This window comes from Salvelinus namaycush, chromosome 14 (genome assembly GCF_016432855.1).
Source record: "Salvelinus namaycush isolate Seneca chromosome 14, SaNama_1.0, whole genome shotgun sequence".
Classification (NCBI taxonomy): Eukaryota; Metazoa; Chordata; class Actinopteri; order Salmoniformes; family Salmonidae; genus Salvelinus; species Salvelinus namaycush.
The window spans coordinates 32,374,726-32,518,904 of NC_052320.1; the positions used below are offsets into that span (position 1 = coordinate 32,374,726).

The window sequence follows — 144,179 nt, forward strand, 5'->3', positions numbered from 1 at the left end:
CTTGGACAATGATAGTTTGTTGGTGATGTGGACACCAAGGAACTTGAAGCTCTCAATCTGCTCCACTGCAGCACCGTCGATGAGAATGGGGGCGTACTTGGCCATCTTTTTCCTGTAGTCCACAATCACTCTCTTTATCTTGATCACTTTGAGGGAGAGGTTGTTGTCCTGGCACCACACGGCCAGGTCTCTGACGACCTATAGGCTGTCTCGTCATTGTCGGTGATCAGGCCTACCACTGTTGTGTCATCGACAAACTTAATGATGGCGTTGGAGTCGTGCCTGGCCGTGCAGTCATGAGTGAATAGGGAGTACAGGAGGGGACTGAGCACGCACCCTGAGGGGCCCATGTGTTGAGGATCAGAGTGACAGATGTGTTGTTACCTATCCTTACCACCTGGGGGTGGCCCGTCAGGAAGTCCAGGATCCAGTTGCAGAGGGAGGTGTTTAGTCCCAGAGTCCTTAGCTTAGTGATGAGCTTTGAGGGCACTATGGTGTTGAATGCTAAGCTTTAGTCAATGAATAGCATTCTCACATAGGTGTTCCTTTTGTCCAGGTGGGAAAGGGCAGTGTGGAGTGCAATAGAGATTGCATCATCTGTGGATCTGTTGGGGAAGTATGCAAATTGGAGTGTGGCTAGGGTTTCTGGAATAATGGTGTTGATGTGAGCCATGACCAGCCTTTCAAAGCACTTCATGGCTACAGACGTTAGTGCTACGGGTCCGTAGTCATTTAGGCAGGTTACCTTAGTGTTCTTGGGCACAGGCACTATGGTAGTCTGCTTAAAACATGTTGGTATTACGGACAGGGAGAGGTTGAAAATGTCAGTGAAGACACTTGCAAGTTGGTCACCGCATGCTCGCAGTACACGTCCTGGTAATCTGTCTGGACCTGCGGCCTTGTGAATGTTGACCTGTTTAAAGGTCTTACTCACATCGGCTGCATAGAGCATGATCACACAGTCTTCCAGAACAGCTGGTGCTCTCATGCATGTTTCAATGTTATTTGCCTCAAAGCGAGCATAGAAGTAGTTTAGCTCGTCTGGTAGGCTCGTGTCACTGGACAGCTCTCGGCTGTGCTTCCCTTTGTAGTCTGTAATGGTTTGCAAGCCCTGCCACAGCCGACGAGTGCCAGAGCCGGTGTACTACGATTCGATCTTAGTCCTGTATTGAAACTTTGCCTGTTTGATGGTTCGTCAGAGGGCATAGCGGGATTTCTTTTAATCTTCCGTGTTAGAGTCCTGCACCTTTAAAGCAGCAGCTCTAGCCTTTAGCTCAGTGCGGATGTTTCCTGTAATCCATGGCTTCTGGTTGGGGTGTGTATGGTCACTGTGGGGACGACATCATCGATGCACTTATTGATGAAGCCAATGACTGATGTGGTGTATCCTCAATGGGAGGAATCTCGTAACATATTCCAGTCCGTGCTAGAAAAACAGTCCTGTAGCTTAGCATCTGCTTCATCTGACCACTTTTTTATTGATCGAGTCACTGGTGCTTCCTGCTTAAATTTTTGCTTGTAAGCAGGAATCAGGATGATAGAATTATGGTCAGATTTGCCAAATGGTGGGCGATGGAGAGCTTTGTATGCGTGTCTGTGTGTGGAGTAAAGGTGGTCCAGAGTTTTTTTCCACTCAGGTTGCACATTTAACATGCTAATAGAAATTTGGTAAAAACGGATTTAAGTTTCCCTGCATTAATTAAAGTCCCCGGCTACTAGGAGCGCCGCCTCTGGGTGAGCGTTTTCTTGTTTGCTTATGGCGAAATACAGCTCATTCAATGCTGTCACAGCCTCAGTCTGTGGTGGTATGTAAACAGCTACGAGAAATACAGATAAACTTTAGGTAGATAGTATTCTCTAACTAAGAATCAGTTGAAATAGAAGTAGGCTAATTCAAAGAGGACTATTCAAACAGGCTAAAATAATTTATTTGCCCATTATTGTTTCTGTTTATTGTTCATGTTTAAATCTCGGCCAGCTAAACTGTTAATTTTCCATTCCATGTTTGTTTGAAAAGCAAGCAAACATTTCATTTACTCAACTTTAAACTAATTTGTTTGCACATCATGCTCACTGCCCTGTCATACTTTTTAGGCTCATTATTTTGCATAGGTTTTAGGCCTGGCTGCTACCGTATGTTATTTTGCGTCAAACTGCTCAAAGTGTTTCCGAGACTCGTTTGTGTAGCGCGCTGTTGCAACCTGATCTGCAATGATATATTACTACTAGCTCTTTCGTACCATGTTGCACTTGCGGAGCAAAGTTGAGGCATTGCAACGACTGTTTCAATTGTATTGATACATATCAATACACATTATTAGCTAAATCAAAAGCCATAAGTGTCGCTTCAAAGTGTTAAATTCTTAAATTAAATGTGTAGCCGGCGCGCGAAACCATAACCTCCGGATGGCCTGCTTTGGTCAAGGGGCGTGTTTTAGCCTCGCTTTCCCTACTCTGTACGGCACATCCGAGGTTGCGGCTAGCTAGGAAATGCTATTCTCCTTGTCAAAACTGGGTCGACAACTTACTCGCTTCTATACTAGGATAATAAATTAGCTAGCTATGTTTAATGTCAGTATTTGGAAACGATTGGGCGTGTATTTAAGGGAGGACTGAGGCAACAGACGTTTTATCAACGAAATATACTGTACTGGCTTTTGGTGTAGGTGTTGCAGGGTGAGCTAACGTTAGCTAGCTAAACTAGCCAACGATAAACCTGTGTTTCATTCCCGGTTGTCGAACTGCCAGTGAAGGTAAGATAACATCGTTGTTACAGTTTTCAACGACGAGGATTAGCTGGTTCATATCATACACATCTATATGTTAGGGACTGCATTTGACTTCCCAGTAACGTTAGCTAGCCTGTAGTAGCGGCTACACATTAGTAGGTTGGTAAAAGAAGCGCGAGCTAAAGAGCTAAGGTAACTTAGCTAGCTATCCTGTAAGCCAAAGCCAGCTCATTTGGAGCAACTAGTTAGCTACCAGCGCTATCTAAAGTTGTTCCATTAGCTAGTTAACGTTAGTTCGTGCACTTAGCTAACTTAGTTAGCAAGTGTTGCACTTTTTGGGTCAGATCTCATATAGGTTCATTTTGTCTAACAGTCGTAACTAGCTAGCTAACGTTAGATAGCACGTTCAATTTGCGTTCGTCAGCTCTATACTGTTTAATGATTTGGGTTTGTGTGTTGTATTCAATTTGTTTAAAACAAATGGCGGACATTTTTATCTGGAAAAGGGCACTTGTCATAAGTTCGCTGAGGCACACTAGGCACTTGATTGGCTTTGAGGTTGCTTGATCCAAATAACGGGGTAAATGATTGGCTGTGTAGCTATTGTAGGGCTGACTAAACGCTGCTGTTGGTAGTTTCTGTCTGTGTAATGACATAACGCAAAGGATAACGTACAGAAACATCTACTCGTGATTTACTGGCTGTGGAGAGTACTGTAGTAGACCACAGCTAGTTTATTATGTGTTGACTGCGGTGTGCAATCCACTATTTGACACTAGGGCACCTTTCAACCCATTTGAGTATAGCTATAGCTCCTATACTATCAGTTATGCCGTAACTCCTCCCCAATGACCTGCCAAAATAAAAATGGTGCATGGTTACTTTGTTCAGATTCAGTCTGTGTGTCACTGTCAATGATGGTTGAAATGTTGTGTACATGTGGTTAGATGGCTATTGTTGGCCAACTAAACATAATTTGTGCACACATTGAGTGGCATAACATTTAGAAGGCAATGGTTGGCCTTTGCTGTCCATCTGTTAAAAATTCTTAGCTAGTCATTTCCAGTTTTGAGTTAATGACGGTATGTTCTTGCCTTCATCTGATTGCAGCAGTTGGTGTCGGGCGCTGCGTGGTAGGAGGCCCATGAGGAAGCCACGGCGGAGGGGCCACCTGGCCGGGGGAGGGGATGCAGGTGGGAGAAAGTCTTACCAAGCTGGTAGAGGACGAGGTGGGGCCCGGCAGCGCTCCCCTTCACCCTACAGCCTCAAGGTGTCCCCAACCAGAGAGACACTGACTTATTCCCAGGCCCAGAAAGTGGTGGAAGTAGACTTGGATGGCAGGCTCCACCGGATCTCCATCGTGGACCCTCTGACGGTCATCACAGAGAACGAGATGACGGCCCAGGACATCACTGAGTGCAACAGCAACAAAGAGAACAGCGAACAGCCCGTCGCACCCGCCAGTGCCAACCCCGGACGCAAGCCGCCCGCCATGCCCAGAGGCCGAAAGAAAGACTCCAAACATTCCTCCTCCACATCATCGTCCTCTTCCTCCACACCTCAGAACCACTGCCCCAACTCTCACTCACAACCTCACAACAACAAGACTAACTCCTCACACAACCATCATCAGACCCCCCTTCCCGAGCCCACCTTCCGGATGCTGGAGGCCTTCAGCCCCTGTGCGGCGCCCTCTCTGCCCACGGCCTACTACCGCTACATAGAGCGCTCTGCAGAGGAGCAGGAGGCGGAGGCAGAGTATGACATGGACGAGGAGGACACGGCCTGGCTGGAGATGGTGAACGCCAGGCGGGCGTCAGACGGCCACGCCACAGTCTCCCCTGACACTTTCGAGCTGCTGGTGGACCGCCTGGAGGAGGAGTCTTACCGGGAGGCTCGCAGCCGGGCGCCCTCTCAGAGCGCCATTGATGACGATGCCTTCTGCTGCGTGTGCCTGGACGACGAGTGCCTCAACAGCAACGTCATCCTCTTCTGTGACGCTTGCAACCTGGCTGTGCACCAGGAGTGCTACGGCGTGCCCTACATCCCAGAGGGCCAGTGGCTGTGCCGCTGCTGCCTGCAGTCGCCCCAGCGGCCTGTGGATTGTGTGCTATGCCCCAACCGGGGTGGCGCCTTCAAGCAGACCAGTGACGGGCGCTGGGCCCACGTGGTGTGTGCCATCTGGATCCCCGAGGTGTGCTTCGCCAACACTGTTTTCCTGGAACCCGTGGAAGGGGTAGACAACATCCCGCCTGCCCGCTGGAAGCTCACCTGCTACCTTTGCAAGCAGAAGGGTCGTGGCGCTGCCATCCAGTGCCACAAGGCCAACTGCTACACAGCCTTCCATGTTACGTGCGCCCAGCGTGCCGGGCTCTTCATGAAGATTGACCCTGTGCGGGAGACCAACGTCAACGGCACCACCTTCTCGGTGAAGAAGACAGCCTTCTGTGAGGCGCACTCGCCGCCGGGCCAGGAGGGAGGAGCGGGGGGGTCGGACGAGGAGGATCCCACAGGGAGGGCCGTGGGGGGCCGGGCCAGCCGGGGGCGCAGTGCATACACAGAGGCCCCACAGGTGCAGAAGCGGAGCAAGAAGGAGGGCAAGCACGGGAAAAGGAAGGGGAAGAAGGGTCTGGAGGTGGCTGCCAACCGCGCCGCCACTACGCCGATGGTCGCAGTTCCACAGATCCCCACTCAAAGGTCTGTGTTCACCAGCCTCCTCTTGTTGTTAGTGGCGCTTTAGCCGGCAGGATTCTACCTATACTGTCATGTTGCATTTGGCTCATAGGTATATATTAGTGTGTAAGATGCTTAAACGTCCATGGGGCCTCATCCTAACTCCAGATGCACGTTGACAATGTGCAAAGTTTCTTGTAGCCCATACGGAATCTTAAGTTAGGATCTGGCCCATTGTGTGAACGACAAGAATACCTTTCAAATGATGTAGTAATGAACAGTGTGTGTTAAACTCCTCCCGATGCCACACAGGTTGAACACCATCTGCAAAGGGATTCTGGTCCAGAGGAAGAACCAGTTCATGCAAAGGCTGCACAACTATTGGCTCCTGAAACGCCAGTCACGGAACGGTGTCGCGCTCATACGTCGTCTGCACTCCCATGTCCAATCACAGAGGCACATTGAACAGGTCAGAGGTCATTGGGCACTCTAAGGTCAAAGGGGCTGTTAACATCAGGGGGTTATTCTGTCGAATGCCACAATAGAAGAGTGCAGATGTCTGTAGAAATATACAATCTGAAGAAATATCATCGGAAGTGCTGGCTGACTCAATTTAAAATTGCATGTTTTTGGAATCGTGTATAATACATTTCTATGTGTTATATTGAATATTCTCCTCGGAGTATCCTATAACAATGATGTTCAGTAATTCAAATCCCCGGGTACATCTCTACAATATTATGTAGAGTCCTCTTCTCCCTCCATCTTCTGAATAAATAGTACAAAATGGACAGGTGAAAGCAAAATGGTGGATCTTTACAAGGAGTTTCCCATCATGGCAGATGAAGGGAATGAGAAGACAAGTGGAAGCCACACCTCATACAATTGAAGCACCCAATACATTGTGTGTTGGGGAGTTGTTTGAATTAATATCTCTGTGTTTGCAGCCGGAGCCCGATGAGAAGGTGTGTGCTGTGAGGGAGGAGCTGAAGTACTGGCAGAAGTTGCGACAGGACCTGGAAAGAGCCCGGCTGTTGGTGGAGCTCATCCGCAAGCGGGAGAAACTGAAGAGAGAGCAGGTATGGAGACTAGACTGTCTGTTTATGCACTTGCTCCATATCACGGTCTGTCCATGCTTTGACAATTCAGGTTGTTACTGAAAAAAGACAACTTATTCTGTGTTTTCCCCACTTAAATAAGAGGTTAAGATACTTAATTAAAAATATCATACAGTACCTTCATTTAGTCTGCTGAGAAATGTAGATTTATTTGTGAGTTGCTGGCCTCCCTTCCGAACTCCATCCCATCTCTCTCTCACCCTCCCCAAAGGTCAAGGTTCACCAGGCGGCCCTGGAGCTACAGCTGACCCCAATGCAGGTGCTGCTGCGCTCCACACTGGACCAGCTGCAGGAGAAAGATGCAGGCCAGATCTTTGTACAGCCCGTCAACCTCAAGGAGGTCAGTCACCATGCTAATACTGTAGAACCTCAGGGATACGGACCTCGGAGTAACTGACCAGTCAACCGAATGAGAAATATCAAACCTGTTATTAAATGCAAAAAACTTAACTTGTGTATGCTACAGACAAATGTAAATGTTGCTTACATGTGTTAAAAACATATTTACAGTACCTGGCTAAATGGTTTGAAAATCCATGGTGATTTACTTTTTATTAACGGTAGAAGCTGTTTTTACTTGAATTTTAAAGTCACTGACTTTTTTCGAATGACCTCCAGTACTGACGTGTCCGTGTCTCTGAGGATCAGGGAAAATGATGCATAGCCTGCACAGTACTGAGATCTGTTTTACCCAATACTGGGGATTTGATTCTTTCACATGGTTTATGTCGTGTTGTAGTGGTGTAGGGATGTGTCCTGCTGCATCTGTCATGAGACTACCACGTGTTCTGTTCATCTTTGTTGGTTACTGCCGACAAGTCAATGTTAGACCCGTTGCCCGTTCATAGTCTGTTTCCCTCTGTTGCTTAGCTTAGGGTGCTTATCTTTTTTACTCGCTCCCAAATCACCCCTCATCCCAACTCCTTTGATATACAACCGATTAATGTAATAAATATGATCATGGCGGCTTGGCTTTAGACCGGGGATCTCCAACAGGTTGATCACAGGCTAGCAGTAGCTCGCAGCCCGCATTTGAGTAGCTCGCCAAATGATTTTGAAAGTACATGCCATTTTCACGCTTTCCATCGCAAACTGTCATAAATAAATCTCACAAGTATCAGCCACCGCAAGCTCCCAGCTACTATCTAACCAACGGAACGTTGACAACCCTTCTCCTGGTAAACCTAACACAATATCTGCCAATTAATTTCCAGCAATCTTGCCTGTATGTGTAGTGCGCCCGTTTGTCTATCATTCTGTGATGTGATAACGGTCTTGTGGGTTGACAGAAATAGTTTCCAAAGAACCTTTTCAAATAAATGGTAACCGCAAAGTACACTTACCTGGCAGAAGTATATCATGAGTAAGTATAACATTTGTATCTATTATTTGAGAAAACTTTGCCATTAAATGAACAGCAGCAGTACAGAACTATCATTAGACGGCACATTCCTCACTCATTAGATGCGCAATTAAAGGGAACACTCAAAATAAAATTGTTGGTTTTGATGTGATTATTTAAGCATTGACATGAACTCAGAACATCCAATTTTGTTTCTCTATGAACAATTGTGATTTTGAGTGGAACAACTCTAAAACCAGGAAAGCATAATGATTTTACAGGGCCCCCTTAGTTGTTTATTAACCATTATTTTACCAGGTATATTGATAGAAAACTTCCCTTCTTTCTATTGTACACTAAGGATCTCTCATGGGGAAAAAGGTTGAAGACCCCTGCTTTAGACTATGTATGTGTCTGTCTCCCTGACTGTCTTTCTGCTCTTCCTCCTCTGTCCCCCCCAGGTCCCAGACTACCTGGAGTTTATCAGCCAGCCCATGGACTTCTCCACCATGCGCTCCAAGCTGGAAGCCCACAGTTACAACTCGCTGGCCCACCTTGAGGTAGACTTCAACCTGATGGTGGCTAACTGCCTGCTGTACAACGCCAAGGATACACTGTTCCACCGTGCTGCCCTGCGTCTCCGTGACCTGGGGGGTGCAATCCTCCGTCACGCCCAGCGACAGGCCCACAACACTGGCCTAGACCCGGCCACGGGCATGCATCTTGCAGAGTCGCCCCAGAAACACGACTACTACCGCTGCACCTGGGAGGACGGTGAGTGACGCGGTGGCACGGATGTTGGCTTGTTTCTGATTCTGAACCTGGGGCCAAGCTCTGTAGGCGAATGTTGTGGAGCGTCATTATTAGAGCTGCCGTGATTCCTTATTCTACACATCAGAGAGGTACGTTTGCTCTTGTTCCATGTTGAACGTCGCCCAGGTCCCAAGTAAACCTCTAGCAACACATGTCTCTATGCTAGGCAAGTCTCTACTGCTGCTTCCTTTCTCTTCCCCCCCCCCCCCCCCCCCCCTAAACAAAACAGATCAAGGTCAAATACAAACAAATCTAACCCAGTTCTTTGTCCTTAAAAAAGGCACCAGAGATGGTCTCTCTTTTGGGGGTGATTTTCACAACAAAGCCTGAAAATGGAATTGGATATACATACTTAGTTGCTGGAATTCGAGTGAGACAGGGGAAATAAAAGTGGAATGAAAGGAGACTCGAAGCAGCGTACTCAGTGTGTGTGTCATAGAAACCGTGGCAGTTTTAAATTTAGATGAACTTCAAAACTGTGTTTGTGTAGCCTACCTGTTCTGTCCTCTGTTTGTAGCCCAGATACTTTATTCTCATTTCTTTTGGAGTGAGCTCCAGCCTGTGGTGATATTTAGGGTAACACTTTCCCTGAGCTATTTTGAGTTGCTTTATTGTGTTGAGGAGTTTGCCGTCTTGTGGGCTATGATATAGAGTCGTAAACCCATCTATGTGGCGTTCTGTCCCTGTGTAGTGGACACCCTGCTGGACCCCGAGAACCGTCTGCACATGTCTCCTGAGGAGCAGCTGAAGGAGCTGCTGGACAAGCTGGACGTGGTGGCCACCATGCGCTCCAGCGGCGCCCGCACCCGCCGCATCCGCCTCCTGCGCCGCGAGATCAACAGCATCCGGTACCGACAGGGCCAGCACCACCGCAACTCGCTCCTCAACGGAGATGTCAAAGATGAAGAGGAGGAGGGGAAAGACGCGGAGGCTGACAACGGCCTGTCTTCAGATAAAGGTGAGTGATCGAAACGTTGGCAATGTGTCGTTGTATGATAGTGACGTTTAATTACCTATAGAAACCGCCTATTTAATGATCTGCTCTGCTGAAACGAGACCGGTTGCAATCATGAGCTAACAGCAAATTATCCTCAGGTAATTGAGCCAGGGTCCCCCCACGCACCAACCCAAAGCACTTCACTGTCTGCAGTCTAGTAAGTAGGGTCCCACGTAGTGGCCTCACAACCCTCTCCAGGCGCACTCTGCGTTTCTTCTCGTCCTCTGCACCGCCACCTCATGGACTCGCCTCCATTGGCCTCATACAGTCATGTCATCCCACCTCTGACACCAATGTAGTACATTTCAGGGGGGGGAACCGAGAATACTAGGCAATCGAACCTTGGTCAAGCATGCTAGTGTTTTTTTTGCCATTTAATTAAGAAGTTGTGCTAATTCACCTATCCATTTGTTTTGCTGAGTTGTGTGAACTTTTGACTTTGTATTGGACGCCCTAACTAATCACAACATGATGAAAGCCAAGACTCAATCATCGAAGTATTATCTAAATGAACTGTCAGTTTGATCAGTCCCTTTCTCCGCTTTCAGAGGACCTCAAATGTACCCCTCCCCCAACGCTGGAGCCAACGTGCCTGGCACCTCCCCCTCTGCAGGGAGATGCACCCCTGGAGCCTCCCACGCTGCGCCCCATGACGGGGGAACTAAGGACCCTGGGCCATCCCAAAAAGCGCCTGAAATTGGACAGCGAGAGCTCAGATAGTGGTACTCCCACCCTTGACGCTACAAGAAACAAGAATTGCACTAAAGCAGAAGAGGCGCCCAGTTTATACTGTGGCGGGCTGGTGGTCAACGGCCTTTCCGACACCTTGTCCCCACGCCCTGCCACCGCGGGAGTAGGGCGCCGGACTTCTGTGCTTTTCAAAAAAGCAAAGAACGGAGCAAAGTTGCTTAGAGAGAAAGACAGTCTTGGCGGTAGTGTCCCCCCGACCCCCAATTCCGCTTTAAGTACCCCTTTATCTACCCCGTCTAAGATCCCCCAGCAGAGCTCATTCACCACACCTGAACGGGAGAGCCCTAGTCAAGGTGCCATCTCAGAGGGGGAGCTGGACAAGACCCCTAACCATACACTGGAGACTAGTAAGTGGCTGAATATGCGCTTCTTTTGATTTAAGCCTAATTTATACATTTTGTATTTCAAGAACGCAATTAGCTATGCAAAATGGCTGTTGTACGTATTAGGGTAGCAGGAAAACATAAACGTGTGCGGCCCTGAAACTTGCAACTACTCAGGATTGCCATATTGCGTAGTTAATTGTGTTGCGTACTTGCATAAGTTGTAAATGCGGCTTTATACTCAGCAAGTGTCTGACAATTGGTTTCTGTCTTCTTTCAGGACTCACCAATGGGTTCAAAAGGGACAACGATGGTGGTTCTGACTCAGACTGTAGCCCTCCACCAATCCTTCACAAAGAAATGTAAGACATACGCTAACTCCTGAGTGTTATGAATTTGTGTAGTATCATGTTATTTGGGCTGATCTCAGGTTATCATCCGATTTTCACTGGCTGCATTAACGTATCTGCAGTACAACAGCACAGCCTACTGAAATACTGTGTACCCCAACAGCAGCGCCCCACCCAAACGAAGCCTCGGAAAACCTGCACTTTCCAAAGTACCTTTCTTGGAGACTGTTACCGGGGATGCAGATTACACCGCTACAGGTATGAGAATCACAGTATCATCGTTGGACAATATAAAATTATAGTCCACTTTTTAAATATATACATATAAAACTTTCTCCTCTGAACAGTTGATGTTGAGATGTGCATGTTACATGAACTTTGATGCATTTATTTGGGCTGCAATCTGAGGCTGGTAACTCTAATGAACTTCATCCTTTGCAGCAGAGGTAACTCTGGGTCTTCCTTTCCTGTGGCAGTCCTCATGAGAGCCAGTTTCATCATAGCGTTTGATGGTTTTTGCAACTACACTTAGAAACTTTCAAAGTTCTTAATTTTCCCGATTTGACTGACCTTCGTGTCTTAAAGTAATGATGGATTGTCGTTTCTCTCTGCTTATTTGAGCTGTTCTTGCCATAATATGGACTTGGTCTTTTACCAAATAGGGCTATCTTCTGTATACCACCCTACCTTGTCACAACACAACTGACTGGCTCAAACGCATTAAGAAAAGAAATTCCACAAATGTAACTTTGAACAAGGCACACCTGTTAATTGAAATGCATTCTAGGTGACGACCTCATGAAGCTGGTTGAGAAAATGCCAGGAGTGTGCAGAGCTGTCATCAATGGCTGCTTTGAAAAATCTCACAAACTATATTTTGATTTGTGTAACACTTTTTTGGTTACAATATAGAGAATAGTAAAAAATAAAGAAAAATCCTGGAATGAGTAAGTGTCAACATTTGACTGGTACTGTGTTCACACAGCTTTGAGAGACTGTTGAAAAATGGTCAGCGTCTTGATTTGAACAATATGAAATTGGTCTATCCTGTTGCAGACTACTTTTTCTTGGGTGTTGATAACCACTTTCCTTTTTGGATGACAGAACTCTACCGTGTCTACCGTCCAAGATACACACCCCATTTACTGCATATTTGTATTTAGAATCGACATTTGTCTTTTCCTGTCTGTCTCTGCAGGCAGTGGTATCCTGATGCCTTTTGAAAATGTAGTGGTGCTGGAGCCCCTGGACTTGGTCTGGGCCAAGTGTCGGGGATACCCCTCCTACCCTGCATTGGTGAGAGAATGCATTGGGCAAACATCTGCTTGCCTACACTGATACAGGTCCCAAATGAAGAGATTAGCGGTTACCTGGGCTTAGTATCATAGGGTTAACACTTGGAAATGTATTTATGGTCTGAAATGGCAGGAGATCTAAAGTTATGCCACTCTAAAATCCACTAACACAAAGCATATTGCATTTTAGGACATATTTACTGTTCAATAGACTAACAATCTCCAAAGGTTAGTTCAGAATCACAGAAACGTCCCATACTGCTCAGTGTCTGCCTTTTTACTGTAAATTGTTTTTGTAATGTTAAGCCACCCTAAAATCCAGTGTAACACTTAATTTGGCACATATTTGCTGTATCTAATGTTAAGGGGTTTTGAATTGTCAAAATAAAACCAGTCCAATTAATCTTTTCCATTGGCCAGATCATTGACCCTGAGATGCCCCAGGAGGGCTTGTTTCACAACGGGGTCCCCATCCCCGTGCCCCCACTGGACGTCCTGCAGCTGGGGGAGCAGAGGACAGAGGAGGCTGGGGAGAAGCTCTTTCTGGTGCTCTTCTTTGACAACAAGAGGACATGGTGAGAGGAGGGTGGGGGTGTTTGGCTAGCACTTAAGTGACCACAAGCTGCTCTCTAACCTCACATTCTAGGGCTGCTTCATATCTTTGTGTTCCTAGCTTCCTTGTAGGGCAAGGGGTGTCAAACTTTTGTCCGGGGGCCGCATTCAGTCTTCAATGGGGTACAGAGGGCCGCACTGAGTGTGTTATTTCCTTGCCGTCAACATCGGAACAAAATTGTCCTCTATCCATCGTTTTGGGAATTTTCTATGCTCACTGACTGGTTCGGTGATTATTAGTGAGCTGGACACAGTCAAGAAACTGTAGGAATGTATGTCCATTATCATTTATACACAGTTTTGATTTTGTTTTTAGTCATTTTAAAGTATACATTTTTTTTTGTATGTTTGACACCTCTGTTGTAGGGTGTACTGAAGAACATGCCCAAAAAGTTTTGCTTTTGCGTTGTCGAATGGCAATTAAATACATATATTGGAGCTCATAGGGGTCAATAACGGTTAGACAGAAATATTCCTCTGTTTATAGTGCACCTGACTTAAAAAATCTGTAAGTAGGAAGTCTGGTCTGTGAAAAAAAGAAAAGAAAATGTGATTCATGTAAGAGAAAGAAGTTCACTGTATAAAAATGTGGGACTTCATTAGGTAAGTTAACCTTTATCCTGAACATACACTTTAATGTCCAGTGTCTGCTCAAAGCCATTGGATGTGCATGCGTACGTCCCTCAGCTATAGATGTATTCGCTTCAACGGCCCTCCCCTCTCCTCCCACCTGCAGGCAGTGGCTCCCGCAGGACAAAGTGACTCCTCTGGGTGTGGATGACACGGGTGACAAGCTGCGTATGATGGAGGGCAGGAAGACCACCATCCGCAAGTCTGTGCAGGTGGCCTATGACCGCGCCATGGTCCACCAGAGCCGTGTGCGCCGGGACCAAGCTTTTGTCCCCTCAAACTACCTGTAGCGGTTGGGACCCAAATCAGCCCCTAGCCTTAAACAGTCGTCATTGGTCGGAAAGATCTGGATGGCTTTAAGCTTATCTGGACACTTCTCATAGGTCTGAACGGGTGTATTGGAAGCAGTATCCCTACTGGTTACACCTTTCTTAGTCCTTTCAGATCTATGCAGTGTCTGGGGGGGGTCAATGCACCTCATTTCCCCCCTATACCAATCTGTCAGTCTGATTTCAGGCTGTATAAGGCGGTATGGGGAGAGGTATCTATCCCACTTGGGGGGGAGGAGAGCATAAGGCAGCAATCCTCAATCCTGCTTCTGGGGTGCTGTAGTTCTGCAGTTTAATCCAGATTAGTGCCACCATGACACCCGAGTCATCTAATCAACTGATCTTCAAGCCCTTGGTGAGTTGAATCAGGTGTTTCACTGCTGAGCTTGGACCTGCAATACTGTATCACTCCAGGAGAGGGATTGGAGGTATTTATTTGTGAGCCATCTTGATGCCACCGAGAACAGATGGAGCTGCAGTAGCTGGATCAAAGTTCAATGAACACCTCCCTTTTTGTATAATGCTACTGCCAAGGAATCAAATGGTTGGAAAAGAGATTTATCATATTTATATGAACTTGAAACTGTATGAATGGATCACTGCCATTTCTTACAAACACTTTTTACATTTTAATGTTTTACAAACCACTTGTTATATATTGTAAAGACACATGTGTGTGTGTATATATATGTGTGCATATCATACTAAGCCTAATTTTATGTTGCTACTTTTAAATGCGAATTCAATCACCAATGGGGATGAAGAAAGGCCGTACATACTTATTGACTTGCTACAGAGTGTATTCAGCTTCTCTTTGTGGATCTGCATAAAGGCACACAATGCAATGGCCAGTTCTTTATCAATTATTTTTGATACAAAGAAATGTAATTTATTTATGGAAATTGGAAAGTATTGAAATGAAGTTTATATATTGGTTATAGATGGCAAATCGAATCTGTTTAAGATTATAAGATTTGCAACCAAGGTGAGTTACTGATGCAGAGGTGTTTAGATATTGCGTTCAGGGGCTGATCAATCCTTAGCCCATCGTAAAGAACAGAATGTTATATTTATTATAGAATATTCATAGTATTCCAGACCGGTTTATAAAATGCAGACAAACATTGTAAGCTTGTACAAAATTGCAGATTTGACCTACTCACCAAATAACCTGTCTGAATCAGTATTTTCTCATGTGGGTAAATAAATTGTTCTATCCAATAAACTTTTGCAATTCTTTTTTTGATTGGTTGGAATCTAGGCGTGACAATAAGGTCGACACTTGGGAAAGACATCATTTTGGATGTTATCTGGTAAAAAAAATATCCACTGAATGGTAAATAACATGCTTACTCAAACACAGTAAAACCTGTGGACAGCAGACCAGGTTTATTTCATCATGTACAATGAGGAAAATCTAAATGAGGAGCTCCAGAACCTCAAAGCGTCTGTATGGCCACAGTCAATGTACAGGGTATGTACGATACAGTTGATTTAAACTGAAAATATTGACAAATCTGAAAGGGACAATTTAATTTCAGTTAGTAATGGACATGGAGCAAAGAAGCCCTGCGCTTCTGGTAACCTCATTTTCTATATAGCTAATATCTTCTCCAGATTTGTTCACTCAATATAGCAACAACCCAACAATATACAGTATGCTAATCATTTAAGCCCATTATAATCCACTGAATACCCTGTAAACTTAATACATAATGTTGTGGCAGGTGAACTGTCAGTTCTACACAGCAAATTATAAAATGCTAATCGAATTGTGTACCCTCACCCTTCCTCCAAAATTCATCTTTGAGTTTGGCTTGTTTAATGTTTGTGTTTAGGCTCCTCCATTACCCCCACTGTATCTTGCTCTTCATCTTCGCCACAGAGACCTAATATTGATCTTAATAATTCTGCAGGTAGCCTAGTGGTTAGAGTGTTGGGCCAGAAAACGAAAGGTTACTGGATCGAATCCCAGAGCTGACAAGGTAAAAATCTGTCGTTCTGCTCCTGAGCAAGGCAGTTAACCCACTGTTCCCCGGGTGCCGAAGACGTGGATGTTGATTATGGCAGCCTCCCGCACCTCTGATTCAGAGGGGTTGGGTTAAATGTGGAAGACACATTTCAGCTGTACAACTGACTTGGTATCCCACTTTCCCTTTTTCTGCTTGTGCCAATGTCTTCCATTCATCAAATTCCTTTTGTTTTGCTTCTTGGTGTCTTTAATGAGGCTTCTGCCTCTTCCTGCTTGGCCATTGCCGCATCCAGGACTTTAAGATGTTTTTGTTTCCCTTTCTCTTCTTGATTAGATTTGTATTGGTCTCTTTTTTCTTTTTCAGCTTGTCAAGTGTAGTTTCTGATTTACACTGCTAGTCAGTGCTCAGTTTCTGGTGTGCCAAAAAGCCCCATTTGTCAAAGTTGTGAAGCATGTCCTGACTGATAAAGAGCTTTAAATCGGTCTTCAGCATCTCCTCTTGGTCTTCTTGTCAGTCTCTTCTTTTACTTGTGTGTCTACCTTTTGTATCATATCCACTTGCATTTAGTTTATTTTTTATTTTCTTTCATGACTTTTCTTTGCTTGTCCCTTTTACCATCTGCTCCCCTGTGGTTCATTCCCCCATCCATCCCACTTCCCAGTAGCTCTAGCATGAACAAATCCTCGTTGCACTCTTCTTTTGCTTGTCTACAGTCGTGGCCAAAAGTTGAGAAAGACACAAATATTAATTTTCCAAATCGATATTTTGGATCCATGGCCAGGAAACTCCCAGACCTTAATCCCATTGAAAATGTGTGGTCAATCCTCAAGAGGCGGGTGGACAAACAAAACCCCACAAATTCTGACAAACTCCAAGCATTGATTATGCAAGAATGGGCTGCCATCAGTCAGGATGTGGCCCAGAAGTTAATTGACAGCATGCCAGGGCGGAATGGAGAGTTCTTGAAAAAGAAGGGTCAACACTGCAAATAATGACTCTTTGCATCAACTTCATGTAATTGTCAGAAGCCTTTGACACTTATGAAATGCGTGTTATTATACTTCAGTATTCCATAGTAACATCTGACAAAAATATCTCAAGACACTGAAGCAGCAAACTTTGTGGAAATTAATATTTGTTTCATTCTCAACTTTTGGCCACGACTGTACTTTAACAACGTCTACTTTGACATTCTGTTCCTTTGGACTTTCTTGTGTGATTTTTGTCGTCCTTTTTAACTCTCTCTCACGAATTCCTTGTTCAGATCTTCAGTGTCACTTTTTCTTTTAGACATTTAAAATGTTTCATCCATCTCCCTGACCCTTTCCTGAAGGCTCTCTTCTCTCATTCTCTGCTTACTCTCCATTTTCCTCTTCTCTCTCCCTCCCCCAAAGGCTCTCCTCTTTCATCCTCTGCTCATTTTCAATAGTTTCTCTATTTTTCTCCTGTCTCCACCTCTCTTCCTCTCCCGAAGGCTCTTTCATTTTGTCATTTTCAATGGTGTTGCCTCTGTTCTCCGTTTTCCTCCTCTCCATCTTAGTTTTTATTTTCCTTCTGAACTTCCTATTTTCTCAAGATGATTTCCTCTTCATTTCTCTCACCCATCCCTTCCTTCTCTTTTTTCATAACTTCACTGTCACTTGACAAGTCTTTCTCCTCCATTTTATTGCTCTCACTTTTCTGTCCCATCTCTTCCTTGTGCCTTTCCAGATCTTCCATGACACTTTTCATGTCTTTTCCGGTCATGTGTTTTTTGGTCTTCCCTTTTCTTTTAGACATTTAGATCTCCCACTCCTGCAAGCTCTCCTTAGTCATCCTCTATCCATTCTTCATTTTCCTACTTTTTACCTTATTTTCCTTCTGAACATCTCTTTTTCCTTCTCTTTTTCCAAAATGATCTCCCGAATCTCAGAAAATGTCTCTTTCTCCCATTATCACTGATTATTACCCCTTCTGTTTGAGGTTTTTGCTTTTCTGCACCGTTTCTCTCAATCAGTTCTCTTCCTCCCTCCATTCCTTTTGTAATCTATTGACTCTTTTATCCAGTTCACTCATTACAAGAAGCTGGAGGTTATCAATTCGCTCGTCAACCCAAATCCTCTCCTGGAAAAACCTTGTCACTCATACTAGCATACTAGGCCTTTATTATCAGTGATAGAGGGAAGCTCTAGTGATGTGCGGGTTAACTCATGACCCCGCGGGTCAAGTGGGTTAAGGTCAGAAAATATCATATTTAAGATCGGGTAGGTGGCCAGTAAAACCTTAGGTTAAAGGAAAGCAAATATATAGCCTATTCTTCAATAAATCAAATGTTATTTGTCACATGCGCCGAATACAACAGGTGTGACCTTACCGTGAAATGCTTACTTACAAGCCCTTAACTAACAATGCAGAGTTTTTTTTAAAGTAATGAAAATATATGCTAAAATAAATTAGAAATAATAAATTAAAGTTTTTTTTAAAGTAACACGAAATAATGAGGCTATATACAGGGGGTATCGAGTCAATGTGGGCAAGTAAAGGTTAGTCGAGATAATTGAGGTACGAGAACATGAAGTGTGGTAGGTAGGGGTAACGTGACTATTCATAGATAATAAACAGCGAGTAGCAGCAGAATTAAAAAAGGGGGTCAATGCAAATAGTCCGGGTAGCCATTTGATTAACTGTTTAGCAGTCTTACGGCTTGGGGGTAGAAGCTGTTAATGAGCCTTTCGGACCTTAACTTCGTGTTCCGGTACCGCTTGCCGTGCGGTAGCAGAGAGAATAGTATGACTTGGGTGGCTGGAGTCTTTCATAATTTTTAGAGCCTTCCTCTGACCCCGCCTGGTATAGAGCTCATGGGTGGCAGGAAGCTTGGCCACAGTGATGTACTGGGCCGTACGCACTACCCTCTGTAGCGCCTTTTGGTCGGATGCCCAGCAGTTGCCCTACCAAGCGGTGATGCAACCAGTCAGGATGCTCTCGATGGTGCAGCTGTAGGACATTTTGAGGATCTAAGGACCCATGCCAAATCTTTTCAGTCTCTTGAGGGGGAATAGGCATTGTCGAGCCCTCTTCATGACTGTCTTGGTGTGTTTGGACCATGATAGTTTGTTAGTGATGTGGACACCAAGGCACTTGAAGCTCTCGACCCACTCCACTACAGCCGTGTCAATGTGAATGGGGGCATGCTCGGCCCCCCTTTTCCTGTAGTCCACGATCAGCTCCTTTGTCTTGCTCATATTGAGGGAGAGGTTATTTTCCTGGCCCCACACTGCCAGGTCTCTGACCTCATCACTATAGGCTGTCTCATCGTTGTCGGTGATCAGGCCTACCACCGTTGTGTCGTCGGCAAACTTAATGATGGTGTTGGAGACTAGTGTGGCCACGCAGTTGTGGGTGAACAGGGAGTACTGGAGGGGATCATGGAGCAAAGAACCCTGGTGTGGCAGATGTGTTGTCTACCCTTACCACCTGGGGGCGCCCTATCAGGTAGTCCAGGATCCAGTTGCAGAGGGAGGTGTGAGCTTAGTGATGCGCTTTGAGGGCACTATGGTGTTGAACACTGAGCTGTAGTCAACAAACAGCATTCTTACGTAGGTGTTCCTTTGTCCAGGTGGGAAAGGGCTGTCAATTACCCATTGGATATTTTGACAGTATGAAGATCGTAACATTAAGTTGATTGTCTTTAGAATTCTACCTTACTGACATATCAAAGAGGGAAAAAAAGTCATATGAACAGCTATGAGAACTGTGAGTGTCCTCTGCCAGGTCCAATGGTCTGAATCAGCATCTGGGATCCAAACCACCCGTGGAATGTTTGATGTCATAGATCAACAAAGCTCTACAATGCACCCGTATTTGTAATGTCATAGACAAACAAAGATCCCCAATTAAATGTCATCCTTTTATGACATAATGCCACCTCCATCTGTCCCTCTGTCATTATTTTCCACCCCGTCCTCTTTTTATTTTTTTTACTGTTCTTTAATTTCCTCTGTATATACAGTGCCTTCAGAAATTATTCACACCCCTTGACTTTTTCCACATTATTTTGCGTTACAGCCTGAATTTAAAATTGATTAAATTGAGATTTTGTGCCAATGATCTACACACAATTTCCCACCATGTCAAAGTAGAATTACATTTTTAGAAATGTTTACAAACTAATTACATTTTTAGATTTTTTTAAAAAATTGAGTCAATTCAACCCCTTTGTTATGGCAAGCCTAAACACGTTCAGGAGTAAAAATGTGCTTAACAAGTCACATAAGTTGCAATAATAGTGGTTAATGTGGTTTTTGAATGATTACCCTATCTCTGTACCCCACACATACAATGACCTTACACAGCCTGAAGGTGTGTTTTGGGTCATTGTCCTGTTGAAAAACAAAGGATAGTCCCACTAAGCGCAAACCAGATGGTATGGCATACCGCTGCAGAATGCTGTGGTAGCCATGCTGGTTAAGTGTGCTTTGAATTCTAAATAAATTACAGACAGTGTCACCACCAAAGCACCCCAACACCATCACACCTCCTCCTTCATGCTTCACAGTGGGAACCACATATGCGGAGATCATCCGTTCACCTACTCTGCGTCTCACAAAGACACGGTGGTTGGAACCAAAAATCTCTCATTTGGATTCATCAGACCAAAAGACAGATTTCCCCTGGTCTAATGTCCATTGCTCGTGTTGTTTGGCCGAAGCAAGTCTCTTCTTCTTATTGGTGTCCTTTAGTAGTGGTTTCTTTGCAGCAATTTGATCATCTGTACAGTTGATGTTGTCGGTTATTTGAACTCTGTGAAGCCTTTATTTGGGCTGCAAGCTGAGGTACAGTTAACTCTAATGAACTTATCCTCTGCAGCAGAGGTAACTCTGGGTCTTCCTTTCATATGGCGGTCCTCATGAGAGCCAGTTTCATCATAGCACTTGATGTTTTTTGCGCCTGCAAAAAAAATTCAAAGTTCTTAATTTTCCCGATTGACTGACCTTCATATCTTAAAGTAATGTTGAACTGTCGTTTTTCTTTGCTTTTTTGAGCTGTTCTTGCCATAATATGGACTTGTTTTTTTACCAAATAGGGCTATCTTCTGTATACCACCCCTACCTTGTCACAGCACAACTGATTGGCTCAAATGCATTAAGAAGGAAAAACATTCCACAAATTAACAAGATACACCTGTCACGCTCTGGCCATAGAGAGGCTTTTATTCTCTATTTTGGTTAGGCCAGGGTGTGACTAGGGTGGGCATTCTAGTTTCTTTATTTCTATGTTTTGTATTTGGTTCTCAATCAGGGACAGCTGTCTATTGTTGTCTCTGATTGGGAATCATACTTAGGCAGCCTTTTTTCCTTTGATGTTTGTGGGTAGTTATCTTTGTTAGTGTTTTGTTTTGTTTTGTTGGTGACATTTACAATAATAAAAGATAATGTACGCTTACAACGCTGCACCTTGGTCTCCTTCCGACGACGGCTGTGACAACACCTGTCAATTGAAATGCATTCCAGGTGACTACCTCATGAAGCTGGTTGAGGGAATGCCAAGAGTGTGCAAAGCTGTCATCAAGTCAAAGGGTGGCTACTTTGAAGTATCTCAAATATAAAATATATTTTGATTTGTTTAACACTTTTTTTGGTTACGACATGATTCCATATGTGTTATTTCATAGTTTTGATGTCTTCACTATTATTCTACAATGTAGAAAATTGTAAAAAGTTAAGAAAAATCCTGGAATGAGTAGGTGCGTCCAAACTTTTGACTGGTACTGTATATACTATGCGGTGTTAGAGGAAGGCCCAAAAAATTGTCAAGTTCTCCAGTCACCCAAGTCATTCTCTCTGCTCTCTCTGCTACCGCAAGGCAAGCGATACAGAGCGCCAAGTCTAGGTCCAAGAGGCTCCTTAACAGCTTCTACCCCCAAGCCATAAAACTGCTGAACAATTAATCAAATGGCCACCCAGACTATTTACATTGACACCCCCCCCCCCCCTTTGTTTTTACACTGCTGCTAGTCGCTGTTTATTATCTATGCATAGTCACTTTAACACTACCTACATGTACAAATTACCTCAACTAACCTATACCCCCGCACCCCCTGTATATAGCCTCGTCAGTTATTTTATTTTTTACTTTAGTTTATTTAGTAAATACTTTCTTAACTCTATTTCTTGAACTGAATTTTTGGTTAAGGGCTCCTAAGTAAGCGTTTCACGGTAAGGTGTTGTATTCGGCGCATGTGACAAATGCAATTTTATTTGATTTTAATAAAAATATTCAAAAACAAGGCACTAAAGTAATAATGAAAAAAATGTGACAAAGAAATTCGATTTTGTCCTGAGTAGAAAGCATTATGTTTGGGGCAAATCCAATACAATACATCACTAAGTAAGGTTACCACTTCATATTTTCAAGCATGGTGGTGGCTGCATCATGTTATGGACATGCTCCTCATGTCATCAGCAAGAGAGTATTTTGGGGGGAATAACATTTTACGGAATAAGGCTAAACACTGGCAAAATCCTAGAGCAAATCCTGGTTCAGTCTGCTTTCCAACAGACATTGGGAGACAAATGTACATTTCAGCAGGACAATAAGCTAAAACTCAAGGCAAAATATACACTGGAGTTGCATCCCAATATGACATTGTATGTTCCTGAGTGGCCTGGTTAGTTTCGACTTAAATCGGCTTTAAAATCTATGGCAAGACATGAAAATGGTTGTCTAGCAATGTTCTACTAACAACTTGACAGAGCTTGAAGAATACAAAAAAGTGCCAATATTGTACAATCCAGGTGTCCACAGCTCTTCGTGACATACCCCTAAAGACTCGCCGCTGTAATGGCTGCCAAAGATGATTCAAGATAGTGTTTTATTTTTACAGAGTAGTTTGAGTAGATCTTTTTGCTTAGCCTATTTCTTTTATTTTCATGTTTGCCTGTGCCTGGTCGGCGGAGGTCTCACTTTAAAGACTAATGGTGCAGTAAGAATCGTGAACTTGATGCAGCTGTTCTGGCATACCGTGTCAACTAAAAACCAAATCAAGCATCTCCAAAGTGGGCTTATTTTACTGGGTTGGGCGGGGTTTTGTGTCTGATTGGTCTACTAAGTGTCAATCAAATCTGGAAACACTTTAAGTACACAACTTTTTGACTAAAATCATATGATATCGCCAAGGAAGTGTTAGGCTGATGGTTGGTGAAGATTTAAACCGAAAATGAGAGCTTTTTCCTTATTAATATTGGCCTGGATGTCCTTGCTTGTGGTTTTACCAGTGATACGTTGTAAAGAACAGCGAGAACTATCCGAAGGTAGGACAGCTCAAATAGCAACTAAACTTGCATTCCAACTTTCCATTTTAAATGTTGCTGAGTAATTAGCAATCCCGCTAGATATAAAGTTGGAGTCATGGAAGTCGCTATTCAAACGTTATTACATTGTAATTTGCATGTAACTCTCTCGGACTGATAAAAAGCAATTGCATTGCAGATACAAAGTTCCACCGGGTGTTCTCGAGAGTTCCATGCCGCTGACGTGGACTGGATCGCGTCTGATTTAATTCAGACTTGTGCCTAATGTTCTATTGAAAAAAAATACATGTCAAGAAAGATGCAATATAGGCCTACAATGCTTGATAGTATATTATGGTTTTCATCAGGGGTTGAAGTATGTTATGCGCAAGTGGCAGAGATCAGTTAACATTAGGTTACTTAATTTTAGCCTAGTCTAATATTTTTTTTCTTGTAGGAATTTTCTAGCTACTGTACACATCCTAATGTTTTTTCTCCTTCAGTTTAGCATAATGTTTACTGAGCTATAAATCAACATTGCATGTGTGCTGGAAATCTTTTTTTATTGATAGAGATTGATGGAAAGTATCACTTCACAGTTTTAAGAAAAGACTCATTAAACATACACTAATGACATACTATACAGTATGCTATCAAAAGAGAGAAGGGGGAACATTTCAATGGTCAAGTAGACACATTTATACATTCTCAGAGACCACCTCCGGATATATTATCCAATTGAGCATGGTTGGTACAGACATTTACTTCAAGTTTTATGTGATTTTACATTGCACACACACTACACGTGCCAATTCTCGCATCAATTACATACTTCTATTGTTTTTAATTTCTTTCAGGCAACCTTTTAGTTGTGACTGTTGCGACCAAAGAGACAGATGGCTTCAGGCGTTTCATGAGGTCTGCCCGGCACTTTAACTACACCATCAAGGTATGGAAAGTTCTGACAAGATAAAACGAATCCAACATTTGTGTCCAGACAATGACTGGCAACCATTCACTCTCTCCCTCTGGAAAATATCAATACCTTAGTGAGGAAACAAGCCTTTTTCAAGAAGGTATCTATCTTCTTGTTGTGGAGAATGTGGTTTGCAGTTGTTCTCTTTGGGTTTGAAGGTGCTTGGCAGAGGGGAGCCATGGAAAGGTGGGGACTATATGACCGCGCCAGGAGGGGGTCAGAAAGTGCGCCTTCTTAAAGCTGGTTTGCAGGAGATGGAGGAAGACAAGGTTGTCCTCTTCATTGACAGGTAGCCTTCAATCTGCCTTCACTCTTATCAGCATTATTGAATATATTATTGAATATATTCACACACAAAATTCAGTGTACATCAAAATTCAGCTTGCCCAACGACTGGTTCAGCACTGGTCTTACCCCACCAGACATGCCACCAGAAGTCTTTTCACAGTCCCAAGGTCCAGAACAAATTCAAGAAAACGTCCAGTATTATAAGAGCTAAAGTTTTCATGGAACTCCCTTCCATCTCATTATAGGGAAAGTGAACAGCAAACTTGGTTTCAAAAAACATATAAAGCAACACCTCACGGCACACGGCCTCTTCCCCATGTGACCTACTTGTTGTGTGTACTGACATGTATGTGTAACTGATAGATGCACACACACACACACTAAATGTTAATGTTTTTAAAAACATGTCAATTGTAAAGTATTTAGTCTGTAAGGTCTTTTTCGTTATGTGTCGGACCCCAGGAAGACTAGCTGTCGCCATTGGCGTCGGCTAATGGGGATCCCAATAAATCCCCCCCTGAACAATGAGGCTCATAAAGGTTCTCTTTTCGCTCACTCTGACCAGCTATGATGTTGTCTTCGCCTCCGGTCCCAAAGAGCTGCTGAAGAAGTTCCAGCAGACAAGACACAAGGTGGTCTTCTCCGCAGAGACCCTCATCTGGCCCGACAGACACTTGGAGGACAAGCACCCCCACTTCCGAGAGGGAAAGAGGTTCTTGGGCTCAGGGGGTATGTAAACACACTCCTCTTGATAACCTAGCAATGGAAGGGAGCCATTTTGCTAACCGTCAACAGCAAGTTGTTGTCAGTTAAACACTAATACTAACAAACACAGCTTTGCTTTTTAAACGTTGACATGCAACAGTCCAGTTAGAAGGTGTCTCAAGTCTCAGTCATTTTTATAAAAAGGAGGACATTGGGCCTAAGACATAGGAACTGGGCATGAATTCACCTGGCAGTTTATCCACTAAGGTTTGAGACTGTGAATGGCAGTTTTATAATCTTAATGTTTAAGTCAGCTGCTGAAAACCAGAGGGACCGAAGTCCAAACACGAATATGAAATCACATGAATTGGACCTCTATTACATTGACCATTTGTTTTAGAAATTCCGGTTCTACTGTTCAAACTTCTTTGTCAAATCAAATCAACTTTTATTTGTCACATGTGCCGAATACAACAGGTGTAGAACACACAAGCTCTTAACTAACAATGCAGTTTTAAGAAAAATAAGTGTTGAGTAAAAAATAGTTAAGTAAAAAATGTAAATAATTAAAGAGCAGCAGTAAGATAACATTAGCGAGGCTATATACAGGGGGTACCGGTACAGAGTCAATGTGCGGGGGCACAGGTTAGTCGAGGTAATTGAGGTAATATGTACATGTAGGTAGAGTTAAAGTGACTATCCATAGATAATAAACAGAGGAGCAACAGTGTAAAAGAGAGGGGGGAGGACAATGCAAATAGTCTGGGTAGCCATTTGATTAGCTGTTCAGGAGTCTTATGGCTTGAGGTTAGAACCCGTATCGTTCACACACGTGCTATCTTTGTCCCTAGGATTCATTGGCTATGTTCCTAACCTCAAAGAGATGGTTGCTGACTGGACAGGGGAGGACAATGACAGTGATCAACTTTTCTTCACCAAGATTTATATCAACCCAGAGAAAAGAGTAGGAATCTACCTCTATACTGATCTTGCTATGGTTCTTTAAGTGGTCTCTCTCAGAACTACCTTAGCACTTTACTATCTATGCATTTCTTCTTGGTATGAGTACTGTATGTGTATTATACTGTAACATTATATCTATGTAGTATGTTTCCTTATGCTGCTTTTGTGTTCTTAAGAAGTTATATGTTTTTTTTCTCCAGAAATCCATCAATATAACACTGGACAACAGATGCAGAATGTTTCAGAATCTTCATGGATCCCTTGGTGAGTTTTTAACAAATTGCACATCTCTTTTGGTCTTCGAGCATGTCTCGCCATTGTCTCCCACTTCACCTCTAGCCAACAAGTATACACATGTACTTCAACATTTTCGAATGAAAAGAGCACTGCACCACTGAAACCTGCTGACATCAGCTTTTAAATTCTTGATCCTCCCCCCTCCTGGGACATCAAAACGGCTGTTTCAGTTTACACTTTTTCCCGTTCTGTAAAGAGATGCTTGGAGAAGAAAAGAGGAAAGTGTGACCTCCCTCTGGTTTCACTTCCTGTCTGTGTTAGTCGTGATTGGCTGACTGAGGCTTTGATGAAGGTGTATGGGTGTGATGCAGGTTGTCATATCCTTAGGCTTTCTGGTTCAGCCGACAGACTGCTTTGAGCCTTTCTTCTCTCTCTTTTACTCTCTTTCTCGCTCCTCCTCTCCCCCCCTCTCTTTTTCCTGTATGCCGCTGGCTGAGCTTGCGTTAGGAATTTATGAGTTTGTTGTGAGAGAGGGATGTGTCTGAGCTCACGTAGACCAGAGAGGGAAGGGGGAGGGGTCGGGCACAGCTCCTCCATGCTTTTTCCAGATGCTCCCAAAGCACAGGGCTGGATGTGTATAAACTTTTTAAGCAGCTGTAGTTAGGTGGGCGTGCTGAGTAAACGCTACATCCTACCAACTCTACAGCAACGGCTTCCTGTTAATAGCTATAGACTTCCCTATATTAGTCGGCTTCTTGAGAGGGACAGCAAGATCATGCTTGTTTGTGTTCATGTCTTAAAACCTACTTGAGGTGAAAAGGAGAGAGCCAAAATTGTCACAGCATCATTGTAGAACCCAGCCTCCCAGAGAGAGACATGCATTCATTCGCAAAATGTAGTGAGTGGTGACGTCACCGGTGGTTTGCCGGTTTCAACTGCAACACCCCGCAGTTGCTAAATGTTTCTTTGGTGCAGGTCAGATTTGATTTTTTTGTTGTTGTATTTTTAACCTTCATTTAAACAGGTAAATTACATTGAGACCTAGGTGTTGTTTATAAGTGAGCCCTGAACACATTAAATACAGAGTTTGTTAGTTTTGTAACAAAATCTGTTGAATTACTGTGTAGTGGAATCCATCTCCAATACATGATGTCCTGGGTGTATTGTATGTTTCAGTACTGTGGATTGATTAGCCACTGACTAGCATTCAGTGGCATGCTTCAAGTCTCTCTTGGAAGACCCGTGGCCGGCCAACAATTGGCAGGCTTTACTGACTTTATTGTCTCCATGTGGAAAATTTGTTGCAGTGTCATGTACACGGTTAATTTTTTAAATTTAACCTTTATTTACCCAGGTAGGCCAGTTGAGAACAAGTTCTCAATTACAACTGTGACCTGGCCAAGATAAAGCAAAGCAGTGTGACAAAAACAACAACACAGAGCTATACATGGGATAAACAAAAGTACAGTCAATAACACAATCGAAAAAATCTATGTACAGTGTGTGTGTAAATGTAGTAAGATTAGGGAGGTAAGGCAATAAATAGGCCATAGTGGCGAAGTAATTACAATTTAGCATTAACACTGGAGTGATAGATGTGCAGATGATGATGTGCAAGTAGAGATACTGGGGTGCAAAAGAGCATAAAAATAAAAATAACAATATGGGGATGAGGTAGTTGGGTGGGGTATTTACAGATGGGCTGTGTACAGGTACAGTGATCGGTAAGCTGCTCTGACAGCTGATGCTTAATGTTAGAGAGGGAGATATAAGTCTCCAGCTTCAGGGATTTTTGCAATTCGTTCCAGTTGTTTTGTCGCAGGACTGGTACTGATGTTACGGTTTGTGTGTTTGCGTACAGATGAGGTGGTGTTGAAGTTTGAGGACGGGCAAGTGCGGGCCAGAAACGTGTTGTATGATACATTACCCGTCGTTGTTCATGGCAACGGGCCCACCAAGGTAACCTTCCAAACTTTTGACCCTTTGACCCCTATTGACCATTGAAATGCTATTGACCATTGAAATTCAGACACAATAAATAGAATGTAAATGTAAGACCAAAAAATCATCCAAATATTTGGACTAAAGTAGGTAAGCAACAGTATCAGGAAGTGGTAAAAATAAAATAAATGTTTTTTGTTTTAGCTCCAGATCAACTACTTGAGCAACTACATCCCCACAGTGTGGACGTTTGAGATGGGTTGCAGTGTGTGTCTTGAGGACCTGCGGCCACTCTCAGGACTCAAGGTAGGTTGCCTGTCTGTTTATGTAAAGTATTCTGGTAATACACTCTTAGGGCGTATTCTCATTGAAGAGAGTTGTAGCAGAGGTATCGTGATGAAATTTCAATTTACCTAATATGTACATAAACTTTTCAATTGACATGAGCAACGGCATTTCATGTGCCTAGAGAACGTTCTGGGGATTGGCGATGGACATTCTTGCTTCGCAGCTTAAATTTACCGTAAATATCCCAGTATAGCCACCAGCCAGTAAGCATCCTTTTAACAAACTATCCAACTATGTAAGCAACTTCATCTTAACCAACTTTTCATCTTAAGCATATTACACTCTTATATAATGCAACAATTCACAACCACGTGCAGAGTATTAAAGGGTTTATTTTCTTGTCTGTACACTCATTACATTTCAGGTAAAAAAAAAGTCTTAAATATAAGGAACACATTTCAGCTGTTGCATTGCTCTGCCATTTAGATTTTTACTGTAGGAGCATTTAGCTTGAAGAGACCATTCTGTTGACATCTGACTGCTCAGATAGGGGTGACTTTCGAGCAAGGCTCGCCTGCGACCTCCGTAGCAGAAGTGACAAGTTTACATTACACTAAAAGGTCTAGCCGAGGTTATTTTCTCGAAACCTCTGTATCTCTCGTAGTGAGAATACACACTTAAGATGGATTGTAATACACCTGCGTCGGAAACGACACACACGGCCGACACGCAATTTATACCGGTGCGATTAATGGTCACCTGTGGTGTGTGCCAATGTCGCTTGATTGCAGGTTGGGTGACAAGATTCTCTGGGGGAATTGGTTGAAAAGGCATTTGATTTTTATATGCAAGGTTTTCAAGTCGACTGCAATGTACATGACAATGACATTACATGATTATTTTTAATATGAGGTCTGTTTGTCTGTACAGGAGAGCGAATACCCACGGGTGGTTATTGGAATCTTCATCCAGCAGCCCACCCCCTTTGTCAGTGTGTTCTTTGAGAGCTTGCTCAAACTGGAATACCCAAAACACCGACTCAAACTCTTCATCTACAACCAGGTGAGAGAAACACATTTTATTACATAATACCATCGATCTAACATTTAAAGGGATACTTTGGGGTTTTGTCAATGGAGCCTTTTATCTACTCCCCCCCCCAGAGTCAGGTGAACCCATGGATACCATTTTGATGTCTCTGCATCCAGTATGAAGGAAGTTACAGGTAGTTTAGCGATTGTTAGCGCAGCTAGCTGTTACCTTAGACTTCTAGTCATGGCGCTATCGCTAGTTAGCAACTTCCTTCAAACTGCACGCAGAGATATAACAATTGTATCCACGAGGTCATCAGGCTCTGGGGAAGTAGATCATTGTAAGTAGATACAAGTATCCCTTTAATAAATGTGTATAATTAAATATTTTCCCTTTTGATTTGATTAACCGTTTGGTGCTTGTATGAATGGAACACAGTGTTAGTTACACCCAGTTATCTCTTGTGCATTTCTCCCTCCGAATTGTTGCCAATCCACACGTGCTCACATGCCTCTGTGTATAGTATAACGATGACGAGGAATGTGTCGGATCTGTGCAAGTACCAGTCAAGGGTCAACCGACTTAACTTCAGGGTCCGTGCATGAGATATGTTGACATGAATCAAAGTTGTATTACAACACTTGAAATTTGTTGTTGTTAAAAGTTGATGCTTTCATAAGTTATATTCTTCCAGAATTAATGGTAATATATCAAGAATTGAAGTAGAGAGGAGATTCAGCAACTCTTAGTGGACAATGGCAGTTTGGGAAAACCCTGAAAAAGGCCAAAAGCTGGAACGCGTTGGTTTTACTTTCATTAAAAAAATAAGTGTTTTTATTCACTTCCAATTTCCATCAAGAGTTGCTGAATCTCTACTTCAGTTTTGCTCCTCAATTCATAAAACCTTGGTTGGAGAGCGAGGTAGCGTCAGTATTCCCAGTGCTCCCTTCCATATTTATCAAGAATTGAAATTACAGATTTCATTGAACAGATTCCCATATCCCACATTGTAGCTCAATGATAAGCACAAAAGGATTTGTTTAATTTCAACCTCAAACATCTGGTGGGCTCTAATGCTCTCATTGTAACTCTTTATTTTTCCTATGTGTGAATGTGACTAAGACTGTTACAGAAGCACAACAACTCTTGTCTTTGCTACTGTCCCACAATGTCCTCTTACAGGAGCAGCACCACAAGGTAGAGGTCAGCTCTTTTCTGAAGGACCATGAGAAAGAGTACCAGGATGTAAAGGTCATTGGGCCTGAGGAGAACATGGACAGGGTGGCTTCCCGCAACCTCGGCCTGTGAGTTCACCTTGGCTTTCTCTCTCACACTAGCTTTGGATGCGCACATACAACCTAGCTTGACATCATTCCCAAGTTTTTCAAAGATGTTCAGCATGTGACCTGGGGTAATTTACTGATTAGGGCCGCTGCCTTCAGCGCATACATGCACTGTATCAATCTGGGTTGAAAAATACTGCCCCATAAATGTGTGTTTACTATGTTTCCTATTTTCTGGTTCCCAGTGATATGTGCAGACAGGACAAGGACTGCGAGTATTTCTTCAGCATGGATATCGAAGTGGTTCTGAAGAACAAGGACACCCTAAAGATTCTCATCGAGCAAAATGAGTAAGCAGCAATAAAATGAGCCTGTCGATTATGCCTGACCAGATTCCCGATCTTTGATGACGCATGCTATAAATGCTCTCCTAAAAATACTGGACACACGTGTATTTGGGTGGATACACTTTCGAAGCTCAGCTGGTTTTCAGTGGGACGTGATTAATCATCCCCTGTCACCCTTCAGGCCTATAATTGCACCCATGATAACCCGAGAAGGCCGCCTATGGACCAACTTCTGGGGAGCACTCAGTGCTGATGGTTACTACGCTAGGTCGGAGGACTATGTGGACATTGTGCAAGGACGCAGAGTGTAAGTTACACATTATTTCCCATAACTGAGGCAGAAATGCTTGTTTCCTGCTTTCCATGCCAGCACCATAGTCTTGTTTTAGAGAGCGCTTTCAGCACAATGTATGGGAAGCCTGTTCTAAATATCGTTTCTTGTCACTACAGTGGTGTGTGGAATGTCCCCTACCTGACCAAGGTGTACCTGGTGAAGGCCAGCCTCCTTCATGAGGAGCTCTCTGACTACGACCTCTTCAGCTCGGGCACCCTGGACCTCGACATGGCCTTCTGTCACAACGCCAGAAACAAAGTCAGTGTTGGAAAGCTTTGATTGATTGATTGGTCAAATGCTCCATTTCATTTTGGGTATAAAAAATACATGACAGGCCTCCAAGTGGTGCAGTGGTCTAAGGCACTGCATCGCAGTGCTAGCTGTGCCACTAGAGATTCTGGGTTCCAATCCAGGCTCTGTCGCAGCCGGCCGCGACCGGGAGACCAATGAGGCGGTGCACAATTGGCCCAGCGTCGTCCGGGTTAGGGGAGTGTTTGGCCGGCAGGGATGTCCTTGTCCCATCGCGCACTAGCGACTCCTGTTGCAGACCGGGCGCAGTGCACACTGACACAGTGTTTCCTCCGACACATTGGTGCGGCTGGCTTCCGGGTTAAGTGGGCATTGTCAAGAAGCAGTGCGGCTTGGTTGGGTTTCAGAGGACGCACGGCTCTCGACCTTTGCCTCACCCGAGTCCATACGGGAGTTGCAGCGATGAGACAAGACTGTAACTACCAATTGGATACCACGAAATTGGGCAGAAAAAGGGGTAAAATAAAAATATAAAACAAAAAATGTAAGAATACTTTACTGTCCATTATCTTGCAGAGAACTTAAATGTGTCTTTATGCTCACAACATAAAGCAATGGGTCAGCCGCAGTGCAGCACCCCTTGGAGAAATTGTAGGAATTAAGTGCCTTGCTCAAGGGCGCACCGGCAGGCAATGGCATGTAGGATTCCATCGGAATTTATTCTGAAGTCTCGTCTTGCTCTCAGTCCTTCAGTGTCCAGTATCAGTCACGGGTGCTTAGGTTTCAAAAGATAGCAGAACTTTGATTAGAAGTGAGACACCCAAACAGTGTCGAACCCTTAGAAGTCCCCAAACTTAGGCCAGGTATCAAATATTTTAAAGTTATAGCTTCAAACTATATTATTTAAAAAAAAGTTAACGCCCTTTGCTTCAATTTCTCAGGGAGTCTTCATGTATGTTACGAATATGCACACCTTTGGTCGGATGCTGTCGACAGAAAACTACCAGATGAGCCATCTCCACAACGATCTATGGCAGATCTTCGAAAACCCTAAGGTGAGAATTGGGTTGTCAAGTAGTCATTGGGGGAAAAAACAAAGGCTCCTCTAGACTCAATTCAGGCCTAGACAGCATCATGTACCTCACAACTTTTAATGAGTTTGTTTGAAGACTAATTGCAGCACTCAGCTGGAGAAGAGCTTATTGCATGTCATTACATGCAAGTGTATGTTCTGCAGTGCTTTGCAACAGTAAGAATGCCATTGTCTTTTATATAAATCTGCTTATGTGGACACTTTGTTTAACACATCTGTTCATGTGTTAACTTGTCTAATCACAATAAATATAGTAATGCATCTCTACACTGAGTATACCAAACATTAGGAGCACCTTCCTAATATTTTGTTGCACCCCCTTTTGCCCTCAGAACAGCCCCAATTTGTTGAGGCATGGACTCTACAAGGTGTCGAAAGTGTTCTACAGGGATGCTGGCCCATGCTGACTCCAGTCTGATCGCCTTGAGATGGAAGCTGTTTTTCAGTCTCTCTGTCCCAGCTTTGATGCACCTGTACTGACCTCGCCTTCTGGATGATAGTGGGGTGAACAGGCAGTGGCTCGGGTGGTTGATGTCCTTGATTATCTTTTTGGCCTTCCTGTGACATTGGGTGCTGTAGGTGTCCTGGAGGGTAGGTAGTTTGCCCCCGGTGATGCATTGGGCAGACCGCACTACCCTCTGCAGTTGCCGTACATGGAGGTGATACAGCCCGACAAGATGCTCTTAATTGTGCATCTGTAAAAGTTTGAGGGTTTTAGTGGCCAAGCCAACCTTCTTCACCACACTGTTTGTGTGGGTGGACCATTTCAAATCATCAGGGATGTGTACGCCGAGGAACTCGACACTTTCCACCTTCTCCACTGCGGTCCCGTCAATGTGGATAGGGGGGGTACTTCCTCTGCTGTTTCCTGAAGTCCACGATCAGCTCCTTTGTTTTGTTGACATTGAGTAAGAGGTTATTTTCGTGGCACCACTCTCCCAGGGCCCTCACCTCCTCCCTGTAGGCTGTCTCGTCATTGTTGGTAATCAGGCCTACTACTGTTGCGTCTTCTGCAAACTTGATGATTGAGTTGGAGGCGTGTGTGGCCCGTGGTTGTGGGTGAACAGGGAGTACAGGAGGGGGCTGAGCACGCACCCTTCTGGGGCCCCTGTGTTGAGGATCAGCGTAGTGGAGATGTTGTTTCCTACCTTCACCACTTGGGGGCGGCCCGTCAGGAAGTCCAGGACCCAGTTGCACAGGGCGGGGTTCAGACCCATGGACCTGAGCTTAATGATGAGCTTGGAGGGTACTATGGTGTTGAATGCTGGGATAGGGTGAGATTGAATATGTCTGTAAACATTCCAGCCAGCTGGTCTGCACATGCTCTGATGACGTGGCTAGGGATGCCGTCTGGGCCGGCAGCCTTGCGAGGATTAACACGCTTAAATGTCTTACTCACGTCGACCACGGAGGATAGCCCACAGTCCTTGGTAGCGGGCCACGTCGGTGGCAATGTTTTATCCTCAAAGCCGTCGGTGTCCGCTACGTGGCTGGTTTTCCCTTTGTAGTCTGTGATTGGAGACCCTGCCACATGTGTCTCGTGTCTGAGCCGTTGAATTGCGACTCCATTTCGTCTCTGTACTGACGTTTTGCCTGTGATTGCCTTACGGAGGGAATAACTACACTGTTTGTATTCGGCCATATTCCCAGTCACCTTGCCATGGTTAAATGCGGTGGTTTGCGCTTTCAGTTTAGCTTTCACCTGGATTCAGCTGGTCAGTCCGTGTCATGGAAAGAGCAGGTGTTCTTAATGTTTTGTACACTCACTGTATATTCTTCATTTTCCTCAGGATTGGGAGGAGCGTTACATCCATGAGAACTACACAAAGATAATGAGAGACAAACTGATTGAAACAGTGAGTACTTGTTTTTCTATCAAAGTATAATATTTCAATGCTCACTCAAGATCACTGACATTGCCTATTGCTACATATAAAATGATTATGATAATGGCTAATAAAGGTGATAACCGAAGTTTATTAATATATACCATGTAGCAGACCCTTTTATCCTAAGCGACTTACAAATCATGTGTGCATACATTTTACGTACGGGTGGCCTCAGAAATCGAACCCACTATTTCAAGTGTCATGCTCTACCAACTTAGCTACAGAAGACTATTTCCGGGTGGTCAAAGTCCAGTTGGCTACAAATGAAGACCACAATCTGCATGCTCAAAAATATTTCTAGAATTTACTGTTTATGGAGAGAGTAGAAATTCCATGCCTATCTGCTACTCTTTGAAAATGCAAGGTCACTCAATTGTACTTTTTTTTTTTTCCTTCCAGCCTTGCCCTGATGTATACTGGTTCCCGCTATTCTCTGATATCGGATGTGACCACATTGTTCAAGAAATGGAAAACTTTGGACAGTGGTCAGGTGGCCGAAATACGGTATGTATTTATACTCCTAAACCAATGTAGCCTACAATATTATCTTACCTAACAAACCTGTAAATGTAGTAACTTGAGCATTGTATCATGTTTTTATATTTTCTTATTTACTGAAGGACACAAGGATCCAGGGCGGCTATGAGAATGTCCCCACCATTGATATCCACATGACTCAAATCAATTATGAGAAAGAGTGGCAGAAGCTTCTGTTGGATTACATAGCCCCAATCACAGAGACAATGTATCCTGGATACTACACCAAGGTATGGTTTTAAAAAACACATTTGTACTCATTTTAGATGGATTTATGCACAGCTCAACAGAAATTCATATTTTCATTACTCTACACATTTTTCATGGATTTTAACTCCTGAATTATATCATTAGAATGTGAAGAACAATAGAGAAAATGCATAAATGATCAGTAAAGTTTTATTTTACAATCCACGTTCAGCTGGTGGGTTGTTTGTGTGGTTATAATGGTACATCGTGGTTCTTGCTTTAGTAAGTCCCACAAAATGTAAATATTTCTGCAAATTTGTGCACCATTCTGTTACCTATCGCCACCTTGTGGCCTGATATCTGTTGATTTAGCCAAGTAGAGTTATGTTTGTTTATCTAAATATGTTTAAATGCACATCTCTCCTGTTATTTGATTAACTTTTGAATATTACTTTGTTCACAGGTTAACAATATTAATATTCTTATTTATGTTTTCAAAATGTAGAATTATACGGTATGCTGCTGATTTACAGTAGAATAGTCTACATTTATACAATTCATCATTCATTTAATTCAAATGCAACAGACGTGTTTAGTTATATTGCAAATATTTTTTTGGAATAGAATCTTATTTATAGAACGGGGTCCCTCTGTGCTACCATGTTGACCCTGACATGCGTCTCTTCTCTTATCAGTGTATCTCTTACCTCAACTTCGTAGTGAGGTACAAACCTGACGAGCAGCCCCTGCTCACCCCTCACCACGATGCATCTACTTTCACTATTAATGTAGCTCTCAACAGCAAAGAAATTGACTATCAGGTAAATGGGTATTAGGTGTCCAGTCTAGTAAGACACACTAAACTGGCAGGTAACCTAGACAAATACCCCTTAAGCCCTTGTTTTAGGACAGGATGCAGGTGTTCTGTCCTCTTTCCTGTCTCTTCTCTGGGAATGTATGCTGGAATTGGAACTCGCTCTTTCTTTTTCTTAGCTGAGGTTTCAACCAGGAGGTCAAGGGGCACGCGGCCTGTCCCGGCAGCCCTCCCGGCTCGTTTGTGAATGCTGCATGACTCTTTGCATCACTCTGGTATTTTCTGTCTGTCTCTCTCTTTGCAGGCTCAGTTTGACTTGGCGTTTGTAGTTAGATATAAGCCAGACGAGCAGCCCTTTTTAAGGCCACACCATGACGCGTCCACATTTACTATAAATATTGCACTCAATCAAAAAGTGCTTGATTACCAGGTGAGTGTGTTTGTGATGATTTACACATTGACTTGGGGAGGTGGCCTCTAAAGACTGGGTTGGACCAACTTTGACATGTGAACACTTGTAGGGCTACCCCCATGGTAATTGTAACACTTCTGGATGTGCCCTGATTTGTTATACCCTCAGTCACCTCTGTAATTCAAACCCTGCATTCCACTATTATTAACATCTATTCAAATTGGTTAGGATAACCCGACTACTGTATACAGTCATTTAGTGTGAAATTGGAACAGAAAGATCAGTGAAGTTGTGTATTTTCCTGAAATGTTGCAATCAAGTTTGCCAGTCAACTATTTTCAAGTAGGAATGCAAGTGTATGTATGTACAGTATGTCTTCTGAAATGTTCTAAGCATGCAGACCATTAGTTGCTTTGTATGTTTTCATCACTGTTTGTTTCTATGAATACAATTATTCCAGGCTGAGTTTCCCAAAAACATCATCATCTTTAGCATTAAGATACTCGTTCCTCCATTGCCCACCAATGGATTTAAGATCTTATTGCTAAAGATGGTCTTTATGTTTTTTGGGAAACTCAGCCCAGATTGTTTTCATCAGAATCATTTTGGTGACGCTCATTCTTTCTCCTTTGCACGTAAAAAAACGACCAACATTTGAAAGGCTTTTGAAGATGTGTTGTATTGCATCCGTGTCATTACCCTGCATCTTTCGAACTTGGACTAGAATAGGTGCATAATCTGGTTTGTTTTGAGAAGAAAGTGCTTTCCGCACAGTTACTGTTTCTCCACTGTTCACAATGTGTTATTCGCACATAGTTACAGTGGGGCAAAAAAGTATTTAGTCAGCCACCAATTGTGCAAGTTCTCCCACAAGATGAGAGAGGCCTGTAATTTTCATCATAGGTACACTTCAACTATGACAGACAAAATGAGGAAAAAAAATCCAGAAAATCACATTGTAGGATTTTTTATGAATTTATTTGCAAATTATGGTTGAAAATAAGTATTTGGTCAATAACAAAAGTTTATCTCAATACTTTGTTATATACCCGTTGTTGGCAATGACAGAGGTCAAACGTTTTCTGTAAGTCTTCACAAGGTTTTCACACACTGTTGCTGGTATTTTGGCCCATTCCTCCATGCAGATCTCCTCTAGAGCAGTGATGTTTTGGGGCTGTTGCTGGGCAACATGGACTTTCAACTCCCTCCAAAGATTTTCTATGGGGTTGAGATCTGGAGACTGGCTAGGCCACTCCAGGACCTTGAAATGCTTCTTACGAAGCCACTCCTTCGTTGCCCGGGCAGTGTGTTTGGGATCATTGTCATGCTGAAAGACCCAGCCACGTTTCATCTTCAATGCCCTTGCTGATGGTAGGCTTTGTTACTTTGGTCCCAGCTCTCTGCAGGTCATTCACTAGGTCCCCCCGTGTGGTTCTGGGATTTTTGCTCACTGTTCTTGTGATCATTTTGACCCCACGGGGTGAGATCTTGCGTGGAGCCCCAGATCGAGGGAGATTATCAGTGGTCTTGTATGTCTTCCATTTCCTAATAATTGCTCCCACAGTTGATTTCTTCAAACCAAGCTGCTTACCTATTGCAGATTCAGTCTTCCCAGCCTGGTGCAGGTCTACAATTTTGTTTCTGGTGTCCTTTGACAGCTCTTTGGTCTTGGCCATAGTGGAGTTTGGAGTGTGACTATTTGAGGTTGCGGACAGGTGTCTTTTATACTGATAACAAGTTCAAACAGGTGCCATTAATACAGGTAACGAGTGGAGGACAGAGGAGCCTCTTAAAGAAGAAGTTACAGGTCTGTGAGAGCCAGAAATCTTGCTTGTTTGTAGGTGACCAAATACTTATTTTCCACCATAATTTGCAAATAAATTCATTAAAAATCCTACAATGTGATTTTCTGTATTTTTTTTCTCATTTTGTCTGTCATAGTTGAAGTGTACCTATGATGAAAATTACAGGCCTCTCTCATCTTTTTAAGTGGGAGAACTTGCACAATTGGTGGCTGACTAAATACTTTTTTGCCTCACTGTATGTACCTATGATGAAAGCCTTCAGTGTTCTCCTGTGCAGTATGACCTTGAGTCCTAGACAAGTTGACATTTCTCTATGTATTGAATGTGAAGTATGTGTGAATCTCCTGACTGGATATACCTTTCCTGACTTCATCTCTCTGTTTGCTTTCCCATTGAAGGGTGGGGGATGCAGGTTCATACGGTATAACTGCTCCGTCGAGGCACCCCGCAAAGGCTGGGCCCTCATGCACCCTGGACGGCTCACCCACTATCACGAGGGCCTGCGAACCACTGCAGGCACTCGATACATCGCAGTGTCATTTGTGGACCCCTGAGTGCCAATGGCAATGTGCTGCCACTTCCAGGTGTCAGCTTTTGTTTCTATGGTGCCTTTACTGAACTTTTGTTAATTCAGGAAAACTCCATTAGCCAAATCCAAGTGGGCGTTGCGGGAGACCTTTTCTCTTGAAACCCCTTTCCACTGAAAGTCATTTGAAACTTTTGTGAGACAAATGTACTGTTTTAGTATTATTTTAACTGTCAAAATAACTTGTTTTGTTGAATCAAGACACTCCTACATACAGTATGAGGCAATAAGAATAACTTTATTTGTAAAGTGCCCTTCATTTCCAAATACACTCCTAATACAGTATGCAATGCACCATGGTCTAGGAGATTATTAAAACATCTGTCCTATTTATTATTTTGATATTTGTATTAAAGGAATTTATTCCAAAGATTCCATGTGGCTTTTCGAATGTGTAATATCTAAAGAACACAGCTCATAACACATTCTCAGTCCCCTTGTCATTTTCATGTTGAAAACAAGTCCATGTTCAGCACCCAAACATTGTAGATGCAATGAATAGAGCCGACGTGAGTCCTTATTCTACATGTCAGACAGGCATGTTTGTTCTACATTGCCTATTTCTATCAGAATGTTCCAAAACGTTGCATCATACTGAAAGCGCACCAGAACATATACTGTATGTTTCTCTTAAATAACTATACATTTTTTACATTCCATGACAAGTAATCGTTGAGGACAAAGTTTGACTGAATTGATCTGATGCTGCCTGGGCATACTCTGAAAAATGTTGTAAACGCTAGTAGAGATAGTTGTGAAAATTTATATTTTGGTCATTTGTCAATAAAACACTGAACCAAACTGTGATTCCATTGTGCAACCAATATTTTGAGTAGTTGGTACTGTATCAAAAGCCAAAATACCGTTTTTATTATGGCCCTAACAAAGAGGAATGACACAATAACAGAATGGACTGTTCAGTCAGAGGTTATTCCAATGACATGTCCTAAATAAACGTATATTCATTGATTGGTCCCAACATAGTGTATACAATACCTGCTTCTCCACAAATCTCATGGTCAAATGCCTTTACTTTGATGAATATTTAGACAGCAGCTGCTGTTTAGGCTGGGGAAGGGTGAAGTTGCCCCTAGGCTTAGATTCTGATCTTGGGACAGTTTAGCATTTTCGCCACTAATGGTTAAGGTTTGGATTGGGGGAGGGGAAAATAATCCTAGATCTGTATCTTGGGGAAACCGCTTTTAGGCTGTGACTTTTCAACTGATGTGTTGTCGTTATAGTGATTACAGTTTGTTTATTGATTAATCTATTTCCATACATATTTTTGATAATATTTATTGATAGATCTTACTACCGGTAGTTAATTATTTTAATTTTTACTCTAAAGCCACAAAGTACTGTCTCTCGAGATACAAGGCGTATATGGTTTCTTTATCTGGAATTATTTCAAAATGGGTTGATTTATTGATATTTTGTATTTATTTGCGTACTTTCTGTATACTCACGTTTACGTTTAATGGTTGATTTATCTATTTACAGTGATTTTAGGTACTCCATAGTTACACTCCATTCCAATAGGTGGCGATAATGTGCCTTTGCGGTAGTTAACCACCACAACTAATCAAGGAGGACGTGAAAATTACAAAATTTACTCCTTTTACATTCATTGGCTAGGTCATTTAATTGTCTAGGTCGGAGAAAACAGCTAACTAGATTTTGTAACATTTTAGTACATATTCATTGCTATAATCGAAGGACCAAGATGCAAGAAGACTGGTTATAAATCAGTCCACCCTTTCGTGGTAAGACTTCTCCAGTGATGATAACGTTCGTTGGCTAATGTTAGCTAGCTGCTAATGTTGTTATATTCACGTGAGACAACATGAAGCATCGGAGCCTTCTAGCTTTGTAGCTAACTCTTTAGCTAGCTATGTAATGTCCAAAGTCAGAGAGAAACTTGTAAAACCAGCGCAAATGTCACTTGTAGTTAGTTAACGGCAGCTAGCTACCCGCCATTAGCCAGTCTTTGGCAAATGACAGGAGTGGGATGTTAGCTTAAAGACTGGTAACCCAGACTATACAAACGTAGCTAGCTACCCCACAATAATACCAAAGTCAATATCAGCATGTGAAATATTTAGCTAGCTATAACATTTCACAATTGTCAACGTGGTTCCAGTTTTCGCAAGGCCAACGGCCCTTTCACAGAGAAACAAACAGGGCGAGTAGGACAAGACGAGAAGCGAAAATCACGTTGCGTGATGGTACTTGAAGGAAAAACTAAGCTGATTAATTTGGTCCACTGTTTCGTTTTAGCACATATCGGTGAAATATATACTTAGTCATGACGATATACAAGGTCTGTGTTCTATCTCTAGGCAAATTATCCCCTATCTCCAGTCATGAGAACGTTATCATGACGTAGCACGTTTCATTTTTAGGTTGGATTATCCCTTAGGTCACTGCGGTAACGTTAGTGTAGCTAGCTTGTCCACTGCAGCCTCAGCTGAGTCTCTTGCGAAATGTAGGTGAATGGTAACGATCAAGTTCTTGTCTAGCTAACTAGATAAAGTAACATTAGCCTAATATTTTCCCTGAAGGTTGATCTAACAAGTAGGTAAGGTAAGTGGCACCTACCCTCAGTTTTACTCAATGCTGAATCGCTTTTGATGGTAATTTTTCTACTCTTTACACAAAAGGTCAAATAGGGTCCGCTTATAGTTGTCCTTTTTCACATATGTACAAGTGTGAAATGTAAATGTATTTTTTTGCATATCCAGCTCTCCCCGAGACACCGTCGGACAGTTGGGTCACGGCCAGGGATCACAGGCAGTCATCCAGGGGGAGTGGTGCCTATGCACATAGTCAGGCAGTTAGCTACAGATTGTACATACACCAGATAATCTGATTGGTGCTTTTAAGACAACTAGGAATCCATTAGTTAAAATTTGCATACGCTTTTTGCATATAGCTTCCTATTAGTTGATTCTGATATTTTCCAAGTGGGAAACTGAGCACATTTTTTTTGTCTTGAAAGTGACATTAAAGGGAAAATCTACCCATAAGTCAACTGTTGATACAGTCCCAAATTGTTTTGCAAGTCAGCAGTCACATTTTCAGGATATTGCACGTTTGACTGCTTAAATGCAAAACACATTTGAGATTGCAATTGAGAATTGACTGCAAAGAATAGGCTGTGGCTGAAAAAGACATCTGAATTTTACATGGGCTACAATATGCTTGTGGCTTGAGCTTTGCCATTACTGACAGGGCAGTAGTCCATGTGAACCACGGCTGTCTGACAAGGGGAATGGGGACAGCTGCCAAAAGCAAATCATGCTTGTCCTTACAGTGTAGGCCTACTGAAGGTGACTCACAGAGCTGCTCTCTCTCTCTCTCTCTCTCTCTGTTGAACACTCATTGGCTGAGTCACTAGGGTTGGGTAGGTTTAGGATCATATTGAACAATAATAAATTAAGATTCTGTACTTTGAGCTCTTTACTATCATTATTAAGAGTGCATTCTAAGATCCTGTTCGCTATCATGAGTTGATGCATTGCTTGCTGATGTCAACTCTACAAAATGACAAATATAAGGTTTCAGGAGTTGTAGTTAACTCACTCAGGCACTCTAATCACAGATTACCATGGAGTTTCGGTAGATTATCAGATGGAAATGTCTAAGGCTTCTGTTAGGTTGACACCTGACACTAGTAACCTGGTGCCAAGAGCTCCTGGTGACAATCAATTGGCTGTGAAGTCTGGCACTCCTGCAGAGCACGTACCAGTGCATGTGCTTTTTGGCTTAGACCTGTAGGCCTATTCTGGCTCTAGGACTACAAAAATGCTTTGATAGAAGACACATTATCTTTTTATATCTGTCAAGAAGTCAAATGAACCCAGTTGAGATGTGTTTATGATGGTTGTGTGATTGACTAGGTTACTGCATGAGTAATATAGGCTATATGACGATGTCATTAGTTTAGATTAAAACTGGAGCTGGGAATTTAACCTTTATTTAACTAGGCAAGTCAGTTAAACAGATTCTTATTTAAAATGACGGCCTAGGAACAGTGGGTTAACTGCCTTGTTCAGGGGCAGAACGACAGATTTTTACCTTGTCAGCTCGGGGATTCGATCTAGCAACCTTTCGGTTACTGGCCCAATGTGCTAACCACTAGGCTACCTGCCGACACGACATTATCAGCATACTCAGGTGCTGATACTATATGTAGGCCTATTGCGATTCTCAAGATTTATAGTGATTTGATGTTCCAAAAATATTGCTCACCATATGTTTGCTGCATTGGGCCAATTCCACGGTAACAAAGTGATGCTGAGACTCGCGTTATTCACTTTAAAATGTATGCCAAACAAAAACCAATGATTTCAAAGTGAAAACAACAACTCTATGCACAAGGACTAATTTAAAAAAGAAAATCCTCGAACTTTGACAAACACATTTTCCTCGAAGAACAGTGCAGATGCGAAGTTTGTTAAAATAATGACAGTTTGTGCTTTTGGTGCCGTCATTCTGTTACCAAACTTTTCATCTGCACTGATAAACATTTTAAAGTGAAAAATCTGAGTCGCGGCATCACTCTATTAATGTGGAATTGCCCACAGGGACAAGAGAGCCATGAGAAAACAACTTTTGATCCGTCATGGAAATAAGTGCTGAAAACAAATTCGCTCACTATTGAAAAAGATAGAGAACAAGATATGTGGGAAAAATTGTGGTGTTTTTGATGCAGTTACAGCCAACTAACACAAAAGTAATATTGCGTTATAGCGTTAAATATATATGTAACTATTGATTTCCCCCCCAATCACAAGTTCAAAGTCAGCTGATTGACCATTAGCCTTTTGTTTGTCAGTGTTATTTATGGAAACTAAACGGATTCTATTCAAGCTATTCTAGCTGCTTTTCATTCTGAAGTTGATTTTTCTCCTGTGTAATTGTCATCTGATAATGAGGTGTGTCGTTCAGCTCCAAAAATATTCACAATCTGTCTTGCTTGCATATGGTACCCAAATCTAAAGCAATCTCCTGAAAAAGTAAACTGTAAAAAAAAAAGTTTAGAATGGATATTAGCCTGTAGCCTAGGCTTACTAGCTGAAAAGGGATCTGGAAACATCCCGGTTTCCATTCTGTGGGATCCTAATAGGAGAGTGAATGTATTGTTTACATCCTCACCATTTTGAACAGAGCAGCATTTTTCCTATTAGCAGCTGGCATTCAAAGGACCGTTCTACTCTACATTTGACTCCCCAATGAACAATGTAGCCTATGTTTTAAGTAGGGGTCAGTTAATGAAGTTTAGTTTTTCATTGCAACGTAAGCCATTGTTATGGTACTATTTGACTAGTAAGGTGTCTTGTCATTCCTTCCGTTTTCACTGTTGAAACACTTCGAATGCCTTCTACAATTTGTATTTTAAGCAGGTAGGCTAAGAAATGTAGCCTAATCACATAACATGGTATTATCTTTTTTAAAGACCTTATAAACTGGAATATGATAAGGATTTGGCTTTGTTTTATTTTCTCCCTGGGTTTTGAACTTTGTTGGGATTAGTCGCTCGCTAAGCCTATCCTTCCAATGCCATCACCGTTTCAGAGGAAGCTAGGGCCTACGTATTAGTGACAGCCTACATTTGTAAATGATTTCATCCTTTTCCCCCCCCTCTTTTTATTATTATTTTTTTACCTAGGATGATCTGTTCTCATTTTGACTCTTTGCTCTCTTTTTCAGTGCAATGTCTCTGGTTTTCACGCGGCCTAACCCCAACGCTATTGGCAAGAAAGACAAAAGACTCATGGCGGAGGTGAACGCCAGCCCGCTCAAGCACTTTGTCACGGCCAAGAAGAAAATCAACGGCATCTTCGAGCAGCTGGCCGCGTACATCAAAGAAAGCTCCTATTTTCTGGAAGGTAGCTACTAGCTTTCCACCTTACCACAAGTTGTGGTCGATAAAGCTGGCTTTCGTTTACACCAATGAAAAGCACAATGTTGTGTGGTGTGGAATTGATTGACACTTGCCTGTTCTATTGGCAGCTAGGTTTCAATTTGGTTTAAATAATGCAAAAACAAAGTGTTGGAGAAGAAAGTAAAAGTGCAATATGTGCCATGTAAAAAAGCTAATGTTTAAGTTCCTTACTCAGAACATATGAAAGCTGGTGGTTCCTTTTAACATGAGTCTTCAATATTCCCAGGTAAGAAGTTTTAGGTTGTAGGAATTACATGACTATTTCTCTCTATACCACTTGTATTTCATATACCTTTGACTATTGGATGTTATAGGCACTTTAGTATTGCCAGTGTAACAGTATAGCTTCCATCCCTCTCCTCGCCCCTACCTGGGCGCGAACCAGGGACACATCGACAACAGCCACCCTCGAAGCATCGTTACCCATCGCTCCACAAAAGCCGCGGCCCTTGCAGAGCAAGGGGAACAACTACTTCAACGTCTCAGAGCGAGTGACGTCACCGATTGAAATGCTATTAGCGCGCACCCCGCTAACTAACTAGTCATTTCACATCGGTTACACCAGCCTAATCTCAGGAGTTGATAGGCTTGAAGTCGTAAATAGCTCAGTGCTTGAAGCACAGCGAAGAGCTGCTGGCAAATGCATGGAAGTGCTGTTTGAATGAATGCTTACGAGCCTGCTGCTGCCTACCACCGCTCAGACTGCTATATCAAATCATAGACTTAATTATAACATAATAACACACAGAAATACGAGCCTTAGGTCATTAATATGGTCAAATCCGGAAATTATCTTTTCGAAAACCAAACGTTTATTCTTTCAGTGAAATACGGAACCGTTCCGTATTTTATCGAACGGGTGCCATCCCTAAGTTTAAATATTGCAGTTACATTCCACAACCTTCAATGTTTTGTCATAATTATGTACAATTCTGGCAAATTAATTACGGTCTTTGTTAGGAAGAAATGGTCTTCACACAGTTTGCAACGAGCCACGAGGCCCAAACTGCTGCATATACCCGGACTGCTTGCACGGAACGCAAGAGAAGTGACACAATTTCCCTAGTTAAAAGAAATTCATGTTAGCAGGCAATATTAACTAAATATGCAGGTTTAAAAATATATACTTGTGTATTGATTTTAAAGAAAGGCATTGATGTTTATGGTTAGGTACGTATTGGTGCAACGACAGTGCTTTTTTAGCTAATGCGCTTGTTAAATCATCAACCGTTAGGCGAAGTAGGCTGTGATTCGATGAGAAATTAACAGGCACCGCATCGACTATATACAACGCAGGACAAGCTAGATAAACTAGTAATATCATCAACCATGTGTAGTTAACTAGTGGTTATGTTAAGATTGATTGTTTTTTATAAGATACATTTAATGCTAGCTAGCATCTTACCTTGGCTTCTTGCTGCACTCGCGTAACAGGTAGTCAGCCTGCCACGCAGTCTCCTCGTGGAGTGCAATGTAATCGGCCACAATCGGTGTCCAAAAATGCCGATTACCGATTGTTATGAATACTTGAAATCGGCCCCAATTAATCGGCCATTCCGATTAATCGGCCGACCTCTAGTCTAGTTCCTAGGGGTTTACAATGGTTGTGTGATTTATTTTTTTCTACCGCTCACAGACACATATAGGAATGAGGAGCTGGACCCGGTCACTACAGAGGAGCAGGTTCAGGAAGTGCACGGTTACCTGTCAAAGGTGGCAGGGATCGGAGAGGTGCTGGCACGCAGACACATGAAGTGTGTCTTCTTCGGAAGGTACGTTCCCTCCACCGCGTAATGACCACTGGCAATGCCGCCACCAGTCATTGGAGTTCGGAAGCTGCATGTTTTCCCCGCTATTCATTTTTCAATGAATCACACAATCAATTTTGTCTCTCCAAAAATGGGTCGGACTACTGCACATTTCTGGAAAATGCTCTAGACCTGTGTTAAATGTTCCTCACTCAGTGTGTTCTACTTTATAGGACAAGTAACGGGAAGAGCTCGGTGATCAACGCTATGCTGTGTGATAAGGTGCTCCCCTCTGGGATAGGACATACCACCAACTGTTTCCTGCAGGTGGAGGGGACTGACGGCAACGAGTCCTTCCTGCTCACAGAGGGATCAGAGGAGAAGAAGAGCATCAAAGTCAGTACCTCCACACGAGGTTAAAGATAAACTTTTAAAAAAGCAACAGGGACAAGTCTTTCCTTTTTGGAATAAAATTAATTGGAGGTAAAAATACAAGATGTTACTTAAAGCTCTTTAAAGTTGGATACTGCACCCTGGAAGACTTCTCTGAACTCTTAGCACGCTAGCTAAGTGCACACACACCCAATAAGTTTGCGAGGCGCTGACTAATGGGGGGGAAAAACATACTTTATAAAAAATAAATTCCCACGTTTCCTCCCAAAAATGTATTGAAGATACAAACGTTTCGACACTGCGCCTTCCTCTGGGTTTGCTCAGCACAACACACAAATCCTTTAGAGTAAGTTTAAGATTTAAATTGAATGTAGTTTGTTGAGACAAGAACATGCTCTCAACCTTTTGATGTGTTCAAATCTCCCAAGCCCATCTTAATTTAGGCATTGTAATTACTGTGATGCAATGCCCATCTAAGTATAACAGCAGTAAACAGGATTGATATACAGGTGGCTTGTAATTGTCTGTACTGTATGAATACATTTCTGCTTGTCCTACAGAAGATGAAGTCAGATCTGTCACAGTGGCTTTCTGTTGAGCCGTTGTCTTATTCAGTAAACGGTGGGTGGCCCGGTAAACCAATAGTCCTCCGTCAAAACCATGACTATCACTGGTTATCCAGCACCTATTTTTTTAAATTGTACACAAGCAAACCTCTCTTAGCCAGTTGCACCACAGTTTAACGAGTACCACACCTTTGTCACTTGGAAAGTAGACATCTCTTAATGGAATGTTTTTTTTCTTGAATTTAAGCTACTTCTTATCAATGTTGTTTTATTCTTTAAAATACCAGCATCCCGGTAACTTTTTATTGTCCGTATCGAAATGTTGGTGCAATGTATCACATAATCACCTAAAGGAGCCCAGAAATGTCCCCTTCTCTGTTGACTGTAGTTTATGACCCAGATATGGCCGCGTGCCTATGACATGCATCCCGATCAAACCTGTTACTGACCCGCGTGTCCAAACATAGCAACAGAATCAACAAAACACCAGCAACCCTGAATGCTCTCAGCCGATCTTATCATGTGTTCACATTCCAGCTGTGTAAGTCCTAACCAGATGGGATGGTGTACCGCTGTGGTAGCCATGTTGGTTAAGTGTGCTTTGAATTCTAAATAAATCAGTGTCTCCAGCAAAGCACCCCCAAACCATAACACCACCTCCTCCATGCTTCACGGTGGGAACCACACATGCAGAGATCATCAGACCAAAGGACAGATTTCCCCTGGTCTAATGTCCATTGCTCGTATTTCTTTGGTCAAGCAAGTCTCTTCTTATTATTGGTGTCCTTTAGTAGTGGTTTCTTTGCAGCAAGTCCTGATTTTCTCGCAGTCTCCTCTGAACAGTTCATGTTGAGATGTGTCTGTTACTTGAACTCTGAAGCATTTATTTAGGCTGCAATTTCTGAGGCTGGTAACTCTAATGAACTTATCCTCTGCAGCAGAGGTAACTCTGGGTCTTCCCAAGTTACTCTGGGACCTTCCCAAGTTCTCTCACGTCACCCCGCTCCTCCGCTCTCTCCACTGGCTTCCAGTTGAAGCTCGCATCCGCTACAAGACCATGGTGCTTGCCTACGGAGCTGTGAGGGGAACGGCACCTCCGTACCTTCAGGCTCTGATCAGGCCCTACACCCAAACAAGGGCACTGCGTTCATCCACCTCTGGCCTGCTCGCCTCCCTACCTCTGAGGAAGTACAGTTCCCGCTCAGCCCAGTCAAAACTGTTCGCTGCTCTGGCACCCCAATGGTGGAACAAACTCCCTCACGACGCCAGGTCAGCGGAGTCAATCACCACCTTCCGGAGACACCTGAAACCCCACCTCTTTAAGGAATACCTAGGATAGGATAAAGTAATCCTTCTAACCCCCCCCCCCCCCCCCCTTAAAAGATTTAGATGCACTATTGTAAAGTGGTTGTTCCACTGGATATCATAAGGTGAATGCACCAATTTGTAAGTCGCTCTGGATAAGAGCGTCTGCTAAATGACTTAAATGTAAATGTCTTCCTTTCCTGTGACGGTCCTCATGAGAGCCAGTTTCATCATAGCACTTGATGTTTTTTTGCGTTTGCATTTGAAGAAACTTTCAAAGTTCATAATTTTCCGTATTGACAGACCTTGTCTTAAAGTAGTGATGGACTGCCGTTTCTCTTTGCCTATTTGATCTGTTCTTGTCATAATATGGACTTGGTCTTTTAACAAATAGGGCTATCTTCTGTATATACCACCCCTACCTTGTCACAACACAACTGATTGGCTGAAATGCATTAAGAAGGAAAGAAATTTCACAAAATAACTTTTAAGAAGGCACACCTGTTAATTTAAATGCATTGCAGGTGACTACCTCATGAAGCTGGTTGAGAGAATGCCAAGCGGGTGCAAAGCTGTCATCAAGGCAAAGGGGAGCTACTTTGAAGAATCTCAAATATAAAATAAACAAATCAAAATATAACACTTTTTTTGGTTACTACATGATATGTGTTATTTCATAGTTTTGATGTCTTCACTGTTATTCTACAATGTAAAAATACAACCCCTTGAATGAGAAGGTGTATCCAAACTCTTGACTATAGTGTAGGTCTGGGTGAAGCATGCTGGCTGCTAACAGCTTTCCCAGGCCTCCTCTCTCCCCATGGGGACTAAACCCCGGAAAGCCGGTCATTTCCGCTGGCTAATGATCAACACAGATCTACGCTCTGCTCATAGGAAAAATCTCTGCCTGGCTACTTTATTTGTTGGCACAGATGAGTAACCTTTTTGATGCAACCTTTTTCCATAGAATCTTTATCTCTATGGAAATATGTTATGTCATCGTGTTATCGTTGCTATGGGTTTAAATAGGGACACATGCCAATAGATTATAAATCTATTTCCTTCCTAGTAATCTGTCCTTTTATTACAATAATTCATACAATCAAATGTAGTCAAAGTTCAAATGTGAACACATGTTATTGCATGTTTTGTCTCTCTCTTGCGCAATCACTTTCTATTTCTGTCTCGCTCACTGTTTCTCAGACGGTGAACCAGCTAGCCCATGCTCTACATCAGGATGAGGACCTGGATGCAGGAAGCCTGGTGTGTGTCATGTGGCCCAAAGTCAAGTGTGCCCTGCTTAGGGATGACCTGGTGCTGGTGGACAGGTGAGGGCAACACACACCACACATCTAAAAGGATCAGGTAGACCATTCCCTTCTGGCATTGTTATTTTAGCACAACCAGGGGTCCTCTGGAAGTGCTCGGAGGTTGATGTTGGAATGGGTACCACTCTTCGCCCTTAAACTTTGTATGCCTACTCCTCTTCTACAAACTACAATATCCTCATATACACTGAACAAAGATGTAAACGCAACATGTATAGTGTTGGTCCCATGTTTCATGAGCTGAAATAAAAGATTCCAGAATTGTTTCATACGCAGAAAGTGTATTTATCAAGTTTTGTGCACAAATTTGTTTACATCCCTGTTAGTGAGAATTTCTACTTTGCGAAGATGATCCATCCACCTGACAGGTGTGGCATATCAAGAAGCTGATTAAACAGCATGATCGTTACACAGGTGCACCTTGTGCTGGGGGACAATAAAAGGCCACTCTAAAATGTGCAGTTTTGTCACACAACACAATGCCACAGATGTCTCAAGTTTTGAGGGAGTGTGCAATTGGCATGCTGACTGCAGGAATGTCCACCAGAGCCGTTGCCAGAATTGAATGTTAATTTCTCTACCGTAAGCCGGCTCCAACGTTGTTTTAGAGAATTTGGCAGTACGTCCAACCGGCCTCACATCCGCAGACCACGTGTATGGCGTCGTGTGGGCGAGCGGTTTGCTGATGTAAACATTGTCAACAGAGTGCCCCCTGGTGACGGTGGGGTTATGGTATGGGCAGGAATAAGCTACGGACCACAAACACAATTGCATTTTATTGATGGCAATTTGAATGCACAGAGAGGATCTCGTCACAGTATGAGGCCCATTGTTGTACCATTCATCTACAGCCATCACCCCATGTTTCAGCATTATAATGCAAGTTGCAAGGATCTGTACACAATTCCTGGAAGCTGAAAATGTTCCAATTCTTCCATGGCCTGCATACTCACCAGACATGTCACCTATTTGAGCATGTTTGGGATGCTCTGGATTGACGTGTACGACAGTGTATTCCAGTTCCCGCCAATATCCAGCAACTTCGCACAGCCAGTGAAGAGGAGTACATTCCACAGGCCACAATCAACAGCCTGATCAACTCTATGCGAAGGAGATGTCGCGCTGCATGAGGCAAATGGTGGTCACACCAGATACTGACTGGTTTTCTGATCCACGCCTCTTATTTTTGTTTTTGTTTTAAGGTGTCCGACCAAGAGATGCATATCTGTATTCCCAATCATGTGAAATCCATAGATTAGGGCCTAAGTCATTTACTTCATTTGACTGATATGACCTGTAACTCAGTAAAATCTTTGAAATTGTTGCATTTATTTTTGTTCAGTATAGTTTCTACTGTGGCCTTGTGACCTGAAGTCATCCCATAATTCTGCTCCTACAGCCCCGGTATTGACGTCACGACAGAGCTGGACAGCTGGATCGACAAGTTCTGCCTGGACGCCGACGTCTTTGTCCTGGTGGCAAACTCTGAGTCCACTCTGATGCAGACGGTAAGAAACATGTTTCTACTCTAGAAAGAAATCCACTCGGCCCGAACTTGCATGTTGGCCAAATGCCAGTCAATGTGTCTGAGGGTTTATTGGATTTTGAATAGACAAATGCTACTCTTTGCAGGAGAAGTCATTCTTCCACAAGGTCAACGAGCGTCTCTCCAGTCCAAACATCTTCATCTTAAACAACCGCTGGGATGCCTCTGCCTCGGAGCCGGAGTACATGGAGGAGGTGAGTTAGCATTAGCAGTCATTGTCACGCTGAGGTTAGTTTTAGCGTTGGCAGTCATTTGTTACGCTGAGGTTAGTTTTAGCATTAGCAGTCATTGTCACGCTGAGGTTAGTTTAGCGTTGGCAGTCATTTGTCACGCTGAGGTTAGTTTTAGCGTTGGCAGTCATTTGTTACGCTGAGGTTAGTTTTAGCGTTGGCAGTCAGGGCTAAACGTATTTTATTTTAGGACTAATCTTCCAAGAGTCTTTAACATTTACAAAACAATTTTATAATACAATCACATTTTCACAACACAATGTTCCAAACAACAGAAAGAATACACTGACATATTGACATGTAAGAAAAACACTGGTTAATTACAGACCGCGGGCCCTGAGTACTAAAAAATATATAAATAAATGTAGGATCTCGGGCGGGCTTCGACCCCCCCCCCCCCCCCCCCCGTATCATATAAACACACAAGACATGGTTTTTCATGAGCTTTTAAAACGGCAACATTTTCTGTTGTCCCCATGGCAAAAGGTATAGAATTACAGGAAATTTGCTTTAAAACTGCAACATTTTAATCGTGAACAGTTTGGTTTGGCTTTGGCTGCACTGATGAATGACAATATCCATCTGGACCTTTGCCACCAAGGAAATGTATGTGACCGGATTAGGGGTGTGACGTTTAAACGAAATTGGGATTGTTAACGTTTCTACAACTTCATTTTTTTGTTGTTGTACAGAATTAGGATCCCAAAGCCGCCACTAACAGGTCCTGATCATCATCATAAAGTGGAAATGTTTGATAAAATACTTGCAGCATTGTTACATTAGTAGGAGGAGATATGCATCTTTCAAATGATTTGCCATGGATATAAAGCGCTCCGCACGTCATCATTGTTAACAGTTGGAAAAATTGTCAGTGAGACAGGGAAGCGACAGCAGCTAAGTCCTGTATGGCAATACTTTGAGAAGTTTTTAAAGGAGAAGGTGGTGAAATGCAAACTTTGCGAGGTGAAATTGAGCTACTGTGGCAGTACAGGTGCAATGCTGAACGGGAGGGACCGTGAGACACAACCCATTGCTGGCAGCATTGCGATAAGGGACAGACTGAGAAAAACACCGATTACAGAAATGATTGCATTTGATATGCAGCCATTGTCAAAGGTAGAGGATGTCAGCTTCAATGTTGCCCTAATGGAATGTCTAGAAACATACCACAAGATGCCATGTCGAAAAATTGTGACGGTCCGGATGGAGAAATTGTACAAAGCGCACCATACGTGGCGTTAACAGATTGCTGGACGTCTATGAACACGCTGTTACATATATCACTGCAACGATCCATCACAATGGTGAGAACATGGAGGAGCGGCACACAGCAGAGAATTGTTGCTGAATTGGTGGGGAACACTAACGTGTGCGCCGTCTGGTAGGGTTTTGGACTAGATGGCACAACCACAAAGTCAAAATTGGCTATATTGTAAAGATTCATGAATTTTTGTTGCTTTTCGGTTTTAATCAAATTTTATTTGTCACATACACGTGGTTAGCAGATGTTAATGCGAGTGTAGCGAAATGCTTGTGCTTCTAGTTACGACAATGCAGTAATGTCCAACAAGTAATCTAACCTAACAATTTCACAACAATTACCTTATACACACAAGTGTAAAGGAATGAATAAGAATATGTACATAAAAAAAATATATGAATGAGTGATGGCCGACCGGCATAGGCAAGATGCAGTAGATGGTATAGAGTACAGTATATACATATGAGATGAGTAATGTAGGGTATGTAAACATTATATGAAGTGGCTTTGTTTAAAGTGGCTAGTGATACATTTATTACATCCATTTTTCCATTATTAAAGTGGCTGGAGTTGAGTAGGTATGTTGGCAGCAGCCACCCAATGTTAGTGATGGCTGTTTAACAGTCTGATGGCCTTGAGATAGAAGCTGTTTTTCAGTCTCTCGTCCCAGCTTTGATGCTCCTGTACTGACCTCGCCTTCTGGATGGAAGCGGGGTGAACAGGCAGTGGCTCGGGTGGTTGTTGTCCTTGATGATCTTTTTGGACTTCCTGTGACATCGGGTGGTGTAGGTGTCCTGGAGGGCAGGTAGTTTGTCCCCGGTGATGCGTTGTGCAGACCTCACTACCCTCTGGAGAGCCTTACGGTAATGGGCGGAGCAGTTGCCGTACCAGGCGGTGATACATCCCGACAGGATGCTCTCGATTGTGCATCTGTAAAAGTTTGTGTTTTTGGTTACAAGCTGAATTTCTTCAGCCTCCTGAGGTTGAAGAGGTGCTGCTGCGCCTTATTCACCACGCTGTCTGTGGTTGGACCATTTCAGTTTGTCCGTGATGTGTATGCCGAGGAACTTGACTTTCTACCCTCTCCACTACTGTCCCGTCGATGTGGATAGGGGGTGCTCCCTCTGCTGTTTCCTGAAGTCCACGATCAGCTCGTTTTTTGTTGACGTTGAGTGTGAGGTTATTTTCCTGACACCAGTGAGGGCCCTCACCGCCTCCCTGTAGGCCATCTCGACGTTGTTGGTAATCAAGCCTACCACTAGTGTCGTCTGCAAACTTGATGATTGAGTCGGAGGCGTGCATGGCCACGCAGTCGTGGGTGAACAGGGAGTACAGGAGAGGACTAAGAACGCATCCTTGTGGGGCCCCAGTGTTGAGGATCAGCGGGGTGGAGATGTTGTTACCTACCATCACCACCTGGGGGCGGCCCGTCAGGAAGTCCAGGGCCCAGTTGCACAGGGCGGGGTCGAGACCCAGGGTCGAGACCCAGGGTCTCGAGCTTGATGACGAGTTTGGAGGGTACTATGGTGTTGAATGCTGAGCTGTAGTCGATGAACAGCATTCTCACATAGGTATTCCTCTTGTCCAAATGGGATAGGGCAGTGTGATTGCGATTGCGTCGTCTGTGGACCTATTAGGGCGGTAAGCAAATTGGAATGGGTTTAGGGTGGTAGGTAAGGTGGAGGTGATATGATCCTTGACTAGTCTCTCAAAGCACTTCATGATGAAAGATGTGAGTGCTACGTGGCGGTAGTCATTTAGCTCAGTTACCTTAACTTTCTTGGGAACTGGAACAATGGTGGCCCTCTTGAAGCATGTGGGGACAGCAGACTGGGATAAGGATTGATTGAATATGTCTGTAAACACACCAGCCAGGTTAGGCATCAAGTTATCAGTGTGGTTAGGTTTAAAATCACATTTTTAAGAAGATCAATTGTAGAAATAGACAGCTTTTATGACTTTGTGGCTGTGGTAACTAGTGACAACCCTATGGTAGGTAGCCAGAACTGAGGTAGATTGATTTGCGTTGCCCCCTAGCGGTCATACGCAGGACCATATCTGAATTGTGAATTCACGTCATTTTTTATTTTTTTAATCGTTTGAACGAGAGAGAAGTTTGTAATTTTTTTAAACATTTGTCACATCCCCAGACCGGACCTTCTCAAATAGTATTTAAAATAGATGGTGGACAATCTATTTCTATTATTGACTGAATTTCTCTTACCAACTGAATCTGGTTTGCGAATGGCGTTTGGATGGTTTTAAAATGGTGTCCATTGTGAAAGAAAATGAACTGTGAACTCTCATGAGAGTTAGAATTAGCCGTCAGGGTTATAATGAGAATTCTGAGGTGAGTTAGCGTTAGCTTTGACCCTTAGATCACGGTTACACCAAATACCAGTGTTTTGGTGAGCATTAGCATAGTTTTTTGGGCTAATAATTGCACTAATAAATGGAATAGGTGAAAGGTGTTCCGGGTAACATTATACAAGGAGAGGCTAGATGGGTTTGTGCCAGATTCTGGGTCGTGGTTGAGCCGAGTACATGGGGTAACTACTGCCTGCAAGAGTACAGTATTAGATTCAGCAATTAAGTTAATGGTGAGGTAGGGTTGGCACTAGGGTCTGCCCAAGTGTTGATTTCAAGTATAGGGTTGCACCTCACATGGCCGTATCATGCCGGTGGTTGAGCGAGACCTTGTGGGACTGCCTGTCTTTCTGACTTGTGATACTCAACACACCTCTCCCTGTGCTGTCCACTTCACCCAAAGAAGTGGGATGTTTCCTTATCTTGAACGTCTTCTATGGGCCAGGAGAGGTTGTAATCCACCACAGTCTTATTAATAACTTATACATTTACATTTGAGTCATTTTAGCAGGTGCTCTTATCCAGAGAGACTTGCAGAAGCAATTTGAGGTCAAAGTGCCTTGCTCAAGGGTTATGGACATTTTAGGTAACTTGGGTGAACTATCCATTTTTAACAGTTATCTGAGTCGTCCAACAAGGGAAACACTTCAGATGTTTGATATAATACAACCCAACACAGAATCTGAGGACACCTGGAGATTAGCCAGGAGACTGAACTGGGACTGACTGCCCTCAGTCTGGCTTTATGCCTTTGAAATAAATGTCAGGTTGAACATGAGGGCTGTAACGATGCCAGTATCACAATACTTTTTCCATGGGGAAGAATAAAAACATGAACTGGACTCTTTGGTCCTTTTTAAAACCTGCTGTACGTCTGGATGATGTTTGTTTTCAACATTAGGGCCGTTTTCCTAAAGAAGTTAATACTGCTTGGCGTTTTTGTTTCCTTGGCACGACACTAACAAGTATCGCGATACTGGTAACGTCCCTGCCCTTTAGTGAACATACCATATTTTGTGACCATTTCAGGTCTGCCAATACAATTTGTTAAAGGAGGAGCATGTGCCTGTAGGCTTGGGTTTACACTAGTGTGTGTGTGTGTGTATGTATGTGTAATTTTTCCTGCTGTGTGTGTGTGTGTGTGTGTGTGTTTGACCCTGTCATGAAAAGTTGCGTGCGCATCAGAGGTTTGTTTACATGGAAGTTGATATGACCACTTGCAACTTGAAATGGCGCTCGTGTGAGTTAACATGTAATCAGACTGTCTACATATGTCATTAGAGGTTTGATAACCTCGAAACCTACTACATGCCAGTGAGGCAAGGTACAATATCCTAGATTAATAATATTGTTGAACATAGCCATTGTCTTGCATGTCCTCATGGTCCTCACTCACTGCAAGTTTGTCAAGGTCCTGACATCAACGTCAGCTATCCAGCTACAGAGCTTTTTTACGTCGGGATGCGCGCACATCACTCGAACGTGACGTTTGATGGTAAACAGGAAATGGCTCTATTGAACCCGGGCTCCCTGTCACTCTGTCCCCCCCCCCCCCCAGGTGAGGAGGCAGCACATGGACCGCTGCAGCAGTTTCCTGGTGGACGAGCTGGGTGTGGTGGACCGGGCCCAGGCCAGTGACCGCATCTTCTTTGTGTCTGCAAAGGAGGTCCTACAGGCCCGTGTTCAGAAGGCCCAGGGGATGCCAGAAGCAGGTACATACACACAGTTGTCTATGACACTACAAGCTTGGCACACCTGTATTTGGGGAGTTTCTTCCATTCTTCTCTGCAGATCCTCTCAAGCTCTGTCAGGTTGGATGGGGAACCTCGCTGCACAGCTATTTTCAGGTCTCTCCAGAGATGTTCGATCGGGTTCAAGTCCGGGCTCAGGCTGGGCCACTCAAGGACATTCAGAGACTTGTCCCGAAGCCACTCCTGCCTTCTCTTGGCTGTGCTTAGGGTCGTTGTCCTGTTGGAAGGTGAACCTTTGCCCCGGTCTGAGAACCTGCTCCAGAGCACTCAGGACTTCATCAAGGATCTCTCTCTACTTTGCTTCGTTTATCTTTCCCTCGATCCTGACTTGTCTCCCAGTCCCTGCCGCTGAAAAACATGCCCACAGCATGATGCTGCCTCCACCATGCTTCACCGTAAGGATGGTGACAGGTTTCCTCCAGATGTGATGCTTGGCATTCAGGCCAAAGAGTTAATTCTTGGTTTCGTCAGACCAGAGAACCTTGTTTCTCATGGTCTGAGAGTCCTTCAGGTGCCCTTTGGCAAACTCCAAGCGGGCTGTCATGTGCCTTTTACTGAGGAGTAGCTTTTGTCTGGTCACTCTACCATAAAGGCGTGATTGGTGGAGTGCTATAGAGATGGGAGAACCTTCCAGAAGGACAACCATCTCCACAGAAGAACTCTGGAGCTCTGTCAGAGTGACCATCGGGTTCTTGGTTCCTCCCTGACCAAGGCTCTTCTCCCCTGATTGCTCAGTTTGGCCAGCTCTAGGAAGAGCCTTGATGGTTCCAAACTTCTTCCATTTAAGAATGATGGAGGTAACTGTTCTTGGACCTTCAATGCTGCAGAAATGTTTTGGTACCTTCCCCAGATCTGTACCTCGACACAATCTTGTCTCTGAACTCTACGGACAATTGCTTCGACCTCATGGCTTGTTTTTTGCTCTGACATGCGCTGTCAACTGTGGGATCTTATGTAGACAGGTGTGTGCCTTTCCAAATCATGTCCAATCAATTGAATTTACCACAGGTTTACTTCAATAAAGATGTAGGAACATCTCAAGGATGGTCAATGGAAACAGGATGCACCTGAGCTCATTTTTTGAGTCTCATAGTAAAGGGTCTGAATACTTATGTGAATAAGCTATTTGGTTTTTTTTATATACATTTTCAAAAATGTTTAAACCTGTTTTCGCTTTGTCATTGTGGGGTATTCTGTGTAGATTGAGATTTATTTAATCAATTTTAGAATAAGGCTGTAACCTAACAAAATGTGGAAGAAGTCAAGGGGTCTGAATGCTTCCCGAATGCACTGTAAGCCACTCAGGTAGACATTCACAGAAAAACGATGTAATATCCAGAAAAAATGACCTTTTTTCCTAAAATAATAAACACACTCCTTACTTGTTCAGGTGGTGCTCTGGCCGAGGGATTCCAGGCCAGGATGTTTGAGTTCCAGAACTTTGAGCGGCGCTTCGAGGTAAGGCTTTCTAATGAAAGAACCTCTCGGAGTGAATGGGGTATACAGTTTACAATACTTCGTCTAGGTTCCCATTAGAGATGTACCGAACTCTGCTCAAGTGCTGGTGCATGCTCTAGTTAGGAGAGCGTGAGCTCGACAGTTGAAAGCCATTGAACGTATCAGGATATTTATGCCCATTCACTAGGCCCTCTTATGAAACGCTCTGTTTTTCCCTGTTCTTGTAGGAGTGTATCTCTCAGTCTGCGGTGAAGACCAAGTTTGAGCAGCACACTGTGAGGGCCAAGCAGATCTCGGAGACCCTACGGCTCATCATGGACTCGGTGCACGTGGCGGCTCAGGAGCAGAGGTGAGATCTCGGGTCACGCCAAGTACCCAGGCTGCCTCAATTGTCAATGTCTTCCGTGTCTCCTTTCCTTCATTTGAACCGATATGATGGAAGCGATAGGTAATGGCTGCCGTGCGAGGCGACCAGTTGTGCTCCATGTTTTGTGAACCTTGTGTGTTCAGGATTCACTGCCTAGAAACCAGGGAGGAGCGCCAGGACCGCATGGAGTTCATCGACAAACAGCTGGACCTGCTGACGCTGGACTGCAAGAGCAAGATCAAGAAGATCACAGAGGAAGTAGAGCGACAGGTAGGTCACGTTTAAAACGGGCTGCCGCGCTACGATTGAATTCTAAGAATGGTCTAGTGAACGTTGTTCTTCCCTCATACCCTGTGTGTGTGTAGGTGTCCAACGCCATGGCAGAGGAGATCAGGCGACTCTTTGTGCTGGTGGATGACTTCCACATGGACTTCCATCCGTCTCAGGTGGTGCTCAAGGTGTACAAGAACGTGAGTGATTCCCTGGCCTCCAACACAAACAAGCGCTCGCTCGCACACACACCTCCTCCCGCTCCTTTTGCTACCGGGTGTTTATGCTTGATTCTACTAATCGGCTGTCATCTGGACTTTGATTAGCTGAATTGAGTGTGTTTGAGCAGGGCTGGAACAAAAGCCTGCATACCCAGTAGGTCTCTAGGAGGAGGATGGGCCACCGCTGCCGTAGGCCTCAATCCTTTTCAGAGTGTTAGTGGACTTCTCCCTAGGGCCTGTTTTGTCCTGGTGTCTATCTTCTCTAAGAGAACAACCCTTGCAGGGAATTACCTGAACACACCCTTTGACATTTAAGGGTGTGTTCAGATTGGCAAACTTCCATGAACATGAACTTGGATTGTTTTATATTTTAGTGTGTGTTCAGAATGTCATACTGTACAGTTTCTGTTTTTTCTCTGATCAAATGTGTTGTACTATGTACAGAATAGGGTGCCCATTTTGAAAGTGGCTGTAGTGTAAGGGACAGGCCAAAAGCAGTGCATTACATACGTAATAGGGTGTCCATTTTGGACTGAACCTTTGAGATTGTGGTGGTGATGTTGTACTGTGTGTGTGTGTGTTTGTTCCAGGAGCTCCACAGGCACATTGAGGAGGGCCTGGGCAGGAACATGTCTGAGAGGTGTTCCACAGCCATCACCGCTGCCCTGCAGTCCACCCAGACAGAGATGATCGGTCAGTCCCGCAGCAGCGGCACTCACACAATTCCAAACCCCATCCCATTCTTAAAGGAACACTGGCTGAAATATTCCCATTAAATTGTTGTTCAATTGTGAAACCACGTGGAGATGTTGTCAACTAGCATCCCCCCTCTCAGATGGTCTGAAGCCCCTGCTTCCGGGGCCGGTCCAGGAGCAGGTGGACAAGCTGGTGCCGCGGCAGCAGATCTTCACCCTCAGCTACGACCTGGCCTGCGACAAGTTGTGCAGTGACTTCCAGGAGGACATTGGCTTCCACTTCTCCCTGGGCTGGACCATGCTGGTCAACCGCTTTCTGGGACCCAAGAACACACGACGTGCCCTCATGGGCTACAACGACCAGGTGTGTGTGTGTGTGTTATTTCCCTAAGAAAAGGGTTAGGTAGAGCAAGCCCTTCACCACACATCTAGGATCAGGTTTACACCAGCCCCCAATCCTGACCCTAAAGGCGTCATTGTGATCGCTTCCTCAATTTTTCGACTTTTAAATGTATTTATTCTTAAAGAATATAATTTACAATGCCTCGAGTTTAGTTACATTTTCTTACCCCATCAGTACCCCCAAAATAAATATAAGCTTGTTTTAATCCTTTGTTTGTAAGTTATGTAATTGTAAGCAAACACTGTATAGGCTCAAAATATGGTTAAAACTATCATTTTGATCTCATGGATGGTCATCCATAGCTCTGTCTGAGTGGTTACATTTCTCCAGCATCATCCCTCAGCTATTTAAGTTATTGGCTGGGTGACCGCTTTGTTATAGTTTGAAAAGCATATTGTCCCTGTAAAGAGAGAAGATAAAATAATACCTTTCTCAGTGGAACAAGGGGCGAATCCTCTCTGATAGCAGGCAAGCATACTCCATTCTGGGTTCTTATTCCTGTGCTTGCTCAGTGCTTTGAGATCACTCTGATGTAAAGTTAATCCCCCATGAAGCCAGTAAAAAGAGCCATGAGTTACTATTCGTACAATAAACCTAGGAACTGGTTCCCTCATGGATGGGTTGGTTGTTTAGCAACAAAACCGACGTGTGCGCAACTATGGGGCAGAACGAACTGGGTTGGCTGAGATTGTTGACATGTAAGCTATATTCCATCTATGTTTATTGAAAACAAATACATTTGCACAATGAGCACTTGTCTCTCAAATACATTTGTTACAGTTGTTGGTTAGCTAGTGAATTTTTGCCAAAATGACGTTGACATGAAATCCAGTCAAAACGCCTCAAAACAAGACATGGTATCAAGAACAAAGTGAAATGAGCTGAAACGAGCCACTTACGGTTCCCCACATGGCAGCTTGTCATTCTTGCAGGCAATCTGGTCCTCCAGGATCACAACAGCACGCTGACTTCTGCCCCATTTGAAGGGCGCACGTCGTTTTGTGACGTTGTCAGCTAACCGTCTATAGACTGTAAACACGGAGTTCACTGGTGACCTCTTTCCATACAGCATGTCATATAGCAGCACCAGGCTGGCTGCTGACGTTAACTACATTCATTGTCAATGCACAATATTTGTTCAACAGCTGTGAAAGGACTATTAGAAAATCCATAAGAATGGCAGTTAAATTGCACACACCTATCGCCACGTCATCCGTGCTTAATATCGCTTTGTAAGCTAGCTAGCATACAGACATTTGCTTACGTGCGTTGCTATGGTTATATCGTACCACAAGCTGTCAGGAGCAATTTATCTCTTAAAATGGACCATAAAGTACTACACTAATAATTTCGATACTTGCATATGAAATATCTTCCCACATCGCTTGAATTGGTGCTGGCTGCATCCATATTCCGCACATTGTGGCATTGTTGACCAGTTGGTTATTTTAATGTGGGGATATCGTTTTTTTCCCCCCCTGATTCACTTCCGTTTATCAAATCTCCGAAAGGAGGAGTATGATAATGGCGTAACGGTGGCTTTTAAAGGCTCTTATTGGTCAAGACGTAGCATCAGCTATGCCGGGTTTATATACGTAATTGGTGTCTGTCTTGTAGGTTCCTCGGCCTATGGCCCTCACCCCGGTCAGCACCAGCATGCCCCCGTTCCCCCAGAACTCCATGACCCAGGAGGAGCTGATGGTCTCCATGGTGACCGGCCTGGCCTCCCTCACCTCCCGTACATCCATGGGCATCATAGTCGTCGGTGGTGTGGTAAGGATAGAGGAAACGCACTCCGTGAAGGCTTTACAGAATGTGCAAATGGTTGTTGACAAGGCCCTAAACCAAAAGTGTCGTCTCCGAAATCAAGTTGGAAAGGAGTTGACACTTTCAGTGTTTTTCCCTGTTTAACCCAGGCATGAAATGTATTTTCTTCCTTTGCACTCAACAACGGTTCATTTGAAAATCTAAGTTATGAAAATGTGTGTGTCAGATCTGGAAGGCGGTGGGCTGGCGTCTGATTGCCCTTTCGGTCGGGTTGTACGGCCTGCTGTACGTGTACGAGCGCCTCACTTGGACCACCAAGGCCAAGGAGAGGGCCTTCAAGCGCCAGTTTGTGGACTACGCCAGCGAGAAGCTGCAGCTCATCGTCAGCTACACCGGCTCCAACTGCAGCCACCAGGTTCAGCAGTGAGTAATGGACACCCCATCTACAGCGGTCTGTTTTTGTCTGACTCACTCACTCCTTTTCTCACTACATCTACTCTTTCCATCTCTTCCTATCTATCCCTCTTTCACCTCACTTTCTCCCTCTATCCATTTGCTCTCTCCATCTATTTCTCTATCTGCCCGCTGCCCTCCTACGCCACCACAACCGAGTCTTACAAGGCCAATATAATCCCCTCAACAAAGAGATGGCATGTTTGGCAGGGTTCCACACTGCCACTCTCCGTAGTTCAGTTCTGCATGTTTGACAGCTAGTATAGAATTTGCTAAAGCCTCTTCGTAGAACCACTGGCCAGTCAATCTGTCACAACTTTATGTAAGCCTGTTTTATATAAATAGATTGTCTCCTGCAGTGTGGGAGTTGTTCTCTGAACATGCCTCAGAGGCCCTCTGGTGGTGAGAGGAGGGACTGGCAGTGGGATCCGGTTTGCCTATAAGCTACCAAGTGAGCCTATTGCTCTTTGCAGTTGTAGGTCATTCTGAAAACAAAGCTGACTTAACAGTCGTAAGTAGGACCCAAGGACTCCTGATTTACGATCAGTTTTCGTTTTTTATATCACGAGGCCTAAAATGACACGGATGGGGGAAACCGATCCTAGATGAGCACCTCTACTCAGAGATGCTCGGTACACATATGGCCCCTGAATCTCAGAGCGCTATTCCTCAAAATGCCTAAACGCTTGAGGACATGCTGAAGTTGACATGGCTCTATAGGAATCTTGTTCAGCGAGTTCACTAAGTAGAGTTGAGACTGTGTGGCCCTGAGCTGCTGGGTGTGTGTCTGTCTGTGCAGGGAGCTGGCCGGCACCTTTGCTCAGCTGTGTCAGCAGGTGGACGTGACGCGGCAGAACTTGGAGGATGAGATCACCGACATGAACACGAAGATAGAGCTGCTGGATGCGCTGCAGAGCAAGGCCAAACTGCTCCGGTAAGACATGACGCTCGGTAACACACTGGTTGCGGCTGAAATGGCACCCTATTCCCTATAAAACCAAGTGCCCAAAAGACTCTGGTCAGAAGTAGAGCACTGCATAGGGGATAGGGTACCATTTCGGACACTGCTCAGTCAACATTGCTCAGTGATCAAGACTCCTTGGCATTCTCAATAACTTCAACTCTCAACGGGCTCATAGTAAAGGGGGAAAAAATGATTGGGCATAACTGCACTGAACCAAAATATAAACAACATGTAAAGTGTTGGTCCCATGTTTCATGACCTGAAATAAAAGTTCCCAGAAATGTTCCATACACACAAAAAGCTTATTTCTCTAAAATTTTGCACAAATTTGTTTACTTCCCTGTTAGTGAGCAATTTATCCTTTGTCAAGATAGTCCATCCACCTGACAGGCATATCAAGAAGCTGATTAAACAGCATGATCATTAAACAGGTGCACCTTGTGCTGGGGACAATAAAAGGCCACTAAAATGTGCAGTTTTGTCTAGCAACACAATTCCACAGATGTCTCAAGTTTTGAGGGAGCATGCAATTGGCATGCTGATTGCATGAATGTCCACCAGAGCTGTTACCAGAGAGAAATTATCTACCATAAGCCGCCTCCAATGTTTTAGAGAATTTGGCAATAGGTCGAACCGGCTTCACAACCGCAGACCACATGTAACTACACCAGCCCAGGACCTCTACATCTGGCTTCTTCACCTGTGGGATTGAGAGGGGAGGGGGGTGCTGAGGAGTATTTCTATCTGTAATAAAGCCCTTTTGTGGGGGAAAAACTCATTCTGATTGGCTGGGCCTGGCTCCCACCCATGGCTGTGCCTCTGCCCAGTCATGTGAAATCCATAGATTAGGGCTTAATGAATAAATTTCAATTGACTGATTTTACTTATATGAACTGTAACGCAATCTTTGAAATTGTTGGATGTTGCGATTTTTATTTTTGTTCAGTGTGATATTAAAGTACCATCTGTTTTCATTGAAGACAAGGCACTACTACTGTCTTGATGGTGTGTACCTATCTCTGTACCTGAGTATGGTGTTGCCTTGTCCCCTGGCAGGAATAAGGCTGGCTGGCTGGACAGTGAGTTGAACATGTTCACCCAGCAGTACTTGCAGCAGGGCCGGTAGAAGTGACCACTGACCGGCCGTGAGATGAACCGTGGAGAGAACGTTGACCGCGAAAAGACCAAGACTGTCCTGTGTTAACCAGAGGGAGAGTCCTCGCTACCTAGACAATGGGGTCGGGGTCAATTTGGTTTTCAATGTGGTCAAATCAGGAAGTGAACTGAAATTCAATGGATGAATTTGAAAATGGCATATTGTAAAAAAAAAAAATAATACACACAAAAAAGTGGAATGGCTTGAAAATGAATTGACACCCAACCCTGCTAGACATGGACAGCCCTTCAAATCATTCACTCTCTCCTTTAGGACATTTTAGAATATTTTTTTGCCGCTCACATTTAATTTAAAGATAACCTATTTTATCAGTGCATTTTATGGAAGAGGAATTTATTTGATACCAAATACAGCCATATGATATGTTGTCATGCGTTGCAGAAGAGGTTGCATATCGTTTGTGTACTTGATTTGACGCTACATGCCTTTGAACACGGAAGATGATTAAGTGCCACCCTGAAATAATGGCAATCTGAAGCTGGTCACGAAAAAAACAAAACCTTTTAGTTGTAAATACCAGGGAACATCCAAAAGTGCAGCAGAAATGCAAAAGTGATTTATTCCTATAAGCTTCCTGCACCACGGTGTGGTGGTAAGTCTATATTCAGACTATGAAATGACACTGGCGATATGAAACACTGGCTATATGAACCAGTAGACTAGCATTCTAGGTGATGGAGACGTTAGTCCGTTCTGAATGCACTCTCATGCCTTGGGGTCGTGCACTGTGTTATGTCATGCTTGCTTTGATTTGTCTTCTGCTCCATGTAAATCAGTGTTGGACAGAGTGGATCACGCTCTGTCCGAGCTGTTGCTTGGAGCAATTCAGCGATCATTGTTGAGAAGTCGTAGCTGTTTAGACTGCTTGTTTAGTGCTAAGACACTAAACAACCCTTTTGGGCTTTATAATCATTTACAAACAGACTTCTATTTAAAATGACAAATGCAAATAAACTACAAGTAAGGATCTTTCTAAAAAAGGACTTGCAGTGTGTGGTCCATGACCCTGTGCTTTTTCATCATAGCGACTCTAAAGGATCGTTATAGTGGAAACATCACCATTATTTATCGTGATCAAACCTCTGCACCCCAAAGCCTTGCTGCTTAGCAGGTGAGATTTTAGATTGCGAAAGGTACATGTACTTGCTATGTTGGCATATTCCTTTTTTTTTCTTTTTAAAAGATATGATATTCAGGCATTAGCACTATCATTGAAAGGCCTATTTATGACTTGTAAATGTCTCTCAACCTTAATGTCTCTGAATAGTGTCACTAATGGCAGTTGTCCTTCAGGTATATGTCTGGCTGTGTGTGTGCGTTGGGTCGTGGCCAAGCCAGTTGGAAAGTGGTCTGGAAAGTTCTGAATGAAAATGTGCACTTTATACTTTGCTGCTTCTGTTTAATTTTTTGTACTTGACAATTTGGCTTTTAGTTTATTTTCACCCTGGTTACAAAGCAAATACAATGTTGGATAGATGTTTGAGGTAGATTGTAATGTGTAAACTTGCATGCAGTGACTGTTGTAATTTTGTTGTCATGTTAACCATTAATGTAAAAAGATACAGTTAAGTGCATTAAAGAAGTGTCGATGAAGAATGAAATGTGTATGGAGAAGGTGTTTATTTTGCTTAACCCTTCGAGTTGCAGGGATCTGCGTTATGGTGGAATCAGTGACTTGTATTGATTAACATTAGTTTCAGCTCGGGGAGCATAATTGAATACACCGGATAATGACATTTACAGTCCAATTAGCTCTTTTGCTTTAAGATACATTTTTATTGGCTGTAAATCACAGTAATGAGTCCCCTTGCACCTGTCAGGAGCTGGATATGGAAATATAGTGCTTAATTAAAGAACTATAGGATTTAAAGTGATTAAAGATAACTTATTTAAATTGCTGTTGAATGTAATATAGAAGAAAAAAAAAAAGTTTAACCAAATGTATAATGTTAGTATACCAGAATATTCTATGGTGTGAGTACTTCATATGTACACTGAACAAAAATATAAATGCAACATGTAAAGTGTTGGTCCCTAATTTTCATGAGCTGAAATAAAAGATCCCAGAAATGGTCCATGTGTACAAAAAGATTCATTTTGTGCACAAATTTGTTTTCATCCCTGTTAGTGAGCATTTCTACTTTGCCACGATAATCCATCCACCTGACAGGTGTGGCATATCAAAAAGCATGATCATTACACAGGTGCACCTTGTGCTGGGGAGGGTAAAAGGCCACTAAAATGTGCAGTTTTGTCACACAACACAATGCCACAGATGTCTCAAGTTTTGAGGGAGCGTGCAATTGGCATGCTGACTACAATAATGTCCCCCATAGCTGTTGCCAGTGAATTGAATGTTCAATTCTCTACCGTAAACCGCCTCCAACGTTGTTTTAGAGAATTTGGCGGTACATCCAACCTGCCTCGCAACCGCAGACCACATGTAACCACGCCAGCCCAGGACCTCCACATCCGGCTTCTTCACCTGCGGGATCGTCTGAGAGCAGCCACCCAGACAGCTGATGAAACTGAGTAGTATTACTGTCTGTAATGATGCCCTTTTGTGGCAAAAACAAATTTTGATTGGCTGGGCCTGGCCTATGCCCACCAATGGCTGTGCCCCTGCTCAGTCATGTGAAATCCATAGATTAAGGCATAATTAATTTATTACAATTGACTGATTTCCTTATGAACTGTAACTCAGTAATATCATTGAAATTATTGCATGTTACGTTTATATTTTTGTTCAGTATAAATTCTAGGACTGACTGGCCATTCACTAGAGCACCTAATAAATGAACATTAACTTTGTCTCAAACATCAGTATAGCTGTCACTTTGCAGAATCTCTTAGTTGCTCTAATGATTAGTTCAAACATTGTAATAACCACTGTCTACTTCACCTTTACAGTATATCAAGCCAAGTAAGTAAAGCGCTCAATGGCTGTGGCATCAGTTCGCTGGGGCACCAACACCAGAGCATTTCTCTAGGTGTCATAACCCTAATTATTGTCCTGCCCATTATCTGAAATGCTCCCATTTATAACCATGATATTCCACTGTTCAAACAGTAATTAAGTCAGTAATGAACAGAGAACCACTGTGCCTCCTTTATGATCCCCAGACTCATTTGCATGTTAATTATCATTAGTGGTGGGGGAAACAAGCCCTATCAGCCAAATTAGCAATTTAATAATTCTCTCCACCAACATTTCTCTCAGATTTGAAGTGTTTGCTCTAAGCCCCGGGAATGTATTAAATCAGATTAGGGTTTTGCTACCTTTGTTGCCATTGTTTTGGATGGCTCCGAGGTCAACATTATTACATGTAATTTCCCCATAATTCATTCTCTATAAGCTATATCTCTTAATTGTGCTTTGATGCAAATCACCTTTAATGTATTTCAATGAAAAGACTCACAAATTTGCATTTAAGTAGTGGTAGTCTGAGAATAAAGAATACAGCATATACTACAGCATATACTGTCTCTATTATATCTAAGCCAACAAAGTCTGAGTGTGTGGAAAGTCATAGAACATAGGACTCTTTTTTTAAATGTCTGTATATGTAAAAGTATAAAATAGTATGCATATTACTGTACAACCCTTCAGTTTCTGTCTTGATTTTTTACAATTTATTTGCTATGCTCTGTGGTGATGCGTGGCCCACACTTACCAGAGGAGGGCGACAAAATCTAGTTTTTGGCCACTAGACTTCCTCCGTCTGAGAGAGGAGCAATATGTGTCCAACTGAAACAAACCTATATTTAAGAAGATGAGCGACTTACATTTTAATGTCATATACTAATGCTTTTTATTATGGTAATCATCAATATAACGTTTGCGTAGAGCAGGTTACTCTTTTTAGGATTAAAACCTAACTTTCAAAGTACAGATATTTCAAATAACATGAGAGGCAAAATTGTTTATAAGATTAAATGTAATCTGTCAAATATATTTATATTTATTGAATATTATATTAATAGGCTATTCGTATTTTTTATTTAAGGACGCATACCTGAATTAATCGTGCGTAATGACGTAAAACAGGTAATAATATTTTAGTTAAACAGGCGAGCATTGAGGAGGAACCACGACAATAGCAACATTTTATCAACGGGCTATTTGAACGATCCAAAACCATTAAATTACAAATGTCTGTTTACAACTCAGTGACCGTAGTAGTAGGTAATTTATTCAATCTCGGTGGATTTGTGGGGACTGGGGATAATTGAAGTTTCCAATTAATGAAAAGACGCTTAAATGACAACGAAAACCCTTTGCGCGAGACCGAATCGACAAGCACCAGACAGGGTGAGTAATGATTTTTATTTTATCATTAGATTGAATTTTGGTGTAATTTCGAAACCTAAATTGAAATAGTTTTTTTTTTTGTTGCTAATTCCATTTTCTTAACTCTGCTTATATTGGATAGTTCAGTCAGGTCGTTATCCCTTCAATTGTATTAGGCCTAGTCTGGTTTTATGGGACCTTTTTAGGCCTATTCACCAAATGTTCACCCTCCTGGATTATAGATAAAAACAATTATGCTATCAATATGACAATTCACACAGATTGTAGAGGATGAGTTTCTCCCATTCACTTTTGTTGAGTGGGCCAGGTACAACCCCATAACACCTGGGGTCTAGGCCTATTCATTAGTCAGATTCCGTTGCAAAACGTTTTATGTTTACCGTTTACTCTAGGAATCAAATTGAAGCAAACCGAGTAAGCGAAACGGGGCAAGACCTACCTGAATTTGTCCAATAGAAACTCGCGTTTTTGTGGCAAAGCGTTTTCCAAATGTACCTATTGTCCCTCCTCGTTTCGTCCGTTTGCTTCCGTTTAAGAGACGTTTTGCAACAGAATCGGTGTAATGAATACACCCTTGATAGGTCTCGTTCAGTTTGATTCCGTTTGAGTAATGGTAAACAGTTTTTGCAACGGAAATCGTTTACTCCAAACACCAGAGTTTCTATTGGACAATGTAGGTAGGTGCAAAACGTTTTGCATCGGGAATCCAATTAATGAATACACCCATATATAAACCTTGTTTATTTACTGTAGTCCTAGGCCCTAATTTAAAGGGACAATCTGTGAGTGCTACATGCATTTTTGGACTTATAAATGAATGATTCGTAGCAATTGATTCTTGAAGAATATAACTTATAAAAATGCCACATAAGTTTAGTTCAACTGTTGTACCCCATCAGAACTCAAATATAAGCTTTGTTTTACTCTGTTTGTGAACAAAGCAAATGTAAACAAACACTGTATAGCCTCTGCATTATTACAACTATCATTTTGATACACTACATGGCCAAATGTATGTGGACACCCTTTCAAATTTGTGGATACGGCTATTTCAGCCATACCTGTTGCTGACAGGCGTATAAAATCAAACACACAGCCATGCAATCTCCATAGACAATTATTGGGGCAGTGGGTAGCCTAGTGGTTAGTGTTGGATCAGTAACTGAAATATCAAATCCCCGAGCTGACCAGGTAAAAATCTGTCGTTCTGCCACTGAACAAGGCAGTTAATGCACTGTTCCTAGGCCGTCATTGTAAATAAGAATTTGTTCTTAACTGACTTGCCTAGTTAAATAAAGGTTAAATAAAAAGATTGGCAGCAGAATAGTCCGTACTGAAGTGCTCAGTGACTTTCAATGTGGCACCGTCATAGGATGCCACCTTTCCAACAAGTCAGTTCATCAAGTTTCTACTCTGCTGGAGCTGCCCCGGTCAACTGTAAGTACTGTTATTGTGAAGTGGAAACGTGTGCATGACAATGCCCCTGTGCACAAAGCGAGGTCCATACAGAAATGACTTGTTGAGATCGGTGTGGAAGAACTTTACTGGCCTGCACAGAGCCCTGACCTCAACCCCATCGAACACCTTGATGTATTGCAACGCCGACTGCAAGCCTGGCTTAATCGACCAACATCAGTGCCCGACCTCACTAAATGCTCATGTGGCTGAATGGAAGCAAGTCCCTGCAGAAATGTTCCAACATCTAGTGGAAAGCCTTCCCAGAAGAGTGGAGGCTGTTATAGCAGCAAAGGGTGGACCAACTCCATATTAAAGGCCCATGATTTTGGAATGAGACGTTCAACGAGCAAGTCTCCACATACTTTTGGCCATGAAGTGTATCATGGATGCTCTGTCCTTGTATCCATTGAACTGTTTAGGAATTTAAGTGGTTACATTTCCCCAGCCCCATCTCTCAACTTTTATACTGAAACAGTGGCGGGGAAACACTATTGTTTCAGCTGCAGATTATCCCTGTGAATCTGACTTTATAGTAGATTGCATATTATGGCATGAAAGTGAAACCAATGTAATGACGCATGTGAACTTTACACATGCACACTTATCACATCACAGACATTTCAGCTGCCTGTGTTCACATGTCAGCAGATAAGAAGCTTTGAGGGTGATAAAACAGAAACATTTCAATTTTATTCACATTCATGTTTGATTTGTGAGATCTGTCAACGAAAGCAACTGCACAGATGTCACGCTGAATACATGAAAATCTAATGCTTTTACAGAAGCATTGAGCTCTGTGTTGATATTATGCGCTTTCCCTCCGAGGCGAAGTCTCAAGTAATAACAATGGCATAGCTTTGGACACCGGCAGGTGTGAGGCTAAACCTTACATGCAGTAATGTCGAACAAATGCCACCTTTCGGCTTCTCCCAAGCTGAGCGGAGATGTTTTTGACCCACTCCTCTCTTCGTGCTGCAGAATTCCTGTGTCTCTGCTACTCTACTCTGACCTGGCTCCATCTGTTGGCGTGTTCAGGGGTTGGAGGGCAGAGTGTGTGTCACATGTTTTTGGCCTGGTTAGATGATGCCTCCCATCACATGGAGACGGTTCCATGGAGAAAGTGATATGGACATGGTGAAGGACTATGTGGGTACTGGCCTAGGTAGACATGTATGTCTGCCCATCAACCAAGTGGTTTAACCTATACTATGTGGCGTATCAAAGTACCAGCATCAGAAACTCTGCAAGGTTTATTTTATTGGTGTAAAATATTCCCTATCAATTGATACAATATCTGGATCATGGTGTGGTATCATAACCATGGACAGCAACTTTCAGTAAGAGGTGAAATCCCCGTCCATTATCAGTATTCGCTGCAACTCAATGCAATAGCAAGTAGCCTTACAGGTGTCACAGGGTGCTCTCGATTGGACTGAACCGAGTATCAGCCGTCATGTGACCAGCAGGGATGCAGCTGAGAAATGGAGTTTGAATGTGATGCCGTTAGTAGTGGTGTGCGGGTCAGTTGTTTGTTCAACCGTACCTGCCCACACTGGCTAACAACCAACCCATCCGCAACCGCCCGACTATATGTGAAAATCTGAAGCTACAGTCAGACAGCGGAACAATTTTCCGACAGGGGGTACAGATTTTTTGGGGAGTGATTTTAGATAAGAAGTAGGAAAAATTCTATCTATTTTTCACTTCAGTTTATTTTAGTAAATACTTAACACAAGTTGCATTGTTGGTTAATTAAGGGCTTGTAAGTAAGCATTTCACAGTAAGGTCTAAACCTGTTGTATTCGGCGCATGTGACAAATCAAATTTGATTTGATGTTGCCCTAGAAGACAAAATAAACCCTTACTCACCAGAATATCATAAATCAGTAGGAATGCTTCAATGAATGCTGGTTGAAATACGATCAGCTTTTATGATGTTGATGAAGATGGAACCTCTACAAATGGTGTCTAACTGCCATTTGCATTCTCTCAAGATGCTGAAAGAAAGCAATCATATTTCTCCACTACAGTTCCTGAGTAAAAATGTAGCCCACAATTGGTGTATCATTTTACTGCAAGAACTGCTTAATTCTGCAGGAGTTAATATTAAGGCTGTGAGAGGTTATAGACCTACAGTCAGTGTCCAGATTTCACTTTCCATTTAAGCTATCTGAACAGTAGGCTACAGTTCCCTTGACGTGCCATAGGTCTATTTGAAGTCCCCGTCTTGTGACTGTTGAATTTGGATAGCATCCTCACAATCACACATAACAGAGCCAGCACTGCTATAATCCTATTTTACCACTTCATGAACTCTTTCCCAAACATGACTTTTCTGGCCCTTCCTTCTCTTTAATTTTCAACTCTACATTTCACAGCTTTTCTCTTATTGAATTAAACTCTGATGTTGCCCTTTTTGCCTCCGTGGATCAACGTAAACTTCTTCTGCCTGTTCCCAAAAGCGTTTGGCGATTGGCGTGTAGGCTATTTGGCGAGCGTAGGCTACAGTTAGGCCAGGGTTTCCCCAAACTCGGTCCTGGGGACCTCAAGGGATGCACGTTTTGGTTATTGCCTTAGCACCATACAGCTGATTCAAATAATCAACTAATCACCAAGCTTTGATTATCTGAATCAGCTGTTAAACCCTAAAGCTTAGGTTTACGCACTAATGCCAGGTAGCCACCCACACAATATTTCATGGCCCTAAACATCCCTCCCCGCCGATATAACCGGGTGGACTGTGGGTTACGAGTCAACCTGTGCATCACTAGCCGTTACAGCAGCTGTGTCAATGCATGTGAATGATTCTTTTTGAGCCATGGAGAGGTGCTGAGAAACATGACAGGAGTGACGTCGTGCCAGGCCTGGCCCCTTTTCCCCCTGCACCCCTGGGTGTGCTAGTCACCTGCTCTTATCATCATCAGCTCATTCACTTTACACCTTTTTGAATGAATGGAGCCACATTGGTCATGTTTTGCTGGTCACATTGAATACTTGTCTCTTGAAGTTGTGCCGTTTTTCTCGCAGTATATTGGCTGTTGCGATCCCATTGTTATAATTTGGTAATTTGTCATTCCCCTTGTAGTTTTATTTGGCTTTTACATGCGCATATGTAATTCAATTTTTTAAAGTTCTTGTTTCATTATTTTTTTATACGACCCTACCGCTCAGTACGTCTGATCTTTATTCGTTTCAGTCCGGAGCACTTGGCTCTCTGCAGCATTGTGCTGTTCTCACTTTGATCCAATGATCCATCTGTCATAGAGCAGGGGTTTGGTAGCTTGTGCTCAGTCCTTTTTACAACCAGTACCTGGTGCAGCAGGGGCAGCAGCAGACACACTTCCCTTAACATCACCTCACTAGAAATGGACACATCAGCACACAGACGTCAGTCAGACAAAGGAAAAAGGGGAGGAATTATGGGAATACGAGGGGCACGGCACTAACACACTCACTCTGATAGGCGGGTGAAAAAGGCTTTATCGTCGTGGGCCTCGCCAGCACGGGCTGCTGATGTCATCATGGCCCAGTGTGTGTGTGATGGGGCGGACTTCTTCCCGTGTGGGCACCAGGGACAAAGTGCCCTTTATGCGGTGTGCCGAGCTCCAAGGCAGACACATTGTTCAGCAGTAAAACATTCTGTAACCAAAACCACATGTTCCAGAGTGGAGGACAGACGGACAGACGCAGGCAGGCCCCTGCAGTATGCTCCACAGAGCAGGGGGGAGCTGTTGTCCTGTCTGGGACTGTGGGGCTCTCTGACTCCAGTGCCACACTCTTGTTAGACGTTGTGCATTTCATGTGGATCAGGAAACCAAAATGAAGACCCGGTTGTCTCACCATCAATGATGTGCAGACAAAAAGCACATTTGGCTCAATGCATTTGAACCACAGTTGAACATGTCGTTTACCGCTGAATGTTTTGACGTTGTAAAATATATATTATTTTTTAACAGAAGCCTGCCATTTTTACCACGATGAGTTTGGATTATTAACAGAATGGAACACTTCCTAGACTGTCCTATTTTCTGAGGCTTTAAACCTCAGAAAGTGTTGCTGGTGCTGCAGATGCGTGACTTGTTCATGAACACGTAATGTTATTTCCAGTGAAACCAATGTAATGATGCATGTAAACTTTTCACATGCACACGCAGCAAGGCCATGCCCCTTGGTCTGGCCAAATGTTGCAAATCAAATCGTGTCGATTTACAAGCGACGATCTCAATGCCACATTACATCTCGTAGTGTAAACAACCTTGTGACCTTTTGTATTCCCTGATGCACTTCCCAGCTCAAGCCAAATCAAAACACTTCCTGTAATTCACCAAAATACCATTCGACAACAGTCCATTTGACCAACAGAAAGAATTGAAGTGGGCAAGATAATTTGGCTTCAATGTACAACATTTTAAGCAAATCGTCAATGTCAGCTGGCATATTGATTTGACCAATGCATAGAAAATCATGAATTAGCCGTTTTTAAAGTCAAAGTTAACACAACAAAAGTGTATATAGGGCATCACCCATCACTTGTAACAGTTTTAAATGGCCTGGTTTGAGACTAGACAAAATTCCTAAGTGCTTGGGATCAACAGGGCAAGGTATATTATGTAGAGGTAGTCATCTGTCCTCTGGGAACAAGCCTGCAGTTTCTGTTGAAGCACGAGCTTCACTGCTTGACATCCTCTGTTCCCGTTCACTTCCCCTGTTCAGATCTGAGGTCAGAGGCAATTAGCCTAAATGCAAATTTTTTTATTTTAAATTCCTACCTCTTTTTTTTTCTGTCTTCTTACTGTTCACATAAAGTATATGTAGGCAATTTACGGAGGCCTGAATATTTGACCTATTCAATAATGTTGGATGTTAGTAGATTAAACTGGAATTCATTGATCAGAATCTTAATGTAAGTTCATTTTAAATGTCCTTCATTTAGTTCAGCTATTCCACCCATCCTCTCAAAGTTTCTCAGTGGTCATATCATCTTAGCTGTTGTAGGCTGTCTTGGCCTGAAGAGTGATCCCGATCTCCTCTCTCCCTGTCTCATAAGCTGTGCCATTACCAGGTCACCAGAATTGCGGATTATTAGCAGAGCTGCTGCTTGTGCTTAACGGCCGCTGTCTTAACAACCAGCACAATTCTGCTTGTGCTCTTTTTCCTCGTAAAAGTGACGTGCTGAGAAATCCCTAAAAGCGAATGGTTAGCTGCTGTTCCATGATGTGCTCAGTCAAATAAAGGGTTTTTACAATGATTCCCCTCACAGAGGGTTGCCTGACCAGGTAGATGCACAATACGCAGATGAACAACTTAAATCCAAGTGTTGGGTAAATTCGAAGCGGCCCCCGTTCTCAAGATGCCCGGCTGTAAAACGCCAGTGACTCTACAGGAGGTCAGCCCTAATTAAAGGGACAGCGCGCCACATTAGTCATGCATGGAGTTACAGTCAAGCAGGTAACAGAATTTAGATCAGTCTGGCCCCGGGCGGCGGCTGAACCCCTGACCCCCTTTTTGCGGCCCACTTGTGTTTACCTTAGTTGAGCTGCCTGCCTGCCTGCTTTCGCTTGAGCAGGGGACTAAACAGTTTCTCATTTCCTCGTTCTCCCCCTCTCTCTCTCTCCACAGTGAAACAGGCTCTCTGAGCTCTATCTGTTCTCAGAGGGCACCTCTACCCCAACAGGCCTGCCTGCAAAATAACGACGACAGAAATCACTGAGCTTCCTCTTCTTTGACATGGCAGTGCACCTCTGAGGAGGAGGGGAGACAAGGGTAGGTCTTCCAGTGCACGTATACACTGTGTTATGGGGAGAGAGGGAGTGTCTACCGGTATTTTTGTTTGGATGTCTGATTATTTGCTTGTGGATACTGGATAGTTACAGGATTGTTAATGACCCCCCCGCACCAATTAACACCTGCACCAATCCCTGGGGATTGGTATTGAGATTCTTGCAGTAGTGCAGGTGTCTGTACTCCAGCTTTGACAACAATCTAATTCCAGCCCTAAACCAATTCTGTGACACTTTAGCATCTGGGAATGACAATGTAAATTCAGGTTTAATTTGAACTTGTGTTATGGAGTTCAGCAGTGTTTTGACAGAAGATGACCTTGATATGTACGGTAGATGTGTGTGCAGTAAACATATCTTTATCTTGTGTGGTCTGAACGATAGTTCTACAGGTCTGGTCCCTGTTTAGAAAAATCTGATACTGGAATCAACCTCCAAATAAACACTCTTGGAAACGTTGGCTTGAGTTGTGTGATATCCTCATCACTGATATCCATCTAGGAAGAACATGCAGGTCCACTAGTCCCGTACTATATGTGCTGGAGCCAATTCAAAAATCCAATCAAATTGTATTCGTCACATGCGCGAATACAACAGGTGTTGTATTACCGTGAAATGCTTACTTACGAGCCCTTAACCAACAATGCAGTTCAAGAAATAGTTAAGAAAATATTTACTAAATAAACTAAAGTAAAAAAAAAATATAATAATAATAATCAAAAAGTAACATGAGAATTACATAACAATAACTAGGCTATTTACAGGGGGTACCGAGTCAATGTGCGGGGGGTACAGGTTAGTTGAGTTAATTTGTAAAGTGACTATGCATAGATAATAAACAGTGAGTAGCAGCAGTGTAATGTAAATAGTCCGGGTGTCCATTTGAATAATTGTTCAGCAGTCATATGGCTTGGGGGTCCTAGACTTGGCGCTCCGGTACCGCTTGCCGTGCGGTAGCAGAGAGAACAGTCTATGAGTTGAGTTGAGTTGAGTTTGAGTTTATTTTTACAGGGACAGTGCACATTAATCAATGTTTCAGTAAAAGTGCCGGTAATTTTCAACCGCAGTCCCTGGGCAGGTTATTAAGTCCCTGGGCAGGTTATTATGACTTGCGTGACTGGAGTCTTCCTCTGACACCGCCTAGTATATAGGTCCTGGATGTCAGGAAACTTGGCCCCAGTAATGTACTGGGCCGTACGTACTACCCTCTGTAGAGCCTTACGGTCAGATGCCGAGCAGTTGCCATACCAGGCGGTGATGCAACCGGTCAGGATGCTCTGAATGGTGCAGCTGTATAACTTTTTGAGGATCTAGGGACCCATGACAAATCTTTTTGTGTTGTCGTGCCCTCTTCACAACTGTCTTGGTGTGTTTGGACCATAACAGTTTGTTAGTGATGTACAGTAGACACCAAGGAACTTGAAAATCTCAACCCGCTCCACTTCAGCCCCGTCTATGTTAATGGGGGCCTGTTCAGCCCTCCTTTTCCTATAGTCCACGATCAGCTCCTTTGTCTTGCTCACATTGAGGGAGAGGTTGTTGTCCTGGCAGTCTGACCTCCTCCCTATAGGCTGTCTTATTGTTGTCAGTGATCAGGCCTACCACTGTTGTGTCGTCAGCAAACTTAATGATGGTGTTGGAGTCGTGCTTGGCCACGCAGTCGTGGGTGAACAGGGAGTACAGGAGGGGACTAAGCACTCACCCCTGAGGGGCCCCAGTGTTGAGGATCAGTGTGGCAGATGTGTTGTTACCTACCCTTACCACCTGGAGGCGGCCCGACAGGAAGTCCAGGATCCAGTTGCAGAGGGAGGTGTTTAGTCCCAGGGTTCTTAGCTTAGTGATGAGCTTTGTGGAAACTATGGTGTTGAACGCTGGGCTGTAGTCAATGAACAGCATTCTCACATAGGTGTTCCTTTTGTCCAGGTGGGAAAGTGTGTCATCTGTGGTTCTGATGGGCCAGTATGCGAATTGGAGTGGGTCTAGGGTTTTCGGCATGATGGTGTTGATGCGAGCCATAACTAACCTTTCAAAGCACTTCATGGCTACTGACGTGAGTGCTATGGGGCGGTAATCATTTAGGCAGGTTACCTTCACTTTCTTGGGCACAGGGAGTATGGTGGTCTGTTTGAAACATGTAGGTATTACAGACTTGGTCAGGGAGAGGTTGAAAATGTCAGTAAAGACACTTGCCATTTGGTCTGCGCATGCTTTGAGTACACGTCCTGGTAATCCATCTGGCCCTGTGGCTTTGTGAATGTTGACCTGTTTTAAAGATCTTGCTCACATCGACTATGGAGAGCGTGATCACACAGTCATCCGGAACAGCTGGTGCTCTTGTGCATGCTTCAGTATTGCTTGTCTCGAGGTGAGCATAAAAGTCTTAAAGGTACCCAAAGCACACACATCCCAGTTTGCTGCAACAAACAAGCTGCTACAAACACTCAAACTGGACAATTTTATCTCAGTCTCTTCATTCAAAGACTCAATCATGGACACTCTTACTGACAGTTGTGGCTGCTTTGTGTGATGTATTGTTGTCTATAGCTTCTTTCCCTTTGTGCTGTTGTTTGTGCCCAATTATGTTTGAACCATGTTTTGTGCTGCTATCATGTTGTGCTGCTGCCATGTTGTGTTGCTACCATGTTGTCATGTTGTGTTGCTACCATGCTCTGTTGTCATGTGCTGCTGCCTTGCTATGTTGTTGTCTTATGTCTCTCTTTTATATAGTGTTATGTTGTCTCTTGTCGTGATGTGTGTTTTGTCCTTTATTCTTTTTTTGTTTATCCCAGCCCCCGTCCCCGCAGGAGGCCTTTTGCCTTTTGGTAGGCCATCATTGTAAATAAGAATTTGTTCTTAACTGACTTGAATAGTTAAATAAAGGTTAATTCATTCAAAAAAATTAAAAAGGCATTTAGCCCGTCTGGTAGGCTCACGTCACTGGGCAGCTTGCGGTTGCGTTTACCTTTGTAGTCCGTAATAGATTGCAAGCCCTGCCACATCCGACGAGCGTCAGAGCCGCTGTAGTAGGATTCAATCTTAGTCCGGTATTGACGCTTTGCCTGTTTGATGGTTCGTCTGAGGGCATAGCGGGATTTCATATAAACTTCCAGATTAGTGTCCTGCTCCTTGAAAGCGGCAGCTCTAGCCTTTAGCTCGGTGTGGATGTTTCCTCTCATCCATGCCTTCTGGTTTCAATATGTAAATACAGTCACTGTCAGGACGACGTCGTCGATGCACTTATTGATGAAGCCGGTGACTGAGGTGGTATACGTCCTCAATGCCATTGGATGAATCACGGAAAATATTCCAGTCTGTGCTAGCAAAACAGTCCTGTAGCGTAGCATCTGCGTCATCTGAATCAGGAGGATAGAATTATGGTCAGATTTGCCAAATGGAGGGCGAGGGAGAGCTTTGTTTGCGTCTCTGTGTGTGGAGTGAAGGTGGTCTAGAGCTTATTTTTATTTGTTGTGTGTTTTTTTCCCCCCTCTGGTTACACATGTGACATGCTGGTAGAAATGAGGTAAAACAGTATAGGATGAGGCTAGGTCTAGGAACAGACTAGTTGAAACTCAGTCAAAGGTAGGTGTGTGTGTGTGTGTGTGTGTGTGTGTGTGTGTGTGTGTGTGTGTGTGTGTGTGTGTGTGTGTGTGTGTGTGTGTGTGTGTGTGTGTGTGTGTGTGTGTGTGTGTGTGTGTGTGTGTGTGTGTGTGTGTGTGTGTTATCTGTGATCTAGCCTGACAGAATACTCTCCATCCCTAATGAATGTTTGGTTATCACTGTGCATTTTGAAGCTCTTTGACTTAGACGGTCTGTTTGTGTTGTTCAGATCATCTGAGAGCCCATTGTTTGGAGACCTCACAGGTTCCTACTAATCCAATCTCAGATGGCTGTCTCAGCTCAGGACCTTTAGCCATGCTCTGGGGATTGACAGGGGCTGGCCGGGGGTTGAAAAGTCACAGCCTTGTTTCATTACAAGGGGAATGCACGGCTATCACCGGCGATATATCCCGATGTCCAACCCCTGCCCGCTCCGTCTTTGGAATCCAGATATTCAAATCCCCACCAGAAGGAATCTCTATCCAAATAGAAAATGGATTTGGGTCTCTTCTCCCTCTCGTCCCAAAGCCCTTAAGCGCTTTCTCCCTCTCGTGTGTTTCTCCTTCATTTTGCCAGTGACATACCTCCCAGCCGGTTCTCCGTCCAACCTAAACACGAGAGATCCTCTCTTGCTATTACTTACACCGCACTGCAGCCTCCCTCCTCAAACCAGCCCCCCTCCACCCCTGCTGCCCCAAACCCCACTTCCATATTCCGAATTGCCAATCCCAATCTAATTTCTGGAATATTTTGGAGGTAACTGTATATGGTGGCGATAACATCTCCAGGCCCCCGTGACGGACAGGAACTAGGCAGCGTGCGGTTAATAACATAAACTGCTGAAAAAGGGCCCAGGCCGGTGCGCTAGCTGGCAGAGGAGCAGGCTGGAGCAGGAGGGGAGAGAGGGAGAGGGTACTGCGGAGGAGAACCAGTGTGCTGGGGTAATTGAGACCATGTGAGCCTCCCCCAGTGGAAGGATTAAAGAAGAAACGGAACTCTCTCAGCCCAGAGATGGCTTTCAATTAGATGCGCCCAGGGCAAGGGAGGTTTTTGGAGAAGGGGAAACCTGGCCAAAGATTGGAGAGAGGAGTGAGAGGTGAAAGAGGGAGGGCATGTCGCACCCCCCCCCCCCCCTACCTGACAACCACCGCACTAGACTGATGGCAAGTGAGTGGAAGGAAGTTGTGAGGCCAAAAACATATCCATTTAAAGAGCGTGCCTTTATAAAAGGCTCTGTATGCTTTTGGAGCAGGTGGAGGGGGAGGCTAGGACTAATGGATACTAGCTTGTGTCAGTGTGGCTTCACATGGCCCACTTAAACATAATCAGTGATGGCACATTCACATTTGTGCTGGGTTTCCATGCCAGCCTTATGATGCCGTTTTCAATCTGAAAACCAAGAATAGAACGAACGTGGGTTGGAGGTAATGGAACATTTCACTAATGTCACTTAGGCATGTTACAGGCAAGCTGACCAATGTACAATCTCTACCTCTAGTGCTAGGGAGACTCCAAAAGATCAGAATGTCCTGTACATCTGTCGTATGTTCACACTTTAGGTGTCTGCCGTATGACACCTTTTACGTTGACATTTGTACGACAATAGTTTACGTTCCTCATTAACTTCTGGAACATAACCATTTACTGTCGTAGTTGTACAAGACGGGTCATTCATTCAAAAAGTAAAAGAATTGGGTATGATGATGACCCCACCCTGCTTTAAACCAAAGCAGTTGGAACAACGTAGCCAGAGAATGCAGGCCCTGGGTAAACATTTCAATGTTGAATGTGGCCATGGGAAGTGATGCGTGGCCTTTTTATTTTTTACACACGAAAAAAAAAAAACATGGGACAAATTAAATCGTGTGTTACCTAGCGAGTCAGTCGCAGCAACAGATCATCGGTTATAGCGTCTGACATGGATGATTGATATGTATGGAACCCTCCTATGGATGGCGTAAACCCAGCTTCACAAAGAATCACTTCATTCTGCCCCGACATATCCAGTGGGGGACCTTTTGTACATGCCACTACGCGGACCCCTCCGGTGTTTAGGTTCTTGTTGGTCAGCGAAGCAAAAGACCTAATTGTTTAGACTTCGCTGTTTTATTTTTACATTTAAAAAAAAACCTATCCATTAAAAATAGAGATCTCACTGTTATGCTTTCAGCGTCATTTAGCTTAAACCGTGGGGTTATTGTATGCATGTGGCTTAATTCCTGTAGTGGACCCCGAGTTTATACACTGACACAGGTAGGCATGTTGTGTATTACCTCATTTTCGAAAGGTCATAAACTTACAAAAGCCCATTCTCTAAATATGGGTTTGGGTATTTAAAAGCCCATATTTAATGGTCATATTTGCCTTAAACCTAATTTTTTTAAACGTAGATGACATGTTAATAAAGGCACAATCTGTCGATTCAACAGCCTGACCCTGCCACTTTGATTAGCCGAGGGATGGGGCGGGGGAAATGTAACCACTCTCAAACTTGGACAAATATGACAGTCTATGCACTACATAATAGTTGATGTATTAAGCAATGATTGTGTTGCGAAACAGCCGTGAATGCACTGCCTTAATGTAAGCTGCTCTGTACAAGAACATCTGCTAAATAACTTAAATGTACATAAGTTACATTCTTCAAGAATCAATGGGTGTCTATCATTACCTGGAAAGACCAATTGAACAGAAATGTTATCATCAAATTTGATTTGTCACATGCGCCGAATACAACAGGTGTGGACCTTACAGTGAAATGCTTACTTACAAGCCCTTATCGAACAATGCAGTTTTAAGAAATATAAGTGCTAAGTAAAAAATAGATAATTAAAAAAATATTTTATGAGCAGTAGTAAAATAACAGTAGCAAGGCTATATACAAGGGGTATAGAGTCAATGTGTGGGGGCACAGGTTAGTTGAGGTTAAATGTAGGTAGAGTTAAAGTGACTATGCATAGATAATAAACAGAGTAGCAGCCGCATAAAAAGGGGGGGACAATGAAAATAGTCTGGAGTCTTTGACAATTATTAGGGCCTTCCTCTGACACCGCATGGTATAGAGGTCCTGGATGACAGGAACCTTGGCCCCAGTGATGTACTGGGCCGTACACACTACCCTCTGTAGTGCCTTGCGGTCGGAGGCCGAGCAGTTGCCATACCAGGCGGTGATGCACCCAGTCAGGATGCTCTCGATGGTGCAGCTGTAGAACCTTTTGAGGATCTGAGGACACATGCCAAATCTTTTCAGTCTCCTGAAGGGGAATAGGCTTTGTCGTGCCCTCTTCACGACTGTCTTGGTGTGTTTGGACCATGATAGTTTGTTGGTGATGTGGACACCAAGGAACTTGAAGCTCTCAACCTGCTCCACTACAGCCCTGTCGATGAGAATGGGGACATGCTCGGCCCTCAGTTTATTTTGTTGGATCAAAGTAAAGGCATGTACGATATTACACTCTGCAACACACTGACATCTGTCATATTGACACTATATTACATTTTTACACTACAGTTATCAGTACCAAATGTAATTTACTGTATGTATGTTCAAGTCACCCCCTACACTCCCCGAGCTAAAATAAGAAGTATGGTGTTGTAAGTGTACTGGGTGAAAGGGCAGAGTCATTGCCAACCCCTATGAGGTAATTATGTCTTTGTGTTTATAGAATGTTGACTCCCTATACTTTCTCTCTCTTTCTTGCACTCCATCTCTCCCTCCCTCCCTCTCTACCACTCTCCCTCTCCCTCCTCCCTTTCCCCCTTCTGTTCTTCGCACCAGCCGTCTCCCTCTGGGAAGAGCTGCCTGAGATGTTGGCTTGGCCATACATCTCTGTCAAAATCTCTATGAATAAATTAACCTTTTAAAGATTAGTGCACCCTAATACCTCAGGGTTTTTGCACACAGAACAAACACGGAGAAATGTTTTTTTTTTTTCTAAGCGTCACCAAGTTGGTGTGTACCATGAATTGAGAATTTAAGGCACAATCCCCTTTTATTTTTTTGATTTTTTTGTTGTGCATTTATTTGTATGGTGCCTTCGGAAAGTATTCATACTCCTTGACTTGTTCCAAATGTATTACATTTTATATTTGTTTCTCAACCATCTACACACAATACCCAATAATGACAAAGTGAGAACATGTTTTTAGACGTTTTTCCAAATGTATTGAGAATTAAATCCTGATATCTCATTTACATAAGTATTCACACCCCTGAGTCAACTTTTTCAGAACACGTTTGGTGGCGATTACAGCTTTGAGTTGTCTTTGGTACGTCTGTATCAGCTTTGCACCTCTGCATTTGGGGATTTTCTCCCATTCTTCCTTGCAGCTCTGTTAAGTTGGATGGGGAGCGGCGGTGAACAGCAATCTTCAAGTCTTTCCTCGGATTTTCAATGGGATTCAAGTCTGGGCTTTGTCTGGGCCACTCAAGGACTTTCACATTCTTGTTCTGAAGCCATTCCAGTGTTGCTTTGGCTGTATGTTTGGGGTCATTGTGCTTTTGGAACATAACTCTCCAGCCCAGTCTAAGGCCGTTTGTACTCTGAAACAGGTTCTCATCAAGCATTTGGCTCCATTCATTGTTCACTCTATCCTTACCAGTCGATCAGTCCCTGCCTTTGAAAAGCATCCCCATAGCTTGATGCTGCCACCACCATGCTTCACAGTAGGGATGGTGTTAGATGGGTGATGAGCTGTGCCTGGTTTTCTGGTCTCATCAGACCACAGAATCTTTTGCCTTATGCTATGTCTTTCACATGCCTTTTTGCAAACTCCAGGTGTGCTGTCGTGTCTTTTTCTCTGGAGTGGCTTCTGTCTGGCCCCTCTCCCATAAAGCCCAGATTGGTGAAGTGCTGTAGAGACTGTTGTCCTTCGGGCAGGTTCTCTAATCTTAGCCAAGGAACTCTGTAGTTCTGTCAGTGGTCATTGGGTTCTTGGTCACCTCCCTGACTAAGGTCCTTCTTGCCCGGTTGCTCAGTTTGGTCGGACTGCCAGCTCCAGGCCGAGTCTGGGTAGTTCCATATTTTTTCCATTTCCCAATGGTGGATAACATTGTGCTCTTGGAAACTTTCAACACTCTAGAAATTGTTATATACACTTCCCCAGATATCACAATTCTCTGAGATCTACAGACAGTTCCTTGGACTTCATGGTATAGTTTCTGCTCTGACATGCACTGTCAACTGTGGGACCTTATATAGACCGGTGCGGACAGTGACAACTATGATAACAATTTAGTCCAATCAACGTAAGATTAATATGATATGGCTGTCCATGGTACTGATTTCTGTGTGTGGATGCGTGCAAGTATATATTTTTGGGGGGACTTACCCAGAAATGCAAATGCCATCATTTGCTCTTTCATAGGCTACCTGGCTAAAATGCTTGCTAGCATAACTTCCTTTCATGGGCAATGATGCTCCAGGCCAGCTACTGTAGTTAACATTATCCTACTACATCTAGCTACATATTGAACTTCCATCCTCTCAGGCCAGGGGCAAAATGTATGAATTAATGGTTGGATCAGAATAGCCGTTACAATCATTTGCCGGTACGGAGAATTAAGTAGAAACCACAAGTCCAAATCCCTATCTCCATCCATGGCTAATTTAGGAAAGGGACGATTTTAGCTAGCTAGCGAGCCAGTAGAGGACAATGCCATAACGAGATGCAACAATTCATTTTTTTCTGTAAATGATGTTTGGCTTGTAATTGGTGTGAAGCCAAAACCCAACCTGGACTTTTTTTTGTTGGTGCGCCAGGACCATTCACAGTTGAGCTTACTCAACCAATCAGCGTTGAGCTAAGCTATTATTCTATTTTTTTCTATCAAAGGAAGCCGAGTGCTTGCTGGCTTCCCTTGCATTCAGGGAATGCATCAGATAGATGACCTAAACATACTGAGACAGAGGAGCGCTGTCTCGCTCGCTCTGATACTTTCTCTGGTGAGATACATTCAGCCTCTTGCGACTTGAAGGAAAATTATAAAACACAAAGATAATTGTAGTTTTTCTGGGGGAGGGGGGAGTCTGACTTCCCTTGGCATCCATGAATACATGCCACTGGTACATTTGCTAACAATTTTCAAACATGTTTTCACTTTGTCATTATGGGGTATTGTGTGTAGATGGGTGAGGAAAATAAATCTATTTAATCTATTTTGAATTCAGGCTGTAACACAACAAAATTTGGAGTAAGTCGAGGGGTATGAATATTTTCTTAGTGCACTGTATATGGACATAGTTGTTTACTTTCACACTTCAGACAATTAAACATGGGATGAGGTTGGTAAATTACGGCTAAACTGAATGTTAGAGTTTTGTACCTTTTTTTAAAAATAAAATATTATGGTTTAATGCTTTTGCATTGTACATTTTTAAATATAATAGTGGAAGAAAATGGCTAATTATACTTAATATTTAACAGAAACAAAGTAAAGAATGTTTCTGTAGAAATATTGCCTTTCTGTGAGGGTTCACTGTAAAGTTAAAGCATTTTTACATCTAACAGCAGTGACATTAGAGTGGCATCATTTCAATCTGTGATCCCCCTCCTTTGCATAATTTGACCCTATACCACTACCTTCCATTTTCCAATTTCCATTCGTTCTTGAAATAGGCCAAAACCAGATTGAGATCGGGTTTAAAACTCTTGTCAGACCCACTGCACTGTTAGACCATATGTTTTTTATTTTTTTATTAGGGGATTACATGAATGGGGGGGGGGGACCTAACCATTCATTCTAGTGATGTGCAGGTTATTCATAACCTGCAGTCCTCCCAGTTCTATCTATGGGGCGGACGGTTTTAGGGTCATTAAATATTATGGGATGAAGGGTGTGATGTGGGTGGGTGGGTGGGTTGACTAAAGAGAAAAGGATCGTTTTAAAAATGTATCATTCTAGTGCAATTTATATCTATAGTCTAATTGAGCTTTTTCTTTCATTGTTTTAGGCTATCTGGCATTGGTGTGTAAGCCTAAACTTTAGGGTCTAACTGTACGCGTGCCAAATAGCCTACAAGCCAATCGCCAAATGCTTTTGGGAACGGGCAGAACAAGTTAATGTCGATCCACAGAAGAAAAAACAACAATGTCGGCTTTTAATTCAATAAGAGAAAAGCTGTGAAATGTAGAGTTGAAAATTAAAGAGAAGGAAGAGCCAGAAAAGTCATGTTTGGGAAAGAGTTCATGAAGTGGTAAAATAGGATTATAGCAGTGCTGGCTGTGTTATGTGTGATTGTGAGGATGCTATCCAAATTCAACAGTCACAAGACAGGGACTTCAAATAGACCTATGGCACGTCAAGGGAACTGTAGCCTACTGTTCAGATAGCTTAAATGGAAAGTGAAATCTGGACACTGACTGTAGGTCTATAACCTCTCACAGCCTTAATATTAACTCCTGCAGAATTAAGCAGTTCTTGCAGTAAAATGATACACCAATTGTAAGCTAATATTCCTTTTCAGCATCTTGAGAGAATGCAAATGGAAGTTAGATACCATCTGTAGAGGTGCTATCTTCATCAACATCATAAAAGCTGATAGTATTTCAACCACGTGCAATACGCATTCCGAGCCAAAGTGACATTTTACGGGAAACATGTTGGGTCGTTTTCACAGCGTTCTATTTCCTTATAGACATGTTGACTAACAAATAGCCTATCAAAATGTCTGAAATGATAAACTGAAACATATCTAAATGAGGCCAAAACAAATCCTCCACCCCCTGTCAATTTGTTTTCGTTCTCTCTGACCACAGTGCATTTTCTATATTAGCGGGTTAGGGTCTGGTGCGGGCCTCATTTTCACTTTATCCCGTATAGTCAGGCGCTTGTGGATGTGTCATTAGCAATTGCGGGCGGGTGCTGGTGAACAAACAGTTGACCCGCGCCACTAATTCATTAATCGAAAGAATTATGCTAAAAAAAACGAGCCACGTCTTTTCAATTAGTTTTTTGATGAAAAGCCATATGTAGGTGTAGGCCTACTCACTGTTACACTGTTATTGGGTATTGGGTTTACAATGGACTCCACAATCTATGTGAAAAATTTGAATCAAGCTGGTCTGGGAATTACTTTTACTTACTTATGCATTCCATTTACACCATACGAAGCAGGTAATTATTGGCAGCTTGACAAAGTATCAGTGATTCTTTGGCAGAAAAAAGGCCACTTTTGCTTGTGTGTTAAAAAAAATCAAAATAAAGGGAGGAATCAGATTTTATAGACAATTTAAACCTTTCAGTTGTACCAGTTTAAACATGTTTCCTACAATCTGTTTCAACACAGCTCTGGGAGATTGTCCAGTTTTAAGACGGAGAGTTTCTTGTTGTTCCTTTTATAAAAACCTGCCTAAAGCAGGGAGCATTTGGACTCACTGAAGCCTTTTCCAATGACTGGGGTTTTAGATAAAGAACTGCACCTGGAGCTTCTCCAAGCACCCTTAGACGCAAAGACTGAATATACTGTATGTGACTGTGTCTGCTTTTATGGCATGCTCGGTGCAGAAGATGGACTAGATATGTTTTTCGTCATTGTTTTAGGAACGTGAAAGATAGGAACGTGAAGAAGTCTTGTTGAACACTTTTTTATTTTTGTGTGTGTGTGTGTGTGTGTGTGTGTGTATCTTTTTCCCCCAGACAACAGTGCTCTCTTGTTGGTGATTGGACCAGGACTATCCACCTTGTTTTTTCAAACAAATCAGGATAATTATGAAGAGCAGGTTTTAGGCTGAAATTCCTTCTTGAAAAATAAACTGTTCATGACTGGGAGAATATGACATGTATTGGCTATGTCACTGGTTTTGGGTTTCACTCTTAGAGCAGGCAGAGGCGTCTCCTGGACTTCCTGACTCCTAGCTGGTGCCAACTCATGTACTGGAGGTTTTTCCCTTTACATTTTTTTGTGTGTGTGTGTGGGGGGGGGGGGGGGGGGGGGGGTTTCAGAGGAGGGGGTTGGGATTTAAACGAGAGGTTTTCACTCCCGCCAGTCCCCCTGGTCCCGATTCTCCCCTGTTCGACCTCATCGCTCAATCTTCGTTTAGCCCTGACATGTTTTAGCCAAGAACTCCCGGGCTAATTTATGTCTGTAAAGACACGTTTGGCAAAGGGGAGCTTCCAGTAAAGGCCACTGCCTGAGCCACTGACCCATCCTGCGGGGGAGAGTGGCTAATTTGATTTATTTTAGAAGACTGAGGAAGCAGCGCTGTTTGCATTACTGCAGAACTCTCCACTGTGCTGTGCCATCTTGGAGAAATTGGGATTTTCAAAATGTTTTTGGGGATGTTTTTCAGAAGCTGTTGAACTTTCGAGGGCGGCAGTTTGGTAGTTTTTGACCTTTTTATAATAATCATAATCCCTGACGGCAGACCAAAATGTGGCTCCGTTGCATAGTGGAACATCCTCTTATGTCATAAAGCCTGACACTGCGGTGCACTGTGCAATTATCAGAGCTGGCCCCCAGACAAGCTCTCGGTGCCCTTATAGATTTATGTGAAGAATTCACATGCATAATGGTGAAGTCGAAGTCATTAAACTGTCAAAGTTCAGCAGCAGAGAGTTAGTCGGTCTCACACACCACAGTCCCCCTTGCTCCCTGGGTCTGCAGAAGCTTAGCTGAGATACCTTATTAACTGTGGCCGCCTCAGTGCTGGTGAGAGCAGAGGGTTGAGGCTGGGAGGGGTTAGCTGGCCCTGTAGAGCCACAGTCACCACTTGTGTACAATGTACACAAGTGGTGACTGTAATACAGTAATAAAATGTTCTGGATCAAGACAATAATTAGTCATACTATGTATGTAGCTCTTGCTGGAGTTGTTGTTGAAAGATTTCTGACCCTGCCTGAGACCTCCATGCAGTGTCCTCTTCCAGATAGTCAGGGCTGAGGCACTTACCCTTCTGTCTCAATAGGAGGCTCCAGAGCCCACTGAAAGCCCTCCTCGCCCCAAACGGTGACTGTTGCTCGCCTGTCGGACAACCCAGTGCAGCAGCAGCCAACACATGGAAATGCTTGATTTGATATAGTGTCATTTTACATTGTAGAAATGAGTGCATGTATCCCTCTCCCCCTCCACCCTGACCCACGGAGTGTGAAATGCGATGCAGGGTTACTACCAGGGCTACTACCAGGGTTACTACCAGGGTTACTACCAGGGTTACTACCAGGTTTAAAAAAAAAAAACTAACAGACTTCTTATTAAACTATTATCTACTGACACAAGGAGGTTGTGGAGGTCTGGAGTATGTGGTCTTAAACCATAAGTTCCCCCGTCCCCCGTCCCCCGTCCCGTCCCCCGTCCCCCGTCTCGGTGAACATGTTGCCACGCTGATAAGACAGCTGGAATGTTCTCATGTCGTGTATGCTTTTACATAGAGCAGAGGTGAAGGATGTGTCCTGCCCGTTCTCGGTACATTGTGTGTAGTGTCTCCAAGACTCTTACTAGCACAGGATGTATGTTGACACTGGAGAGATGTGGTATTTGTTGTCAGTTAGGGGAAGTCAGAAAACCATTTACACCCACACTGTTACATCGCTGACTTAGCATTTTACGTTTTTGAATTGTCTAATCTAACTAGTTAAACATTTTTAACTCAACTTAATTCTCCGAGTAGATTAACATAACAGAAGTTAAAAATTGAGTCAATTGAAATAAATGTTTTAATTGTAATCTATAGCCTATTGAAACTCCAAATGAGATTCTCCTCAGCTCTTCCTTGGTTTTTTCTCTGCTAGCATTCATCCTCTGACTCTCCATGTGGTGTGTAGGGGAGCAGAGCTGAAAAGCTAAGAACTACAAGGCTTTGACAGATTGTGAAAAGGGCTGTTCTGGGTTGGAAAGTAAAGGCTGCAAGCAGAGGGACTGCTTGGGAGTGATCCAGGACCGTCGAGCACCCCCAGCCAAAGACCAGAGGAGAGGAGGTCCACTGTTATGATGTAGGTCATCAAACCTTCAAAATAACAGTGCCAGTTGTGATTTCCTGAAATTTAGCAGGGATTTTTTTTCTTTCTCATTGTGCAGAGGAGAAAGTGCTGGGAGTATTCAGCGCTGAATGTGAGTGTATGTACAGCGCCTCTGCAGAAATATTGTCGTCGTTTGGCCTACAGCTGCTGCCGAAGCCTGTGTGGAAAAAGCTCCCCAGCCAAGTGGTCAAACAGCTCCAGCTCTGAGCTTCTGTTCACCGCCTGGCCTCCAGGCAGCCCACAGAGATTTAAGCAAACAAAACACCATCAAGCCCAAGAACCAAACCAGCAGACCCAATCCCCCATACAACGCTTATTTCTATCCCAAATGACTTTTCTCTTTAGGACAAGACTTGGAGTTACAGTACATTTAGTTGAAGAATAATGGAGAGAACTTGAAATACTCAAAATGTTCGTAAGAACTTAAGAGAGAAGTTAGATTTTTTTAAAATCCTCTTCTTTTAAAAGGAATGAATCATTTGTAGTCATAGTTATAATCGTATTATTTAATATAAAAAAATGGTTAATCATATCTGAGGCCTGTGTCCACTGAGAGGATTGTCAGTGTAAGATGTCGGTGGGAAAGTGAACAGAACCCATATGTGTTCCCCGTTACAAAGAGACCAGAGTCTCTCTTAACTGAACAAATGAACCTGTTTGTGCAGGGGGGGACAAAGCGTTCTCACTTTCACACCTACACACCGCTGCCGCCCTAGCTCTACTCTCAACTACCGCCTGAAGAACAGTAAAACTGTTCAAATGCTTCCTTGGCCCCGAAGTCTGCACTAGTTCCCCTAATCTCTCCGCTAGTCAAGAACCTGGAGAGGGCTGTCACCTTTCCTGTCACGCTCTGCTGCCCGCAGCCCATTGGCCAGCGGCAGATTTATTTCTCCCTGTCACAGCCAATAGTGTGGCGGCGTGGCTCAGCCCACTGTTTAGTTACAGTGACAAACATGCTGATTAGAGAGGCCCAGATGATGGATGGCCCCTCGCCAGAGAGCAGCAAGAGTTTTTATCGGGTCATAATGGACCTGACACTGCACAGCCCTCTCTCTCCGTCCTCGACGGTGGAGCCCCGCCCCCACGGGTCACGCTCAAAAGGTCACGAGTTAACAGGCCAGCCTTTACTGAGCCCGCCATCTCCAAAATGACTTGTTTTGAGTCATATTTGCAGTCACTCCATCATCATCACTGCTACGACTCCTCTATTCCCCATTCCACCCGTGGCCCCTTTCTCTCCGGTGACCGGCTCCCATCGTTGGTCAAATGGGAGAGTATGAAACCATGTTTTGTTATTTAAGCAGTGCATTGGCCCTCTCTTTCACTCTCCCTATCCTCTTCTTGCTGCATTATAGTGGATTCATTTCGGCCAATTCAACAGAGAATGAGGCTCGTGGACTGTGTCGGGTTTTGTATTGAGTCATGCTTGAGAAGCTGCCCAATCTGAAAACTATACCTGTTAATCCACTCTTGAGTTGTGCAGTATGTAGACCTTTGCCGATGGCACTCAAGCCCGTTGGGATTTTTTTCTACGGCTGAATTGGTCAGCTGACCTTGACAGTTTCAGTTTGTGTCGCTGTGCTTTTTTTGATTCATGTTCATTGATTAATCATAATGCAATGACAGACCTCTGACATTTTCAGAGCGGCTGTTAAGACGAGCACAACGTACCGATTGCTGTGATTTTTAAAAACTTCAAGTCAGTAGGAGCTCATAGGTGCAATGCTTGAAGGACCAGACTTGAGCCCGAGTGGTGTCCACCACCTCTGAGTCTATATGCCTTGGTTCAGATGCTCAATGGAGATTGATGAGGCTTAGCACTGCGGCCCTGAGTCCTGGGGGCCACAGCTCTCGCAACACACCAGGACATGGATGCCTGGAGGCAGAGCGCGAGAGAGAGTGGGAGGAAAGGAGCAGGGAACAGCATCTCATTTTGTATTCTTTTGGAAACGGATGCTTGGCTGCATTAATGACTCCTAACTAAAACATTCATAAAGTGTTATTGGATTTTAAATACCGGGGTTAAGAACTGTGACCTTGGAGGTCTCAAGGTTGCCATTTTCTTCACCTCCATACCCAAACCTCTTTTCCCCTCTCGCTCTCCTTTTCCCTCTCTTTTTTTCTGTCTTTCCTGGCCCCCATTCTTCCTTTTGGTTCTGGACGGTTTGCTTACATCACGGGGTGCTGCTCCAAATTGGATGCAGAGAGTGAGAAGTTCACCAGTAGCCCAGGGCAGCGAATATTTTTCCATTTATTTAGAAGAGTGGGGAGAAAAGGGAGAGGGGGGGAGCAGGACATGCAGACAAAGGGGCCGAACACATTACAGGTTAAGTAATGAGTAATCAACAACGGTTCCTTCTGTGTACACCCCTCCTCTCAATCTCATGGTTAAGTGAGCCACGGCAGGGAACTAGGACAGAGTCCCCCTTGGATACCTTATTGTAGGGGAGAAAAGAGAGACAGACATGGGGTCGAATTCAATCAATCCCACACTGCATTAAATCCACAGTAAGGATTCACGCAATCCCACTGCCACTTGCTGCTGAAACAACATTCTTTTGTTCGATAATGATTTTTTTCCTCAAGTGTAAGTTTCTCAGGGTTGATTTAAATTCCAGTTATACACATACTGTGCTTCTCTGTGGTGCAGTACAGGAAATAGACCAGTCAGAGTATCACCTCATCCCTCTGCCTGTCCCTGTGCTGAGTACGTGTGCTAGTGTGTGTGGGGGAGAGAGGGGCTCGGAGAGAAATCCAGGAAATCCTGGGCTCAGGTCCTAGTGTGTGTGTGTGTGCGTGAGCGAGCTGCAGCTCAGGCCTCTAGGAAATCCTACACACACTTGCAGTCACACACAATGTATATCACATTTCGTAGTCGACGCTCCCCGAGTCAAACTCGCACTCGTGTCGCACTTATGGTTCTAATCTTCAGATCGTTCTCTGCATTAACGCCGCACCTTCCAAATGAATTGCAGTCGCGTTAAATAAAAAATAGTATCTGGCTGACTGAGCCACCTGGTCCACGGTGACGATAATGACGTTGATTCCCGCGTTCTCTCATACCGGTTCGTATTCTAACCCATTGATATCTGGCCAAACGGATTGGACATTGACTTGGTAAATCAGTATGAAGGACAAGGCCCTTAAAGCACTGCAACTGTAATCTGGTGAAAGAGCAAGTGCTAAGCCACCATGAAATAGACGTTGGAGTTTGGTGCCGGGCCCAGTTTGTTTTGTCACCCTGCCAAACCATGTGTATGGACCAGAGGGAACCTCGAGACGTTTTTACACTGCAGCCGTACAATTCCAATCCATTTTACGCTAATGTGGTGGAGGCGGTACTCAATAGTCTCTCAATTGCTCAAGTTCAAGACCTGGACTTTTTACTGGTCGGTGTCTTCTATGTCATCATCGCTGAAATCCACGAAGCAGAGTCCGTCATTTCAGCCATCTTGAGCAGTTGTTAATGGCTTAATTATAGCCTAGTCATTCTGCGCCTTGGACTGTGCTGGAACGATCCCATTTGGTACGTGACTAGACATGGTCCAAGGGCAGCCTGTTAAACTGGCCACCATGCAATAAACACAGTCAATAAACCACATTTCAATAGCATGCCTTTGCTCCACCAGTTTACTTTTTTTTTTCAGTAATGACGCCCAGCTAGAGATGAAGTTGATAGCTCTTAATAGTGTCTGCCTTGGTTACAATGCAGGCAATATTTTATTAGTCTGTTTGAGTCAGACCACAGAGCTGTTAAAGGTCCAAAATAGCCCATAAAAGTTGTGCCAAATCTGATTTTGGTGTCAGCCTTGTAATATCACACTGAACACAAATATAAACGCAACATGCAACAATTTCAAAGATTTTACTGAGTTACAGTTCATACGAGGAAATCAGTCAATTGAAATAAATTAATTAGGCCCTAATCTATGGATCTCACATGACTGGGAATACAGATATGCATCTGTTGGTAACAGACACCTTAAAAACAAGTCAGCGGTGTGGATCAGAAAACCAGTCAGTATCTGGTGTGACCACCATTTGCCTCATGCAGCACGACCTTTCCTTTGCATAGAGTTGATCAGGCTGTTGATTGTGGACTATGGAATGTTGTTCCACTCCGCTTCAATGGTTGTGCGAAGTCCTGGATATTAGCGGGAACTGGAACACATTGTCGTACAAGTTAATCCAGAGCATCCTGAACATGCTCAATGGGTGACATGTCTGGTGAGCATGCAGGCCATAAAATAACTGGGACATTTTCAGCTTCCAGGAATTGTGTACAGATCCTTGCGACATGGGGCAGTGCATTATCATGCTGAAACATGAGGTGATGGTGGCGGATGAATGGCACGAATGAATGGCGGCGGATGAATGGGCCTCAGGATCTCGTCACGGAATCTCTGTGCATTCAAATTGCCATCAATAAAATTAAATTGTGTTCATTGTCCGTAGCTTATGCCTGCCCATACCATAACCTCACCGCCACCACGGGGCACTCTGTTCACAACGTTGACCATGGGGCACTCTGTCCACACAACGCCATCTGACCGGTACAGTTGAAACAGGGGTTAGTCCGTGAAGAGCACACTTCTCCAGTGTGCCAGTGGCCATCGATGGAGAGCATTTTCCCTCTGAAGTCAGTTACGACGCCAAACTGCAGTCAGGTCAAGACCTTATTGAGGACAACGAGCACGCAGATGAGCTTCCCTGAGATTGTTTCTGACAGTTTATGCAGAAATTCTTTGGTTGATCAAACCCACAGGTTCATCAGCTGCCCGGGTGCCTGGTCTCAGGCGATCCTGCAGGTGAAGAAACTGGATGTGGAGGTCCTGGACGGGCGTGATTACACGTGGTTTGTGGTTGTGAGGCCGGTTGGACATGCTGTAAATTCTCGAAACAACTTTGGAGGCGGCTTATGGTAGAGAAATTAACATTACATTATTTGTCAACATCTCTGGTGGACATTCCTGCAGTCAGTATGCCAATTGCACGCTTCCTCAACTTGAGACATCTGTGGCATTGTCATGTGACAAAACTGCACATTTTAGAGTGGCCTTTTTATTGTCCCCCGCACAAGGTGCACCTGTGTAATCATCATGCTGTTTAATCAGCTTCTTGATATGCCTGTCAGATTAAGATATTTCTGCGTATGGAACATTTCTGGTATCTTTTATTTCAGCTCATGAAACATGGGACCAACACTTTACATGTTGCGTTTTTATATTTTTGTTCAGTATAGATATTTGTGATTGGGAATTAGTCATTTCTCGCGTAAGCAGGCAATATCAATATGTTTAGTTTCAGAGCTAATCCAGTCAATCAATGGTCAGCATCTCTAAAACGTCTCATTCCCAAGACCTACACAAATTATTGGTTCCCTTTTTAGTATCTTCCAACTCTAATGGTCCAGCTTGCCCCATCCATATGTCAATGGTATTTCCTATTCAGGCAGCTGAACTTTATTCCACTTTAGCGTTACACGCTTGGCCGTGGAATGATTAGCATAATTGCTTGTGTTCACATATGGCTCATATCGACAGAAATGCATATCAAGGAGGTCTCCATAATCACCATAATTATAATGGAGGATGCAATTATTATTATTATTGCCTTATTAGTGTTGATTTTGTTTTGCACACTTATTATAGCTGGCTTGTAAAAGACACACACAAGAAAGAAAACTAAGGGAGCAATTTCATCCTTAAACCATTGGCCCTCCAGGCGTTAATTCTTAACCTCCTCCGACACGGCTTCCTCAGGCTCGTCCCCAAGGTTAACATATCTTTAATAAAAGTTAATAAGTGGAAATGCAGCGGGCTAAATCTGTCCGTCGACCTCGGAGTAATCGGCCCGGTCCGGGGCTCTCGGACGTGACTAAATTGGACTTTCACCGCCCCCCTTTTTTGTTTTTTTGCTCCGCTTCGTATTATTTTGTGTGTGTCGTTTGGGAGTAAATTGCTTTCTTATGTGCTGTGTGCGTTTCTGGACGGCCTTCTGTTACTTATCTGATTTGGGTTTGCTTGGAAATGTAGCAAAGCCGAGAGGGCTGGTCGAAACCGCTCTGTCAAATGAAGCTTGTGCAACCCTCCAGATTTATACAGAGAGCTGTTCTGTTGTTGGACACACACAGTACCTCTCCTGCCTGCCCAGGGAGTTGGCGCGTGTGTGTTTTTGCCAGCCTGAGGTAGATTTTTACCACTTCAATCCTCTTTAAAGTCCCAATTAGCCTCATTTAGCCAGTCTGGACTGCCCCTGAACAATAGACAGAGTTGAGCCGTTTGGGAGTTTCAACCAGGAATAATTCTGTTGATCTCCGACCATCGGCATCAGATGTCAAGAACATGGCTGCCGTGAAATTGTCTCCCGGGCAATATTGACAAATTGCAACTGGAGTCTGCGACCTGTTGTCCAACTCTGAAGTTGACCAATCTTCCTTTAGCTGTATATGACACTGAACAGTGAAGCATATTTTTACCTTGCTGCTCAGTAGGTGATCTAGTGATGCACCTTCAGAGGAATTTACAGTATTGTACAGAAAAGCCAGAACAAATAGAACACGTGACGAATTCAAATCTACAAACTTCCTCATCATTTCTACCGCATGCCATTCTGCTCGAGACAATCATTTACAATGTCTGCAAATGCGTTTCTGTTGTCGTAAAGACAATGTTATTCCCACTCCTTTCGAGGGACACGATGGCATTTACTGCATCCTATCCCCTTTCATTTTCTCTCATGCCCTTGGGGTATGGAAGATGATGATGGGTGTGTGTGTGTGTGTGTGTGTGTGTGTGTGTGTGTGTGTGTGTGTGTGTGTGTGTGTGTGTGTGTGTGTGTGCGCGCGCAGGCGCGCATAATGTGTTTTCATACTGTGTGCATGACCGTGTGTGTGTGGAAGTGTTGGTGGTGTGTCCATGCACAGACACCTGGAGCATATAGGGGCGTGTAAGACCAAGGCCCCTGGCCCTGTTTGCACTGGCTGACAACACTCCTTTATCCTCCTTTCTTTCCCCATGTTTTGATTTCTACTTAAAGTTTTATGTCACTGCCCCCCACTCCCCTCAAGGGGGCCATTATCTTGTATGTTAATAGAGCTATGCATATTCTATTAGTGCTGTCAGGGCAAGATAAGGGACACATTCAGCGAAGGAGCACTTAGGGGCCAATGAGCTCAGCAAGGGGTCCCGCTGTTCCTGCATTATCAGTCATCTTCACATCTGAATGGAGCTTGCTTATGTGCACTCCTCCCAGCATTGACTCAGGACTGTCCTCCATAATACTCAGTCACTGAGAAGCCGCCGATCGCTATCACACACACGTACGCATGCATGAACACATACACACACACACCGCCACAGAAGCCATATCAGCCAACTGCAAAGAACTGTCAAGATATACACTGAGTGTACAAAACATTAGGAACACCTTCCTAATATTGAGTTGCACCCCTTTTTGCCCTCAACAGTCTCAGTTCGTCGGGGCATGGACTTTGCAAGGTGTCGAAAGCGTTCCACAGGGATGCTGGCCCATGTTGACGCCAATGCTTCCCACAGTTGTGTCAAGTTGGTTGGATGCCTTTTGTGTGGTGGAGCATTCTTGATACACACGGGAAACTGTTGAGCGTGAAAAACCCAACAGTGTTGCAGTTCTTGACACAAACCGGTGTGCCTGGCACCTACTACCATACAACGTTCAAAGGCACTTACATTTATTCTCTTGGCCAAACACCCTCTGAATGGCACACGTACATAATCCATGTCTCAATCAACTCAGGGCTTAGAAATCCTTCTTTAACCTGTCTCCACCCCTTCATCTACACTGATTGAAGTGGAGTTAACAAGTGACCTCCATAAGGGAGCTTTCTCCTGGTCAGTCTGGAAAGAGCAGGTGTCCTTAATGTTTTGTCCACTCAATTTGGATTTGTTGAATCAATCTTTATATTCAAACTGATTTAGTCCTATTTTCTGCATGATGGTAATGAAGCCACATGGTATGTGGGACTGGATCACTAACAAATGTTCTGTCTTCTGCTTTTCTTTTTTGCTCTCTCTCTCTCTCCCTTGTCGCGGTAAAGCCGCCCTCCAAATTGGAAAAGCATGTTGACTAGGAGTGCACACCTCATTTCTACATTTAAATTTAAAAGCCAGTCAAGCTCATATGGCATTCTTAGAAGGGGAGGGGGAATCTGTTCAGCTGTGTACAATCTTCCTGTCTACAGCTGCACCATTGAGAGCATCTTGACTGGCTGCATAACCGCCTGGTACGGCAACTGCAAGGCACCCGACCGCAAGGCGCTACAGAGAGTGGTGAGTACGGCCTGCTGCTACTGTCAATTATCTATCCTGTTGCCTAGTCACTTTACCCCTACCTATATGTACATAGCTACCTCAATTACCTCGTACCCCTGCACATCAACTCGGTACTGGTACTCCCTGTATATAGCCATGTTATTTTTACTCATGTAATGTGATTTTTTTTTTTTTTTTGGTGACACCTTTTCCTGTCACCTGGTTTTCCTGTCACCTGGCTCCACACCTAAGGCCCCTTAAAAAAGAGTGTTTTTTTATATCTGTTTGCTGGTTTTAGGTAACAAGATGTTAATGGTGTGTTAAACAGTTCTCTTGCCACGGTGCGTTTGTTGGAGGTTTGTACCTTGCCACAGTGGAGCGTACACCTTTGACTGCCCCTCTACCGTACCATAGACTGACCACTCTAACAATGGAAACGCATGTCCTGAAGTTGGAAGGCAGGCGGAAGAATGGGAGAACAGGTGGGACCATTCTGGCCAATGAGAGGGGAGATATGCTCGGGAACAACGGGCACAACTCCGATATAAAGTTGTCCCCCCCCCCAAAGTTGTCGAAATGCCACGTGCATCCACTTATATCACTGCATTTGTAACAACCTAACCATTACGAAACTTCTATTCGATCAAATAAGCCTCACTTAGCAAATTTGCGATTTTAATTTTTTTTTATTGACCATATTTGACTCACATTGACCTTCATACAAAAATTCCTTACTTCGTGTTCTTATTTTTGTGGACAGATTTTGGATGGAGTAATCCCTCTCTTTTCGCCTCTTCCTCTCTCCTCTTCCATACTCTCCATTTCTAATGAAAAGATAAATCACACTGTAAGATAAAAAGACAAGCAAATTATGTTCAGTATGAAGAAGAAAAAGTCTCATTTTGTTTCTACTTAAAACAGATGAACCTTTTATGGAAATGTGGAAGCGATTAGTTTAAGGGTTGTCTTTCAGAGTAATTCCCAAATGAAACTAGCAGGCCCATATTTATGAACCCCATAGCAAAGGGTCTTAATGAGGCAATTAAGCAAAGGGGTCGACGGACTTTGATCTAAACGTGGTGATTTTTACCCAAACATCGCACAGTGATAGATGCTCATAACTCAGAGGGCTTAATTGTGCTTAATTTGTTTAGAATAGGAATGTGCTTTCAATTAGAGCGTGGATTTCGGCCTGCATGTTTAAAGGAGGCTGTCAGGGAAAATTAAGAAGCCGCTTGCTTTCGGAGTTACTGTTCTTTCTCACAGGGCGAACGAGAGCCACAAACAGAAGGCAGAGGATCATTAGGAGGCAAACAGAGGGCCCTGGAGGAGGGGGAGAGAGAGGAGAATGAAGGGGGGGAGAAAAATGAATGTGGGGCAGAGCGGGTGAATAAAAATGGGCCTAACCACCAGTGCTCGGGGTGTCTGGCACAACATCACTGGCTTTACTGGCTGCCAGTTACACACACACACACACACACCGTTGAGAATGCTATCAATCTCAAAGGTGGATGCTGCTCATCCAAGAGCATTGTGGGATTTGTGATAAAGCTCCATATTGTGATCGACTCCATAGTTCTATTGACATTTGGCTGTGATTTCCGCACATGTTCAAAAGTGTTCCGTGTAAGGTTTCACAATACACTTAAGAGGTGTGTGTGTTGTGTAATGTAGCGTGTTTGAGTGTGACAGACCCCATGGTGCTGCCAGGTCTGGGCTTGGTCAACAGCTGCAGCTCAAATCACCTCGACATGGCAATGAGTGGGCCCCCAACAGTTGCTGATCAGGTGTGTGTGTGTGTGTGTGTGTGTGCACGCCCCATTCTATCCGTTTGACTTTGAGATGCTTTTGTGCTCTTTAAGCATTCTGCCTGTATGAAACTTCAGCTAGAGCTACCAGACAAGATGCATTATGCGGTTAACTCATTGTATGACTTAAGGCTCATAAATGTCCATAAGGCATTATATCTGTTGACTTAAAAGCTAGAATCCTTAATTGGTGAAACTGCCAAGTCCGTTTGGGATTTTACAATAACAAAGAAGTTACTGCAAACAACGAACACCGTTTTCTTCCCCATGGACGTCATTTCAGGCAGAACAGCACTATGTATTGTTTTACCACTCTGCTAGGCGCTCGACTCCTCCGTTTCATCAACGAAACATAACAAAGGCGCTGGGGTGAACAGTGGCGCTGTTTCCCTAAATGTGGATTCAATCTTTAAGTAAAGGGTTATGAAAGTCACCTCGTCTTTCTCCTCCTCCTCTTCACTCGTCCCTCTCCTCTGCTCCTCTTGGCTGCACAGTGGGATCAGTATCAGCTCTCCTCTCCACCAGACTCTACAGCCAGCCACATCAGACATAGAAAGTCATTTCTGTTTTCCGCCTGACACACACACACACTGGAAGCACTCCCCCGTCAGACTAAACACAATTAAGATATTGTGCTGAGTGAGACTCAAGCAGTCTCACTCTATCTCTGACTTTCTGTCTGAGGAGCCAATCAGGCCTGTGTAAAACTCTTTTTTTCACAGAAACCGCTGCACTTTTGGTTGATGTTAGCCTATTGCCAACAAGTGGTTGATGGTTATTGTAAGGATTCTTCCAGTCATTCTCTCTCTCTCTCTGCCGCAGTGGTGTGTGTGTGTGTGTGTGTGTGTGTGTGTGTGTGTGTGTGTGTGTGTGTGTGTGTGTGTGTGTGTGTGTGTGTGTGTGTGTGTGTGTGTGTGTGTGTGTGTGTGTGTGTGTGTGTGTGTGTGTACGGCAGTGTGTTTGAGACAGAGAGCATGACCAGAGCAGACAGGCAGATGCTCTCTGTGGCTGTCTCCTGAGGTCTTCCACTTCACGGGCCATTAGAGGCGTCTCTTCCCATCAGCCATCCGCCTGTCACTCACGCCATCCAGCCCCAGAGAGAGACTGCCGTCCCCCCCTCTCTCCCAAGCTGCATGTCTGCCTTGTAGGCTGCATGGCGCGTGTCAGATGTCAGGTGCAATCCTGAGTGATATGTGGTGGCGTGTGTGAGTGTAAAACCAGTGACGTGATGTTCTCCTCTCCCCTCCCTCCACCTTCTCTCTCTCTGGGACGATACGTCTCTCTCACTACTGTGCCCTCTGCTCACTGAACAGCCAACTGCCTTTGTTCTCCAAGGTGCTTTTAGGTGAAATCCCACTGCAGAGATGTACTGGGCAGTTTATTTACCACTGTAAGGGGCACTACCTTACAATTTCCCTCGGTTGTTAACATTGACGTCGAGGAGTAGCAGACTCAGTTTCACGCCTTTGGTGGATTCTTTGATTGATTGGCTGATTTTGGTTTATTGATTTGAGTACACATACTGCATGTCATTTATTCACTGAATACACATACTGCCTTTTATTCATTCATTCAGTAGTGCCTGTAAGGATGATCATTTCTATGGTTGAAGGAACATCAGCTAGTAAATGGTCCAATAATGGCTTACAATCACCAATAATATGCTTTTACTCAAATTAGCGTTTCTTTTTTTTCTGGGCCAGGTGTTGAGAGAGTAGTGAGGGCATGAATAGATGTGGCCTAATGTGATTAACACGCATGTAACCGAAGATTGCGTTGAGCAACGGATTAAATGAGGTTGCTGCAATAGCACACAAAGTAACAAAACACACATTCATATCCCTTCTAGGATATTGCCGGCTCTGCAAACCCGCTAAGCTGTTCCTTGTTCCTTTTTTTGCCTTTGTTCTGGACTAAAAAAACCTGGCCCCAAAAATGACTTAATTAGCTTGAATAATAGCCAAGCATGTGTGGACTTAATCCCTTGGCTGAAGCCTTGGCGTTAATGGTTTCCTTGTCATTCACCGGCACCATAAGAAAACATGTTCCTCTTTTCACGTCTGCTCGCTGTGCAGAATGAACCTATGGAATGAGCGCTACCCGCCGCGTCGACCCATTGCCACAGACCCCTCCTTCTCTTTTGATGGCCAAAGGGAATTATGATGAATCCACTCTTCATCTGGCATCACGTCGGCCCTCTCCGCATCCCTAACGATAGAACAAATTGCTCACTTCCTTCATTCATATGAACTACAGGACAGCCTTGCTTCGTCCAAATTGGGCACTGTGTGCGTTCGAAAACAGTTGTTTTGTTCGTGATTTTGAGATATTCATGATTTAAAAATATATATATATATTCTCATTCTACAAACGGAAAGGTCTGTAAAACAGCTGTGTGGTCACAAAGTCAAAGCACCGATGGGGTAATTACATGAACAAACTTCCAATCTGGTCACGTGTTCTCTGACTGATATTGTCTACTTGAATGTCACATCTGCTCTTCTGATGTATTCTGGGATTGATCGGCTCTTGGACTTTGGTGTCACACCCTGGCCTTAGTTATCTTTGTTTTCATTATTATTTTAGTTAGGTCAGGGTGTGACATGGTGAAGTATGTGGTTTTTGTATTGTCTAGGGTGTTGTTTGGTTTAGGGGGTTTAGTAGAATAGATGGTTTAGTGTTCAGTGTAGGTGTCTAGGAAAGTCTATGGTTGCCTGAATTGGGTCTCAATTAGAGACAGCTGGTTATTGTTGTCTCTGATTGGGAGCCATATTTAAGGCAGCCATAGGCTTTAGCTGTTTGTGGGTCATTGTCTGTGTCTATGTTCTATGTTGCATGTGTGCACTTAGTTCATTTATATAGCTTCACGTTCGTCTATTTGTTGTTTTGTTTCGTTTTTCTTCTTAATAATAAAGAGAAGATGTATTTTTCACACGCTGCGCCTTGGTCCACTCTCTCACCCTTAGACAGCCGTGACAGAATTACCCACCTAAATCGGACCAAGCGGCGTGTCAAGCGGCAACAGGACCCACCTACACAGGATTTCTGGACATGGGAGGACGAATTGGATGGTAAGGGACCTTGGGCTCAACCAGGAGAATATCGCCGCCCCAAAGCTGAGCTGGAGGCAGCGAAAGCCGAGAGGAGGCGATATGAGGAGGCAGCACGGAGGCAAGGCTGGAAGCCCGTGAGTACTACCGAAAAATTTCTTGGGGGGGGGGGCTTAAAGGGAGTGTGGCGAAGTCAGGTAGGAGACCTGCGCATACTCCCTGTACTTACCGTGGAGAGCGAGAGTACGGGCAGACACCGTGTTACGCAGTAGAGCGCATGGTGTCTCCTGTACGTGTGCATAGCCCGGTTCGGTACATTCCAGCTCCACGTATCGGCCGGGCTAGATTGAGCGTTGAGCCGGATGTCATGAAGCCGGCCCAACGCATCTGGCCACCAGTGCGTCTCCTCGGGCCGGCTTACATGGCACCAGCCTTACGCATGGTGTCCCCGGTTCGCCTACATAGCCCGGTGCGGGTTATTCCACTTCCCCGCACTGGTCAGGCGACGGGGAGCATACAACCAGGTAAGGTTGGGCAGGCTCAGTGCTCAAGGGAGCCAGTACGCCTGCACGGTCCGGTATTTCCGGCGCCACCTCCCCGCCCCAGCCCAGTACCACCAGTGCCTACACCACGCACCAGGCTTCCAGTGTGTCTCCAGAGCCCTGTTCCTCCTCCACGCACTCGCCCTATGGTGCGTGTCTCCAGCCCGGTACCACCAGTTCCGGCACCACGCACCAAGCCTCCTGTGTGTCCCCAGAGTCCTGTGCGTCCTGTTGTTGTTCCCCGCACTAGCCTGAAGGTGCGTGTCCTTAACCCGGTACCTCCAGTTCCGGCACCACGCACCAGGCCTACAGTGCGTCTCAGCCGACCAGAGTCTGCCGTCTGCCCAGCGGTGCCTGAACTGCCCGTCTGCCCAGCGGCGCCTGAACTGCCCGTCTGCCCAGCGGCGCCTGAACTGCCCGTCTGCCCAACGGCGCCTGAACTGCCCGTCTGCCAAGCGCCGCATGAACTGCCCGTCTGCCATGAGCCTGCAAAGCCGCCCGTCTGCCATGAGCCGCTAGAGCCTTCCGCCAGACAGGAGCCGCTAGAGCCTTCCGCCAGACAGGAGCCGCTAGAGCCTTCCGCCAGACAGGAGCCGCTAGAGCCTTCCGCCAGTCAGGATCTGCCAGAGCCGCCAACCAGACAGGATCTGCCAGAGCCGCCAACCAGACAGGATCTGCCAGAGCCGCCAACCAGACAGGATCTGCCAGAGCCGCCAACCAGACAGGATCTGCCAGAGCCGCCAACCAGACAGGATCTGCCAGAGCCGTCAGCCAGCCATGAGCGTCCAGAGCCGTCAGCCAGCCATGAGCGTCCAGATCCGTCAGCCAGCCATGAGCAGCCAGATCCGTCAGCCAGCCATGAGCAGCCAGATCCGTCAGCCAGCCATGAGCAGCCAGATCCGTCAGCCAGCCATGAGCAGCCAGATCCGTCAGCCAGCCATGAGCAGCCAGATCCGTCAGCCAGCCATGAGCAGCCAGATCCGTCAGCCAGCCATGAGCAGCCAGATCCGTCAGCCAGCCATGAGCAGCCAGATCCGTCAGCCAGCCATGAGCCGTCCAGCCAGGATCCGCCAGAGCCGTCCAGCCAAGATCCGCCAGAGCAGTCATCCAGCCAGGATCCGTCCCTCAGTCCGGAGCTGCCGTCCCTCAGTCCGGAGCTGCCCCTTATCCTGGTGCGGCCCCTTATCCTGGTGCGGCCCCTTAGTCCGGTGCTGCCCCTTAGTCCGGTGCTGCCCCTTAGTCCGGTGCTGCCCCTTAGTCCGGTGCTGCCCCTTAATCCAGTGGGGTTGATGTGGAGGGTGGCCATTTGGAGGAGGCTACGTAAGCGGGTAGTGACTATGGTGGGGTGGGGACCACGACCAGTGCCAGAGCCGCCACCGTGGACAGACGCCCACCCAGACCCTCCCCTAGACTTTATGCTGGTGCGCCCGGAGTTCGCACCTTAAGGGGGGGGGTTATGTCACACCCTGGCCTTAGTTATCTTTGTTTTCATTATTATTTTAGTTAGGTCAGGGTGTGACATGGTGAAGTATGTGGTTTTTGTATTGTCTAGGGTGTTGTTTGGTTTAGGGGGTTTAGTAGAATAGATGGTTTAGTGTTCAGTGTAGGTGTCTAGGAAAGTCTATGGTTGCCTGAATTGGGTCTCAATTAGAGACAGCTGGTTATTGTTGTCTCTGATTGGGAGCCATATTTAAGGCAGCCATAGGCTTTAGCTGTTTGTGGGTCATTGTCTATGTCTAGTCTATGTTGAACGTAAGTAGTTTGTGTGTGCACTTGCGTTTGTAGCTTCACGGTCGTTTGTTGTTTTGTTAGTTTGTATAAGTGTTTCGTGTTACGTCTTCGTATAATAAAAAAGAAGATGTATTCATATCATGCTGCGCCTTGGTCCAATCTCTCATATCAAGACGATCGTGACATTTGGTCACTTCGCTGAATGGATTGTACTGAAACGGGGGACTTCCTATAGTTTGGGTCTAATTTTCAACTCCGTTTTACTTGTGTAGGTTTTATGGCATGATGGTTGGATGTCACCAAAGCAGAGCCCAGGCCTGAATGTCCTTATGAAGACTGCTCTAACTTCCATTTGGGTTAATACAACCAAAACCCTCATTTCAAGATGGAAAATGAAAAATCCCATAATGGCTGCCTCAAAAAGTGTAACAAGGACTATCGCCCACTCGACTCTGCTTTCACTCCCCACCCGTGACAGCAAAGGTGAGCGAGAAAAGGGGGATCAGAAAACAACTGGAATGAAGCAGGAGCAAAAAAAATGGATTGGAGATGTAAATGAATAAATGGAACCGGGGCAATCCATTCTCATTGTTGTGGGACAGTTTGGCCCGACTGAGCATGACCCCCTCCAGCGGGAACTAACCACGCTTGGCTCAGCAGCCTCCAACCGGAATGAAATGGATTCTGAAGGAGGTCGTCCGGTATAGCGGTCTTTCTCTCTCAATGCCGAGGGGCTGAGCCAGGCTAGATTTGACATTCACATACAATAAATGGCCCCTGACATCTCTTCCAGGGGAAAGTCGTTTCCCGAACAATTCTAATGGACCAGTATAAATCTTTTAAATTATAAATCAATAAATAGTTAATACAATAATAGCAATCTTTATAAATATTTAAGTGAGTGAATAGAGAGTGGTGTGTGGGGGGGGGGGGGGGGGGTGTATGGTTGTGTGCCTGTAAACCCAAACACATGCACGCACGTGACACACACAAAGCATTTTAACTCCTTACAGTTAACATCATACTTAGAGTAATCCAATCCAGATTTGTATTCATGGTGTGTGTGTGTGTGTGTGTGTGTGTGTGTGTGTGTGTGTGTGTGTGTGTGTGTGTGTGTGTGTGTGTGTGTGTGTGTGTGTGTGTGTGTGTGTGTGTGTGTGTGTGTGTGTGCGCATGTTAGCCTACTAGATGTGATTTTGTTTGTGTGAGAGCACGTCTCCGCTCCTTAGATAACCATTTGTTGTGTGTACACAATGTCATTATTAATTACGGTTGCCTTTGACACATCAAGTGCTGATTGTGGGTTTTATGGTTGAAAAAAGACTTGGCATCATGGCCTCTTTATCTGACCATGGTTCTCTTATTTCAAGACCATCAACACCAGAACCGCAACCTCATGTTTCTGTAAACGCATACATAACAATTTGAGCTTTGCTAAAATGGTATGATCATGAGCCAAATGTCATGACAAATATCCTCTTGACAAAACACAAGGTGTTTTTAAACCACACGACACACATTGACATGGCAGATCTCTTTATCGAAACGCATGAAGCTGCCTTTTTTCTCCACGCCTGTTTATCCTCCCATCCCTCCATCTCTCCGTAATGTCTTCCTCCCTCTCTCCCCCCCACACACCCCCACGTTAGGAGTTCATTCTGTGGAACATTCCCTGCTGCTGCGTGTGATCACCCTGTGAATACCCCTCTCTCTGTCATCCGCCCGGCAGGGAAATGACACTGAGGGTGACAGTCCAATTTGCCCTTAACGGATGGCTGCTATCACAGCGCGCCGCCGCGCCATCGTTCGCTGGTGACTTTTATTTTGCTTTCTGCCAAGAGAAATGGAGGAGGCCCGGAGTTGCAGCCTCCCCGACCCTCGGAAGAATGAACGCCAGCCACCAGAGCACGCTGCCATCTCATCTGCAGCTCAGGGGAGAGACATGCTGCCGCTCGTTTGTCTGCCTCCGCTGTCAGAGGCCCCCACCGTACTAATCAGGCAAATGATCCCCCTTCCATCCCTTTAAAGCAGTTATTGATCTATATCTTCCATTTCGCCGCGACTCTGGTTGTTGTTGTTCCCCTTTTTATGATTGATATCTCCCTCTAAATGATCTCCCCTTCATCGCCCCACCCTCTCCGTTATTAGCTCCATCAAATGCTAATTATCGCTTCCCCCCCACCCTCTTTTTGCCCCATCTTTCTTCTCCTGTATCTATTTTTTTTTCTCCCTCACACAATTTATATTTCTCACACACACACACACACACACACACACACACACACACACACACACACACACACACACACACACACACACACACACACACACACTCTCTCTCTTTCTATCATTCTGTGTGTCATCCTCTCTCTGCGGCTGCTTCAAGGAGACCCGAGACCACCTCTCTCATCCCTGGCTGTCAGCCTTGGGAGGACATGGGTCGGGAGGACATGGGTCGGGTGCTGTTCATTACCCTCCTGTCCCCTCCTCTCATCTCGTAATGAGCCACGCTCTCATAATGAATATAATTAAGGAGGGGGCTCTGACACCACACACACATTCCTTACCGAGGTGCCAGGCAATTAGGCCTGGCGCTGCCGCCGCTGCCGCTTTGTCATAGCCAGCGCATAACATCCTGAGAGCACGCCCGGAGATGACAACCAGATTAGTTTTAACATCTCCGTCCTGCCACCGCCTCCCTCCCCGGCTCAATGACTGCCAAATGAACTTGAAGTCTGGCCTTGTGATCTATCGCTGTCATACACAGGGATTCGCAGGCGTTGCTTTGTCATTGAGCAAAGACGTGCAGTAAGAGAGGCCGTTCATGGCTAATGTCACTTCTTTCCTGGTGAGTGTAGGCACTAGTCACACGTGACAAATGCAAGACACTGGTTAGTGAGTTCACCTATGGGCTGGGAGACCAAGGTTTGAGACCCACAAGGGCTGTGCACTCACCTTCTGCTACAATATAACAAATCATCGAACAATTAAAATATTGTAGAACAACTCAAATGAAATGGCGCGACAAGTAAGCTGCCTCCTCGGACCGAAGTAAGTAGTCTACGATCCAGTGTCGAACAGCGACGCAAGGTTATTGCACAGCAAAAATCCCTCTCGTCCCAAAGCATGTGCCGACCCAGACAGTAGCCTGTTGAATTGGACTCGCACTGATATACGATACAGTATCAATACCAGGCTGTTTCCTGTAGCCCGTTACAGCTTTGCTCCTCGTTCTTATAGCGTGTTAATCACCCGGATGACTCCTTAGGGGGCAACACATTAGTCATTGTTGGCATCGCGGGGCATATCAGCCCACGAGGGACTCCAACACAACACCACAGCCACACTGTATTTAAATACACCACCAACAACACTTACTGGGGCAAACCAACTGCGTTGATGTGGCGTGGTGCAGCCAAACTGTGGTAACTTCCACACAGCAATTGTTACTTGCACTCTGGACAAAACGGACACATAGCAAACGTGCGTTCACTTGCATTGAATGACCATGGGGTAACTCCTGCAATTACTGTGCAATGAAATCTGAGATCTCCCCACAACAGAACACTCAATATGGCGAATATATCTTTACCTGTTTTTGTCACAGCGTGGCAGTTTTATAGAACTTCGTATGAAATAGAAATTTCATATGGAACTGATTAAGGCTTTGTTAGACAATTCATCTTGATGTTGAAAACAACTGGTCTGTGGGGTTGTCCTTCTGTTATTATGCATGTTTAAGGATGTAAGTGTTTTGCTTTAGACTTACATTGTTTAATACTGGATGGTGTTTGGATGGAAGTGTGTGTGTGTGTGTGTGTGTGTGTGTGTGTGTGTGTGTGTGTGTGTGTGCGCGCGCCCCCTATTATCAGCCTACTGAGAGAACGTAAAATCCACACTCAGCACTGCCATTCCTCAAACTGCAGTCGAAGCACTGTGCCGCTGCGATCGGAGGTAGCCAGAAATAAGGTGAATTTTCTGCAGATTTTAAGATTTTAGGCAAAACAACCCCCCCCCCAACACTTCCTTTGTCAGGTCTGTCAAAGCAGCACGGGTGGCATATCCTGACGAGGTGGCCATTTTAAATCTTGAAGCAGAGAGTGGGAGAAAATGTGTCCCATACAAAGCAGTGGTTAATGATTAAAGAGAAAATAATGGAAATGCAAGACTGGAAAACACAAAAGAGGGTGAAAATGTGTTTTATTACCAGGGAATATGGTTAAATAATATATTAGATGCGCATGTTTTACAATGGGTTTCTCATTGTGAATACTAAATCACGTGGATAGGTGGGGATGTATATTAGACTGTGACAACCAACAAACAACGTGTTTTAATGGAGGGGTTGTGTTGAATATGTTAGCGAGATCTATTAATACATGGGTATCTGGACAAAAGGAAATGTGACAGGTATGCTCACTAAGATAAAAAAAAAAAAATTGCGGGGAGGTTGCCTAAAACCTCGAAACACTATATTTCCTATGCTCTCACAGGTAGCTGAAGTCTTGTGTGAAATGGCATCGATTAGATATTCATGTGCTGCATGGTTTTAAATATAGAGTGCTAAGACAAACCCACTTTACCTCCAAAGGATTGTACCACACAAGTTATGTTGTCCTATAAAATGTCACTCAAAACAATAGTTTCTCAAAAATCTGAAGGCCACCCTTATTCTTTTTGTTATTCTCAGTTTGATTCCTTTTCCATCCAACTCATGACCTTAGCTTAAAATTCAGGTGCTCTGTTTTGTTCCGTCCCAACGAAGCGTAACCAAGATTTAACATACATGATAAGTATTCAGCAGCACTGTCAGTGAGGAACTTTTAGGGAGGTCAAACCCTTCACGCTGCCTGGAGGATAACACTAAAGTCACTGGACCTTGTTTTAGTGTCTGGACAGTTAGCCAAATTGTGACCCAGGGCAGTGGTATTGAGGACAAGCCCTCTCCTCTATGATCAGTGAAACGGATGAGAGGTCAGTGGCTTTATAGGACAGTGTTGTCTAACTCAGGGAGTAACCTCCATTTCCACTCTTAACATAACAGTCCTGTTTTTAATATTTTGGAAACAATTCTCTGACTTGTGAGACTATGCTGTTTGGGTATAGGCCAGCTTTCTCAAACCACAACCCGAAGCTCCAAATGACTGTTTTCTTTATGTGCGTTTTGTTTTTAAATGTATTTATTTTTGTCTGACTTTAATTCAATGTTAAATATAATTATTATTCTACTTCTATAGAACACCAACGTTCACTCAGCACTGGCACCCAGGAGTGGAGTTTGAGGCCCCGACACTAGGGGGAGCTAGTCAATAAGAGCTGTCTGGAGGAGCCTGCTGTGGGGAGTCGAGTCAGAGGGGTCGGGATACAATAGTCTAGTCGGCACAGAATCGATGTGATCAAAGTAATAGGCCAACCCATTTTGGTGACTCTTTGTTTTTACAGTTTTTAGCTTGACATGTTATTGCCTTGGCATCAAATGCACTGCATACTAGCAGTTATTTGGAAGCAAATCTTTTTGTCTACAAACTACCACAATCAAGCACTCCTACTACTATGTCCAGTAATTGAATTAAAAACAGGCAGTGTGTGTGTGTGCATGAAAGAGCCAACCTAGCCAAGCTGTGTTTCAGGACGTTCAGTGCTGACCAAAGGAGAAAGCAGACCTCCTATTTGGCTGCCATGATTAACTCTGTCTGGAAAGGGCTAAAAAATAAGTTCAGCACTCCAAAAACGTGTCAAGAAAGGAATGAAACAAACCAAGGACAGTTTTAAACTTTTTAGTTCTTTTGATAGTTTGTAATTAGTTTTGTTTATATTGCAAAGAAAACACTATGCCATGTTTGTTAAACCATCCCTCCAATTAGTCCATGACAACGGAAGACACCAAAGGCAGTAGGACATTTATGTGTTGGCTAATACAAGGTCGTGGCTTTCGTTCACCGCACATTCCTCCGGTTTGCCTGGCCAGGCCTTCTCTGAGATTCTTCTCCTGTCGTCACGTGGAGCATTAGCGTTCCAGCACCAGCTTTATATCCTGTTTCACCTAGTGATTGTATTAGACTCTATTGTGCAGGAATCGTTTTGTACAGTAGCTAGGCTACCCTGTCTGAGGTACCAGTGAATGTATAACTCCCACGAGAGACAACATGCTACTCTGACTCACTATTAAGAGTTTTATTGCAGTGGGTTTTTTCTGTTATTGGTCACATACTACCAGCCTCTGGGTTTGACTCACCAGTGAATCTGAGAGAGCAAGAAAGAGGATGCATGTGTATTTTGGAGGTCCTCCCTCCGCCTACGGGGCAACATGTGTTTGTAATTTGAATGAGGAAGGGAAGGTGTTCCTCAGGTGGAGCTGACGGGGTCCCATTTGGCTGGGGTGCTAAGATTCGTACCCCCCCCCCCCCCCCCCCCCCCAGGCCTCATTATGCAGAATTACCCTCACACTGCGAATGGGAGGTCACAGGGTGCACACGTTGGAGCAGTTCACCTGTGGCGTCTGATAAAAATCTGCTTGGCTAATTGACAAGCATCCAAAGGGTAACGGGCCAAACATCTTTCCGTCAGATGCCCTGGCTGCCTCATTCGCAGAGAAATGCTTAGCAACAAGACCAAACACAAAGCTGCAATCGTTCGACAAAAGGCCTCAGCGGTTCCGTATCCACCAAGTCTCTAGCACCTCTCAACCCCACGTGATTTGCATAAACGTCTCCCTCTCATCTTTTTTTCTTTTTTCTTCTTCATTTTGCCTCCCGGTGACTCTTGCTTGGTTGTACATTTTAACTGCTGGCTGACTGGTAAGGTTCATTGGAGTGTCAAAGAAACTCACGGATGTTTAAACAGGAGCCAATAATGAGAGGACTTCAAAGCCACTGCCACCGTGACCCTCTGGTGACAATAGCCCAGGGACCTGTGTCATTGGGCCCAATAGTTGATCTATCAGTAGTACTGCGGTTTCCCCCGATCCACTCTGTTGGGCCCCTTTGCATCTTGCTTTAACTGATCAAGAGGATAAAAATGCAGCAGAGCCTGGTTGAAAGCCAGTGTCTGACACACTCCACTGATCCCCCTTCCCTTTGATCTCTATTTGTTCTCCTTTTTTCCCTTAAAACTGAAAGGTGTTTTATTAACTTGGAAATTTGATTTGAAAAAAAACTTCCCAAATCAATAGAGAACCTGCAATTGAAAGATCCAGCAATTGATCTTGCTTTGGCCGTTGTTCATCTTAAATGGGCAGAATGTTGGAATGTATTGTTACTTTCAGTGAGTTTTGTTGTTGAGAGGATCTGCTGACCTGCTAAACACAATCTACAGTCTGGTATAATATTCTCTGGTGCAGCACTTAACTGTGCCACACCCATGTTTTCTAATGTGTTTGCATGGGAAACTACAAACATTCTATTTAGAGGCATCTATCTAAATCCCATTTTTGTGTAAGTGCAAGCAGATCAATGTGGGAAGTGAAACCTAATCGCTAAAAGGAAGGTTTAGTACTTCCTTTCTCTTCCTGTTACTCAGGAAACTTGAATCAGTGTATTCATATAGAGGTCTATGCAATTGTCTGTTTTTAATGTGAGTTGGCCATAGCGATTTGTTTTATTTTATCCACTTTGAGATTATTCTGTATTATGAAAAGCACTTTACAAATGTAATTTATTGTTGTTGTTATTATAGCTTTTGCTCATGCTTTTTAGGGGCAGTTTAACCACCTCATCTAGTGTCAGGACAAGGGAATCTAATAGAGACAGATGAAGCCTGTCCCTCCAGAGTTTGAGTTGTGTTGATAGGAGACCCTCGCAGGTGGTCTAGCCTAGCAAAAACACCAGTGAACGATCCCCTCGGCTGAGGACCAGTAAAAGTACTACATTATGGCGTTTTGGCCTGTGCTGTAAATTCTCCAGGACAGCCAGATGGATAACCAGGCTTAGGTGTGGTCTTGGATGGGTAGCGTTTAACTAGTCCTCTGTTTCACTGGCTTGGCTGGTCTGGAATGACTAAAGCAGTTATAGTTACTTATCGTTTGGACCACTGTGGTGAACTTTTACAAATATTTTTCAAAGGTGCTCAATTTAGCGAAAAATAATTGCATCGTGGTTTTTGAAGAATACGAATAAGAACCTAGGTGGTATTAACAGGGACTAATCTCGTTCTGAGACAATACGTTGAAATGCGCGAAGTCTAGTTGGCCAACGTGTCAAATTTGGCCTTCGTCAGCCAATATAGAAAGATTGTGAGAAACTCCCGACGCGTAGGCATTGGCTTAATCTACCAACAAATCATCTCCCACAACACCTTCCCCCTAACCCTCCCCAGTGTGTGATTCGCTAAAATTAAATGATAAATACTTGACTCGATAAAGTCACTCGCATGGAATTCTATGGTCACTCCCACTAAAACCAATTTTGAATCGTGGCTGTCCCTGGATTATATGCGCTGTGCGCAATAGCATGGGGACGAGGCCTGACTGGCATCAAACTGTTTGTGTCTTGGCTATAGCCTAGCCTAGAAATTAAATCCATGGAATGTGTTACAAACTATTAACTGTATATAACTCAGTATAAAATCTTAACAAAATACTGTATAATAAATATTAAAATAGAATATTAGCAGTACATGAAAAAATATATCACTCAATGATGTGTTTTATCAAACTGCTAACCATTACATTTTGGTAAATATCTGAGCAGTTGTTTGACTTGGCCCCTACACATCCTGTAGGATTGTGCTGAATCCTTTGCCCTGTGGCCCAGTCATCTTGGCTTTCTGTAACACATTGTTGATCCGCTTGGCAGTGTTTTCATAGAGCTCCATACAGAAAAGGCTGGTCACTTTTTTGTGCGAAAGCTCTGACAATGGCTTGAACAACTATTGATAAATAATATGATGTAGAATATTTATAATATTTTGTAGAATTAAATAAACATTATACTGGGGAACAGCAACACAATAATGGCTCTCACAGTTTTTGAATTTATAAAAATGTGTTCTGTGCCTCTCTAACCAAAATCTCTTCAGAGTGGAATTAAACCAGGCTTTGGCGCAGTGCTGTAATTTAAGTCAACACAAGGTAAATCATTTTTGTGGCCACAATAAAAATTTCCCCCCGCGCTGTAAAATGTCCACAATATTATGTTCTTATGGAGGCTGTGAGATAAATCCACGCTGTCTGCCCCAATTCACTACGCCACATTTTTTTCCTTCTATCAATTAAACTTATCAGCTCAGTTTACAAGCCACCAGTCTTAATGCTGGCTCCCTCACTCCAAAGCAAGGGAATACTCTTACAGGGAGCTGTGACACCGCTAGAATTTATTGAGCCATTGCCAAATGAACTGGCGAGGGGGAAGGAAATGCATGAATTTGTCATAACTCAGCCTTTTTGCATTTGCAGGGTGGTTAGATCACCCTACATCGGATTAACCCGACTTCCTTCATCTCGGAAACCGGTGCAATTCACTGTTGTTCCAAACAATGTCACAGGCAATGTTTTTGTTGTTTTCCATTTAACGCTTTTTGTGTAAACTGTTGACCGCACACCACCTCCTTCACTGGGTCTGTTAGAAGCCACGCTCCTCTGTTGCCACCGTGTTCGTTTGCTACTTTAACATAAACAAAGTGGACATCCATGCACCGCCAAAGGCGTGACTGTACAGTCAGTCTTGGCCCTCTTAAGGGACCCAGTTGCTGTGCATAGTTGTCTTTCTGCTTGTCTGAATATTTCCTTTTATATTTTTGGAGTGCGGATAAGAAGGATGGTCTTAGAGGGTATAACAGGTGGACTTGGCTAAGTTTCAGAGCCTTTGGGAGTTTTGGTTCCTCCCATGGCATAAGCAACACACTGATAAACTCACCACTTCTTCTTAGAATCCCATCCTACTTTTTCAACCCGTTTTAGACCTAGGCTCTCACTGCAATCTGTTTTAAACAAAGATGGCACCTATGCTAAAAGTACATCATTGGAACTGTTTGATGTCATTGGTTGTCATTGGTCTGGTGAGAATGTGCAGCTTCCACTGCCGGTGGAAACCATTTGAGCCATCCCATGCCGTATGGAAATCTCATTGGAGGCTTCATTTGAATACTTCTCTCATCTTTGTGCCATTGTTGTCTCTGAAAGTACACACCCAATACTGCTTGTGAGATAGGCCTACTGTACGTCTACCCTAGACGGCAAGATCTCCGAAAATGTGAAATCTTTCCTAGACTTCACTGTTGCTTTGTTTTATTTCAGACTCTATACCCTTGAACAGCATGTTGTGTATGCACCACACCACTGCCGTGGTGTTTGTTCAAACTATAAAGGTCATTCTCGCTCTTAGTTTTTGCCCTTAGTTATTATTCACATTCACACACTATTAAACATTTAACAAGCTGTAGGCTGAGTCCAAATATCAATTATTTCATAATAGAGAATGGGTGCAAAATATAATTACACAGGCTATTGTTGTTAATAAAGTAAATTGGGCCAGGTATGTTCATAAACATGTCAACATATCACACTTTTTGGGGGTTACTTTAAAATTAATATCTTTAATTTCCCTCCCTCTTGGGACTTAAAGAGTTAAGACCGTGTTTAGGCCGACTGAGTAAATTCACTTTATGACACCGCTGTGACATGTGCATCTGTGATTTCACACCCTTAATGTAAAATTTACAGTTGCGGTATTGAATGACACCCGGGGCCGGGGGTAACTGGAGCCCCCAGAGAACAAAGCGTGCGTGTTCGGTGAGCCCCCGCGCATGTCTCCCGGCTCGCCACCCCACCCCTACCCCTCCTCTCCCCCCATTTACAGCCTCAGAGGTGTGATCCGAGCACGACGGCCAGCGTTATAACTGTTAAATGAGCGCCACGGTGGTTCTAATGGCAAAAGGAGCGTAATGAGGAAAACACATGGAGCTGGGGGGCTGGGTTGGGGCGGGGGCGGGGGTGCTTTTCTCAGAGATCGGGGGTGGGAGGGCGGGAGAATGGGGAACCCCATCACCCAGGCAATCGGCACTGACCACAGCTTAGCACGGCTTTGGCCTCTTGAAGTGGTCACATTAGAGAGGGTCTCCGTTGCTCCCAGTTCAGAGATTTTTCACGCTCGCCCCGGTGTCATGTTAAAGCCTCCCCTGGAAACTGACCCCCCCCAATTATTGTTTTTTGTTAAGATATATCAGCCATGGTAGATTTCTAACACACATTTTTTGGGGAACCTATGACCTGGGAGGTTATGACTCCTACAGTAAGATGGGTGACTATCCTGAAGGCCTTAGCCATTTCAACCATGCTCCTTACTACACTGCATCCACTGTTTCTGTCCTATCCATCACTTAGCTGGCTGAGGAAAGTGCAAGGAACATCCTCAGAGCACAATCCATGCCCTGTGCTCCACGTGTTGCTCTGGGCTCAAGCAGGCGAGACAGAAGAGAGAGTATAGAGTAGATCCTGTTTATTCTCCTCCGGCCCCTATGTAGTCCCAGTATGTTTCCCAAATAGCACCCTATTCCCTATATAGTGCCCTATGGCGCTAGTCAAAATAAGTGCACTATATAGGGAATAGGGTGCCATTTGGGACAAATACACCAGTCCCCAGTGCACCACTCGGCCTCCTAACTCCCTGGCTCACAGGCTCTATACCTCAGCAAAGACGCTGCTGTTATTCCACCACCAAGTTGTAAACGTGCAATAAAAACCTGCCGCGGGCCATGTGCAGTATGGGTAATGCTCCATATACTTTAATGATACACCGGACCAGGCCATATATTTTAAAACATTTTTCTCTCCTGTGATTCATCAGAGAGAGAAAAAATATTTTGGGTAACCTGGTTTTGTGAATGTTGGGTCTTCAGCATCAGAGGTATGCACGTTCTACTGAGCGAGAGCAATGAGGGGTATCCTACGAAGCAAGCTAGATCTAATCAGTGTTTTCTAAAGCTAACCAGCTTCAGTTAGCTTCACATTTGTTTCCAACACATTCCAGGTCAGGCTTCATCCGCACTACGATGGTGGATATTGCTCATCCACCTGCCGCTAACTCTAGCTGGTTTGTAACTGCGCATGCATGTCGCACAAGACTAGTCGAACGCCAAACTCTTCATTGAGACAATGCTGAAACATTAATCCACGGGCGAGTCGGTGCCACAAATTGTGCCAAAATGAAAGAAAATGATCTTGCAAATTCAGCAGGCTATGGTGTGAAATAGGCTTTTAGAAGTGCCGTCTTTATTTTATTACTTATCATTTATGCCGTCTTTGGTGTGCTTATCAATGCACAAGCGCTTTTTTCCCCACTCCTATCGATACAAATAAAGTCATACAAAAGTTTTATTGTGCGTGAACTTTCAAATGCATCATGTCATTACTTAATGCGTAATCTGATAGATATTTTTATATTAATATTTTGTTTAAAAAAAACGATTGAATAAAATAGTATTATCAGTCATGTTCCTCAAATTAAGGTTACGATGATGTTGCAATCTTTGCGGGAGGGAGGGAATCTGATTTCATTGGTCCTCAACTCGTGAGTTAGCCTGCCTCGGAGCAGGTTCGTTCTGAAGGATTCGTTGCCATAGAAATTGACCTGGCAAAAAAGGTGAGCCACTGACCGGTTATACCGAGTTGAACTCAGAGTTGACCTTAGTTACCTAGCTAACTCATCAAACCTTTATCGTTGGATACCCCTCTGGCCTAGTCGAAGATTATCTCTCTGCCTCGCGGTTTTTACTTTTGTTCAAAATTCATTACCAAACCTAATGTCATAGTGGTTGAATGTCTAATTGTTTGTCAAATGCCCAGCAAACACGTAAGTGGCCAACGGACCCTTATTGCGAGTGACCAGTCACAAATCGACTTCAACCGTGTGATGGAGTTGCAGTAGGTTGTGCAAAACAACCTGCCTCCAGTAACTACTCAGTGGCCATGTTCATAACGCCGCTCAACACGGTTGTTATTCAGTTTTCATTTTAGTGTTTAATATGGTCAAGATCACACGGTATGGGCAAAAGCTCAAATCCTTTAAAAAAGGAGTCCCTCCTCCCGTGCCATGTAGAAAAAAGTGCTTCTTAAAATAACTGCTTCCTTCCCTTGTTCCTTCTCAGGTTGGCATTTATTGTCTTGATTCTTGCCCGGGAGGCAGCTCTGCGGAGTGGTCACAAACTGGCACCGCCACGAAGTCATAAAATCAGATTTTAAACCTAACCTTAACCACAACCCTTACCTTAACCACACTGCTAACCCTAAATTACGACAGTGAATATCGTTTTTGTTTTCATACATTTTTACGATTTAGACAGTTTTGACTTTAAAGCTTGCCCGTCTAGCGGAAACTGCTCAGTCTGCCTTCAGGGCAAGACTCGTGACAATAAACGCCAACCTGCTGTTCCTTAGTTGAGCTAACCAATTCATCGCCATGTGGTTGGAAAGGTGTAGGGCTAGGTTTCATCCTGTTACTTTTACCAATTCAACCATGTCAGCTTGAGAAGCATCCAGCTGCAGATTATGCATGCGGACACCAGTGGCGGTCGGTGCTGTTTAAAATTAGGGAGGACAATTTTTACTTTTCATGAGCATGGCCTTATTTCTGTTACAGCATATTGGGTGACTGTCATTCATATTCCATTCACCCAGTTCAATGTAACAGCGACAGGTTTAGGCTACTACATGATTCTCACATTTTCCTTATACCCATCATGAGGTTGCTACAACCTAGCCTATGAATGAAAGTTTACAATGTAGGTACACACAGGTCGAGGGACAAATATGAGGTGACAGACAGCGACACATTCAGAGTTTCTAATAGACAAATTAATGTATGTTCATCCCCGTTTCATTTTGTTTAAAACATTTTTTTAACAGAATCGGTGGAATGAATACACCCCTGATCAAGCGTAAACACAGTTCACTTTCATACAGCCACATTGTATTCCTTATCGCATCTATGCGCTCCCCTCCTCTCACCTTTTCCCTTCACTTGTGGACTTCAATGCGCAACACATCAGCTGTATGTGACCAGGCAAAAACACCTTTACAAGCTAAACCATACCATATTTACAAGCTAAGCCTTCATCGATGTCACTATATTAGCTAAAGTAACGTCATCGTCAACATAGCTAATAGAACCAACGCGTTAGTAAACCCGTTACAATCATGCAGTAACGTTAGTGTTCAGCCAGTAAGCAGTTTAGCACTTACACCAGCGGGCCCCGGTGGCAATAAATTAGTAAAACCAAAAGCTTACCTTGACTTGGAAGAGTCCCAGGGTTGTGTTAGCTAGCTGGCTATGACTATCCAACATAGCATCCTTCTGTTTGAGCAGGGTGTTTGAGTAGGGTTAACTTGCTAGTTAAGTAAGTGAAACTGAAAGTGAGAAAAAATAAGGAAACCACTGTCTTAGTCTCTCTTGCTTCTCCTTCATTTTGGAAGAAATGAATTTGTTCAAGACTGTTCAACTATTGTCTTTCTCTTTGAGTCAACTACTCAACATATTTTATGCACTGCAGTGCTAGCTAGCTAGATTCATTCTCTGATCCTTTGATTGGGTGGGCGCCATGTCAGTTCATGCTGCAAGAGCTCTGATAGGTTGGAGGACGTCCTCCGAAAGATGTCATAATTACTGTGTAAGTCTATGGAAGGGGGTGAGAACCATGAGCCTCCTAGGTTTTGTATCGAAGCCAATATACCTAGAGGAGGATGGAAGGTAGCTGTCCTCCGGCTACACCATGGTGCTACCCTACAGAGTGCTGTTGAGGCTACCGTAGACCTTCATTGAAAAACAGTATGTCTGAATCAGTTATGTGGTGACGTGAATATATTTATTATAGTTTTATCTAAAAAGGATAACTTTGTTTTACATTTTTTTTTATGTTTTATGAAATTCACTGAGGAAGGTGGTCCTCCCCTTCCTCCTCTAAGGAGCCTCCACTGGCTGATGCCGCCTAGTCTGTGTGTGTGTGTGTCTCAGATGGTATTTTTATGTCTCGGATGGCACACAAGCTGCGGAACAACCACTGTTGCTTGTTCTAGTACACACTAGCTAGCACACTGTAGTACTGTAGTTCTCCAGCTAGCAGTGTGATCCAGCACCTTCTCCACCTCCACTCATGTCTGTTTTCTCCTCGTCTGTGAGAGTTAACCCAAGGCCCCTTCTGTCCCCTCCGCTCTTTCTCTGTCTGTCTCTGTCTCTCCCACTCTCTACAATGAGACACACACACTAGTTCGCACCATCCGTTCCCCATGTTGATCTTGGTAACTCGTTGTCTTTGTTTCACTCGTGTTCCAAGTGTGGTTAGTCTGTGTAATCGGAGCTCCCCTGTCCACAAGTGCATTTGTGCCCTCAGGCAATTGGAGCAGAGTGAGCAGGAAGAATCATCAGTTCTGCATGAGTTTTTTTTTTGTCCTTCCAATGTAGTACAAAAATAAGACTGTATGGTAGAATTGTGATTGCTTTGTAAGTCTCTCTCTACTTTTTTTCCCATGTCTGAATGTTTTTTCATGAACTTTCATTAACTGTGGATTATACCAGTTATTTTCAACAGGTATGAATACAGGTGTAAGGACTATTGTGGACACACAGCCAGTGCTTTAGTGGTGAAAGGACCCTGGTGTGTTGCATGTCTGAAACAGTACTTAGGTGCCGATATGATATGTATTGCGATTCTCACGATTCTGTATGTATTGCGATTGGATGTTCCAAACATATTGCTCACCATTTGTCTGCTGCAGAGGGAGAAGCGAGAACCTTGAGAAAACGAGTTTTGATCAGTCATGGAAATAAAAGTGCTGAAAACTAAACTCCCTATTTAAAAAGAAGATGGATAACAAACTATATGAAGGAAAAATACTGGAATTTTGGTGCAGGTACAAATCAAATCAAAGTTTATTTGTCACGGGCGCCGAATACAACAGGTGTAGTAGACCTTACAGTGAAATGCTATATTACAGGCTAACCAATAGTGCAAAAAAGGTATTAAGTGAACAATAGGTAGGTAAAGAAAGACTATATACAGTAGCGAGGCTATAAAAGTAGCGAGGCTACATACAGACACCGGTTAGTCAGGCTGATTGAGGTAGTATGTACATGTAGATATGGTTAAAGTGACTATGCATATATGATGAACAGAGAGTAGCAGTAGCGTAAAAGAGGGGTTGGTGGGTACTGGGTGGGACACAATGCAGATAGCCCCGTTAGCCAATGTGCAGGAGCACTGGTTGGTCAGCCCAATTGAGGTAGTACGTACATAAATGTATAGTTAAAGTGACTATGTATATATGATATATATGCATATATGATAAACAGAGAGTAGCAGCAGCGTAAAAAGAGGGGTTGGGGGGGGCACGCAATACAAATAGTCCGGGTAGCCATTTGATTACCTGTTCAGGAGTCTTATGGCTTGGGGGTAAAAACTGTTGAGAAGCCTTTTTGTCCTAGACTTGGCACTCCGGTACCGCTTGCCATGTGGTAGTAGAGAGAACGGTCTATGACTGGGGTGGCTGGGGTCTTTGACAATTTTTAGGGCCTTCCTCTGACACCGCCTGGTGTAGAGGTCCTGGATGGCACTACCCTCTGTAGTGATTTGCGGTCAGAGGCCGAGCAGTGATGCAACCAGTCAGGATGCTCTCAATGTTGCAGCTGTAGAACCTTTTGAGGATCTCAGGACCCATGACAAACCTTTTTAGTTTCCTGAGGGGGAATAGGCTTTGTCGTGCCCTCTTCACGACTGTCTTGGTGTGTTTGTGTAACAGTATAACTTTAAACCGTCCCCTCGCCCCGACACGGGCGCGAACCAGGGACCCTCTGCACACATCAACAACTGACACACACGAAGCGTCGTTACCCATCGCTCCACAAAAGCCGCGGCCCTTGCAGAGCAAGGGGCAACACTACATCTAGGTTTCAGAGCAAGTGACGTAACTGATTGAAACGCTACTAGCGCGTACCCGCTAACTAGCTAGACATTTCACATCCGTTACATTTGGACCATTCTAGTTTGTTGTTAATGTGGACACCAAGGAACTTGAAGCTCTCAACCTGCTCCACTATAGCCCCATCGATGAGAATGGGGGCGTGCTCGGTCCTCCTTTTCCTGTAGTCCACAATCATCTCCTTAGTCTTGGTTATGTTGAGGGATAGGTTGTTATTCTGGCACCACCCGGCCAGGTCTCTGACCTCCTCCCTATAGGCTGTCTCGTCGTTGTCGGTGATCAGGCCTACCACTGTTGTGTCGTCTGCAAACTTAATGATGGTGTTGGAGTCGTACCTGGCCATGCAGTTGTGGGTGAACAGGGAGTACAGGAGAGGACTGAGCACGCACCCCTGGGGAGCTCCAGTGTTGAGGATCAGCGTGGCAGATGTGTTGCTACCTACCCTCACCACCTGGGGGCGGCCCGTCAGAAAGTCCAGGATCCAGTTGCAGAGGGAGGTGTTTAGTCCCAGGATCCTTAGCTTAGTGATGAGCTTTGAGGGTACTATGGTGTTGAATGCTGAGCTGTAGTCAATGAATAGCATTCTCACCTAAGTGTTCCTTTTGTCCAGGTGGGAAAGGGCAGTGTGGAGTGCAATAGAGATTGCATCATCTGTGGATCTGTTTGGGCGGTATGCAAATTGGAGTGGGTCTAGGGTTTCTGGGATAATGGTGTTGATGTGAGCCATTACCAACCTTTCAATGCACTTCATGGCTACGGACGTGAGTGCTACGGGTCGGAGGTCATTTAGGCAGGTTGCCTTTGTGTTCTTGGGGACAGGGACTGTGGTGGTCTGCTTGAAACATGTTGGTATTACAGATTCAATCAGGGACATGTTGAAAATGTCAGTGAAGACACCTGCCAGTTGGTCAGCACATGCCTAGAGCACACGTCCTGGTAATCCGTCTGGCCCTGCAGCCTTGTGTATGTTGATCTGTTTAAAGGTCTTATTCACGTCGGCTACTGAGAGCGTGATCACAGTCGTCCGGAACAGCTGATGCTCTCATGCATGCCTCAGTGTTGCTTGCCTCGAAGCGAGCATAGAAGTAATTTAGCTTGTCTGGTAGGCTCGTGTCACTGGGCAGCTCGCGGCTGTGCTTCCCTTTGTAGTCTGTAATAGTTTGCAAGCCCTGCCACATAAGACGAGCGCCAGAGCCGGTGTAGCATGATTCAATCTTAGCCCTGTATTGACGCTTTGCCTGTTTGATGATTCGTCGCAGGGCATAGCAGGATTTCTTGTAAGCTTCCTGGTTAGAGTCCCGCACCTTGAAAGCGGCAGCTCTACCCATTAGCTCAGTGTGAATGTTGCCTGTAATCCATGGCTTCTGGTTGGGGTATGTACGTACAGTCACTGTGGGGACAACGTCCTCGATGCACTTATTGATAAAGCCAGTGACTGATGTGGTGTACTCCTCAATGCCATCGGAAGAATCCCGGAACATGTTCCAGTCTGTGATAGCAAAACAGTTCTGTAGTTTAGCATCTGCTTCATCTGACCATTTTTCTATAGATCGAGTCACTGGTGCTTCCTGCTTAAATTTTTGCTTGTAAGCAGGAATCAGGAGGATAGAGTTGTGGTCGGATTTACCAAATGGAGGGCGAGGGAGAGCTTTGTACACGTCTCTGTGTGTGGAGTACAGGTGATCTCGATTTTTTCCCCTCTGGTTGCACATTTAACATGTTGAAAGAAATTTGGTAGAACTAATTTAAGTTTCCCTGCATTAAAGTCTCTGGCCAATAGGAGCGCCGCCTCTATGGTTTTCACAGCCAACTAGCGTAAATACTGTAAATTGTGATATTGTCAATACGATATCGTCAAAAATATAAACGCAACATGTAAAGTGTTGGTCCCATGTTTCATGAGCTGAAATAAAAGACCCAAGATATTTTCATACTCACAAAAAGCTTGCTTCTCCTTTGTCAAGATATGCCACACCTGTCAGGTGTATGGACTATCAAGATGCTGATTTAAACCGCATGATCATTACACAGGTGCACCTTGTGCTGGTTACAATAAAAGGCCACTCTAAAATGTGCAGTTTTGTTACACAACACAATGCCACAGATATCTAAAGTTTCGAGGAAGTGGTTAATTGGCATGTTGACTGCAGGAATGTCCACCAGAGCTGTTGCCAGAGAATTGAATGTTAATTTCTCTACCATAAGCCACCTCCAATGAGGTTTTAGATAATTTGGCAGTACGTTCAACCGGCCTCCCAACTGCAGACCACGTACATGTATGGCGTTGTGTGAGCGAGCGGTTTGCTGATGTCAACATTGTGAACAGAGTGCTCCCTGGTGGCGCTGGGGTTATGGTATGGGCAGGCATAAGCTACGGACAACAAACACAATTGCCTTTTTATCGATGGCAATTTGAATGCACAGAGATACCGTGACGAGATCCTGAGGCCCATTGTCGTGCCATTCATCCGGGGTCATCACCTCATGTTTCAGCATGATAATGCACTGCCCCATGTCTCAAGGATCTGTAGACAATTCCTGGAAGAGAAGTGGGACAACAAATCATCAACCTGATCAACTCTATGCGAAGAAGATGTGTCGCGCAGCATGAGGGAAATGGTGGTCACACCAGATACTGACTGGTTTTCGGATCCACGCCCCTACTATTTTAACAGTATGTATGGCCAACTGTATTCCCACTCACGTGACAACCATAAATTAGGGCCCTAATGAAATTATTTAAATTGACTAATTTCTTTATGAACTGTAACTCAGTAAAAATCTTTGAAATTGTTGCGTTTTTATATTTTTCAGTATAATATCCCGATATGTAACTTATCGATTCTCCCCTCCCCCATATTTTATTTTATTTTATTTTTAATCGTAAATATCTTCTCCCACCACTGGTTTTGGTCTGTCAGTGTTCCATCAGATGCTTCTCGTTCGCTTGTTTAAATATTGCATACACTTACGTCACCTACTAACGTTAATATTTTATATACAATAACTCTCTACGTAACTGGTTGAGTCTGCGACAACATATTTTTGGGGGGGTATTTGTACAAGTTAGATTTCTCACACTGAATAATAACACTTGTGCAGGGACAGATCTATAGGGAGACTTTTTATGATAGGGAAGTCATTTTACGTAACACAGCTGCTGTCGGGGGACAGGGACAGGATGGGACTACCTTTTTATCGGTGGTCTGTTCACATGTTTATCAGCCAGTGAGGTGCATTGAGACACATTTTCTTCATCCATTTTTCTCTCCGGTTTGGCCAGGAAGCATCTTTCACAGCTCAAGTTGTCCGGCCACCCAAAAACGTGGACGGGTCAAGAGTGTTCAAGACCTCCACGCCTAGTCTTTGGGTTTCCGCTGGGCAGGGGAATAGAGAGAGAGAGAGAGTAGAATGAAAGCTCAGTGGAAGCACGCCAGTCGAGAAACAAACCTGATTTATCGCAAAAGAATCAGCTGCAGATGTCAGCTTACAGCTGCTCCCCTCTGCTGCCAATTAGAGACACTCACGCAAAGATCTCCTCTGTCTTTAAAAAAAGTTCTGCAGACACAAGACAGGACCAACTCTGTCTTTCTGTCTGTGTGTGTCTGTCTGTCTGTCTCATGGAATGCTTCCCCTATTCTCCCTGAGTGAAACGCAATAACGAAATGCATTAGTGATGTCTTGAGGAATATTTTGGGGAAAGATTTCTCCCCTGAAGGTTTTTCCCCTCTAAATATCGTTTCATGTTTTCGGTTATTATGTTAATTTAGGCCATTACTGTAATCACAGAAATATCCGCAGGATTTAGAATAATCTGTCGATACATTTTAGGATGGGTTTGTTAAAGGGGAAGAAATGCCTTCGATAATGACGCTCATAAATCACATATAAATGGAGTTGGAGGGCTAATACTGTTTCCTTTTGCAGTAGGTCATGGTACGTACATTCTTGCATGCTCATTCACTTTGGGGGTTAAAACTGGACTGCTGTGGTACATTTACCACCAGTCGCTGGAAAGCTGGTTTTGGTTTTCCTAGATTGGATTGATGCTTGCATCATTTTGAGGAATTTAAGACATGGGCTAACACAGGAAATTGATAACCTACTTTCTGACTTATGCACACAAGAAGACAAGCATTGTCAACGATTAATCCACATAGGCGTGTACTGCACAAAAAGGTATATCATCCTAAATTCTATAGAGTTTGGACAAAGTAGACGTTGTATCATTTTTTGTTGTTGTTCTGGCTTCATGTTGATGTTGAATGAAGACTAACAAATCTGATGCCCCAAGCTTTGCATGTAATCTCTCTGAGCGTGTCTTTCTAGTGAAGTAGTATATTGCAAGCTTTACTGCTGCTCGGAAAATAAACACTGGAAAAAAATGTTTTTAACCCATCGATACATTCGGTTTGTGGTTCACCACAATGAAGTACAGTTGTTTGTACACCACTTGCATTGTAAATGTTATGAAGTTTCAAGGTTAAGAATTCCAGCAAACTGCCAGTCTAGCATTACCTGCCTTAAAGAGATCCTCCGCTACTTCTGTATACTGTTTCCTGTTTAATGCACTATAGCAGTCTAATTATAACCTATGAAAATACCAATCGCAAATGCTCTATTTATATCAATAAATGAACGGTCTGTTTTTATTGCGGGGAACTAACTAATGTTTACGATCCACACGGCGAGGTGGGCAACAATGTAGCCTTCTACTGCTGGGTCCTAATCAGGGCTCCATTTTAAGGTTTACTCTACATAATGAGCTGTGAGCTAAATAATAATAAAGGCGGGTGGTTGGCGGACTAATGAAAGCTTTATGGAGCGTCCTTAATTTTGACAGATGACTGACCTTTGTTTAGCTACTGCTAGCATCACTTGGCCCAATGTAAACACGTGTGTTTGTGTGTGTTTGTGTGTGTTTGTGTGTGTGTGTGTGTGTGTGTGTGTGTGTGTGTGTGTGTGTGTGTGTGTGTGTGTGTGTGTGTGTGTGTGTGTTTTTAGGCAGTTACCAATGGGAGGAATTGTAATAACATTTATGGGATTAACTTGGGACTGGGTGGCGGGGGGGACTTGTCACATAATTTATTACAGGGGCTACAGGTTCTACCTAGTGAAGCAATTTAGAAATTTGTGTTTTTAGTTTTTTTCACTTCTTGTTGGAGGGCGGTCCGAGTGAATATGGCCTGTGTTTCTTCTCAACCTCAGGGCAATATCGTGGACCTCCCACATCGACTCCGCCCACCCCCCAGGACAAAGGTCCTGAGACCATTTTCACACTGGAGAAGGGGATCTGGAAAGACGGTAAAAGTATGGATAGACTAGGCAGTAGATTGAGTGACAAAGTCAAAAGGGTCTGGTCAAGACAAATTTCAAAGCTTTGCATTCTGAGAACTTCAGGATTGCATGGATTTGAAAGCTATGAATCTGATTCTGAAGATTGTATCTTTATTCATGTGACTGTGCATTTTTGTCAAAAATGACAAATCAGGTTGTAGTTTCCTTTATCTGGCAGCCACTGTGTGGTCATGTGTTAGTTCACATTTCTCAACCTTGTCTTTTATCTCTCTCGCTCTCTACTGCTCTCTCTCTTCCCGTCTGTCTGACTGACTGTCTCTCTCTCTCGCCGTCTCTCGCCGTCTACTCTGAGGTCTCAAGGCCTCACCACCAACTGTAGCCTACTCCCCCTGCTGACTCATGCACACACTCCAGGACGATGTCACTGACACTAAAACAGCTTAGCTGTTCATCGATTGACCTGCTAGACTGAATTTCAAATGAGGTTGCTGTTTCATTTGGATCATTTGCACCATTCCTCTTCATTTTGAATGCAAAAATGGTTCATTAGTAAGTGACTTTTTACAAAAAGCTTGTCAGGTAAAAAACAAACATGTATTACTTTTTTAAATCGCTATTTACATTAAACAATATGAAATATAGTTTCAGTTCACGCTAGAAACGAGTCCTACGGACAAACCTTCTAACCGATCAGGAAAAAAAATGCATCGAATCACAAGCCTTATCCAGGAACAGATAGGGAATGGGTCCAAATGGGACTAATGATCTATATTCTTTAGCCAGTTCCTCTATCGTGTTCTTTGTTGCGCTAAACGTAACGGAAGTCCCAGGACCTGGTTAAAAACACATCTACATCTGACAACCAGGACGATCATCATTGTATCCATGAAAGCAAAAAACTCTAACACGATGGGTTTATTAATGACACCTAATGTCAGAGGCGTTGCAGGCTGGAGTTGCCGCTTAAACTGTCCCTCTAGATAAGCCTCTATTGACCATCTCAGGAAAAACACTTTTGTCCTCCAGATCGACACAGAGCCCTGACACATTGTAAATAGATCTCCTGTTCAAAAACCGGGCAAAATATCCCATTAATAGACTAATGGCTGGTGAACAATATTTGACCTGAACAGTTAGTAAGGTATTAGACGTGATTCCTCTGTCCATTATTCAGCATGGATGCTCCCAGCCTCGTACCTAATTCAGACATAGTTGCGTGTTTAGTCGTTAATGGTTCAACAGGGAGCCTGACTGTCACTTTAGAGCCTTTAATTAGGTACACGTTAGCGACTGCAATCAAACCGTTTTTCTTCTGAAGTACTGGACGTCGTAAAGCCAGTATTTACATTAGGCACCCCTGTTTGCACTGTTAAAAGGACTAATAGGCATTAATGCATTTCCCTCAATTGATAACGATAACATGAAAAAATACTACATTTTACTGTATAATACTACAGTACTTACTATAGAATTCTGTGGTAAACTGTAGAATACTATAGTAGTATCCCTATATATATAAAGCTGACATTTCTAGAGTCAATAAGCATTCAACCCCTTTGTTATGGCAAGCCTAAATAAGTTCAGGAGTAAAAATGTGCTTAACAAATCACAAAATAAGTTGCATGGACTCACTCTGTGCAATAATAGTTGTTACCATGATTTTTGAATCACTACCCCATCTCTGTACCCCACACATACAATCATCTGTAAGTTCCCTCAATCGAGTAGTGGATTTCAAGCACAGATTCAACCACAAAGACCTATGAGGTTTTTAATGCCTCGCAAAGAAGGGCACCGTTTTGTTAGATGTGTGTAAAAATTATAATAATAAAGCAGGTGAAGTAATTAATTACACTTTGGATGGTGTATCAATACACCCAGTCGCTACAAAGATACAGGCGTCCTTCCTAAGTCAGTTGCCAGAGAGGAAGGAAACTGCTCAGGAGGCCAATGGTGATTTTAAAACCGTTTTAATGGCTGTGATATGAGAACTGAGGATGGATCAACAACATTGTAGTTACTCCACAATACTAACCTAAATGACAGAGTGAAAATGAAGCCTGCACAGAATAAAAAATATTTCAAAACATACAGTGGGGCAAAAAAGTATTTAGTCAGCCACCAATTGTGCAAGTTCTCCCACTTAAAAAGATGAGAGAGGCCTGTAATTTTCATCATAGGTACACTTCAACTATGACAGACAAAATGAGAAAAAGAAATCCAGAAAATCACATTGTAGGATTTTTAATGAATTTATTTGCAAATTATGGTGGAAAATAAGTATTTGGTCACCTACAAACAAGCAAGATTTCTGGCTCTCACATACCTTCTTTAAGAGGCTCCTCTGTCCTCCACTCGTTACCTGTATTAATGGCACCTATTTGAACTTGTTATCAGTATAAAAGACACCTGTCCACAACCTCAAACAGTCACACTCCAAACTCCACTATGGCCAAGACCAAAGAGCTGTCAAAGGACACCAGAAACAAAATTGTAGACCTGCACCAGGCTGGGAAGACTGAATCTGCAATAGGTAAGCAGCTTGGTTTGAAGAAATCAACTGTGGGAGCAATTATTAGGAAATGGAAGACATACAAGACCACTGATAATCTCCCTCGATCTGGGGCTCCACGCAAGATCTCACCCCGTGGGGTCAAAATGATCACAAGAACGGTGAGCAAAAATCCCAGAACCACACGGGGGGACCTAGTGAATGACCTGCAGAGAGCTGGGACCAAAGTAACAAAGCCTACCATCAGTAACACACTACGCCGCCAGGGACTCAAATCCTGCAGTGCCAGACGTGTCCCCCTGCTTAAGCCAGTACATGTCCAGGCCCGTCTGAAGTTTGCTAGAGAGCATTTGGATGATCCAGAAGAAGATTGGGAGAATGTCATATGGTCAGATGAAACCAAAATAGAACTTTTTGGTAAAAACTCAACTCGTCGTGTTTGGAGGACAAAGAATGCTGAGTTGCATCCAAAGAACACCATACCTACTGTGAAGCATGGGGGTGGAAACATCATGCTTTGGGGCTGTTTTTCTGCAAAGGGACCAGGACGACTGATCCGTGTAAAGGAAAGAATGAATGGGGCCATGTATCGTGAGATTTTGAGTGAAAACCTCCTTCCATCAGCAAGGGCATTGAAGATGAAACGTGGCTGGGTCTTTCAGCATGACAATGATCCCAAACACACCGCCCGGGCAACGAAGGAGTGGCTTCGTAAGAAGCATTTCAAGGTCCTGGAGTGGCCTAGCCAGTCTCCAGATCTCAACCCAATAGAAAATCTTTGGAGGGAGTTGAAAGTCCGTGTTGCCCAGCAACAGCCCCAAAACATCACTGCTCTAGAGGAGATCTGCATGGAGGAATGGGCCAAAATACCAGCAACAGTGTGAAAACCTTGTGAAGACTTACAGAAAACGTTTGACCTCTGTCATTGCCAACAAAGGGTATATAACAAAGTATTGAGATAAACTTTTGTTATTGACCAAATACTTATTTTCCACCATAATTTGCAAATAAATTCATTAAAAATCCTACAATATGATTTTCTGGATTTTGTTTTCTCATTTTGACTGTCATAGTTGAAGTGTACCTATGATGACAATTACAGGCCTCTCATCTTTTTAAGTGGGAGAACTTGCACAATTGGTGGCTGACTAAATACTTTTTTCCCCCACTGTAACTGCATCATTATGCATGTTACTATAACTGCATCATTATGCATGGTACTATAACTGCATGGTACTATAACTGCATGTTACTATAACTGCATTATTATGCATGGTACTATAACTGCATGTTACTATAACTGCATCATTATGCATGTTACTATAACTGCATCATTATGCATGGTACTATAACTGCATGGTACTATAACTGCATGTTACTATAACTGCATCATTATGCATGGTACTATAACTGCATGGTACTATAACTGCATGGTACTATAACTGCATCATTATGCATGGTACTATAACTGCATTATTATGCATGGTACTATAACTGCATGGTACTATAACTGCATCATTATGCATGGTACTATAACTGCATGGTACTATAACTGCATCATTATGCATGGTACTATAACTGCATCATTATGCATGGTACTATAACTGCATCATTATGCATGGTACTATAACTGCATGGTACTATAACTGCATCATTATGCATGGTACTATAACTGCATGGTACTATAACTGCATCATTATGCATGGTACTATAACTGCATCATTATGCATGTTACTATAACTGCATCATTATGCATGGTACTATAACTGCATGTTACTATAACTGCATCATTATGCATGTTACTATAACTGCATCATTATGCATGGTACTATAACTGCATGTTACTATAACTGCATCATTATGCATGGTACTATAACTGCATCATTATGCATGGTACTATAACTGCATCATTATGCATGGTACTATAACTGCATGGTACTATAACTGCATCATTATGCATGGTACTATAACTGCATGTTACTATAACTGCATCATTATGCATGGTGCATGGTCAATATAAGCCTCGTTGTCTGCCTGTCCAACCTCAGAAACAATGTGTCACTTTTGAATTTCGATATCTGTACCATACTGAACCTTGCCCAGACGACACAACTTGGTCCGAGCCAGGCGAAATCACGCATCAACGTCATTATCATGGATTTAACTAAGTAAATGCCAATAGAAAAATTGCTAAAACAAACAAAAATGCAGGTAATGTACTGTCATTCCAGGTGCAATGTTTGATGCGACTGAGTTAGCTGAAGTTGGCTAGCTAGCTAGAAAATGACAAGAACGTAATTCAGTTTGCATAGGAACCATTACGTTAGAACGGACGACCAGTCCTTTTGCATTGCAACTATCCAAAAAGAATGAACGACTGGGTCGCATATGTAGTAGCCTCGTTGCCAACCAGGCTTCCCTAAAACAGAAATCCGCTAAATCAGTGACGCCTCGCAACACGTCAAACCAATCAAATGCCTTGCTTGGGTGGAGCTCCAACGGTGCTCACCAGATTAGTGCCATAGGAGCAACAGTGCTTGAGGGAGAAAAGTGCTGGGCATCTTGTTGTTATGACATGTTTCTATGAAGGCACTTTGAATGTCTGAACTTCAGAGTTGGTTTAACTAACGTTTGACCAGAGCTACCTAACGTTGGACCAGAGCTAGCCCTTGACCATGACTTTGTTCCATTTACATTACACATAATGCCGCCTAGAGTTTTTCAGAGCTAGACCAGAGATGGTTAACAATCTTGTGTGTGCAGAGTGCCACCAGAATTTTAAATAAAAACACATCTTACCTTTTTGTTGTTAATAAATCCAATGTGAAACGTGATAGCTATAGTATCCTTAACTAGCATTTGAAAAAGTGACTCTATTGTTCTCTAATTAAAAAATCTCCCTAATTTCTGAATGTCGCCTGTAATGTCAGTAGCTACAGTAGGCTATGCATGCTTCGGAGGGAGGGGGAGGTAGCCTACACACACATACTGGCAAAGATTTTCAGATGGCATGCAGGTAGACACTGGAATAAGTTTGAGTGACAGAGGCAGGGCTTTGCATAGCCGCTTTGTTGTGTTTTTTTGTGAGGACTAGAAAAAAATGCCCGGAACGTAACATAATGTTATTAACCGGTTCCCATGCTTTTAAAATAAAGGTTCTGTTCCGGAACAGTGTGGATCACTTTCGTTCAGGTTCTGTTCCTTGGAAAATGTTATTTCCTGGTTTTCGGTTCTGTTCCCTGAACCGGTTCCAACCCCTGAAACTGAGACGGTGACAATCAAATAAAACAGATTGGAGATCTTACAACTAGACAAAAAGGAAGTGTTCATTTATGAATACAACACAGAAACATTAGACAGAACCCTTCCCTGCTTCATTGCAGGATAGTGATATGTGATTAATCAACATTGACACTAATTCATTTTGAATAATAGTTTATTAAAACAAGTTTAAACACTTCACTTCAAAGAATCAGCACTTCATCACTACAAAATGTACAAATAAGCTGACTCGTAAGTAAAGATTAGACATCATAGTTTAAACAACAACACATAATTGAGTAGTAACAAGTAGGCTGTTATTACTCAAGCGCCAACCTTGCTCCACTGATCCCTGATTGACTAGGTGAGCAAACTTCTCTTCCAGCCCAGCAATAGCATACTTGGTTATCAACTCATTAGGTTTGTTAAATTGAATCGGGTGTACTATTGCTGGGCTGAAACAGAACCCTGCACACCCAGCAGACGTCTAGAAGGGTTGGACTGATACGATTGTAATATGTTTATACATTGTGATGTTTAACTGTATTTTTGTATAAAACATGTGCTAACATAAGTAGGCCTACACATACAGTGCCTTCATAAATTATTCACACGCCTTTACTTTGTCCACATTTTGTTGTTACAGCCTGAATAGAAAATGTATTAAATTGAGATGTTGTGTCATTGGCCTACACACAATAACCCGTAATGTCAAAGTGGAATTATGTTTTTACAATTTTTTACAAATTAATAAAAAAAATGTAAAGCTGTAATGTCTTGAGTAAATATGTATTCAACCCCTTTATGACAAGCCTAAATCATTTATTTGTGCAATAATAATGTTTAACATGATTTTTGAAAGACTACCACATCTCTGTACCCCGCACATCTGTAAGGTTCCTCAGCTGAACCAGGTTTTCCTCTAGGATTTTGCCTGTGCTTAACTGTATTCCATTTAGTTTTATCCCCCAAAAAACTCTGTAGACCTTGCCGATTACAAACATACCCATAACATGATGCAGCCAGCACCATGCTTGAAAATATGAATAGTGGTACTAGGTGATGTGTTGTTGGATTTGCTCCAAACCTTTTTTTTAAATGTTAGAATTTTTCTTCCACTTTGACATTAAAGTATTTTGGGTAGATTGTGAACCGAAAATGACAATTAAATCCATTTGAATCCCACATTGTAACACAAAATGTGGAAAAAGTCCAGGGATGTGAATACTTTACATCATAATGTGCATCATAATGTGCATTGTACTGTAACTGCATCATAATGCATTATACTGCTGCTGTGTGTAAGCTAGCATGTTAGCGCGATGTCTTTTTATTACTGCTGTGGGGTTTTATTGGGTCACTTTGCCCACCACAGCTCGTCCACAGCCCAGGGTCAGACCGCTTGACCACAGCACTGGTCACAGTGAACTGCTCATTTACCCCTTGTGACATGGAGATAAATACAGGCCTTTTATTCCTCCTGCTTCTATTCCTCCTCCTCTTCCTCATCCTACTGCTTTTTCTCCTCCTGCTCCTCCTCCTTCTCTTTATCACCCTCCTGCTATTTCTCCCCCTCTTCCTCATCCTACTTTGCTGCTCCTCTTCCTCCTCGTCATCTTCCTGCTATTGCTCCTCCTCTTCCTTATCCTACTTTGCTGCTCCTCTTCCTCCTCGTCATCCTCCTGCTATTGCTCCTCCTCTTCCTTATCCTACTTTGCTGCTCCTCTTCCTCCTCGTCATCCTCCTGCTATTGCTCCTCCTCTTCCTTATCCTACTTTGCTGCTCCTCTTCCTCCTCGTCATCCTCCTGCTATTGCTCCTCCTCTTCCTTATCCTACTTTGCTGCTCCTCTTCCTCCTCGTCATCCTCCTGCTATTGCTCCTCCTCTTCCTTATCCTACTTTGCTGCTCCTCTTCCTCCTCGTCATCCTCCTGCTATTGCTCCTCCTCTTCCTTATCCTACTTTGCTGCTCCTCTTCCTCCTCGTCATCCTCCTGCTATTGCTCCTTCTCATCTTACTACTTTTGCCCCTCTACCTGCTCCTCTTCCTGCTGCTGTTCCTCCTACTCTGAGAGACAACCCTCTGACGTCACATCAAAGGTTAAGAATCATGTCATGGCAGTGTCTCTGCCTGCTGTCCTGGTTGGTGTGCTTTACAAGGCATGGCAGGTTCAGTAAGACCCTTTCAATAGGCTAATCGTTAGTCGTTCAACTGCATGGAAACGTCTTTGTTCCACTTGAAACTGAATAGGTAGCTGTCGCTTAGCCCAAACGTTGTGGTTGATTTCATTTTACATGGAGTGAAACAATGAGCTGGGAGAGCTACTTTGAGGTCTTAATGCTGAGAGCAGTCATTACAGCTGCGAGGTGAAGGAGAAGGATTTGTATGGCGAACCGCCGTATATCCTGGCTGTCTTGTTCCATATGCAAAGGGCTTTCAGGGAGCAATGTGTTTCTGAGCGACAGGAATGTCCACTGTGCCGCGATGCATTTTACGAGAGTGCCGCGCAAACGTCATTGGACTGCTCCCGGGCTGGCTCGGGACTATATAATATCTGTGTTTTATCAGATAGAACGCGCATGCAGGGACACACATGCACGCATGACACACACACGTGTACACACACACACGTGTACACACACACAGGTCTGGGAGCAATCAGCAGGCTGCAGCACATTGCTGTCTGAGGCCGGTTTTCCTGTGTGTCTCTGCGCGTCTGTGTTTCATGGGTTCATACACAGCACACCAATAAACCCTACTAATGACTGACGCTCCTCACCGCCCCTCCACTTCAGCCTCTCACCCCTCACCCAGCCCTGGCACCCAGCCTGCAGATGCACAATCCGCCGGGCGTCTTAAAAAAAATAAAAGAACGTATATTTTTTTACAAGCCTTGCGCCGAGCACCCATACCTACTGATGTCACCCACACCTCTCACCTAATCCCGTCTAAGCACAGGGACTGCCAAGGAAACACACCTTGATACCAAAGCTGGGAGCAGTATTTCAATTTTTTTATGTTCTCTCCTTTCTGTTCCTTTTCGGTGGATGGTGGTGTGAAGAGGACGGCAGGCAGAATACTCGGGCCGTCAAAAAACACCCATAGCCAGGTTATTTTTAAAAGCTTTTTCTAAAAATAACGCTCATCCAATTACTGACACATTAACTGGTTCTCATCTGACACACGGAGGTGAGCGTACGTCGGCCGCGTGTTTCGGGATGCTTTCTAAAAAGAGAGGGGGGTGGGGACCAGCCTAACAGTGATTCTGTATGTACTCTGAACCACTGCACTGACCTCCCCCAGAGAGTTAATTAGCCTGTTTGAATGTTGCGCGGTGGCTAGCTTGCCCCGGCGTTTAGGAAACATTCCAATTCGCAGACCCTACTCACACTCTATAAATCTCCCACCTCCACGTCGTCTTCGCCCAGGTGCTGCTTACCAGCAGGAAGAGCCTGGGCGCTGGGGCGACAGATTAAAGGGGGGAGGTAGGGGGACGTTGGGGGGGGGGGGCAGGCTGCACCGCCAAGTCCCCATCACTCACCTTTGACACGCAAGGACTTTTTAAATGTTTTATTTTGTCACCTGTTTCCCTACTGCACTGGTAATGTTGCCAGACACTAACCATATGATATGGTTTTAAATCAGTTTTGTAAGTATTTTTGTGACGTTGCACACTCCACATTTCAATGCACCATAATCTACATTTCATGTCAGTATAAAAGTGCCAGAGTTGACTATAAAGTTCTCATCCGCAGCTTCTGGGCAGACTAAAACATCATGCTTCATGTTACTCTTAATGTCATGTTAATGTTAGCTACATCAATATCTGCTTCACATCACTCACAGATGCCACAGACACTGGGTGTTTCTCAAAATGCATACTACGGTGCTCAGAGCATGTCAATTGGAGTACGGGAGGGTCGGAGTATGAGTCCATGTCAAAGTATGCTCAACAGAGCACGGAGGGCACTTCTCGAATGCGTACTCCGTTTGTACATATTTTTAAGCATTCATCGACGCAAGATTCAACAGAAAGTATGCAAAGAAATATGACGCAACCACGTACAAAAATTATGCACAATTTCTTAATCAATGGCTCCATTATTTTAGCTGAAGCGCAAGAAAATACACTCTGACTGGAATGATATGTTGACTATTCACATCTCATATGTTATCTGACTACAAAATTTGCTCTTGATACGTTACTAAATACATGCTGTGTTAATTTTGGCATGTTTACCTGCCTACGTACTGTAGATCACAAGCCCATAATAAGTCAATAGCGCTAACTGGCTAGCTGCTACTGTTAGCTAGCCAGTTAGCCACGAAGAATTGACATCGATCTTGCATAATATTAGTTTTAGGTCGTTTTTGCCTGTTCAACTATCTGGTTAGCTACATTATTACGATTCACATATCTAGCTGATAATTATGAAGTAAAACATTTGCTTTGTGTATATTTTGTTTCGTCTCTATTGTTGCCATTGTCCTGGCTGGAAGAAGGTTCAGTGAATGGGGAGATGGAGCGTGAGGTAATACAGTAGGGAGAAAGAGAGTGCTTCTCAAATGGAATGTTTTATGCGTTCTCCACACTCTTGTCCTCACCAGGATGTACTCAAGAGAACGTTGTCGGAGAATGCACTCGTAGCATGAGTGTGTGGAGTACGGTAGAATGCATATTGAGAAACACCCACTGTCAACATGAATCCATGTGTAAAATGGAGGGGGTTATAGATCGAGGTTAATTCAAGGGACCAAACTTCACAATCTATTATCCTGTGTGGCTCAGTTGGAAGAACATGGTGCTTGCAAGGCTAGGGTCATGGGTTTGATTCCCGCTGGGGCCACCCTACGAATAAAAGCCTCTGCTAAATGTTATATGATATACACTGAGTGTACAAAACATTAAGGACATCTGCTTTTTCCATGACAGACTGACCAGGTGAAAGCTATGATCCCTTATTGACGTCACCTGTTAAATCCACTTCAATCAATGTAGATTGAGGTGGAGGAGACGGGTTAAAGAACGATTTTTAAGCATTGAGACAATTGAGACATGGATTGTGTATGTGTGCCATTCAGAGGGTGAATGAACAAGACGACAGATCTTAAGTGCCTTTGAACGGTATGGTTGTAGGTGCACCGGTTTGAGTGTGTCAAGAACTGCAACGCTGCTGGGTGTTTTTCATGCTCAACAGTTTCCCGTGTGTATCAAGAATGGTCCACCACCCAAAGGACATCCAGCCAACTTGACACAAATGTGCACACCACAGACTAAAATGACAGTGGCTGTGGCTAATGGGTCCAAATCAGTTTGTTGTATCATGGCTTTAAACAGCAGAGAATTGATAAATGTTATTCTAAGGCACACGTCATTCCCAAACAGTGAAAGTAATGTGCCTAGCATGTCAACAAACTCTCGCCAGGGACGTTGTCTCTGCTGCTGCTTTCTGATGGCAAAGATGGCAATGATGATAATGTTGTTGATGATGATGATAATTATGTTAATTAGTCCTATGATGATAAATAGCTGGAGCTTAGAAGAGGAGCTGTAACATATGTCTTTCTTGCGGCAGGAGAGTATTGTCTGCTAGCTTGGAGACGGCACTTCCAGACACGCAATTTTCACCTCATTAAGAGCAGCTTAATGTGGCCTACTCTTTTTTTCCTCAGACACTGTATTTCCAAATAAATAGATGAACAGAACACACACACACACACACACACACAGAGACATGCGCGCACACACACACACCACTTAAAGCCCAAAATGCTCAATTACACAAGCGTTTCTCCTTGCCCTCGTAGATGAACAGAACAACCACACACATTCCTTATTCATGCTGCATGCCTTGAGGTAACGATTGTTCTATCTGGGTCAGTTGAAATTATTTTATTCTCATCCAGTTCGTACAACACCAATCAATTCAGTGGTATTGGTCCCTCAAGTAAATTACACTTCTCTCAGTTCCTCGAAATATGTCTGCATCTTTATTGCTTGAGCACCTTTTTCAAAACATTTACTTGTAAGATATATTTTTAGGTAACTTAGACTCCACATCCTAATTTAATATTGACCATAAAATATTTCAGATCCTGGACTTTGGAGTTCATACACAAGACAAAAGTTGTGAGTGTGTGTCAGGCTGCTCTTCTAGGACTTAGCCAGCATGGGGAGCTGGTTGAGCAGCTAACATGTCTCTTTATATACACAAGGAGAGACTTGCACAAGATTCTCATGAATTCATTTAATCCTCTAAATTCCTAAATGTTCTTCATTAATTTGTCCATTAATTTATTCAGTCATGCATTGTAATTGATTCATTTGTTCATTCCCGTACTGATCACATACTGTGGAAATGCTTTCAACACATTTAAAATGAAGGGGCTTTGTGTTTCCAGCACCGAACTCTGAGCTCGTCACTATCAGGCCAAATGCAACAAATAACATCTCATTATTCAAGGCTCACTGTCATATAGTTTTTTCTCATGTCCTTAAGTCAAAGACTTGTGCATTGGTTGTACAATATTGTATGAGAACTGTTAACATGCATTAAAAATTATACTATTTGATGTCACATTGGAGTGCTAATTTCTCTGAGTACTATACTGTACATCAGGGCTATTCAACTACTGTCCTAGAAGGCCAACACACTTTTTGGTTTTCAGTCTTTCCTTCTAATGAGAAGCTAATTCCGACATGGCTAGGAGGACAACAGGTGAGTAAAATATATGGACTAATCAATTATATGAATTAACTACCAGGTAGAGACGAAAACCAGCAAGGGTTTGGCCTTCAAGGGCACGGTCTTTGAACAGCCCTGGGTTATGTTCCATAGGAGCAAACAGGGAAAAAATGTTGGGAATCTGAAGGTAGCGCTACTTCAACTTGTCAACTTTTGTTTTGAACACATTTTACTACATTGTGCCCTACTGAATACAACCCTGATGTATGTGATGTTGAAATGGCTGTCATGCTCTGGGCCCAGTTCTTCAAAAGTTAGCGATCTGGATTTCCCCAATCGGATAGGATTAAACAACTAGAAATATAATGAATAGAACGGCTGAATCATTGACTTTAATGGGGGCTCTATGCATTTAATCCTATCTGATAGGCGATATACTAGACTATATATACAGTTGAAGTCGGAAGTTTACATACACTTAGGTTGGAGTCATTAAAACTCGTTTTTCAACCACTCCACAAATTTCTTGTTAACAAACTATAGTTTTGGCAAGTCGGTTAGGACATCTACTTTGTGCATGACACAAGTCATTTTTCCAACAATTGTTTACAGACAGATTATTTCACTTATAATTCACTGTATCATAATTCCAGCGGGTCAAAAGTTTACATACACTAAGTTGACTGTGCCTTTAAACAGCTTGGAAAATTCCAGAAAATGATGTCATGGCTTTAGAAGCTTCTGATAGGCTAATTGACATCATTTGAGTCAATTGGAGGTGTACCTGTGGATGTATTTCAAGGCCTACCTTCAAACTCAGTGCCTCTTTGCTTATCATCATGGGAAAATCAAAAGAAATCAGCCTAGACCTCAGAAAAAAAATTGTTTGGTTCATCCTTGGGAGCAATTTCCAAATGCCTGAAGGTACCACGTTCATCTGTACAAACAATAGTACACAAGTATAAACACCATGGGACCACGCAGCCGTCATACCGCTCAGGAAGGAGACGCATTCTGTCTCCTAGAGATGAATGTACTTTGGTGCGAAAAGTGCAAGTCAATCCCAGAACAACAGGACCTTGTGAATATGCTGGAGGAAACAGGTACAAAAGTATCTATATCCACAGTAAAATGAGTCCTATATCGACATAACCTGAAAGGCCGCTCAGCAAGGAAGAAGCCACTGCTCCAAAACCGCCATAAAAAAGCCAGACTACGGTTTGCAACTGCACATGGGGACAAAGATTGTACTTTTTTGAGAAATGTCCTCTGGTCTGATGAAACAAAAATAGAACTGTTTGGCCATAATGACCATTGTTACGTTTGGAGGAAAAAGGGAGGCTTGCAAGCCGAAGAACACCAACCCAACCATGAAGCACAGGGGTGGCAGCATCATGGTGTGGGGGTGCTTTGCTGCAGGAGGGATTGGGGCGCTTCACAAAATAGATGGCTTCATGAGGGAGGAAAATTATGTGGATATATTGAAGCAACATCTCAAGACATCAGTCAGGAAGTTAAAGCTTTGTTGCAAATGGGTCTGCCAAATGAACATTGACCCCCAAGCACACTTCCAAAGTTGTGGCAAAATGGCTTAAAAGGACCACAAAGCCAAGGTATTGGAGTGGCCATCACAAAGCCCTGACCTCAATCCTATAGAAAATTTGTGGGTAGAACTGAAAAGCATGTGCGAGCAAGGAGGCCTACAAACCTGACTCAGTTACACCAGCTCTGTCAGGAGGAATGGGCCAAAATTCACCCAACATATTGTGGGAAGCTTGTGGAAGGCTACCCGAAACGTTTGACCCAAGTTAAACAATTTAAAGGCAATGCTACCAAATACTAATTGAGTGTATGTAAAGTTCTGACCCACTGGGAATGTGATGAAAGAAATAAAAGCTGAAATAAATAATTCTCTCTACTATTATTATGACATTTTCATCATTCTTAAAATAAAGTGGTGATCCTAACTGACATACGACAGGGAATTTTTACTAGGATTAAATGTCAGGAATTGTGAAAGCTGAGTTTAAATGTATTTGGCTAAGGTGTATGTAAACTTCAGACTTCAACTGTATGTGTGTGTGTGTACACGCAACATGTAACCATTTCAACGATTTTACTGAGTTACAGTTCATGTAAGGAAATCAGTCAATTGAAATAAATTCATTCGGCCCTAATCTATGAATTTCACATGACTGGGAAGGGGCGCAGCCACGAGGGGGCCTGGGATGGCATAGGTCAGAATAAGTTTTTCCCCACAAAAGGGCTTTATTACAAACAGAAATACTCCTCAGATTCATCAGCTGTCCCGATGGCTGGTCTCAGAAGATCCCGCAGGTGAAGAAGCCAGAAGTGATGGTCCTGGGCTGGCGTGGTTACACGTGGTCTTGCGAGCTCGGTTTGATGTACTGCCAAATTCTCTAAAATGACATTGGTATTGATTCCTCAAGTAACATTGATTTCTCTGGTGGAGATTCCCGCGGTCAGTATGCCAATTGCACGATGCCAATTGCACGCTCCTTCAAAACTGGAGACATCTGTGGCATTGTGTTGTGTGACAAAACTGCACATTTTAGAGTGGTCTTTTTTATTGTCCCCAGCACAAGG

The 144,179-nt window shown here is 43.7% G+C and overlaps 3 protein-coding genes across 7 annotated transcripts; all 3 read left to right on the top strand.

The window, feature by feature from the left end:
• Positions 1-2,466: 2,466 nt before the first annotated feature.
• On the top strand, positions 2,467-15,182 carry brpf3b (bromodomain and PHD finger containing, 3b). Of its 4 annotated transcripts, none has more exons than XM_039008420.1 (13): positions 2,467-2,753; positions 3,840-5,426; positions 5,715-5,871; positions 6,350-6,481; positions 6,732-6,860; positions 8,324-8,636; positions 9,367-9,633; positions 10,221-10,769; positions 11,026-11,107; positions 11,259-11,353; positions 12,294-12,391; positions 12,811-12,965; positions 13,739-15,182. In XM_039008420.1, exons 2-13 carry the CDS (start codon positions 3,874-3,876, stop codon positions 13,920-13,922), a joined length of 3,714 nt encoding a protein of 1,237 aa, XP_038864348.1. In that variant the 5' UTR covers positions 2,467-2,753; positions 3,840-3,873; the 3' UTR covers positions 13,923-15,182. The 4 variants fall into 4 exon arrangements, with proteins under 4 accessions (XP_038864348.1, XP_038864350.1, XP_038864349.1 ...); XM_039008422.1 differs by having other exon boundaries at positions 11,262-11,353; XM_039008421.1 differs by having other exon boundaries at positions 3,843-5,426.
• A 7,875-nt stretch (positions 15,183-23,057) lies between these two features.
• plod1a (procollagen-lysine, 2-oxoglutarate 5-dioxygenase 1a) lies at positions 23,058-39,977 on the top strand. The gene is made up of 19 exons (XM_039008427.1): positions 23,058-23,223; positions 24,060-24,151; positions 24,337-24,467; positions 25,032-25,195; positions 26,023-26,135; positions 26,335-26,398; positions 28,233-28,330; positions 28,517-28,618; positions 29,531-29,662; positions 30,815-30,936; positions 31,161-31,265; positions 31,444-31,569; positions 31,713-31,854; positions 32,787-32,900; positions 34,729-34,794; positions 35,227-35,331; positions 35,448-35,594; positions 36,672-36,797; positions 38,983-39,977. The coding sequence occupies exons 1-19, from the start codon at positions 23,130-23,132 to the stop codon at positions 39,136-39,138; spliced, it is 2,199 nt and encodes a 732-aa protein (XP_038864355.1). The 5' UTR covers positions 23,058-23,129; the 3' UTR covers positions 39,139-39,977.
• A 748-nt stretch (positions 39,978-40,725) lies between these two features.
• mfn2 (mitofusin 2) lies at positions 40,726-66,988 on the top strand. Of its 2 annotated transcripts, none has more exons than XM_039008425.1 (18): positions 40,726-40,933; positions 44,883-45,061; positions 46,754-46,889; positions 47,099-47,261; positions 50,333-50,457; positions 51,857-51,965; positions 52,090-52,197; positions 57,420-57,573; positions 59,003-59,070; positions 59,298-59,419; positions 59,581-59,707; positions 59,803-59,907; positions 60,519-60,621; positions 60,764-60,987; positions 62,644-62,799; positions 63,020-63,216; positions 64,046-64,180; positions 65,267-66,988. In XM_039008425.1, exons 2-18 carry the CDS (start codon positions 44,887-44,889, stop codon positions 65,334-65,336), a joined length of 2,277 nt encoding a protein of 758 aa, XP_038864353.1. In that variant the 5' UTR covers positions 40,726-40,933; positions 44,883-44,886; the 3' UTR covers positions 65,337-66,988. The 2 variants fall into 2 exon arrangements, with proteins under 2 accessions (XP_038864353.1, XP_038864354.1); XM_039008426.1 differs by lacking the exon at positions 40,726-40,933 and adding an exon at positions 41,590-41,753.
• Positions 66,989-144,179: the final 77,191 nt, after the last annotated feature.

Excerpts from the sequence above, each read along its gene's own strand:
- plod1a (XM_039008427.1), top strand. The coding sequence starts at position 23,130 with ATGAGAGCTTTTTCCTTATTAATATTGGCCTGGATGTCCTTGCTTGTG. Across the intron at positions 26,136-26,334 it reads ATATCAACCCAGAGAAAAGA|AAATCCATCAATATAACACT; the intron begins GTAGGAATCTAC and ends TTTTTTCTCCAG. Across the intron at positions 35,595-36,671 it reads ATCCTGGATACTACACCAAG|GCTCAGTTTGACTTGGCGTT; the intron begins GTATGGTTTTAA and ends CTCTCTTTGCAG.
- brpf3b (XM_039008420.1), top strand. The coding sequence starts at position 3,874 with ATGAGGAAGCCACGGCGGAGGGGCCACCTGGCCGGGGGAGGGGATGCA. Across the intron at positions 5,872-6,349 it reads CACAGAGGCACATTGAACAG|CCGGAGCCCGATGAGAAGGT; the intron begins GTCAGAGGTCAT and ends CTGTGTTTGCAG. Across the intron at positions 11,354-12,293 it reads TGCAGATTACACCGCTACAG|GCAGTGGTATCCTGATGCCT; the intron begins GTATGAGAATCA and ends CTGTCTCTGCAG.
- mfn2 (XM_039008425.1), top strand. The coding sequence starts at position 44,887 with ATGTCTCTGGTTTTCACGCGGCCTAACCCCAACGCTATTGGCAAGAAA. Across the intron at positions 46,890-47,098 it reads AAGTGTGTCTTCTTCGGAAG|GACAAGTAACGGGAAGAGCT; the intron begins GTACGTTCCCTC and ends TCTACTTTATAG. Across the intron at positions 52,198-57,419 it reads AGCCGGAGTACATGGAGGAG|GTGAGGAGGCAGCACATGGA; the intron begins GTGAGTTAGCAT and ends CCCCCCCCCCAG.